The 144,179-nt window shown below is 36.0% G+C and overlaps 1 pseudogene; it reads left to right on the top strand.

Annotated features, from left to right (window-relative positions):
- Positions 1 to 53,442: 53,442 nt before the first annotated feature.
- On the top strand, positions 53,443 to 139,171 carry LOC101537718 (pyridoxal-dependent decarboxylase domain-containing protein 1-like; annotated as a pseudogene).
- The last annotated feature ends 5,008 nt before the right edge of the window (positions 139,172 to 144,179 follow it).

Here is a 144,179-nt window from a genome sequence, read left to right as displayed (position 1 = left end):
CCAATGCTGAGTAGGCCAAATACCATTATAATTTTTCTTGAATTTAACTCTGTTTACTTCTAAGTTTTATTAGAACTAATTTTCCTTTATAATAAATTTATCATTACATATTCTCCTATACACAATAGAAACCTCTCATTCTAATAATTTCACTTAGAAATTGGAGTGCTATCGGTGCTGTTAAAATGCTGTGTTGTGGAAAAAAGAATTTGAAGAGCTGTGAAACTGTACTTCTAACAAATATAAATTTAAAGTTGTGCCAGCAAGTAGCCAAGAATGTGATACCTGAATGGTGTGTGAGTTCTGTACAGTTCATGCTATGCTTTGTAACATGGGAGTTACAAAGTAACTCCAAAATGATACTACAACTCCAAATAAATACTACAACTAGAATGTGCAAGAGCACCAAAATGTATTTTAAAAATCTGTAGAAAAGTTCATAAAATATAAACTTTATTATTAAGTATTTTAGAACATATACATTTTCAATTAATGAGTGGTCATTGTGTTGACAATATGTAAATTTGTAATACATCATGACTGACTAAGCATGAAATATTTTACTTAAATATTAGATATCTAATTTAACATTTTTGAAGACCATAATCCAAGGATGCTGTTGGATAACTTTTGGTTGTCCTTACTCCTTCCACACGGAGCTTAGATTTATTGAGTTACTCCAATAACACTGCACCTGAGGCACACATAATTCCATCAAGCACAAATAATCCTATATTGTTTTTCTCTTTCCTTTATGTAACCTGCATGGTTAGCAATGTTCTTTTTGCATAGACACAGGAAAACTGTTCATGCTATGCTTTGTAACATGGGAGTTAGGAGGTAACTCCCAAATTATAATTACTCCTGGGCATCCATATTTACATTTTTTTAAAGTTGAATCACTGTGAGATACAGTTACAAAGCTTTCATGTTTGAGTTTCAGTCACACAATGAGAGAACACCCATCTTTTCACCAGTGTATATTTTCCACCACCAATGTCCCCAGTATACCCCCCATCTCAGCCCTCCCCTACCTCCAATTTCTCCCATACTCTCTCTCTACCTTGGGGTATTATGGTTTGCTCGAATTTTCCACCATCATTCATGCCTGCCTGTCAGGGGCAGATGCTAGATCATTTATTTTCTGTTGCTTTTTATGAATATCATGAGAGGTCTTGCGGAAGGCAGCTGCATGCTTTTGGAGTTCTAAAATTGTAGTTGGGATCCAGAGATATCTCTGTAGGGAGCTAATCCATTTTGAGATTTTTTTTTTTTTTTTTTTTTGCTTTTCAGGTCACACCTAGGGATGCACAGGGGTGGTTACTCCTGGCTCTGCACTCAGGAATTACTTCTGGCAGTGCTGGGGGGTTGTATGGGATGCTGGGAATCAAACCCGGGTCATCCACGTGCAAGGCAAATGCCCTACCCATTGTGCTATCTCTCCAGCCCCTTGAGATTCAGTTGGGAGTCTCTGGATCAAGGCTGTTGATGTGCTGAGACAGTGCCCAGCGGCATATTGTGGGTATGACAGCTGGGACCGCACACTGCTGAGGAGACGGAGAGGAATGGCCCATCTCTGCCACTGCCGTGTGTCCTGAAGTTTTAACCCCAGAACTCACATACCTGGGTTTTGCATCTGGAGTGGTCAGAGAGGACATATCTGATCCATCTGAGGTGTCCCGGTGGAATTGACGAGGTCCAGAGAGATCCCTCGATAGCTGCTGTCTTCTGGGACTCACTGTTTCATCTCTCATTATCCATATTTCCTTGGCTTATGCCTCGTTGCCTTCAGTTCCTAACACACCAAAAGCATGGTCCTGACAAAGACTGGATGGACCCCTGGCAAGCTGCAAGCTACTCTGGCATCAAAAGGGGACCGACAAACTAAGCACCTTAGTATAAGTATAACTCATAAATATGAAAAGAGTTAAGAGCATGGTCATAGGACAAACTCTGTCATGATCCAAAGAGAAGTAAATGAATAAGGACCTTGCTGGGGTTGGGAAAGAGTAACTTGTCCTGAGAACTGTAGTCTGAGATATACAGTGAGATGTCCCCAGGAAGAACCAACCTTTAAGATTAATATATCTCTTACTGTGCTCATACAAAATTACTAGAAATACTATAAGTACATTTATTATGATTGTTTAAATGGATTACTAGCTAAGAAAAGGAGAAAACAATACACCCTAGATGGAATCCCACCCTTGAACGGATCTCCTAGTTTCTAGAGTGCTGAACCCTTAAGATGAGATTTTGTCCATGAGTTAATCTCCTAAAGGAGTTGCTTTACCTCTGTTGTTATGAGAATATTCACCCCATCTATGTGTACCCACACTCTTCATGATTTCTATATAACTATGCTGTAAGAGGAGAGAGGGACATAGAAAGACTGAACTAGATGAGGACTATGATGAAGATAAGGACTAGAAAGTACAAGACTTTGAGGTCTACAAGGAGACTAGGATGATTGAACTCTGGTGACTGGGATGAGGACCAAAGCTATGGCTATGATTGTGCTGTAAGGGGATAGGTTGGACTGCACTGGGGAGGAGAGAGAAATAAACTGACTACCAACCAGCCTGGGGCCCAGTCCCTGTTTCTCCATTTCTCCATTCTTCATCCGTCTGTCGCCATAGTCTGGCCAGGGGAATGGTTCTTGAACACCAAACGCTCAAGTCCCACATTATTTTCTTATGAAACTCATACATGCAGCAAGTTGTTGATATTTTAATAACTTATTTAAATTCTAGTTTGTAGAATAAATCAGATATAATATTCTTCAGAGAAGCTCTTGTTTTAAAAGAATGCATGTGCTATTTCTTTATAAGATACATGCATTAATTTACCTAAGCCTTTATATGCTTTTATTGTGGAAAATCAGCAATTTTCAGAACCAATGTATTAGGCAAAAGAAGGTATTCTGATTCAAGAAGGAATTCACACACAGAGCAGCAATGAGGCAAGATAAATTTGCTGTGAAATCATTAGGAAAATTGGTTAATTCACCCATAATTGCTGCTGAGGATCTTTGTGCTCTGACCTATTCAATTAAGACCTGTATGCCTGTCACCTTTCTTCTGCTATTTTGCTGAAAATCCCCTGGGCAATAAAACTATTTTATTTCAAGAACATGGCTGACTGACTACAGTGATTAAAAATAGATCTCACGTTTACATTAACTTCATGGTAACTTTTTCTTTGACTTTCACCAAAGGTACTTGTGCTTATTTAGAACAAATATATAAAACTTTAATGCATATTATCTAATTCACTATATCACTGTCATCCCATTGTTCTTCTATTTACTCGAGCAGGCACCAGTAACATCTCTATTACACTCAAATCTGAGAATTTAGCAGCCTCTCCTTACTTGTATTTCCCAATGATTGGAGGCTTTTTTGGGGTCAGGGAAATGAGACCTATTGTTACTGTTTTTGGTGTATCGAATACTCCACGGGTAGCTTGTCACAGGCTCTGCCATGTGGGCGGGATACTCTCAGTAGCCTCCTGGGCTCTCCAAGAGGTATGTATATATCTGTTACTGTATTTTGGATATGAATATGCTATGGAGAGCTGCCAGGCTCTCCCAAGTGGGCAATAGACTATCTGTAGCTTGTAAGGTTCTCCAAGAGAGAGAAGTAGGCTATTAGATGCCACATGGCCACAATGCTTCCAGGAGCTTTGGTTTTATAGTCTCTGGATGTTGGCCATTGATGGGATTACATGGCACCACCAGGGAGCAGTTTCTGGGTATGAGTGTCTAACTACTGGAAAATCTAATTATCTAATTAACAAAATAAAAAATGTGATGCAATAAATATTTTCAAAAAATGCAAGTTCATTTACTATTAAGCAAAGCATAATGAAACCAATTCTATACATGGAATAAGAACACCTTAATTATTATGTGTTTGTGTTGATTTTATAAATATTAAAATATAGTCACTTTTGTGGAAAATTGAACAATTTCTTTTTTATAGGTGGCAACACTGTGGTGCTCAGAGCTTCCCCCCAGCTCTTTGTTTAAGGGTAACTCCTGATGAGGCTTTGGGAACCATATGTGATTTGGGGACCAAACCAGCTTGCCTCCATGCAAGGTAAAGGCTCTATCCACTGAACTATTGCTCTGGCCCCAATTTCATTTTAATAATTCCACTTAAGTTTTTTTGTATAGTCAACAGACAATATATTTATATTGCTTAGTTAGTCAGCAAGATTCTTTATATACTGTATGTGGTTCATTTTCTTCTGAGAGAATCATCTCAGAATTACCATTATAAGATAGAGTAGGTTGGCCACGGTGCATATGAAGATAGAAAAATAGCCACTGTTCTATCTCTCTGGCCTTTTTTAGACATTTTAAAAATTATATCCTGACACAGATCTTCTAAAACGTTGGGAACTTATATTTCTGACACAAATTCCCCACAAGGGTTTAACTTAGTTTACTGAAACACAGCTCAAAAAGTTTTCTGAACGATGTCTCACAGGAAGTTCCAAAATCTTTAGGATATTCCTGAGTAATAAAAGTATGATATGTACTTAAAACATGACATGAGTGGATTTCTACGTGGAAGTTGACATTTGAAAACCAAGCCATGATTTTTATTTTAGCACTCATCCTCACTTTTCAACATGGGAGAAAAGTTGAAAACAATATTTAAAATCCCTATGTGCCCTAGCTTCTATAAAATGACACAAGTATATCTTTCAAGGAGCTAATTTTCTGAGCACATTCATTTCAATATCACGTGAACACTGCAGTCCTTGGGGTTTCTTCAGATTTTGCCCTATATATCTTTAATCTGGTTGTATTTGTGTACCCCCTCATATTAAACTCTATTATATAATAGACTTTTGAACTTAAATAGATGCAATAATAAATTGTATACACTTTTATAGTAAATCATTGAGCCTCACAAAGGGATGATGAGAACTCCTGGAATAGTAATCAGTTTTTGAAATTGGGATCCTTGTAGATAGTGTTGGAATATAGCTCTAAATATTTTAGGCCTGACTTTGGTTTGTCCTTTTTCCCATGCTATAAAGACTTTAGCTTTATCTGGTAATAAACTCTAAACAATTTTAGACAACATTAGTATGTCCTGTTCCTCTTGCCACAAGGAGATTAGGTATATCAGGTCACACCCATCAAGGTGCTCCTGAGTCACTCCCATTCCTTTGTTTATCTGTAACCACTTCTATGCTCTCTTCCCTACCACTTAATCAGCTTTTCCCCTAATCAGACTGTGAATTTGTAAGGTCAGACCTTTCTGGGACACTGAACTTGTATTGTAAGTTAATATTGCCTTTCTCCTTTCCTTGTGCTTTTGAATAGTTTACTTAAAAGCAATGTCCTTTTTGTATGTACAGAGAAAGACAGTTGTTAATATTCTTTGGTAACATGGGATTCAATTGGCTTCGAATATTATTCACTCCCGGGCATCCGCTTTCTTGACTCAAGCCTCAGCTTCCCTTACTTCCTAGCACGCCCAAAAGCAGGGTCCCAACGAGGGATGGGACGGACCCAGGGCAAATGGTGAGTTATGTGCTACCCTGGCATTGAGATAGGCCTGGCCAAAGTGCCTGATGCTTAACTATAAGTTAAGAGCTTGGTCATGGACAAATGCTGTCATGATCCAAAAGCAAGGATGAGACTAGGGCCCTGCTAGGGATAGGAAAGTCTAATCTGGCCTGAGCACTGCAGTCTGAGATTGAGGTGACCCCAGGAGAGCAATTCCATAAGCTTAATGCATCTCTTGCTGTGTCTATACAAAATGATTAATATTATGAATACTTATATGTTAGTTGGACAGGGAGAGGAAAAACACACCCATGGGATTCCGGTCTTGGGTGGGTGTCCTGCTGAAAGAGAATCTGTCCTAGAAGAAGCATCCCCTGGGGGAAAGAACTTTACCCTATTGATTGTGACCACACCTATGTGTAAGCCCTGACCCCTCATGCTGGGGATTTAAGGAAGCTGTAAGAGGGGGTTCAAGCAAGAAGCAGAGAGAGAGACGGGAGTGTATAGAGAGGAGATTGGAATAAATTGCAACTGAGACCAACCAGCCTGGCCCTTGTTCCTTCCTTCGCCTGCCTCATCATCGCCATCAACCTCCTCGGAGTGGGGAAAGCCGATGGAGACTACCAAAAGCAGGCGGCAGGAGAGATAGGGCTCTGCTGCCCTGTTCCTAGTGTGGTGCCCGTGCCCCCCTCTTTTTTGTGTGTTTACACAGATAGTGTACTAACTCTAGGTAGAAAAACTGAGCAATGAACTGTGACACAGAATTGTGTTCATAAAACAGGTTAGTTTATTTTTGGAGGGTTTGGAGGGGTGGAAATAAAGCTCTTAGCATCCAGTGATGGAAGTTCTATCAATTTCAGAGAAAAGAAAAATCACTATGTTTTTTCCAAAAGCTACCTGCTTATCAAATTATTAAAGTGTTGTGGAAAGTATGTCTTCTTTGAGGAAGTTTCTGTTAATCTCTAGCACACCTCAAAATGAATGAAAGTTGCTAATGTGAATGTGGGAATTAAGAAGCCTTCACCAACTGCTGTTGAGAATGCCAATTGTTTAATTGGAAAACAATAAGGACATTACTCAAAAACCTGAAAATTGGGCTTCCAAGATACCCAGAAATTCTATGTTGGGGTATCTACTCTAAGGGTCCCAAAAACCTCGTCAAATAAAAACCTTGTGCTTTCATGTTCCTGGCAACACTATTTATAATAATCAATTATAAATAACACAGTTATTCAAGAACAAATGAGTGATTAAAGAGGCTATTGTATATATACACAATCAAGCACTGCTCAGTTATTTAAAAAAAAAATCAAATCATACAATTTGATGCTACCTGGATAGAAATGGAATCATTCTGAGTGAAGTCAGCTAGAATAGAGGGACAGATACTTAATGCTTTTTCTCATATGTGAGATCTAACGAATCATAATAAAGAAATAGCAAATGACTCAAAGCAACACAATTTAATGACTGTTCTACATAGGAAAGCTTATGGTGACAGTAAGATGTGTTTGTGTCTAGGTTGTTGAGGAAAAGGAAGCAGATAGAAGACCCTGGGACAATGGTGGAGGGAAAAGACCACTCTGTGGGCATATTGTGTTTTGGAACAGGACTTATGAGACTATCATTGAAATCACTATAGAAAATAAATAATGGTGACAGAACTAAGATTTTCAAATATAGGCTGCTAGTATTGAAATCTTTCTAGTATATAAAAGCCCAAATTTATTGTTTTCACACTTATTGAACAGTTAATGGTCACAGATGCTATGATGTAAACAGGTGTTAAAAAAGTAATTTTTCTCTTAAGTTTTATCTATCTACTATTTTGCATGCAAATAATAATGATTTTCTTGAAAGAAGCACCTACTTAATAGCACTCTTTTTATGCTACAAAGCAGTTTCTAATGTGGTTATGTTAAAACATTTTGTAGCAAGATTTTTCTATTTGTTTTGATCCTAACTTCAAAGCATATGAAATATCACCATTACATTCACTGCTTTACCTTTTAGTTGTTCTTTGAAGTCCATAGTTTTAATTCTATAATTATTTACTCTTAAAGTAAATAATTATATGGTTTCTGTGAACTAAGCATTGGGAAAAAAATAAATAATCCTGACAAACTCTCTATGACTTCAAGATCTCACTGTGTTTTTGAAAAATAGAAACAGATACTATATTATACTATGTCATAAAATGTCTAATAATGGCATCAAACAAAAAGCAAATGTAAAATGAGGATTTTCTGAAGACTAATGAAAATATTTTACAGACATTAAATTATAGAATAATACATTAACATATAGGTTTGTACTTTCAATATAAAGCAAATAAAATGAACATGGGGACTGAATAAAGAGAATAGCTATAGACCTTACATTAATACTCCTGAAGTCTCAAGCAACATGTGGTTAAAAACAGTTCAAAAGATGGAACCATGAAATTTTGCATACCATTTATCTAGGATCTGTGAAAGAATGGAAGCTGTTTAAGGTAATTTTTTTTAAATGATCTGTTATGTACCATTAGATAAAACTGGTAGAAGATGTCTCTCAATTTTACTTTTCTAAAAGTTTTAAAGTATTATCTCTTATTGTTAAGTTATGATATGTGACAACATAATTTGCTAGTGGAGGCATGTAGCGTTTCTTTTTTATCTGTGATTTTTAAAAGAAACGCTTATTTTTCCTGTGTCAACTTAATAGTCTGTTGAAATCTGATGTTAATATAAGTGTCTATCAATGCTTGCACTTATATTTTCTGCTCACTGGATCTACTACTTTATTCCTATTCCATTACACATTGTCTTTATTGTTGTTAGGAACCAGAACCTAAAATGCTGCAATCCAGATATGGAATAATGCCCTGGAATGCTGACCCCCCACGAGGGTCCTATCTATTCTATCTCTGTTTTCCATCCTGGAAGAATTTCTGCTTAAGAAAGCTCTTTACATTTAAATGGATCCAGTTAAACTAATGCCCCCACGTATGTACTAATATTGTTAGGCATCTAACCAAAGAATGTTTTTTTCTCCTTTTAATGATTATTGATTCTAAACTATAAGTGCTGTTCATGTAAAACAGTCCAGGAGACAGTGCCCCTGCCTTCAGGTGCCTTCTTCTCCTATTTCTGCCTCTCTTCTTAATCCTCGAGGGGCCCTGTCTTCAGTCCTGTTCACCAGAGGCTGGTCCCCAGCAGATTACATTAAGTTTTAAGATAAAGTGATGTGTAAATGATATCAACATAGCAAGTGAGAAAATAAAATATAACCAAAACAAACCTTTTTTGTGTTAGTCAAAGAAGAACTGGATATTAAGTTAACCAGAGAACTGAACTTAGGTTACCAGAAGGAGGGGAGGCAGTAAAGAAAAAGAATTAAAGAGGGCCAACATCCTGGTTAAAAATGTTATTGGTATTTTGGTAGGGACTTATTGAGCCCACAAGTTGTACTCTGGGATGATTATGACAAATCCAGACATTATAGAATTAAATAATGCAATTTTTCAACTTAATTTTTAAAGCAATTTGATTACACATTTTTTATGCAGAGATGTATTTTCTATATATAAGATTGATTTAACTACATAACTAATCTACATGTTCATTGGAATTTCTAGTCTATATTAATTATATAACTTGTGTTTGAATAAATATTGACTTTCTAATGGTTATTTTATACAGAATGCTTTCTTTTTATTTATAATTTTGAAAATTATGCCTAATCTAGATATGTGGAATGCTTCCTTAATTGGTTTTCCCAATTTGCATTGCATTAGTTTATAAATAAACTGTTGGATTATGATTGCAATTTTCTTTTTGATTGTAGGAGAACACAACATTCTTATATATATCATATGTATATTTTCTCCAAAATAAAACATTAAAAACATAGTCAAGGTAAAATTTAAAATTGGCATACTTTTAATGAATATTTGGGGATATTTATATGATGCAGTACATCCTTAAATTTAGCACCATATTTTCTAAAATTTGTTTTATTTCATAAAATAGAAGATAGCATAATCAGGGAACAAACGACATCATTGTCAAATTAAAATGTTAATACTACACTCCATTCTTTTCCACTTGGAGTGTCTCATTTGTTTGTTAAATGTTCTAAAATGTTTTGTCAAAAATAATCCAGCTTATTATTAGTGTTGAAGAATGATTCTTCAAATGGGTTTAACCATCTATCCTTTTGGGATTTGCTGATAACATTGTTCTCATAACACCAAACATTAGACAAGCGGCACAAATGCTAGCCGACTTCGACCACGAGTGTGGAAAGGTAGGATTGCAGCTGAATCTCAAGAAGATGATGCTCATGAAAAATAAACCTGGAACTCCATTTGCTAGCATGGAAGGAACATCTCCGAATGCAGCAGCTATGTGTACCTGGGTTGAGAAATCAACATGAGGAACGACTTGGTGCCAGAACTCGCAGGAGGAAGAGAGCAGCGTGGAATGCCTTCAAGAGATTCGAAGAAGTGGTTAAGAGGAGGAAGAACCTCGGACTCGGGCACATCTTTTAGACTCCACCATTCTTCCTGCAATAACGTTTGCCTCAGAGACCTGGACCTTATGCAAACAGGATGAGAACCCTATTAGGGTATCCCAAAGAGGAATCCAAAGAGCTATGCTAGGAGTATCACGTCTCACTCAAGTGAGAGAAGGAATCTGGAGTTCTGACCTCTGTCGACGGTCAAGAATCAGGGACACTGTCTCGTTTGCCCAGACATCAAAAATCAGATGGGCCGGCCATGTAATGTGATTCAGAGAGGACCACTGGACTAGAGCTGTTACTGACTGGATTCCACGGGATGTCAGAAGACCGCGTGGCCGCCCACCAACTAGAGGGCTAGATTTCTTCCTGAAATCCCTGAATGAACGATTTGAGGCTCTTCCTGTTCCTGAAGCAAGCAGGTATCTTTGGGCTGCGCTACCAGGAGACATGGACAAAGGGTGACATTACTGGCGTACACTCGAGCAAATCAAAGATCAATGGGATGACAAGTGATACAAGTGAAGTGATCCTTTTTGAAATAGAAGATGGTTTACTTTCACTCAGTTATAGAGCTTTTCAGAAACTTGATGACTACCACAGATTGGTCCATGAGCTATTATGTTTGGGGACGACTAGCAATTTTACTAAATGTAGCATCAAATATCATGTTATGCTCAGTAAATTTAGTTTGCAAATTGGCAGGGTTCCTTAGGAGATTAAGTAGATGAAACCTTAGAACCACTGCTTTAGTATAAAATTAAAAAAAATGTTTTCAGTATCAAGTTTCTTAAATACTATTTAAATTAGCATCAGGTTTTATGAAAATTAAACATATTCCAGAAGATATTTACTTCAAAATTATTTTATGTTCCTGGGTGATACAGCATATGAGTTCTGGTACTTTAGGTTATAGATATCTGGTAATGAGGAATATTTAACTATCAAAAGTTACTTGTTAAGAACCTTGGAACAGAGGTATTTGTTACTTGATTTCTAATTTGTACTAAGTCTCTATTGAGCACATTAAGTTTTTATTTTCGAACTGTGCAGTGACACTTGCATTATTATTTCTAATGCATTACTTGAATTTCATTTATTATTTTTTTAATTTCCCTTAAATCAAATGAAACAGCTTGAACTAAGGAGAAAATGAATGTCATAATATTTTTCCATTTGAAATTATTATTTTAAGCCCTAAAGCCTAATAGAAAACCTTTATATCAGTAACATTTTATTATAAATTCACTAAAATTATAAATATTCTCTATCTTCATTCAAACATTATTTATAAAAGTAGCATTTCAAAATTGTTATACTCTAAATAAAGGTTTATAAAGATTTAGTATTTTGCAGTGAGGGTTTTCTAAATCAACCCAGAAATCAGAATCTAAACTTTAAATCTCCTTGAAGGCAAAGTACAGATATATAGCGCAGGTCTGTAAATCAGACATAGTACCATGAGACGTTTATTCATGAGAAAGCAATTTTATAAAGCAGGTGTCAAGAAAAATTCATTATTTCAATAAGGATGTAGCAAAGACATTCAGCTTTGAGGATAGAATGGCACAGGATTTATGATACAATGCCTATTGTCTGCAGTGTGGCATGTTTCTACAATTGGATGTGCATGTGCTCTTTACAGGCACAATTTTGACTGATATTTCTTTTCCAGAATGTGTATTGTCAATGTCCTAATTTTTCATTCTCATCAAGTTATCTTTTATCTGCTTAATATTTATCTCAAGTTCCTGTTATGGGGCTAAAGATACAGCTGTATGCTAAGTACATGATTTGCATAGGGGCTATGGATTCAATCCCCTGTACCTTATGGTCCACTGAACAGACTGGGAGCCAAACCTGAGATTTATTCTTTTGCACGTGATTATGAAGTTTCCAATTTTGCTAATAAAAAAGTAATTCCCTCGATCTTTGCTCCATTATATATTCTGGCACTTTTGCTATACATATATCTATATCTATGCCATGCACTGCACTGTAGCACTGTCGTCCCATTGTTCATTGATTTGCTCGAGTGGGCACTAGTAACGTCTCCATTGTGAGACTTGTTGTTACTGCTTTTAGCATATTGAATACACGACCAGTAGCTTGCCAGGCTCTGCTGTGCAGGCGGGATACTCTCAGTAGCTTGCTAGGCTCTCCAGGAAGGATGGAGGAATTCAACCCATGTTGGCTGCGTCCAAGGCAAATGCCCTACCCACTGTGCTATCGCTCCTATGCATATTATTTATCCATGTTTGTGTTTTTAAGACATATTGTAATTTTTTAAACCATTGCTTATGCTTGTTTTATCCCCTTATCATTTTTAGAGATATATTTATGCCATTAACAAAATATATAATGCTACTCAGCTATTACTGCACTCTATCTCTAAAACCTTTTTATTGCCTTACATAGCAATTCCATATATATTAGGAAAAATATCCACAACTTCTTCTAATTTTAACCTCTGTTACTCAGTATATTTTCTCATAAATTTGAATATTTAAGAATATAATTAGATTTGTATATCTATAAACTTTTGTGTCTGTATTATTTGATTTGCATAATGACTTATGGATTTGTCAGCATGTGTGTATCTGTGGCATGAGGTATGTGACTATGTTTTTATAATTGACCATAATACAGAAAGCAGTTTTTCTTTAAATTCTTGGTTAATTAGTCATCATATACTTGTGGCAGCCATATATTTCAGGTACTGCCTTTACTATGTGATTTTGAAAACATGTGCTTCCATTATTTCTGATTTTAAGTTATGATTTACAGTTTGCACCTGCAAAACATATGAATAATTTTTCCAAAACAATCATAATTTATCTTGCCATACTATGTTTATTTCAAAAAAGTGAGTAAGGAGCTGATTACATTCATTAAAGATGTATTTATTTCTTTCATTATAGATATAAATATATCACTAAGGCATTGGGTCACATTTTGGTGTTCATGAAGTACATAGCACAGCAGGTAGGGCATTTGCCTTGCACGCAGCCGACCCTGGTTTGATTCCTCCGCCCCTCTCGGGGAGCTCGGCAAGCCACTGAGAATATCCCACCCGCACCGCAAAGCCTGGCAAGCAACCTGTGGCATATTCTATATGCCAAAAACAGTAATAACAAGTTTCACAATGGAGACGTTCCTGATGCCCGCTCGAGCAAATTGATTAGCAATAGGATGACAGTGACACAGTGACAGTGATGCACATTTATGTTTGTCTATATCATATAGTTCTGAGATATGCACACTCACTTTTCCCCCTTATAAATATGTGGGTTTTGTTGTTTGTTTTTAACCTGGGACAGTCCTAAATATGTATTCAGGTGACTTTTGTGTCCCTACATTTTATTTGCAAAAATCCAGGCTTTACTGTTTTTTTCTCCAAAGTTTATTGTATGACTTGTACTGATCACACATGTTTACCAATTTTCAAGTAGTTTTCTTGTCTACAAAGCCTTTCTTTTTATTTGGCAATTACTATTATTTATAGATAACACTCATATCTGTGTTAGTCTGAATGAAAGAGTAAATTTGAGGGGGATATTTTTGTTTGTATATGAAAATGGGAAGCATGATATCTCAAAGAAGTCACTATGCTTTCAGTCACTACCTTTGCCTTGTATTATTACCAAGATAACAAGCAGTTTAAATAAGTTAAATTAAATTATTTTTTAGTGTAATCAAGTCAGGGAAACAATTATACTTAGATTTTTCTTTCAATTTTATGATAATTTTAATAATATATTTTGTGAAAAATGTTTCAAAATTTATATATAGCACAAATTATCTCCTTAAAATCTCAAAATATGTTTTTATATCATCTCATGTTATTATATCTTCATTACGTTTTTACTTTTAGTATTGTTGTTAGTAAAATCAATACCTGAGTTCCAAAAGTAAACAAAATAGAAAAATATATAGTTATGTTTATTATAAAAAAAGAAATTTCTTATAAATAGAATTAGTAAGTAAGTGGTAAGTTTCAACAGGTATCAGAAATAAAAATTATCGTAAGACTATACTAACCTCTATGTCACTAACTTGAATAACCTAGGATAAATGGATACATACTTAGAATTTGACAAACTTTCAGGACTGAATAATGGGAAGTTATAAGAATTGAACAAGCATATTGTAAGAAAATTAAAATTATTATTAAGTGTCTCCCGCTATGTAAATCTAAGAACAAAATACTTTCACCAGAAAATTCTAACAAATTTTTAAAGATTACTTTATTTCAGTATGCCAAATACAGTAACAACAAGTCTCACAGTGGAGACAATGATCACTGTATTGCTGTATCAGTGTCATCCCGTTGCTCATTGATTTGCTCAAGCGGGCACCAGTAATGTCTTCATTTGTTCCTGTTGTGTTTAGGGGAATGAGGCCCATTATTGTTACTGTTTTTGGCATATCAAATATGCCACAGGTAGTTTGCCAGGATCTGCCAAGCAAGATTCTGCATCGCTCTCTTCCGGGAGCTTTGTTATACTGTCACTGGATCTTGGCAGTTGATGAGATTACATGGCACCGGAGATAGTTTGTGGGTGTGACTGCCTAGCTACTGGAATACTGGGTTGGAGGAGGCCCAGTCCAGATCCGAGCAGGCTTGGCGATCTCAGCCACAGGTCCTGCATAACTAGGTTCTTCTGTGGGTTCCTTCATGGGTGAGGCTTGTTGGAGCATATGGAGAGGGGCCTTCAGCATGGCTGTGGCTAGATTTTGGAGGTTTTTGGCTGCCAGGGCTCTGATTGGGGCAAGGAGGGAAGCTCAACCTGCCCCCTTCCAAGGGGGCCCCAGTGAAGACAGCCTGGCATGGGAGCAAGAGATTCTGTCAAACATGTGTGGCTGCTCCAGCCAAGCAGCGCCTGGGACCACTAGGCATTCCATGTAGTATTCTGAAGTCAACAGGCCTAAAACAATAATGCTCCCGGAGGAGGTCATGCAGTGCTGAAGGTGTACATGAGATCAGAGGCCTGCAAAACATAAACCCCTGACCAGAAAATAGATTGTCCAATGTAGCCATAAGGTTTAGGACATCCTGTATTACGACTTTTGTTTCATTTATAATATTAGTCATTTATCTTCTCCATTTAATTTTTTAAAAAATATTTCATGCATAGAAGACAAATGCATATTTGCTTGTGATTTGGCAAAATAACAATTTTGAAGTGATTTATCTTATGTCTTGGAGAGTTTAGTAAGTCATTAGGAATTGTCCTGGGGATTTCAGGCATTCTAGCAACTCCAATTTGTGATGTTTTTTACATGTTACAGAACATCTCTCTAGTTAAGCAGGTATTCCTTGTAGACATCACCTATTTTATATTATTTATTTTCAAGAGTTCAAGTTCAAGACAGAGGTCAACAAAATAAATTACATTACTAAAATAATTATTTATTCATAATTTGTAAATAAGAATCATTCAAATTGAGTTTTTAATAATAACAAAAGTCATTCTGATAATAGTATACTTGGATAGGCCAATTTTCTAAATTAAATGCCAAGTTTGTCGATAAAAAATATATTTAGTATCTTTTTATTGTTTTGATAGAATAGACAATATTAATGCCTCTGCATTTTATATTTTGAATTTATAAATGACCATTTTCATACACAATCATGTGACCTCTGAACAATAATGATTTCAATATGCAAGTATGCTTTGCATAACACAAATGTAAATTTAAACTCAAAGATATATTCCTGCTCTGATAAATTCAGTCTGATTTGTCTATCTTAAAGAACTAAATCTTCGGTTTAATTTAGCTAAAGACTATGCTACTATTACTCAAATTTTAAGAAAAAATGTATTTACCTTTAATAACTTATAATCCTACATCATTCTTACACAGAAATAAATCCAAAATTTTGTGAATAACTATATGAAATGACACATACAAGTAGTAAGAATTTAAATGTAAAATAAGCAGTATGCTGCCATAGATATAAGCACAGTATCATTACTGTGTTCTCTTCTGAGCTAGGAATAATGTTTGTACTTGCTAATTCTCCTGCACACAAAATCTACCTTCACATTACCTAGTAAATGAACATAAGTATGATTGTGTATGGGCTGAGCCAATGAGAATAGAAGAAAGAAGTTTCAAGATAAATTTTTCATATAGGATCATCTTTATTTCATTTCTCTAATTTTTGTTATAATGCATGGTTAACTGATATTTCAGTTATTTGGAGCAAATACTGAGATCACAAGTAGAAAATCTTGTGATATTAATGAAAACAACATAACTATAGAAACATAAAGGTATGTCATTTTTAAAAGTCAACATTTCTAATAATGATCTCAACTAATGTGTTTCTAAACTATTCATATTACATTTTGAATACTTTTAACCATCACTAATGCATGGAAATATGCCACCTTAACAGAATATACATTAATAACTAACTTTCCATACTGGAAAACTATTGTTGTGACTATTACTGTATGTACTATGTTGTGTGAGTATTACTGTACATGTATATTGTTGCTATATGTGGTAGCATTTATTCACAAAACAATTTTATCAAATATGGTACTCAGAATAAGTAAGCAAGTTTAATACCTAAATAAGCATATTGTCATTCGTATATTTTCCTCAAAACATAGTTTAGAAAGTTAGCCTAGTAATAAAATGCTTATTAGTTTTATAGAATTTGCTAAAAACTCATATAGAAATCTCTATTTGCACAGGATTTTCTAAATTAAAAATTGATCTATTATTTATTAATCCATTAGATACACAGATATAAATTTGCTCATGATTGGGTTTTGATACAATTGATTCATTTTTTATGTGTAGCTATATTATATATAACACATTATAAATCATTTTTATCAGTTGATAATATTTCCCACTTTTATATCTTTTTTGGAGAACCTAAAGACACAAAAGGTTTGTCTCATTTTACATGGTACCTTTGAGTTACATCCATGCTGCAGCAAATTGTATTTCATCATTCCTTTCATCTGTATACTGTTCCACTTTGTGTATGTGTGTGTGTGTAACATATCTTCATGATTCCATATATGTATTTAATGAACTAAGCCCGAAGGATTATGACAAACACAAATTATATCACTTATATGTGGTGTTTAGAATATCTGCATCTGGAAATTCAGCGGTTTAAGGGAATGCCTAGATCATCCTTGGCTCCGTAGTATACAGAAGAGAAAGAAATAGAGTTAAGGGTGAGTGGAAAAGAGATAGATGAAAAGCAACAGGAACAGGGGTCAAGGAGATTCAGGCACATAGGAGGAGCTAAGAAATGACAGAGCTAAATATCCAAACCACAGAGTCAACAACACTGAAATTGTAAAACCCAAACTTTAAAAACCAAAATTAAAAGGCACATGTCAAAATGGCAGACTGGGGCTAAGATGAGGGAAGCTGGTAGGAGAAGGAATCTGGGAACACTGGGAACAAAGTTGACACTGGTGGCAGGATCTGTGATGAAAACCTCTGCCTCTACATCAACAACTCCATTATGAATAACTTTGTGATATATGGTGCTTTAATTCATGGTGCTCTCCTCCTACCTTCCTCCTTCCCCTCCTCCTCCTCCTCCTCCTCCTCCTCCTCCTCCTCCTCCTCCTCCTCCTCCTCCTCCCCCTCCTCCTCCTTCTCCTCCTCCCTCTCCTCTTCCTACTCCTCCCCCTCCTCTTCCTTCTCCTCCTCCTCCCCTTCTCCTGTTCCCCCTCCTTCTCCTTCTCTTTTCCTCTCCTCCTCTTCCTTCTCTTCCTTTTCTTCTTTCTCCTCCTCTTCCTTCTTCTCCTTCCTCTTCTCTTTTCTCTTCTCCTTCCTCTTCTTCCTCTTCTTCTTCCTTCTCTCTCTGTCTCTCTATTTCCTTTTGGGCATTACGGTTTACAATACAGATACTGAAATATCCCTTTGATTTTGATTGAGTTTACCATGACACTTTTTATTTGAAAATGTAACTCGGAAGAATGGATCCTGAAAGTTATCACCCTACATACACACTGATTATAAATATTCAGGTGATCATAAATACTGTGCAAAGATTATCTAAGACTTCTGAAAATCTCAAACAAGGATGACAGTTAAAGAGCTAATAATAATAATAATAATTTTGAATTTCTAAGAACTACATAAATGTACCTCTGTCAAACAATACGAAAAAAGTTAATAAAAAAATAAACTAGAATAAAATGACTCAAGGGTGAAAGCAAATTTTAAAAAAAGTTTAGCCCACGGCATTTTCACAACTTTTTTTTAATAAAGTAAACTCTCGGCTTTTTTTCCATTTTAAATGTATCTTAATATCTCAAAAAATGAATTTGCTGTTATAAAAATGTCCTGCATATTATAAATATTCATAAATATCTATGCAACCCTGGCTGCTTCTACAGGCCTTTTGACAACTGTTTAACTACATGAACCATATACAATATGAATTGAAATATGTGTATATGCAATACTGAATGCTTACTTACTACATTCTGGTTTTTCCTTATCCCTGAGTTAAGTGTAATCTCAGATTTAAAATTCTCCAAATACTGACAGAGGACAATGCACAGAGTTTATCTATATCTAAAAACCAAACCTTTAAGTAAAATCCTAGAAATAAATATTAGAATAATAATCCTAGAAATAAATATTAGGATAATTAAGATAATAGTAAGATTCCCTCATGTTATTCTGCATATAACATTCTGCATATAACATGCTGCACCCATTATATAGAACACTGGTTTTCATTAAAAAAAAATTGCAAGAGTTTGCTTTGTGAAGTTAACTATTCCTTCAGAGATTTTTTAAATTTTTATTATAACTTGGTTTATTTACATAAATGAAATATTTTATTCAAATGATTTAATTAAATAAATCTCTGGTTGTTAATGGTGCTTTTCACATAGTGTGTGCTTGAAAAGAAAATAAGCAAATTGGATTCATAAAACTGCTAAATGAAAAAGAAATAAATTGGGCTTGGAGTGATAGCACAGAGGGTAGGGCATTTGCCTTGCACACGGCCAACCTGGGTTCGATTCCCAGCATCGCATGTGGTCCCCTGAGCACTGCCAGGAGTAATTCCTGAGTGCAGAGCCAGGAGTGACCCCTGTGCATCGCCAGGTGTGACTCAAAAAATCCAAAAAAGAAAAAGGAAAAGAAATAAATTGAGGACCACTCAGTTATAGGAAACATAAGATAACTGTCCGTAAGTCCTTTCAAATCTGTTTGTTTCTTCTTTCTACCTCACATTTAATTGGTAACTAGATAATTTTCATTCTTTAGAATTATGGTATCCATATCTCTGGCTCCCTATTAAGCCCTCAAAGACATTACTGAAACTTTCCAAGGAGAAATTATAAGCTGAAAATATAATTTTTTTTAAAAAGAGTGAATTGCTTAGAGCAGGTAAAGGTTCCCGTTGTTCTTTCCCCCTGAAGCTGAAAATCAAAACAAGCCCAGAGTCTTACTCAAAAGCCTTTAGTTAAAGTTTGTAGATAAAGTTGAATATGCTTCAGGGGTTCAGTTGCTAGGGAATCCACTGATCCTTTTGAAACTAAGCTCTCTGTAATCTAGACTTCCTAACATAAGTTTCTATTTCCTTGTACTATAAAAGTTCTATCATGTGAATGAGCAGACAAGATGCAGTTTGGGGACCACAAGTCTAGTATCTTCTCAGATTGTTATCACACACACAAAAAGATTTACTTGACTAAAAAAAGAAACTGGCCTATTGATTATTGGCCTTTAAGCAGTAAACTCCAGAAACTGTGAACAGTAACAGTTTCCCATAGCAAAGTAATATGCATTTGAAAAAGGCAACTTTGAAAAGTATAAGGAAAAGTGTTTCTCATGATTTTTCAAAAATGGATTCTCTTCAATGTTATCTGACTCATATCAAGTTCCTTTGTTCTGGAGAACAAATTTGAACATTTTTGCAGGGAAATTTTGCTGGTAATTATACCTTTATTTTTCTTTAAACTGTAGATACATCTGTCACTTTGGTAAGTTTTTATTCACTATAGAGTTCTATATTTGGTATTATTTTTTAAATTTATATTTTACTCCTTTCTTGTTTATGTCTAAACTGAAGTCTAATAAAATTCTTATTTTTATCATTCTGCCGTGAAGATTTTTTTTATTACCCTATTACTGATTTCAATTTTTTTGTCATCAGTTTCTTACAGTTTTAATATTGTATACTTCTATAACTGTCATCCTGTTGCTCATTGATTTGTTCGAGCGGGCACCAGTAACATATCTCATTGTGAGACTTATTGTTACTGTGTTTGGCATATCCAATATGCCACGGGGAGCTTGCCAGGCTCTGCTGTGCAGGCTCGATACTCTCGGTAGCTTGCTGGGCTCTCCGAGAGGGGTGGAGGAATTGAACACAGGTCGGCCCAGGGAAAGGCAATGCCCTACAGCTGTGCCATCGCTCCAGCCCATACTTCTATGTAAATACTTATTTATTCTGATTGGTGCTAAGTTCCCAGTCGCTTGCTTTGATATTTGCCATCAACTTCGTAAATTTTCTTCCTTTTTTTTTCTGTTTTGTGGACTACCACCGGCTGTGCTTCGGCTTTACTGCTGGCTCTGGTGGGGTGTAAGGGACCATATTGACTGCCAAGAACCAAGCCCAGTTCTGCCATATGCAAGAAAATTGTCTTACCCACTGTAATTCCTCAATGGCTTAAAATTTGTAATTCTGTATCAATTATTTAAAATATTTTCAGTTTTTTTCCATTTTGTTCTCCTCTAGCACTCTAATTTTTAAATTTAGTGTTTAATTTTTTAATTTAGCCTTCCTCATTATTTTGTTTTTGGACCATATCCAGTGATGCTCTGTGTTCACAGATGACATCTGGTATTGGGGGAACATATGCAGTGCAAGGGATAATACCAGTGTTGACTACATGCATGGCAAGCGATTAAATCCCTGTACTATCTTTTTGCCTCAAAGTTTGCATTTTTTCACCTTCTGAAATAAATACATAATTCATGAATCATCTTAAATGATTTTTTCACATGCAATTAAGTTTTACATAAGTTTTAGTTACCTTATGATCAAGCTCACTAATTTCTACCTTAGATGTTTGCAGTCAACTAATTGCCCCCAAAAACAATGTTTTTGACTTCTAACATATATTATTGATAATATATTCTATTTCCAACTAATAGGTTATGCTATCTGTTGTTGTAAATTATTTTTTCATCAAAATACTAATCTATAGGCAGAGTAGATAGTATACTAATCTACAGAGTTTCTAGAACTATACCCTGAAGACAGACAGGTAGGGTGCTTGCCATAAATGTAGCCAACCTGCGCTCATCCCTGGTACCCCCTATGCACCACTGGGAGGCATCTCTGAGTACAGTGCCAAGAGTAATTCCAAAAATTAGCCAGGTATAGACCCCTCATCAGCCCCCAAAAAACAAAAAAACAATAAAGTTTTACCTAGTTCTATGAACTTTGGGGAGGAGGTTTGGAACACAAAGGGCTATGCTCAGGGCTTCTTTCTGACTCTACATTCAGAGATCATTCCTGGGTGGGGAGGGAGCACTAAGGATATAATGGCAAATAGGAAGCTGTATGTAATGAGAATTACAAAGCTGTAATGAGAGCTAAGCAAATGTGATGGGGACTGGGAAACTGAAACTGACCCCTAGGTTAACTGAGAGAAGGGAGGAAGACGCATTCCTTTTAGGACCCCAATCAATGAGTTAAGGGCCCACCAGCGTACCAGATTTATGGGAGTGCACTGGGCCTGACAGACTGATGGGAGCACAGGGAAAGTGTCAAATGAAGGTGTTAAACCCAGCCGAGATCTCCCCAGAGAAATCAAACAAAGAGAAGTAGCAATTCAATAAGCAAAAGGTCTTTATTGGCTAGGTCGGCTAGCTCGAACTAGGGCCCTTGTCCAGATCATCAACACAGTGGCAACCTTCTGGGATCGAGCAGCGCCAAGTCTCAAAATGAGGGGCCTTTATACCATAACATTATGTAACAGGGACTTTCCATGGACCACCCTTTTGGCCGAAATCTGAGGGGCTTTCCACCACTTGTACTTAGATCATTGGTTATAAGTTTGAGTGATATAAAGCTCGCATAAGAGTTACATAAGGTTATATAGGTGGGATTCCCTATCTGCATCTGATTGGTAACCCTTAGTTGACCTCACCATGGCTATCTCACTTTGGGGAAACCATGACTCAATTCCAGGTGTCTGTACTCAATGCCAGGAATTCTGGAACCAAAACTTAGGCTTAGGTTTTTCTCGTTTCTTTATGAGCCTGTCATTGCGCTGCCTTTGCTTCTCGATCTGTCAAAGGCTGCACTGAACCGGCAGGATAAACTGACCGCTTTTCTTTTGGGGGCTCAAAGGGCTTACCATGTGGGAAAGATGCATTGATTGTTTTTCTTTTGCTCTGTCTTCACTAATTTATCAATTAAATGTACCTAGATTGTAGTCCACGTTTAGAGGATAAAAGAGACATCCTCCCAGCAAACGGGGCTCCAAGTCTCTTTCTGTTCTGACTTGGGGTCCTCAGCACTGAGCTTCTAATAAACTCACTATCTTTGTCCTGAGCTGTCTCTCTCTCTGTTCATTCGTGGCTGGCATCAGAAGAATAAGAGGTGCTAGGCATTAGCCCAGGTGGTGAGTCAACATGTATAGCAAGTGACCAGCCTGCTGTTATATCTCTCTTGTCTCTAGATAGAACATCTACCTCTTAAATTTATGTGTTATGGGGCTGGAGTGATAGCAGAGCAGGTAGGGAGTTTGCCTTGCATGTGGCCGGTCCAGGTTTGATTCCCAGCATCCCATATGGTCCCCTGAGCACAGCCAGGGGTAATTCCTGAGAGCAGAGCCAGGAGTGACCCCTGAGCATCGCTGGGTGTGACCCAAAAAGCAAATAAATAAATAAATAAATAAATTTATGTGTTACATATTTACATTAATAAGGTGGATAGGGAATTGTGTTATAAAGTTTTTGAAGGATAGTTAATATAAACCATTTATATGGTATTTATTAAGAGTATCAAATGATTCAATGATTCATCATTAAATTTTATTAGGATAAATTATAGACATTTCAAGCACATTAGGGAAAACATAAATATGAGATAAACAATGTCACAAAGTACAGTCTTCTAATGACATTTAATTGGTAATTTTGCAGCGAAGTAAAGGAAAGTGAAATCCAATCATAATAATTCATTTTATACAAAATGTTAATTACCTCATTTTTTAACCTCAGAATCCATTTTAGAGATTTTCGTGTTCTCAAATCAGAGGGCAAATATAAAACACTGTTTGACTGGCTGCTTGTGGCTGAACAACAGAAAGTCACAGATACAATATTACATTCATGTTAAATCAGTCATCTTCAAAACACACAGATTATTTTCATGGTACCATGGATTAAACAGTGAGTTAATGAATTCTGAGTACTTTCACTTGTGAAAATGGATCTAAGAGAAAGCAAGCACTGAAACTAATATGCCTTAAATACTTATAGGGTAGAAAATATATCTGTCTGCCCTTTTAAGTTTTGGGTTGAGCATTTTTCTAATAAAAGAGCATTAACAGGAGACAAACCTCCACATTTATTTTAAAATGCATTTAATATTAAAATTCATTTAATATTTAGTATAAAATTATGCAAAATATTGCTTTAGTAAAAAAATACAAAACTACACTTTAATGTATCTCAAGGCATTTACAAATGCAATTTACATAGTATTTTACATACAGGAGTAACCCCTGTGCATTGCTGGGTGTGACACAAAGCCAAAAAATATTGTTTAGTAGGTAAAATACATTCAATACTTATATAAATTATGCAAAATATTGCTTTAGTGTTATAAAAATGCATAAAATACCAATTTATTGTATCTCAAAAAGCATTACTTTACCTGTATCACTGTCATCCCGTTGTTGATCGATTTACTCGAGTCGGCACCAGTAACATCTCTATTACACTCAGCCCTGAGATTTTAGCAGCCTCTCCTTACTCATCTTTCCCAATGATTGGAGGCTCTTTCAGGGTCAGGGGAATGAGACCTATCGTTACTGTTTTTAGCATATTGAATATGCCACGGGTAACTTGCCAGGCTTTGCCGTGAAGGCGAGATACTCTTGGTAGCTTGCCAGGCTCTCCGAGAAGTATGTATATATCTTTTACTGTATTTGGGATATGAATACACCAGGGGAGCTTTCAAGGCTTTCCCGTGCAGGCAATAAACTTTTGGTAGCTTGTCAGGTTCTCCAAGAGGAAGAACAAGGTTATTAGATGTGCAGCTGCTTTGTGGCCACGTGCTTCCAGGAGCTTGGTTTTATAATCTCTGGATGATGGCCATTGGTAGGATTACATGGCACCAGGGTGGGTGTGGCTGCAAAGCTACTGGAAAATGAGGGGACTGGATAGAGAAAGCCCAGTCCCAATCCGAGCAGGCTTGAAGATCTCAGCCCCGGGTCCCTCACACCTGGGTTCCCCTGCCAGTCCCTTCAAGTGAAGCTCGTCCAAACATGTGGAGTGTGGCATTGAGCATGGCTGTGGCTGGGTTCTGGAGGTCTTCAACTGTCAAGGCTCTGCTTGTGGCAGGGAGGGAAAGCAACCCATCCCCTCCGAGGGACCCTGGTGAAGACAACTAGACACAGGGGGCAAGAGACTCTGCGTCATAATCTTCCGGGAGCTTGGTCTTAAGTCTCTGGATGTTGGCTGTTGGTGGGATTACATGGCACCGGGGGCAGTTTGTGATTATGGCTGCCAAACTACTGGAAAATGGGGGGTCTGGGTGGAGAAGGCCCAGTCACAATCAGAGCAGGCTTGGAGATCTCAGCCCCGGGTCCCACACACCTGGCTTCCTCTGTCAGTCCCTTTATGTGTGAGGCTTGTCCAAACATGTGGACAGTGGCCTTGAGCATGGCTACTCTTTATCCTTATTACTTTATCTTTTTATGTATATTACTTTATATTATTTTATATTATATTATATATTATATAATGTACATTACATTATATATTAATGTAATATTACTACATTACTTCACCTACAACCAGAATATTTTCCTTCTTTTCCACACAGAAGCTTTACTTAAACAATTATTTACAAAGTTGCTTATCATACAGTTGTTTCCATTTTTTTTATGTTCCAACACCAACAAGAATCCTATCACAAGTATGACCTTCCCTCCACCAATTTTCCCACCTTCCCACCAGCACCCTCCACCCTCTGCCCCATTCCACCCACCAGCACTCCCCCTAGCAGCCACGAAATAGTTCACTTTGCATTGATTATTACAACATCTATCTCAATGATGTTACTAAAGTGTGAGGATTTAATAAGCTATTAGGTGCCAGTTGAACTTTTGTTATTGTTTTCACTCACTGAGTTTAGTGGGCTTTTAAGCAACTTTCTCATTTAATTTGCTGTGCTCCAACTGCATTGTTAGTACTGTGCAATTTGTAGATGTAGCTGCAGGTGCTCTAGAAGCAGAAGAACTGGGTTGGTTCAGCAGCTTGGCTTCTCTTCAAGGTTAGTGATGGAGCTGGGCCATTTGTACACAAAGGAAGTTGGGTGTGGATGGGATGCTGGGCCTTCCAGGAAGGACAAGAACTTGGCCCACACTCATCTTGAAAAGCATCCAGAGATTTCAGCCCACAGGCTAGGATGACTCAGCTGTAGTGTGTCTTCCACAACTAGCATATTTTTATAAACAATACCTTACTCCTAAGATTCCGTTAAAAGGTGAGTAATGTTCTTATAACAAATTCTAAAAGGTGTTCTGGATCCTGACTCAGATCCTGGTACATGCAGAGTAGCCTTTTATTCAATTCATTTAATACTAAATTCAAGCACATATTAAAAAGCAGACTTTCAAGTATGTTTATGAGCTGTTTTGGACCTTTGAAGCAACAAATAAACATGTTTCCTGTCTAGTTTGTGCTATTCAATATAAAATTTTATTTAAGAACTTCAATAAAATTGAGCCAAAAGCAACAATGCTTGTATATTTTTAACAATGGCACACCATTCAATTAAAGAAATTCAGGTGTAACAAATAAAAAGTAAGATTCAAAAAGTCACAAATTTGACTCTTGAGAATAGATCGATTTGTGTAATCTAATGATAGGTCACATTCCCCTGACCCTGAAAGAGCCTCCAATCATCGAGAATGACGAGTAAGGAGAGGCTCCTAAAATCTCAGGGCTGGGAGAACTAGAGACATTATTGGTGCCTGCTTGAGTAAATAGACAAAAAAAAAAATGGAATGACAGTGATACAGTTATACAGTGAGTAATCTATGATTCTGATCTTAGTGCACTGTTTGGTGGAGAGACTGCTCTTATAACTCAAGACAATGATGTACACTCACAGTATGGCTTATTTGAAAAAAATCTGTATGCTAATTATATCTGACCAGTTTAAATTGAAAGTAAATGGGGCATCTGTAAATAATTAAGACAAATTCTAAAATATAGCCCCAAAGTAGAGACGATTGGAATTCAGAACTTTCGTTATGATGGAATCCAGAACTTTATGGAAAAAACTTCATGTTTGTTGGGTTGGAGAGTAGCATTTCCCAGTCAGGGTAAGTGAGCAACACAGCAGAGATAAGGAACAAGTTATGCCAAAAACAGTAACAAGGCTCACAATGGAGACATTACTGGTGCTCGCTTGAGCAAATTGATGAGCAAGGGATGGCAGTGATACAGTGATATAGTGTTTCTGAGGTGTAGTTTTAGAGTTACTGATAGTGTCTCAGGTTTGATTATTTCACTCAACTAGGTTTTTTTCTGACCTCTCTCTTCTGTCTGTATATAATCATTTCAGTAATCAGAATCACTGAATGATTCAACGATTAAAATCATAGATTCAATGATGAGAATCATTTAAATTAAAATATTTTAAATACAGAAAAGTTAATTTTCCTACAAAGAATAATTTTAAGGATTCAAATATTTAATAGAACCCTTCAAGATTACTAAGTAATTTTTTGAATGAACAAATACATGGTAATTTTATTGCTAGAAATTAAATGGAAAATATGATATTTTCTATTGGGTGTGAGAAATATATGTCTAAGTCTTATGCCCTGACTCATAAACTTATTGGTCACCTATCTGTCAGATAAAATAAAGGACATTTGACTTTGAAGAGTTTAGGTTGACAGACTTGATTCACTTTATTTGTTAAAAATGAAACCCTGTAAACCCTATATCCTTTGAGTTCAGATATCAATGAATGAAAGAAAGCAATTCTCATAAATAAATGACTTCTGTTATTTCATCTATCTTCTTGCTTGCTGTGGAATGAAACTGTCACAAAAATACTTTGGAAGAGCAATCTTCAAACAGATTTATGTCTCTGAACACAAGATCATATGTCAAAAGCTATTTTTACTGAATTTTAGCTTGTGATAGATAGGAATACATATTTCTTTAAAATCCAACCAGGAAAATAAAATTTTATCTGCTTTAGGTAATAAAAAATAATTAAAATAATTGTTATTGCACACATAGTCCATGTTGGTGGGGTGTCTGAATGTGTTATGGTTTAAATAGTGGCATCTCTTTGGCATTGACTGGCATGGGACAGTACTAACTGGCATAGACTGGCACTGATTTGCACAGGGTGGCACAGACAGGCACAGGTTGACATCAACTTGCACCGACTGGCTCGTTTGCACTGATTTAAATAATTTTATATACATTTTAATAACATGAATTACAAATCATAGTTCTACATGAACATTATTATTTTGTTGATTTTTAAAAACTATAAGACTTTGACAAGAGTTACATTGAATAATTCTATTGCTATTGTCAACTATTGCAATAGCAACTATTGCTATTATCAACTGGATATTTGGCTACATAATTTCATTCGATTAAGTTGGAATATTTTTATGTCTTTTAAGATTGTTGATGCATGCAATTTTAAGTTACAACTTTCATTTTTCAATTCTACCTATTCTATAACATTTACTTCCAAATTTTTAAGTCTTATAAAACAATCATTGAATTATTTTAAATAATTTTTATCACTTACTTTCTATATTAGAATTGATTTTTTTAACTTGCTACTATGCTAGTTTCATACTTAGATTAATTTTCTGTGAACTTTTGTGGGTTATGTATTACTACCTGCCTCTCCATCTATTCATCTGTGTGTATGTAATCGTATAATCTTCAAATAATAGCAGATTTTCTTGTGTTGCGGTCTATTTTTTTGGCATAGATGACAAATATTAAATAAAAGAAGGTAAGAGCAGTAATCTTTGAAATTCCTGAATTTTATATTTATTTTATATTTCATTACTGTGCTGAGCATGTTACTTTTATAAACTTTCCATTTAAAGTTTTACCGTAAATGTTTTCTGAATCTTGCCAATAGACTTTTTTTTGACTCTGAATAAATTTATGTTATCATTTAGGGTAATTTTTTGAGATTACATATGAATTGATTTTCATACATGAACCATTTTCAAATCCCTTGAATAAACTTCAATGACTATCATCTTATTGATGTATTGTGGAACTGATTCTGCAGATTGTTCAGATTTTCTGTAAAAAAAAAAGATTTAGGTTTCCCATTTCATTTTATTGTTATGCTGTATTTTTCAGATTTTTTTAATCAAATTAACATTGGCCTCATAATTTGCACTTGAAGTATTTTGCTTTTTTTTTGGTTATTTGAAGAATATGCAATGAACAAACACAACATCTTAGAAGACTAAGTGAAAATCACTTATAAAGCTGTTTTCTTCCAGTTTTTATGTGGTAGAAGATATTTTGCTTAACATTTCAATTTCTAAACTTTAGGTGTAATGGTGGGGGCATTGGTGTTGGAATCTCGAATGTAATAAATTGTGAGCAACTTTATAAAAATTAACTAATTAGCTAAAACTTGTCATAAGTCTATTTAGATTATACATTTTTGTAGATTCAGTTTTGATAAAGTATATTTTGGTTCAATCTAGGTAGAATATTTTTTAAGTAGAATTAATATTAAATTATCATAGATGTCTTAGCATTTATGTAATTAATATAATATATACTGTAACTTGTTTTTATATTTCTAATTCTATATATTCATCTCTCTTTGTGGGCCTAGCTTAAAATTTGTTAACTCAAGGGACAATGGTGAAGTTAGCCAACACTGGTGGTAAGATTGGTGCTGGATCACTGTATACCTTAAACTCAACTATTAGAACTTAGCAAATCACTGTGCTTTAATGAAATAAAAATAATTTTACAATGAAGAGAAACTGTTTCCTTTTATTTTTAAATGTTTTCTATTTAATTTATATCCACACTGATTTTATTTATTCTTATTATTTTATTATTCTAATTACTTTGCTAAATATTCAGATTGCTATCTTTCCCCCTTTCTGTTGTACGATAACAACAATTTGTTGTTTTTATGGCAAAATAGCTGCATAGTAAAATAGTATATTTTGTATTTTCTCATTCTGCAAGTATACAAGACAAGTACTCTATTCAAGTTGAAACTAAAAATCTAACAGGAGAATTGACATATTGTGACATTATTGAGTCTTTCTATCCATGAACATTGATTATCTCTCAATTTAATGATATTTTATTTTATTTTATTCATCACAGTATCCCCACTCACGTGTACTTTTGCTGCATTTCTTAACTTATGATGATTATGTTCTCATTTACATTTGACTCCGGGTACTTAAGTTTTTTTGCTTTGGATTCCTATTTGTCCTAATGAGTTCTGCAAAGCATGTTTTTTAATTTCATGTGCTTGCTTGCAATTTTAAAGGCTTGTTTTTGCAATGGATTTCTAAATAAAAATATGTAGTGCTTTTCTTCATCTATTTATATATTTTTTTCTTTTTCTCTCTTTTTTCAAACACTTCTCTTGCAAGTATTTGACTGTTTTTGTGGGGGAGAAATATGGCTTAATAGTATATTATTTGGTTTTTCAGAAGGTGGAGATGAGTCCAGCATTTTTATTTTTCATAGTAGAACTAATTTCTTTCTATTTTCCTTATTTCATGACATGATTATGTGTTTAAGAATTAGCTGATTTATAAGTCAGTAAATATGTAATATATAAAATATATCTTTATACATTTATTTGTGTCTTTAAATATATCTTAAATATATATTTACATAAGTATGTGTACATATATATATATATATACATATGTGTATATCTGTAAGTAACAAAGATTTGTAAAAGAAACTGTGTTATGAAGATTCTATTTTCCTAAAAAGATTTCATTCAGCTTAAGTAATTTGATCTAAAAGAGCATGATGGCCTAAACAAATATTTGGCAACCTGGTATCATATGGCTCCCTCTGGGCCTCTAGGATATTTGCATTAGGCCAAAGATAAAAAAATATGTAAGTGGAGGCAATAGACCTTTATTTACAGTCTACTATGAGCCAAACCACAAGACAGGACATTTCAAGGATAAAATAACCTTAAGAAGGGAAGACAGTTAAGAAATTATTAAAAGCCAAAAAGGAAAATTTGGGATTTGAATTGGAATAGGTTTGTTATTATATAAATTATCGTCATAGAAATTAGCAGTTTTTTAAGTAAAAGCCAAACACCCACCTATGCATTCTAGTCTTACACTGCATTTTAGAAAATTTAGAGTAAATTTTTACAAAGGGCACTGGAAACTGTAAGTCTTATCTCCAACAAAAGTCTTCCACAAAAGTATTCATTTGCAGTGCCTACAACTGTCTATACTTAACAGAAAATTATCTCACTTGAAATGTGATAACTAGGTAGAGTGCAAAGCTGTAGATGAAATGCAGTGCATTATATTCTATAGTTATTATGCATGCAAAACTTCTTTACAAATCAGATACATGTTAAAAATATTAATACTTGTCTTTAAAAATTCAAATTAAATTAAATGTCCAAAGATTCATTGAACACTATGTTTTATATATATAGGTATTGTAACAATGTAGTATCTATTGTTTTATAAATTTTTGTGATTGAAATATTTCTTAAATTTCACCATGGTGTGATTTTTAATACACAGTAACATGCAACAACTGATAATACAATTTTCTATAACCAATATAATAAACTTATATTAAAATATTAGCTAATGAATCACCCACACATCAATTTTTATTTCAAGACAATGTCAGCAAGAATTTTTTTCATTTTCCTTCAACAGAAAAATAAGAAAACATCTACTGACCACTTTAAGTTTATACAACTTTATTCTAAAAACAATACCATGTGCAATATCATGTTTCCTGTTCACCAACCTTTATGCTTAGTATTATTATTTTTTAGTATTCAGTTTTTATGAAGGATAGGATTATGGGCAAATTTACATTATTTAGCACATATATCACTCCAGCCCCTGGACAAAATATTTTCACATGGGCCCAATATATAGTCTGTGAACTTCCCCATACAACCCCAACTTTCCAGAAAAATCCCTTTGTTTCCCACAGCTCTGTCACTGTGTCGAGGATAGAAAGGATACTAGGAAATTAAGGATAGGAGATGCTTTATTTGACTTTTCATTTTTTTTCAATTCAATTGGTTTTTGTTTGCAATGTTATTAATAATGGCTTCTCAACACTAATCTATTAATAATCCAACACCACATCTATCACAAGTACACATGCCCCCCTCACAGAAAGATCACACCCACGTTCCCTTCAGTCCCCCGATGGAAGATATTTATAATTATAAGATTAGGTTTAGGCGAGATATGAATTTACTGTGGCATATAAACAATAGCACAGCAGGTAGGACGTTTGCCTTGCACACAGCTGACCCGGGTTCGATTCCTCCGTCCATGTCGGAGAGACCAAGAGTATCCCGCCCATACGGCATAGCCTGGCAAGCTACCCGTGGCATATTCGATATGTCAAAAAACAGTAACAACAAGTCTCACAATGGAGACGTTCCTGGTGCCCACTCGAGCAAATCGATGAGCAATGGGATGACAGTGATACAGTGACATATCTTTAGCGTTTTGTCAAAAAACTATGTAAGAAAATTGTGCCTATTTGATCAAAAATGCAAAAAAAAAAACATTTCACAGTTTTCACTATGGGTAGAAATTCCTTATTTATAGAATTCCTGTACTCATTTGTAGGATATAAAAAGCACAGTATGATACTAATACCTAAATACTGATCCATGGCTACAAGCTTGACACAGTGGGAGTGAGGTGGGGTTGCTAGGGCAGTTAGGATAGAGAAAGGACCACTATGACAATGATAGTTGGAAAGGATCCTCTGTACGAGATCTGAGTTCTGAAAGTACATAAAGGGATATACATGATAACCTTTCAGTACCTGAGTTGAACTCAGCCACAGCCATGCTCAAGGCCACTCTCCACACATTCGAAGGAGCCTTATGCATGAAGGAACCAGCAGAGGAACCCAGGTGCGTGGGTCCTGGGGCCAAGATCTTCAAGGCTGTTTGGATCCGGACTGGGCCTCTTCCACCCAGATTCCCCATTTTCCAGTAGCTAGGCAGTCACACCCAGAAACTTCCCCCACACAGCACCTGTGCCATGTAATCCCATTAACGGCCAACATCTAGAGACTATAAAACCAAGCTCCTAGAAGTATGAGGCCGCAATACGGTTGAGCGACATCTGAAAGCCAAGTTCTCCCTCTTGAAGAACTTGGCAAGCCACTGAGAGTTTATTGCCCGCACAGGAGAGCCTGGGAAGCTCCCGGTGGCATATTTATATGCCAAATGCAGTAACAATGATTGGTCTCATTCCCTTGACCCTGGAGTGTCTCTATGCTGTACTGTTGGGAAGGACAACTAAAGAGAGGCTGTTAAAATCTCAGAGCTAGGAGGAATAGAGATGTTACTGGTGCCCGCTTGAGTGACTTCATGAGTTAATTTATTTCTTGCATTTCTTAGAATTGCAAAGTGTTTCTTTTGAGGTTTGGAAGCTACACCTGATGTTGCTCAGGGTTTACTCATGGTTCTATGTTCAGGATTTAATGTCACAAGTGCAAGGGGACCTTATGTGGGGTCAAGGAAAGAACTAGTATTGACTGCATGCAAGGCAAATGTCTTACCCATTGCATTATGTCTCCGACCCATACAAACATTTCTTTTCTAAATTTTAAAATTTAATATTTTAAATATCAAAATAAAATATTTTTGAGTGTCAATGATTTATTGAAATGTGTATCTGTGCCACAAAAGGTAAAGATAGTGGTACAGGAGGGATTGGAGTGATAGTACAGCAAATAGGGTGTTTGTCCTATATGTGGCCAACCCAGGTTCAATTCCCAGCACCACATATGGTCCTTTGAGCTCATGGAGAGTTATTTCTGAGCATAGAGACAGGAGTGAACACTGAACAAAGCTAGGTATGGCTCCAAACAAAGCACCTCTGTGAAAAAAGAACTAAAAATACTAAAAATAGAGTACTAATTTTTTTTAATATTATATGTTTGGAAACACTTCAGCTATCAAACTATATAGATTTTTCACAGTGCAATTCTTCACATTTGAAACCTGCTTTTAAATAATGAAGATCTCTGATATCTGAAGAGTCATTAATATTTCCTAATCTTCCCTTTTGCCATGGAGACTGATCTCAGAATCATTACTGACTGTAGTTATATGCCTGTTTAAAAAAAGTTATAAACTCATATTTTATACTAAAGTAATTTATTGTCCATCTAGATTGTATGTTATATAATTTCCATCAACATATCTCAAAACATTTTTATATAGCTTAACAAAAAATTCTATGTTTTTCAGGTTTTGTAACACATTTTGTTATGTCACACTGGAATTTCTTTCTGAGTAAAACCTTTGCGCACAAGATTATTTTTTATTTCTTTTTGTTGGGGGAAGCAAAACCCCAGGAGTGTGCAGAGTGCTTAGAGACATCCAAGAAATCTCTGATCCTTCCAGCTGTGTGGCTCTTACAGGTAATACAGTGATACTTGAACTCAGTGGTGACAATAGGCCCCCAGGAACGAACAGTATTACTCAGAAACATCAGAGCTAAGTTGTGTAGTTGTCTGATACCATGCAGTGCTAAGGCTACAACTTTGGATCTTGTACAGGTGAATATTGTCTTGTACCACTATTTTTCTGATGCTAAAGTAATTTAATAGTACCCAGTAATCAAAGCAGAATCAATTTGAGCTCCAGGTCCTCAGATTGCTAATCATAGGGAGGTTTCACTTTATATATCAAGTCTACTACATACAGTTATAGTATGATTATACTATGGAAGAGTGCATATCCAAGCAGTATGTGCAGTAAAACCAAACAACACCAGCATGAGATTCAATTAGCATAGATGGTGGAGAAAGGGATAGAGACCATTAAAGACAGATTACTTGCACACAAGGCTACATGACAAACCCAGGGTGAAGGAAACTTCTTTCTAGGGACCTGGCTGACCTTGTTGGAGAAGAATTCAGCACCATGAATAGAATATGAAAGGCCTCAAATAACTCAATTTATGTTATTTTGTAGAGTCATATTATCAGGACCACTTATTAATGTTATCTTAGCAGGTATATACATCTCACAAAGGTTGGTTGGTCCTACCTTTCTATTTTTTGCCATCTAATCTTGTCTTTAACATGTGTGCTTGTTTTGATAATATGGCACTCTCTTTTTGCCAAATTTTTGCATCAATGAGTTGTCATTAATGAATTATTATCTACATCATTTTCCTCTTCATCAGAGTCCTGCTCTAAATCAGTAGAACTCACCTTTTCGACCTCTAGAGTTATTTCGGTATAATATTCCCAGCAATATGATCTACAGGTTTCATTACAGCATCAGTACATTTAAAATCTACTTTTTTTTCCGCTTAAACATAATACATTTTAAAGTTTTACCAACCTAGTTTTCAAAAACTTTATACATTTTAAGTCATTAAAACTATTTTTAATACCTTTTTACTGTTATGAGATTATAAAATTAGTGAAAACTGGAGACTATTTGATTTACTCCAATTATAATATAGAACTTTTAATAGTAGATACTAAATACTTAGATCAATCTCATTGTAATGGTAATTTGGGGGTAATATTTTTAATCACGTGACAGTTTTCTAATGGACAATTATTCTATCACAGAATCACTGTCGTCCCGTTGTCCATCGATTTGCTCAAGCAGGCACAGTAACGTCTCCATTGTGAGACTTGTTACTGTTTTTGTCATATCGAATATGTCGCGGGTAGCTTTCCAGGCTCCACCATGCGGGTGGGATACTCTCGGTAGCTTGCCAGACTCTCTGAAAGGTACAAAGAAATCAAACCCAGTAGGCCATGTGCAAGGCAAATGCCTACCCATGGTGCTGTTGCTCCAACCCAATTTCTGTGTCAGTGAACAAATGAGAGATAGCATCAAAGATTTTGTTTATGCATATTTTAATTGTTATAATATCAAATTTAACAGGAGTATTTATCAGAATAAAATATTTTTAAAGCACGTATTTAAATTAAGGTTTGCTTTTCTGGCCTATATTTTGTGATCAGTAATATTTTGCAATATATAATGTATATATTAGAGATAAATGGCTTAGAGCAGATTAATTTGCCTGACAATGACTATGATCATAAATATATGAGACTTATTAAGACTTACAAGACTTATTGAAACTAACAAATATGCATATATTTGTTTATTTGAATAAAATAAAATATCATTTTTAAAGATTATCTTTTAAATAATTTCTAAAATTATGGAGAGTATTATTTATTAAACTTATTTTTCCCTATACTATACTGTCATAAATCATATTCAATAAATTTAGCTCTTTAGACTTTTAGAATAATGTCAAGAATTTATTAATACATATCTCAGAGAATAAATGTTCATGATGGTGTCAGTTAAAGTTTAAAATTCGCACCAGAGATACCTTGGGCTAAGTAGATCAAAGACTTGTATATTAAGAGTTTTGCTACTTCTTTTGATAGTTCTCTTTTTGACATGCAGAGAATTATTATCCCATCATACACGTTAAGATTCTAAATGAATATATGTATTGTACTATATGTAGAGTGCTTGTGCTTAATGCATCAGTATTTGGGTTGGAATAATATTTTCTGATGCTCAGTTACACTAACTGTTAAGAATGAAACTAGTCTGGGTTAACGTAGAGTACTCAGGGTAACCCAGTTCTGTCTCATCTAAATTCTATTTCCATGGGTTCAATCGTGCTTTCAATCATAGATTATAGCCCCAAACAGACTGGTAGAATCAAGCATAGATCATTATTTAAGTTCTGAGCAACATTCTTTTCTTCTCAATGCCATTTTGAAGCGTATCAAGTTTTCTGTTACGCCTGGTGGACAATATGGCATTTAATGAACATGTCTAGCATATTCTTATCCTGCATACAACTCTTTGCACTTCATGAACCCCAGAGTTACACTGGTATACTCCTCTGCATGCCTTCACTATCAGAAAGGGCCTTTGTGTGAATCAAAAGGTCCCTTTCGACACCTGGGATTGGTCAGGTATCCCTGACACTATGGGGCCAAAGGAGCATTGGATAATCTGTAACTTTCATTGAAACATCACCCACCTTGACTAAGAAAGTGGGTGTGTCACTGTGCCTCCAAAAAAACCACTTGGGAGGTTCTCCGTACCCTTCACAAGAAAACACAATGAAATGTGAAAGGCATATTTCAAGTCTTTATTTATTTATAACATGTAAAGTCTTATAAACCGCATGATGATCGTATAACAGTGGAAGAATTTTTTTCAGTTAAAAACATTACTTATAGTACACTGGTTAAAAATAGAGGCTTTGGAAGATTAATTTGTATTATTAATCTGTTCCCTATTATTACAGCAAATAAAAAAAAACAGACTAAGCCCTGGTTTGTATTATTTGCCAAACTTTGTTTTATACATCTTCAGTTTTCAGTATGATGTATTTTAATTCCTTACATCCATAAAATTATTAGTATTATTACAAATACAGTAATGTATTATTACTTACATAATAGTAATAATGGCAAAAATCTTCATTTTATCAATACACATATAAAACAGATAACCTCACTAATTCTCAAGAAATAGGTAATATATTTGATATAATAATATATTATATATTGATATAATAATATATTTGATAAAATTGTTATAAAGTTATGTTTATAGTACAATTTTTACAATGGCTGTATTTAACAATTTAACAATTTAACAATTTTCTCACAAATATGTTGAATATCTAACAATTTCTACATTAGGACCTCTGTTATTCTTGGGTCACAATTCCCGGATTGTAAAATGCAGGACTTAGTGTTTTAAACTAGATAAGTCATAGAGAAGTTAAATGAAAATTGTAATTCATTGATAAAGAAACTTATTTTGTATTTGTTGTCTCACAATGGTATCCAATCTGTACTGTCACTTTCCTTATTTATAAAGTTATATTGAAAAAAGTGTCCTTAATACTGTGGATTAAGAATTAAATAAGACTTCTATAACTCTGAAACAGTTTGAAAGTCTGCCACCTGCCAGGTAGATAACACTAATGTCATTATTATAATTATTAAATCATTATTTTTTTGCCAAAAAAAGAACATCGGCTCTTTTTTTTTTTTTTTTTTTTTTTTTTGCTTTTTGGGTCATACCCAGAGATGCACAGGGGTCACTCCTAGCTCTGCACTCAGGAATTACCTCTGGTGGTGCTCAGGGTACCATTTGGGATGCTGGGAATCAAACCAGGGTCGGCCACGTGCAAGGCAAATGCCCTACCTGCTGTACTATCAGTCCAGTCCCAACATTGGCTCTTAAAGCACCATCTTTCTCTTTATTTTGTTCATAGTGAAAAAGAATTAAAATTTTTCTAAACTCATTTTAACTGGTCACAGTTCTGTGTACTAGATATATTCACTCACAGAGCATCTGTGATATTCGATTGCCTGGCTGATCTTCACTTCGTGGTACTGATAATCCAACTAACTTCCTCTAATAATTAGACTAAAGGACACTCCCCTCCAGACACATGAAATAATATAATAAGGAGTTTAATAAGTAATAAATCAAATTTGCTTGAGAATAGGAATCATGATCTGGGTCAATGACTGTCTAGGGCAATCACAGACTGTGCCATCATTGTAGGAGCTATTTAAATTTTAAGTCATGAATGTGGTCTGAGCTTAGCTCATTTGTTATAACATATTTTTGATTTGTTGTCAAATTATTTTCATGTCCAGGGTTGGTTGACTACCTCTTCAAATGCAGAGCAGCGGCACAAGATACATTGTTTAATTCAGCAAATGGTTTCCTGTTTCTCTAATGTGAATCCTGTTCTATTGTGGGATGGAGGATATCAGCATACCATAAAATATCTTAGAAACTAGACCTCTCCATAGGACAGGCAGAGTCAAAACCTAATCTTCTTGACTACCAAGCACAAACACTCAAAACACAGACAATCCTTCAAACCTCTGAAGTTTTTTCTTTCATGTGTTGTTTCCTTGTTATTATACCACAATAATCTTCCTGGGGTACTCTATCAATAAACTAGAGGTACTGGCTGTCATGATGGAGTACAATAACAGGCATAAGGTAAATAAACATATATGTCTTCAACTCACTTTTTTATTCGAATCATGATTTTTACTTCTTGGGAGCATGTTACTTGGTAAGATTGAAGTTAGGTTGCACCACGGAATATGGGTAGTAACTCAACATTACCTACATTTATATGTGGGGAAGTAACAAAAAGAACTTATTCGATAATTTTCTTTGGATATATTCTTTCGACAGACTGGAGCAATAGCATAGCGGGTAGGGCGTTTGCCTTGCACGTGGCCAACCCAGGTTCAATTCTTCGGTCCCTCTTGGAGAATACGGCAAGCTACCGAGAGTATCCTGCCCGCAAAGCAGAGCCTGGCAAGCTACCCATGGTGTGTTCAATATGCCAAAAACAGTAACAACAAGTCTCACAGTGGAGATGTTACTGGTGCCCGCTCGAACAAATCGATGAACAATGGGAGGACAGGACAGTGACATCTTCTTTTGACAATTTCCATTAAATTGAAAGGATATAAAGTGAATTTTAAGCACACACTATTTTGTGAACAGTAATTTTAAATTAAAATGGTTAGAAAATTTTTGTATAAGCAATTATCACGATTCCTCATTAATTTTCCACAAATATTGTTTTTCTTGGATTGAATCTATATTTATTATTATATTTTCAGTGTGTTTTCATAATAAAATGTTTCCTATCTCTTCCCTAACTTTTGACTAAGGAATTTTGGATTCTTTATATTAAATTTTAGTCACTGAAAATATTTATTATTTTATTATTTTAGTCCATAGATTTCTTTCTGAATATTACATTCACTTTTACAGTGGAATGAAACTATATTAATTTTTTTCAAAACAGATTTAAATATTTTTTCTATGAAGAATATATTTGAATAACAGTCAACCAAAGCATATGAAAACTTAATAGTTACATTACACTGTTGCACTGTTGTCCTGTTGTTCATCAATTTCTCAAGTGGGCACCAGTAACGTCTCCATTGTGAGACTTGTTGTTGCTGTTCTTTTGGCATGTAGAATACATCAAGGGTAGCTTGCCAGGCTCTCTCATGCAAGAGTTATATTACAAGGCTTATAAACTTTGATTTAAGTACTTATATGCTCCTCTGCCAGTTATTATTTTTAGGTGGTCTTCCTCAATCAATATCTTCTCAATTTTACCTAAAATTTTGATACATAAAAACATAAGGTGGTTCATATAATATTAAATATGAATTAAGTGAAATAAAATTGCCTGTCACATACAAAATTCACAATAAATATATGCTGCATTGCTAATTAGTATGAGTGAAAGACTATATGATATTTTCATAATTAAAGTGCGTTTTTCTTCCAAAAGTTTTTATGGACATATAGTTTTTATGTAGTAAAAAGTAGAATCTGAAATGTCTCAATTCCAATGGACTTAAGTCAAGGAAACAAATAAACCATAACTATTAACCTAGCACACACATCATCTACTGTCTGTAATCTAAAAGATTTGCTTAAATGCCTCTTGAGAAAAGTAGTAAAAGAAAAACTAGATCTTTATAAAAACAGAAAAATAGATCAAAGTCACAGCAGTACATCTAGATATTTTCCTTTGAAAACTTCGAAAATAAAGTCAAGGCAAAGACTTCACAAGCGTTTGAAGTGACCCGGGTCCAATGGGGGACAAAGCAGGTCAACATGCTGCAAAATTTACGGATATTTTCTAGCTTGAAGTCACTGCAGAGAAACTTTAACTATCTTTGCCAGAAGGTTATAGAAAGAAAAAGAATTTCTATAATATTTCCTTGATGATTACTTTTTAAAATATTTTATTTTACATTTGCATCATGATTTACAATATTCGTTGTAGTAGAGATTCAAGCATACAGTGATCTAACTTACTTCACCACCAAAGTGTCAAAGAGCCCTACCTGTTTCTCAAGGTTCCTGTTTACCCTACACTCTTACTAAATTCAGTTCTGTAGGCAGACACAGGGGCTACTACCATCTGAATTTATTGAAAATAAATTTAGGAAAAAAGCACATGCATCTAGACTTGAATATTTTTATAAATTATATTATTTTTCAAAATATTTATTCCTTTCTCTTTGTAAAGTTTTTGTCCATTGGAATGACAATGTATTTTGCTGAAGGCTGATAACACATGTGAAGTGGACAGAGGTTTAAAATATGCCTGCAGGGATAAATTGTCTTTTCCAATTCTGATGTTTCTATGGAAAAGTGAATATTCCTCATCTGGTTAACTCCAAGTTTATCTTGTTCCAAATAGCCTGATCTGATGTTTAGTTGACTGGACCATGTAGTTAAATATGCACCTAGAAACACAGTTACTTTAGAATCCTATGTCAGCTGAAATCTTATCTAGCATGCAATTCTGACAATGAAAATATATTGATGTCTTAAGTCAGTGTGTTTGTAGTCCTTGTAAGTATTATACTAAATATTATAAAGCAATAAAAACAAAAATTGTAATGTTATTTTATTTAACTATATGATAATGAAACGTGTTACCAAATAGTGAAGGAAAGGAGTGTTAGATTTTCCATCTCATGATTACAAAAAAAAATAAAACAATAAAAATGTGTTACGTCATTCTATAGAGAGATGAATACATGGTAATCTATAAGAAATGTTGATGATGTGAGGTTATTATTAGATTTACATACAGAAGAATTAAAAACAAGATCATAACATTTAAATTTTTATGAAAAGAAAAAATTTCTTTTGTTGATAAAAGATTCTGGTATTATTAAAAACAGTTTTATACAAAGTTTAATTTTTAATTCATAGTACTCTCAGAGTAGACAGGTTTTTCCATATTAGTCAGAAAAGTAGAACTAATGTGTGTATAGCACAGCAGGTAGGGCATTTGCCTTGCTCGCGGCCGACCTGGATTCGATTCCTCTGCCCCTGTCAGAGAGCCTAGGAAGCTACTGAGAGTATCTCGCCTGCATGGTAGTTCCGGGCAAGCTCCCTGTAACATATTCGTATGCCAAAAACAGTAACAACAAGTCTCACAATGGAAATGTTACTGGTGCCCACTCAAGCAAATTGATGAACCATGGGACTACAGTGTTTAATATATACATATATATAATAATAGAAGACGCATTCTTTTTCTTTAATAAATTTATAATTGTTTTTACTCCCCCAATACTTTATATTCAATTTATTACTATGATGAAAAATATAAAAAGATTTGTGCTTTGTTTTCCATTTATATCAGTGTGGCACTGTCATCCCATTGTTCATCGATTTGCTCAAGTGGGCACCAGTAACATCTCCATTGTGAGACGACTTAGGACAAAAATATTAGATAGCACATATTCAAAGTTTATTCAAAATTTTATTTTTGGCGGTTCTCTAGCTATCGCTTTAATTCACCTGTATCAATTGCACAAAAAAAGGAAAAGTTGTATCAAATATTTGTCTGTAATATTTCTTTCCTTTAAAAGAATTCATTCAGGCTGGAGAGATGTCAACGTGAATAAGCCACTTGTCCTAAACACAGCCAACCTGGGTTTGATTTCCATGACCCACTGTGCATGTTCCCACACACAGTCAGGAATGAACCATAAGCTCAGAGCCCTGAGCACAGTTTGTGCAGAGGGCTCCTCAGAACCAGCACCAAAAAAAAAAAAATGAAAAAGAAGAAGCAAGAAAGCATTTCTTAATATTTAATAAAATTGCTTTGGAGACACAGTCTACTATTTTTTTTTTTTTGCATTTTCTCCATTTGGTTCTCTTTTATTATTTTCTATGTTGTTATGTGCCTGAGTCTGACATCTCAATTTTCAAATGGAAGAAGCCCAAGTTCACAAGTTAGGTCCTGTTATATTCAGTGGATTGGAGTAGGAGAATGTTATAGTGGACCTATGGGGCACACCTGGTGGTGCTCAGTGATTACTCCTGGGTCTGTGCACATTCCTGGCAGTGCTTGGGCACTATCTAGGGTGCCAGGGATTGAGCCTGGATCAACCACTGGCGAAGCAAAAGCCCTTCCTGTTGTACTTTTATTCTGTTTGGGTCTTTATTTTTAATTGTCTCTTGTTTTTGATTCCCTCTGAATAGTTAATCTTAGGTACAGGCATAAAGGTTTATTATTATGCTTCCTTTCACTTATAAAGAACATTTTTGACTGATAGTTTGACATGAAGCCCAAAATGAAAACAACACAAGCAAAAGTGCTACTTGGTCCATCAGGATCCATCAATTTTAGGATGGAGTAAGTGTTAAGGTATCTTTAGCAGATGAGTATGCTGCATAGAATCTCTGAAGTTTTCTCAAAGGAATCAATTAAAATTTAAAAGCAATAAAACTACATCTTCCTGTGCTCAAGTATCATTCCTGGCATTGACTGGAGAAAGAATGTGGTGCTGGGATTTGGAAACAGAGTTAGGCATATGCAAAGCAAGCGCCTTATCCGCTATATTTATATTTTTAGCTCCATAATGTCATTCTAAAAGTAAGTGTGGATTGCATGTTTCTAAAAGAGGTGAAGAGAAGAAATTTGATTGAAACATAGAATACTTCAAGATATGATAACTCATGCTCACAATACCCAGTTGTGTTCCTAACTACTGATATATCAGTGACTCATTACTTCTAGAAATAACCCATTATTTTGAATAAAACTCGGTTATTAAATAAAGCCTGCATACACTTAAATTTAAAAAAGGTATAAATTCATTTATAATTATAAAAAATTAAAATTAATAAATATAAATTTATTTATAATAAAATTTCACTATAAAAGACAAAGGTAAAGTAAAGTTTATTATTGAAGACAAAAGGTGCAAAATTGTGCTTCCTAATAAAAATTTTTATTTATTTATTTATTTATTAATTTTATTTATCTATTTATTTATTTATTTTTTATTGAGTCACCATGTGGAAAGTTACAAAGTTTTCAGGTTTAAATCTCAGTTATACAATGCTCGAATACCCATCCCTTCACCACCTAATAAAAATGTTTAAATATAAATATAGACAGAAATGCAAAAAAAATAGTCAAGGAAGATGGTATTAAATAAGCAATATAACTTTTATTAGAAATAATGTTTTTTTATCATTACAAGCAGTATTGTTTTCTCTGAATCAGAGAAACTACAGGTAACCCTATTTTTAAAATGGCTAAAAATATGTTCTTATTTCAAAATACTTAGGTTAAGTAAATCTATTATATACCACCTAAAGACAACCATACTCTTGTCATTCTTGTTGGAATTAAACTCAAATGTCTCCAATTTCCCAGAGACCTTCATTTGCTTGAAGTTAGTACTTGTAAAGAATAATAATTTAGACTAAACCACATGAATAAATTATAGTAAACAATACATGTTTATCTGGAGAGCAAAAACGGAGGAATCTTGGCTTGGAGCTATAATACAGTGGATAAACACTAACCTTGCATGTGGCCAATCCAGGTTCTATCCCCAGTACCACATTTAGTCCTTAAGGACTATCAAGAGTGAGCACTGAGCACAGAACCTGTATGTTCTGAGCAGCACCAAGTGTGACTAAACAAGGCAAGTACAAGTAAAAAAAAAGACAAAAAGAAACATAAATTTTGAGGAAATGAATTAATTTGATCCAAAGTGGGACCTCATATTTCCTAATTAACATGATTTGTTTAGAGTTCATTGTAAAAATCAAATAAGACATTGAAAGAAAACTTTATATTTTAAAACTTTATGAAGCAATTATGACATACTAAGAATATCATATTTAAACCAATACTTCTGTTATAGCTAAAGGTGAAAAAAAGCAATACAAACACTTATTATTTTCACCTTTGTCTTCATTAATAGATTTCCCTTTTTTTTTTTTTAATTGAATCACCATGTGGAAAGTTACAGAGTTTTCAGTCTAAGTCTCCATTATACAATGCTCAACACCCATCCTATCGCCAGTGCACATTTTCCACCACCAGGATCCCCCATATACCTCCACCCCACCCCCCACCTCCACCCACACCCCCAACCTGTGTACCTGATAATTTTCACTTTACCTTGATTGTCTTCAATATTTCAACAAAAATCTCACTATTATTGTTTGAATTTTTCCCCCAAAGTCAGACCTGCTAAAAAAGGAACTGTTTCACATTGCTGACAACTAAGAGATATGAGGTCTTGGATTTCTGTATAAAGTCCAGGGAAAATTCTGCCTGAAATTGCATCATTGCAAGCTTTTACTTCCCTTTTGTGGAGCTCATAAGATGGAAAACCCGAGAGAGAGAAACCCTCCACACCTGGCGCTGCATGGGGCAGTGGCGCAGTTCACAGTCTAGAGGCATTTCTGCGAGCTCCTGGTGTCCAAAGTACTTTAGTTGGTCTCTGGGATCATGCTCGTGCAGCAGTGGAAAGGCCACACACGTGTGGCCACTGCGCTTAAATCTCGGCGGAGGGCGGGGCCGGTACCACCTGCCCCCGGGATCTCCTGCGCGTCCCATGGCTGCCGGCTAGTACCTCTATTTTGTGCTCAAAAAGCGGTGATCGTCATGCTGTGCCCAGAAAGGAAGAGTCGAGAGAGAGAGCAAAACCCTTCCCCTGGCACCGCATGGGGCAGTGGCTCAGTTCACAGTCTAGAGGCATTTCTGCAAGCTGCTGGTGTCCAAAGTAGTTTAGTTGGCCTCTGGGGTCATGCTCCTCTAGCAGCGGAAAGACCCCCCTTTGCCTTTTGTAGTGAAATCCTTAGGTTGGATTGAAATAAGCACAGGAATAAGGTGTAGGGCAATTTTTCAAGAAACATATTCAATGAATGAAAAGCTAATATCACATCTACCGTACATGGATATCAAAACACTCCTACAAGACAAGCATTAACACAAAACAATATGATGTACAGTTCCTAAAATAGATCTCATTCTTGGGATGAAGGGATGCTACATAGGTGTATAAACTTGCCTTGAGCATGGCCAATTTTGGTTTAATCTCCAGTATCATATATAATCCATTGATCACCACCAGGGATTATCTCTGAGCACATGAAAGTGTGTCCCCAATCCCCTCATAAAAGTATTGTTCTTTGTAAATTACATCCAGAAAAACTATAATTTATATATATATATATACAAAATAACTTTGTGCTTTATAGAGGTAGAATATTAAAATTTTGGTTATATTCCTGGAATTAATTACCAATCTATCTTTAAACACTCCATAAGGAAGTCACAGATTCCCACCAGGACTGATTACTGGCCTCAGAGGCAGGAGTAAGTCCTGATCAAAGCTGAGTGTGGCCCACAGGCAAACAAAATTGAAAAAAAGAAATAGAAGTAAAACTCTATATAACAATGTGATTTATTTAAAAATTCTCATTTTTGAATAAAATAGACAGTTTCAAGTTTCTTGTTTTTAGAACCTGTATCTCTCTACTCCCAGATCAGTTCCCTGAGTATCTAGAAAAGATAAGATGTCATTAGCTAATGTCCCAGTCTCTGCACTTAAACTGGAATCTCTTAAGAAATGGAGAGCTGTACCAGTAACAGGAGAATTTTTATTTCAAGCATTGCTTAAAATTTAATCTCAAAGAAAATATAAAATGCAGAGACAAAATGCTCATCTCTTTTGTTAGAGCTGAAAGATGAAATGGCTAATCCCAATCATTTATTGAATAAATCTTTGATACTCTCTTACTATGATCTCACAGTGAATGCTAGCTTTTGCATTACTTAATCATTTTAAAGAAACAGCAAGATAATTAAGACATTGTCAGATCTCAGATATACAGGGAATTGATAATCGTGAGTTTAATATCATTTTCTAGTCAAAAGAAGTGTAATGAAATTAAGGTAATTATAACCCCCAAACAAAGACAGCTTGCACCTATGTTAACCACATGCTATGTCTTATAGGGATTTCATGAAGGTGGATTTAATTACTCCTAAATTAGTAAATTACCAGAAATAGTATATCATTATAATAAGTGGAACTTGATTAATGAAAAAAAATCCAGTTTATTCCATCAGCCGTTATTCTAGCTATAAATCATATATACTGAATTTTGATAATAAATGCAAAGCAAGAATACCAAAACTGGACACCAATTCATTCTTTGAATTCCATAGTAATCAGGGAATATGTTTCATTTGTATTACTATTTAGGTATGCTACATAGTAGGTTGGACCAGGTATTAAGCTGTTACACAGCTTGAGTTTTATAACTAAAAACTACAAATATAGTAAATTTTTTAAAAATTGTATACAATGATTTTCTTTAAAGACATGTAGTGGGGTTTAAAATATGCAATGGGAGATAATAAATTATAGCTTTCAAATTTGTTAGAGTATTAGTTGCATTTGTTTTTATGTCTCTCTTGTTAGAGTTCCCTGGTTTCATACATAGTTATTAAGGTGGATTGCCTTATGAATTTAAATATGGAAGAAAAAAATGGCCTGAAGTAATTTATTTGATTTTTTTCCAATTTGGGAACCACTCCCAGCTTGCTCAGGTTTTACTCCTGGCTCTATACACAGATATCATTCCTGGCAGGGCTCAAGGGGTCCTAGGGATTGATCTGGCCTCATGCAATGCCGGTGAACTACCCAGTGGGCTCAATCTCTTGTCCCTTTATCAGTTATTTTACATAATTTTACGTTATACAAAGAAAAGAAGTACCAGTGCACATCTAAAGCAGAGAATAAGTCTCTGCTTGTTCTTTTATGAATATGTTAAAAGTGCATATCTATGAAGATGTTAAAAGCTCAAAACGCAATTGTCCCTGGTTTCTGTAAAATTCATGTTTATCCCCATTCTGGAAATGTAATAGGCATTTATCTGTAAATTTAGTCAGGAACTGAGTAATTGTCAATGAAATGACACAAATAAAGAATTGGGGAAGCACAGGGGATGATATTTTGATTTATACACGTGAGTGGTAAGCAAATTTTTCAAGTCTCATTGACTCAAATATAGTTATGAATGAATAGAAGAACTTTTCTAGAATAAGGATATGCAAGAACTGTGCTCCCAAAAGAAAAAGAATCACATATACAAAGCATATCTAGGAGCTCAGTATACTTATAGCTTATGACAGAGAGAATAATATGATACTATAAGGTAAGTTTGAATTTAACAAATGAAACATGAAAAAACAAAGGAATACAGAAAGCTCAAACTTTTGTATTTTTCTTCAAATTTCATTTCCGTATTATATATTTAACTTCTGGGCAGAGATAGTAAAGGAAATAATATATTTGCCTTTCAGGCAGGTACAAATTCCAGCTATGAATACCATTATAAATAGTTCAAATACCCAGTAATAAACTAAAAAAAAACCAAGATTTTGCTCCATATATTAACTTAGAGATTACAGATATTTTGAAGTATATTTATGACTTATATAAAAATTATTTAGAATATTTTCTGCTTTGTAAAATATTCATTCAAAACAGCAATGTTTGCTTTGAATTCTTGCCATTAACTCTTTATCTACTTGTACACAGCCTTATCAATCATATAGATTTCCAAACTTTATTTATTATCCCTGCTATAGACAGAGAGAAAATAAAATTGGTATTTTCTAAGTTTATCTGCAATTTTATTAGAAATAAAACTTTAGTTTCTGGTGTCTTCTTCCTTTTTTTTCTTCTCTCTCTCTCTCACACCCCCCATTATTCAGTCTATCTATATCATTCACTATTTCCTCTCAGGAAAATATCTAGAAAAACTTTTACTGTCCAAAGTATAGTATCACATTGTAAAAGAAATATGGTAGGGAGAAAAAATAAACTTCTCCTAACAGCTTACAGTGGCAATGAGATAATAGATTCATACATCAAAAGATGCAGTTGCCAGGGAGACTGTATCACTACCATTCCCAGTGGCATCTAATTAGATTATTATGATGAGATTGATTGTTAGTGTTCAGTGTCTGCAAGCATGAAAGTCTCCCTGGTGTTCTTCAAGATTTGACCCAAAGGTACTTTGGGGGAGTGCAGGGGTGTTGAATATCTAACCAGGGCCCCAAGCATATAAAGATTAAACCCTCATCCTTGTGTTATTTAATAAGAACATATAAACGCATGATAAGTGATGTTTAAGAGCTGTGGATGAACCCATGCACATGTATGTACACAGGTAATCATTTATTATTGTAAATAAAATAGAATAAGATGTAGTGCAACTACTTAAGAGTGCTGGATTCGTGGGGCATTTTGGGATAGAAATATTTTGGGTGTTGCTTTTTTGTTCAGGGCCATATCCAGGAGTATTCAGGCTCTACTCTATGCCTGGTGCTTAGAGGTTACTCCAAACATTGCACAGGGTACTGAACTCGGTCCTTTAGTAAATAAGGCATGTACATCTTAGAGCAATTTCTTCAGCCACTAGTCAGAGAACTTTTATTTAAACATTTTCTTATAAAGTATTACATCAGTAATAACTAGAAAGAAGATGTAAAAATAAAAGAAACACAAAACAGTGAGACTAAGAAAAGTGTGAGAAAAAATAAAAATAAAATCAACTGATACAGCAGTTTATTTGAAAGTAGAGGAACTGAAAAGAGGCCAGAGGAATTTGTTGACGATGAGCTATGAGGTCACTAAGAAACTAAGAGGGTCAGAAATATAATACTTTTTGTAAAGCAGGTTTTTAATAACATTCTAAGTGTGATATAAAGTCATTTGAAAGTTTAAGTAGAGAAACTTCATGGTTGATCTGGATTTTAAAGAACTGGAATGGAAATTAATGGCAATATTTCTGGGACAGAAGTAGAAGCAGAAAGATAGTGCAATGAGGCTGCAGTCTAGTTCAATATATATGTATATCTTTCATAATGTAAGAGATTGGCAACATTAATTAAATCCTAAGATTTCAAAAACGATTCAGTAAGAGGATGATTCTATTCACATAAATCTATTTACATTTGCTCTCTTTCAATAAAGAAAAGACTAAAGAGTCAATGAAGTTTAAAGCTTCAAATTATTCATAAAATTAAAAAGTTATGATAATTCTATCTCTTTTATGGGAAAATAAACTTAATTTGAAATATGTATTTTTACTTGTATCCATTATTTCAAAAATATATATTGTAGCTATTTTGAAGAAATTTTTATTAGAGTTTAAATAGCTTATATAGTACTATACAGAAGTCTTCACGAGAGAATTAGTACTGAGTTGTGGAGCTAGTATGAAGACTACAGCTCATGTTTTGCAAGCAGGTCTCTGAGTTCATTCCCCAGCACTACATGGTGCCTTGAGAACCACGGAGAACTGCACCCCACCTCCTGATTCTTTATTTTTAAGTATTAGGAATTGGAAACAAAGAAACACTTTAAAAGCATATTATCATATTTCTAGATAAAAACATCAAATAGAATATATAACTTTAAAATTCTCATCATCAATAAAAACTCTAATTATAAAAAAGATTGCTTGTAAACAAATTATGTCTTAGTGCATATATAATAACATAAAGGATTTTATTCTTCTCATTGTTACCAACATCTGAGATGAGTAAGAAGAAAATATGTAGGAAAGAAATTTCCTCTAAAGATAAAAGATTATATTACCTAATATTTTATTTATATACTTATTTCAAGTAATTATTCCAAACTGTTCATACCTCAATTTGCTTCCCCCTTTCCTTTAGAAATTATTAATTGATTTTATAGGTATACAGTATAGTTTATTAGTAAATCTGATTCTTTTTGCCTTATACATCACATGTTTGAATTAATATGGCACAAAAATTTGTTGCTTATCTTACCATCCAAATTATTTTGCTATGTATTACAAATGCTATCAATTTAAATAATAGCATTCTATTTTATGCAAAGTATCTTAATCCCTTTCCCAACTAATAGGTACTAGGGTTTTTATTCATTTCTTGTCTATCATATACAATGCTGAAATAAACATAAATAATTTTTTAACTAGTGGTTTTTCAGGGAAATACTCAGATGTGATATAGCAATCGTATAGATTGCTATAGCACTTGCTATAGCAATCATATAAAAATCTGTTTTAATTTTCTCAAGAATCTTTATATATTTTTCAGTGTGGACATATTAATTAATAAACCAAACCAGATCACTTGTTTCCAGTTAATCTTTGATACATATAGTTTCTTATTTGCCTTTTATAGTCATTAACCAAACATCTAATAAAATATGAAATGGGGAAAAGAGAGAAACACAGACTTCCTCAAAGAAACACAAAAGGTCCAAAGACATATGAAAAAATGCTCTGCATTGCTAATCATCAAGGAAATGTAAATCAAAAGAGCAGCAAAACAAAACAAAACAACCTTATGCTAGATATACTGGCACATTAAAAAAGAGCTAGTCTTGTAAGTGGCAGAAAAGGGACCCTCATTCACTGCTGATAGGAATATTTATTAGTTCAGCCATTTTGGAAAAGAATATGGATACTCTTTTTTTTTTTTTTTTTGAGTTACACCTACTGATGCACAGGGGTTACTCCTGGCTTTGAACTCAGGAATCACCCCTGGCAGTGCTCAGGGGACCATATGGGATGCTGGGAGTTGGCCATGTGCAAGGCAAATGCCCTACCCACTGTGCTATTGCTCCAGCCCCAAATATGGACATTCTTAAAAAAAAAATGTATTTTCAAAGGACTCAGCATTGGCATTTTTTAAAATATACCGAAAATGCTTAAAAAAATGCAAAAAAGACAACGGCACTCATGTTCATTGAAGCACTATTTACAATAGCTAAAATCTGGAAACACACACAAATGCCCAAGAACAGATATATTGATTAAGAAATATTGTACAATTACACAATGGAAAACTACTTGCTTTTAAGAAAAGATAAAATCATGCAATCTGCTGCTACATAGATTGATCTGGAGAATATCATGCTGAGTGCAGTTAGAGAGAGACGAACAAAACAAAATGACATCTCTCACATAGGGGTGGGGCTTAAAGAAATAAAGTGGTGAATAAAAAAATCCCCAAAGGCAATAGAAACAAAGAGCATGAGAACTAGTCTTTAGTAGGAAGATTGCCTCTGGAGTGGAAGGGAGGGATTGGTCAAGGAAGGGTACACTATGACAATGGTGGAGGGAAAACACCCCTGTATAGCAGCAGGTGGTGGTGTTAGGGGAACCGGGTCATTGGTGGACGTAAGTGAACACTGATGAAGATATTGGAGTTTGAAGATTGTATGCCCGTTAACTACATCATGAATAATTTTGTCTCATGATGATCCAACAAAAAATAAAGTAACTTGTGTCTTTTACTTTGGTGGATGTTTTTGCTGACACGTGCCCATCTATTTGTCTTATTTTTGGAAGAGCTTATTCACACCTTTGCACTTTCATTGTGTTATTTGGTTTTAAATGTTCAGTTTTATTAATTACTTATATAATTTGGATATTAGTTTCTTTTCAGGTATATGAATGCAAACATATTTTTCCATAACTTTGATGTCTTTTGGTTTTATTGTAAGGTAATTTTTTTGCAGAAGCTTTTTTTTTCTTATTTACTTTCACTTTTTTCTCCTTGTTATTGGAATTGAATCCTAAATTCATCTCAGAGGATTATGTGATAAGCTCGTTAACTATGACTTTATTTTATGTATTCAAGTTTGACATCCAAGTATTTAATCCTTTTGATTTAATTTTTTGTGCATTTTATTTATTGAAATATGAGTGATCAAATTCATACATACTAGTTTAGATATATTTACAAAAGATTCATAATTTTTTACATAAATCTGAAGCAGAGCTAGTGAATGAATTAATATTATTATATACCACAATATTAGAGTTGTAAAAAGATGTTCACAGTATGTTTAACTAGTGCATCTTGCAAACTATAAGAGTATAATCTAAAAGAAATATAACAAATTAAAAATCATATAATATATGCATGTAAATATTCATATGGTAACTTGCCCCTGCAGAGAGTCTCTTGCCCACACACCTGGCTGTCTTCTCCAGGGCCTCTCGGAGGGGATGGGGAGCTTCCCTCACCACCCCGAGCAGAGCTCCCGGCTGCTGAAGACCACCGGAACCTAGCTACAGCCATGCTGGAGGCCCCTCTCCACACGTTTGGACAGGCCTCATGCATGAAGATGCAGAGGAACCCAGGTGTGTGTAATCCCACCAACAGCCAGCATCAGAGAGAGACTTAAAAGCAAGCTGTCAGAAGCGATATCTTTAGCCTACTTCTCCCTCTGGGAGAAACTGGCAAGTTTCTGAGAGTTTCCTGCCCACATGGGACAGCCTTGTAAGCTTCCCATGGTGTATTCATATGCAACATCCAGTAATAAGCTGATCTCATTCCCCTGACCCTGAAGAGCCCCCAGTGCAACATCATTAGGAGGGCCGAGTCGAAATAGACTTCTAAGATCTCAGGGAAAGGACAAAATGAGATGTTACTGAGCCCGCCCAAGAAATCAGTGATTAACAAGATTTCGTGATCGTGATCGTGTGAACCTGCTCCTGATGTCATCTTGCCCCACTCAGCAGTGAAGAATCCTGGCCGGTGGGCACCACAATGCTGGAGAATGCTCCAGGCCCCAAACCGAGCCAATATCACTGGGGTGTCCCAGATGGAGCAGGTACAGAATCCCCGCCTTCTCCAGATGGAATCCCAGCGACCATGAGCTTCTACAAGCATGGCTATGGTATGTGGGGACCAGGACTATTTCTCTCAATCACACGACCTCTCGTGATATACAAAGTGAGCAACGGAAAGCAGATGATCTAGCATCGTCCCTTAGAAGGCAGGCTTGAATGCTGGTGGGAATATCTAAACAAAATATAATGCTCAAAACTATAGAGAATGAGTATCTGAACGACTGTCTGCCATAGAGGCAGGGAGAGGACTGAAATGGAAAAGGAGGGGACAATGGGGATATTGGTGGTAAAGTTTGCACTGTGGAGGAATGGGTGATTGATCATTGTATTGTGAATATCAAACATGCGGCTTTTGGCAGACATGTGTCTGGAATACGCATTAGGTTTCCTGTGCCGGACCACCCCAGGTGGGAATGGGTTTAGTGCCTTGGCCTACTTCCTCTTGTGGCTTGATTGCCACCGCCATCTTCCAGAGGCTAACGGACAGCCAGGGAAGGGTCCACAGTAATGAGCAGTGAGGGTCCTCATGGGATGGGGGCAGACATGGCCCTTTCCCCCCTGTCCCTACGAGACCCCGAATTGCTGCCCACAAATGAGCCCTCTGGTGGAGCTGCTTATCAGCCGTGATCCAGAGTCTCAGAAACAAAGCTGGTAACACAGCGGCTATTGGCAGGAATTCCTCCAGATTTAATTATTAAAACTTCAGAATTCCAAAATCACTCGGCCCCAGTAGCAGCTACGTATCATCATATGTAATTCATAATCGGCAATAGAAAACACATTTTCTAATGTTGCCTTTTCGGCAGATCTGAGTGTTGGGGTAAAATCCCAAATAATAATAGTGGGTTTTGTGTCAAAATATTGAATGTAATTAAAGTAGAGAGAGAGAGTAATGTGGAAATCATCTGCCAGGATTAGGCAGGGGGAGGGTGTGGGATGGGGGGATACTGGGGTTTTAGGTTGTGGAAAATGTGCACTGGTGAAGGGTCAGGTGTTTCATCATTGTATGACCGAGACTTAAACCAAAAACTTTGTAACTGCTCTTACGGTGTTTCAATTAAAAAAATAAAATAATAATAATAATAATAATAATAAGCTTACAATCTGTACACATTACATATTTTGTTTTCCTAATACTTTTACACTTTTGTATTTTGTGGTTTTCTGATTCGTTTAGTATATTTTATCTTAAATCAAAATGCTTTATTTTCTTCTTTTTAAAAAATCAGCTTTATTTTACACAAACTTAAGAATGTAGATTTGATTTCCAATACCCCATATTGTACCCTGAGCACTGCCAGGAGTGATTCCTGAGCTTAGATCCTTGTGTAAACCCAGATGTGGTCCCAAAACCGAAAAAAAAAGAAAGAAAGAAAGAAAGAAAGAAAGAAAGAAAGAAAGAAAGAAAGAACATGAAAAAAATCATAAAAAAATAAATATAGACCTTCCATAAGGTCCAACGACTCTTGTCTCTCAACAAAATTAAAAGAAATTAATTTAAAAACAGATTTGTACACCTTATTCTCTGCAGCACTAGATACAATGTCAAAGAGTATGGAAACAAACCAAATGCCCAATAGCAATTAAAAGAATAAAGAAATTCTGGGGACACAGATATAGTGAAGGAGTTAAGGCGCTTGCAATGCACTAATATGACCTTGGTTTTGATACTCAAAACCACATATGAGTTCTTGAGCACAGATCCTGAGTACATTTGTGGCCCAATCTTCCCTCTCTAACTACTTCCCATACACCTCACAATGAACCTGTAGCGTATATACTCAATGGAATGCTACTCAGCTAGAAGAAAAGATAAAATCTGTTATTCTCTGTAAGTCTGGATGGTTCTAAATAGAATGTCATGGTGGGCAAAGCACTGAACTATCTTCTATCTCTTGAGCTTCTTGAATCAGTGTCTTGGATTATGGAGCATAAACATACTGAGCTAGAAATTTATGGTCACTTAGAGCAACAGTCCAATATAAGTAAATGGAATTTCTTGAAAAAAAGGGGCTACTTTTTATGACTGCTGTCTAAGTTTTATATGGGGAGAGGGCACCTATTTTTTCTACAGCGACATAGATTTGGCTATTTACTATGATGAATATTCCTTCTGATTTTCCTAAGTTTTGAGTACCATTTGTTAGCCTCAGACATTTTGCTGGATTAGGGCACCCTGGAATACTAACGCTAAGACTTAGAGAATGTTTTTGACATTCTGGAAGCCAGCTGTTCGGCCCAGGGCATCATTAATTTATCAATTTCAGCAGGATCATGGCAAATCTCTCCAGGCACTGAGCAATCTGAGAAATAAACTGGGAAACTGCATTTAGAATGTAATTAATGTGGTGGTAGCTGAGCTGTCAGTCTCTTGGTCACTCAAGGAGAAACCTAAAAATGTCTCTTTAAGTAAGAGAAACATAAAAGAATAGACCATAGCCAGTAAAATCAGAACTCCATAATTTGCCTATAGAACTGATTATCTTAAAGATGGAGGCCAAGGTGGTACCTGGAGGCAGTAAATGGATGGAGAAGGGATGTTGACACTCTAGTAGGTGTTTGGTCCAGGATGCTAATAGCATAATCTCTATTGTCAGATTTATCTCCATGAGCTCAGGAAGTTATGACGTAGGCAGGCAGGCAGATAGGACAGGCCTCTTCCCGAGGCAATGGCAGTAAACTTCCTGAGAAAGAAGAGCCCTGCAGTTTTGAAAGTCAGCCTTGTAGAAAACAGAAAACAGAAAGCCTGTTAAGACTTTCACCTGGCAAGCATCAGACCCTCCCTCCATCCTCCCCTTCAAAAAACCTCCAAATAAAATTTGTTTTACTTCACTGCTCATCTACTCCTGCAATTCTTTTCTGAGAAGTGAAATAAGAACCTTGAAAACCCTGGGTAAGGCCTGGGACCGGCTTCTCCTTTCCTGCCAAGAGCAAATCCTCGTTCCAGCCTGCATCCATGACTCCCTGAGAAATGCCCGGGCCAAGCATGGGCTCATGGAAGACTTTACCAGTCCTAGCCTTCCCAGCGGGTCCCGGATGGCAGAGGTGGAGAGAGAGAAAGTGACGGTCTTTCTCTCTTCCCCATTCAAGTAAGCCACGGTCTACCTACCTCAGTTATCCACTGTTCCAATGAGGCAAAATCGACCTGCTGCTTCCAGCAAAAGCATAGGAGAGGAATCAGTTTAAAATTCATCAAAACACTTAGTGTTTCCTAAGAAACAAGGCTCTAGAAGCAACCTTTTAACTGAAACTTGACAACTGATTTACTCTCAATGCCTAACTGCCCTGGGAGGAACACCCAAGGCCAAGGAACTCAATTCATTCTGACTAACAAAGAGAGGAAAACAGAAATGTTTAGGAACTGTGGACAAACACTGAAACCAGTCATCATGGCTCCTGGGCATATAATCCCATCTTTATTTGAAACCTTTTCTTCAAAGGACACAATGGCTTCTGCTTCTCAGAACCAATCTGCACTGAATGTTAAAAATTCATCATTACATGTTCTTTGCCTATTGTGCTCTGTCGGGCTGGAACGATAGCACAGCGGTAGGACGTTTGCTTGCACAAGGCCAACCCGGGTTCAATTCCTCATTCCCGCTCAAGCAAATCAATGAACAACGGGAAGAAAGTGCAGTGCTCAATATGCATCATTATCAATTTGAGAGTGAACAGACTAAACATTTATCCCTACTGAAAAACATGCAGGTTTTTATATATGAACATATAGAGAGAGATTTATAGATATAGGTGTTTATTTCTCCAAGTATCAATGCAACACCTCTCTTCATGGATAGATAAATACATGTTCTTTTGTTTTTTATCATGCATGTTTTCCTTCCACTGTGTATTACGTTCTAAGGGCTGCCAAGTCTAAGTACTGCAGATTGATTGTCTAATCCTTCATAATTCAGGACACTGAAGTCTTAAAAATATCTCTTCCTTATTTTTTTCAATTGTGCTAATCATGTTTTTCAAGAAAATATTTATTTATGTTTTAAGATATAATGTTATTATAATGAACCCAGGCTGGAGCGATAGTACAGCAAGGGCATTCACCTTGCATGTGGCCCACTCGGGTTGATTCCTCCGCCCCTCTCGGAGAGCCCGACAAGCTATGGAGAGTATCGTGCCCGCACAGCAGAGCCCGGCAAGCTACCCGTGGTGTATTCAATGTTCCAAAAACAGTAACAATAAGTCTCACAATGAGAGATGTTTTTGGTGCCCGCTCGAGCAAATCGATGAGCAACGGGATGACAGTGACAGTGACAGTGACAATGAACCCATCACCAAAATGTCAATATTATTCCACCACTATCTATAGCATCTTTCCTATCCCTTCACTACAACTTGGAAATAATTCCCATTCTTTCCTGAGGCTAATAGTTCATATACATTGAACACCTATTCTCTTTATTTGTTTCATCATATATTATATGGAACTGATAAAATCTGGATTTTTCCTCTCTCTTTTGATAGATTAGCATGACACCCTCTTCTTCCATCTATGTCATAGCAAAATAAAAGATTTCATCTTTTTTCAGGACTAATTGCATTTCCTTGTGAAAATATACTGTTTTTCTTTATACATCCTGTTTCTATCTATAACAGATTTGGGGATATTCTTCAACGAACACCCAGAGATAATGAAAATATATTAAAAGCTGTTTTTCATTGGTAGGAAAACGAACATTTTTGGAAAGTAGCAAGATACCACCTCACACTAGTGAAAATTTCCTATATGCAAAAGGACCAATAGCTTGGAAAATAACACAGTTAGGGTATTTGTCTCTTATGCATCTGATCTGGATTTGGGTTCATTCCAGGCACATTGCATGGTCTGCAGAATCACAGGCCCTAAGGGCCCTTCCAGAGTGACCTGGATTTCTGCAGAACAAGGGCCTAGCACAAGGACCGAAGGGCTAGCCGCCATAGCCTCAGTTCTTAGCATTGAAGCAATATTTCAGCTTGAAGTATCTCCAGTGGAGCTAGCTCTCTTTCACACATACTTAAAAAACATGCAAAACAAACAGTGCTAACATGGAAGTGGATAAAAAAGGAAACGGATTCACTCGGTGAAATTATAAACTCTTTCAGCTTCTTTGGAACGGAACTATCATCAGACCCAAGATTTCCACACCTCTAATAAATATACAAACACCACAAAATATTAAATTAAAAATATATGAACACTATTTATTTTGAAGCTTCTTCTCTTGGCTTGTAGACACAAATCCTCTCTGTTTGTCTCCTTATGGTGTGAAAGCAAGTGCCCAAAACTTCTCCTCTCAAAAGTGTACCAGCCATAGAAATTTAGGTCCAATTTTTATGGCTTTGTGTCATATTACTTGCTTCCTTAATAACCAAATTTCTAAATTTAATTATATATATTTAGAGGTACTGTGAGTCAGGGATCATCATTCAATGTCTGAGACATAATTTGCTCCATAAGCCACTTTTTAAAAAATATGTAAAAGTATCACTGTCACTGTCATCCCGTTGCTCATCGATTTGTTCGAGTGGCTACCAGTAACATCTCTCATTGTGAGACTTATTATTATTGTTTTTGGCATATCCAATATGCCAAGGGTAGTTTGCCAGGCTCTGCCATGTGGATGAAAAGTATGTAAAAACTATATAGAATTTTGAAGCTTTTAGACACCGGTATCTGAGACTGTTGTGATATTTTATAGTAAAAATAAAGGTCTAGATAAGAACATTTTTCTGTGTTGCATAAAATAATGTATTCCTACAAAGATAATTTAAATGGAAAAGACTGAAGTTGAAGAAATTCCACATATCAAATTGAGTTATTATAATTATTGTAAAATGCCTTCCACCTGTTTCCATTTTATACATCAGTCCCATAATACATCCATAATACATCTATTATTCAAGTCTCTATATCTTCAACTCAGATTCTAAAAACCTTGATAATATTAATCTAGTTCCATAGTGAACTATGAACATTAATATTTTTCTAAAAGAACAGGTAGCACAGGGCCTCCTTTTTCTTATTTCAGGAAATAGAAGCACCATATCTACAAGTCTGAAAAAATTTCAGAATTATTTCCTTCGAGGGCAGATTGATGTTGCCAAACTATTCATTACCATTCATAATCATATGTAAATATCAGCATCACAAAGGTATCGTGTTGTTATTCTGGGCTAATTTTTTTAAATTTTTATTAGTGCATCACCATGAGGTACAGTTACAAACTTATGAACTTTCACGTTTGCATTTCGTTGACATCCCTCCACCAGTGCCCATTCTCCTCCACCAATGTTCCCAGTATCCCTCCCACCATCCCTATTCATGGGGGTCTGTTTCAGGACTGGGCTAAATTTTTTAACGTCTCTTAAATGATCTGTTAGGAGCAGTGACTTATCCAAATGCAAGCTCCTACTTCAATAGTGTCAATTTATAGAGAAAATTATTAGCTATTACTAAGATACCAAATTATGCCTACAGTTAACCAACAGCAAAGGAGGAAAATAAAGTCTTGCAAGTATATATACATATATATCATATGAATTAAGTTCTATAACTTTTTAAAATTTTAAATAGACACCAGGATTTCCAGTATCCACAATGACATAGAAAGTGATTGGTTAACATGTTATCCTCTTCCACAAAACAAAAGATAAAGAAACCCAAACCTAAGAACAAGGTATTCAGATATATCAAAGTATTGGGTAGGGATTATGGGGATACCAACTTAGAGAAACTATATAATACTTTGGAAATATTAGATATATAGAAGAGTTAGAATTTATTTGATATAGGAACATGTAGCTCAAGTAGGACTAATATTGGGAGCCTCTGGTTTTCTATATTTGTTTTTCTATTTCAGACAGAATTACACACATAAATGTGTGTGTGTGTGTCTGTGTGTGTGTGTACTGAAAAAAGTCAGGACTAGAGAGATAGTACAGGGCTTAAAGCACATACCTTGCATGCCTCTAATGCTGGTTCAGTTCTCACTGTCACTGGGTTCAACATACATTTCTCTTGTGTACCAGTTTCTTTCATCTTAAACCAATTAATTATGATAATAATTTGACCTAGTGTCATAGCATCTGAGCTTCCCTTCTTTCCCCCAATCTCTTTCTTTCCTCTGATAACCTTGATTTCACTGCTGTGGCCATACTGCTGTTTTCTAACCTCTAAACCAGAAATCTGTATTACGGTCAAAAAACCCATTAGGTCCTCAGTATCCCCTGGATTACATATAAGGATAAATTTGGGCAGTCTGGAAACTAGCTGCCTTTCAAATATATACTGTATACATTACATATTATGTAATAGATAGTATTTGCATGTGTACATATTTTCCGTCTATATGTGTACATATATAACTTTCTACCCTTTTCCCTTTGCTTGTTCAGATTAACAACACTGTGTCCAACTCAATGATTAATGCTCCCTTTTATTCTTGAGAAAAATAGATGAGAATCTCTACAATTACCTAAGCTCTCAAACAAAGACATTGACTGAAGCTGAATACTTTGAACAATGTGACTAAAGCTGAATTCTTTGAACAATGTGAATCCCCTGTCCTTGAGAGACCTTCTTTCTTAGTTGACCAGAAAAAAAATTTTTTTTAGTTGATATAAACCAGGAGGGCTGGAGCAATAGCACAGCAGTACGGCATTCGCCTTGCACATGTCCGACCCGGGTTTGATCCCTCCAACTCCTCTAGGAGATCCTGGCACGCTACTGAAAGTATCCCGCCCGCACGGCAGAGCCTGGCAAGCTACCCATGGTGTATTTGATATGCCAAAAACAGAAGCAATAAGTCTCACAATGAAACATTACTGATGCGCGCTCGAGCAAATCGATGAGCAATGGGATGACTGTGACTGTGACTGTGACTGTGATAAACCAGGAGCTCAGTGTTGTCAACAGTGTTGTCAACTGTTCTCAAAAGTGTTGTCCAGTGGAGATTATTCATGACAGTCTCCAAGTTTGACAAGTCACCTAAACCTTCATTATCCCAGTAAACATGCTCCCAATGCCATTTCTCCACCATTTTCTGTACCTGTGATGCATGTTTAAACATGTTGTCATATATTCCTCAACTGTTCTTGCCAAGCATTTTCCTCTGACATCTATGATCTCTCCCAGCTTGGAAAAGTGCTAAGTATGAAGAGACTGTTACATTGCCCTAATTAATCTTTTTTTTTTTAACTGAAACACTGTGAGATACAGTTACAAAGGTTTCATGATTGATTTTCAATCATACAATGATCTAACACCCATCCCTCTACCAGTGCACATTTTCCACCACCAATTTCCCCAGTATTCCCACTCCATTGTACCCATCCCCCTGCCTCTATTGCAGACAATACCCCCCATATTCTCTCTGTCTCTCTTTTGGGAATTATGGTTTGCAATATTGATACTGAGAGGCTATCATGTGCCCAAATTACTCTTAATGAAACAGTCTCTGCTTTTGATTTCTGAAGCTTGCATTATGGACTATGTTATTAGTCATGCTTCCTAAATTACGTTTCCTCTTTGCCCTTCTCAGTTTCTCCTGTGATTTTGGGGAAGAAACTCCATTCACCCTTAAACACATGTTAATGAATTTTATGTTTAGAAATTTCAACTCATTTTGTTTTTCTAAGCTTGGAGTATCCAAAAGAGAGTGAATTAATTTCTAAAATATATTGACTTGTAGATCAAGTTCATTATAAATCTGCTTTCAGAGAGAATGCTCCTCCACAATCACCAAATTTAATTGTCCAGGAGCCGTTACTATGCCATCTTGATAGCCTGGGGAGATTTTCTGTGAGTTCTACTTTATTCAGTTTGAGATTACTTTAAATATTTATGAACTAATCTTTATGAGTTTAAAATTGAATTCCTGTTGCATTAACATTCCTTATTATTTATCTTTGCTTGATTTAAAATCTCTTTAAAAGGTTTTCTAAGTAGCTGCCTAGGTATTTCACAGAAGAGCACAGAAAATATGGTTTTTATCTTTGTTAAAACACTGCAATAATAACAAAATATTAATTAACAAATATTTTGCTGGAAATTTAAAATGCAGATAGTGCTATTCTAATCAGATTCATGAATGAACTAATTTAATATTCAAAATAAGTTTAGGCATCCCCTTACTATGCAAATCAGAACACCAAAACACAGAAAACAACTCTCTTGCTGAAGATTATATAGGAATCAAAAACAGAAGCTCAGATTCTTTGGCTGTCATTCCTCGATTTTTTAACTCAAGCGTGTCTTCTTTGTCTATAATAGAAAAGAATAAATGCATTTTTAAGAGATAAGTACGTTTTTGTAAGACATTTATTAGGGACTCAATTAAATATATTAAATTGTACATAATTGTAAGGTTTTAATTATATCATAGAAATCATATGCCATGTAGAAATTACATTTAGCACCACATAACCTTCCCTCTTTCAACTGTACTCTAGTGGTTTCATCTGAATGTGTGGAATTCTTTCATTATCCATGCTGACTTCTCAGTGTTTATATATCTATATATGCATATATATGTTTGACATAAACATATAATATTAATAAAGCATACTTCATTTATAGTTAAACATGTCTAATTCTGTAATGTGTATTACCTAGCAACTTAAGGGTAAATGTATGCATATTATATATATATGTAAATTTTGATGATTTTCTGAAAGTGTAGTTTTATACCTTTAAACATATGTCAACTTAAAACATCTTTTGACATGTACTTAATTTATAAAAAAACTTTAAAAATATGATATCATGTAATAATTTAAAATTAAAATAAATATTTTATTAATGATTTATTATGAATTTATTTTATTTATTTTATGAGGAGAGTATTACAATTCCAAAACTTCAGCTGGTCACATTCCAATATAAATTAGACTCAGAGTATAATACTTAATGTCATTAATTATGTTCTCAGAAGAAAATATTTTGATGTTTTATATAAATTCCATTAGTAGTTAAATTCCGATTAAATAGGTCCAATTTCATTTGATCTCTTTGTGGTGAATGATAACCAGCCCTCCTGATGTGTGGTATCACACATTCTAAATACTTGCATTCCTAGTTATTGAAAAGCAAGTTAAAATCTAAAATTTTAGGACTTAATTATAACACTCACTCTGATAGTAACTTTCATTCAAGAAATTCAAAAGACAAGGAAGTATTCATTAAAAATTTGCAAGATACGTATTTTTCTTAATTATGTGTGGAAAGGGAAAGCAATATTATAATAAATTCCTGGATATTGGATTTTTTTTTTTTGCTTTGCTTTTTGGGTCACATCCAGTGATGCTCAGGGCTTACTCCTGGGTCTGCACTCAGGAATTACTCCTGGTGGTGCTTGGGGGACCATGTGGAATGCCAGGGATTGAATCTGGGTGGGCCATGTCTAAAGGAAATGCCCTACTCTCCATACTATCATTCCAGCCCTGATATTAGATATTTTAAAAAATAATTTAAACTATTATGAAAAACACCTCACTAATTAATTTTTTTCCTTTTATCAGAATTTAATGTGTACGAAAGCTCCATGATTATTTACAAATTTACTTTGAAAATTCTACAAGTACATAAAATTGCAATGTTTAAAACTGATGAAAAGACGAGCTATGTTTTCATGAAACAGATAAAAGTTCTAATATTTATATAGTTAATTGTTGATGAAATTTTTAATCTCAGTCCTAAGATAATTTTTATCTCCCCATGTTCATCTTCATCCTTATTACGTATTTTAAAGCTTAATATATGGCTTGAAAGTCAACTGTTTCATGAATAGGTTTTGATGATTCCTTTTTTAATAAAGAACAGCGATGCATTAATTGGAATTATTCTATGTGAAATATTTTCTTCTAAGTTTTCAGTGGTTCTGATTAAATTAAAGCTGTCATATTGGAGGGAGAGGTAAAAGTACACACACACATGTTTGATGTTTGTAAGATTGCTTGGTCATTTTCCTGAGTTGGTATTGATGATTCTTTTTGTGGGGGGAGTTTGTGCCACACCCACTGTTGCTTGGGGGAGCAGGTGATGCTGGGGAGTGAATCAGGGTCAGCTGCATGCAAGGGAAAAGCCTTAAGTCCTGCACTATCTCTCTGGCCCATTGGTTGGTATAGATAATAGAAACCATAATTAAAGGAACTATAAAGTCAACATATTATTGATTAGGGAATTCCTCTATGATGGTGAGTAATTAATGGAATTATGAGGAGTAATGTGAGAGATCTTGGATTGGAGTTATTCTCCATTACATTTAGAAGTTATCTTTGGGTGAATCAAATAATTTTTTCTAATAGTGGAAATACACAGAAGAGCCTGGCAAGCTCCCCATGGCGTATTGGATATGCCAAATACAATAACAATAGCAGGTCTAATTCCCCTGACCCTGAAAGAGCCTCCAATTGTTGGGAAAGACGAGTAAAGAGAGGCTGCTAAGATCTCAGGGCTGGGACGAATGGAGACGTTACTGGCGCCACTAGAGAAAATTGATGAACAATGGGATGACAGTGATACAATGATATGTATATATATGTATATATGTATATATATATATCACTGTCATCACGTTGCTCATCAATTTGTTCGAGTGGGCACCAGTAACGTCTCTCATTGAGAGATTTATTGTTACTGTTTTTGGCATATCCAATACGCACGGGTAGCTTGCCAGGCTCTTCGAGAGGAGCGGAGGAATCGAACTCGGGTTGGCCTCATGAAAGGCGAACGCCCAACCGCTGTGCTATCGCTCCATCATATATATATATATATATATATGCATAAACATATACATATATATACACTTTTATCTTTATAAACTCTTTCCATACTTTTAGAATTTCTTTGCACAGAGCCAGAAATCATACCTTGAGCACTGAACCAAGAAAAAACCTTAGCACAGGTATGGTCAGAACTCAAAAATACAAATATTTAATGCTATGAAACTCTAAAAATTTCATAAATAGAATAATATCTTATTGACTTCAAATCTAAACAAAAGCTAGAGTTAATATTTTCTCAGAGTTATTGTCATTCCACAAGGTCATTAATACATTACTATTACTATACTATTACGTTACTATTACTATATGAGCAGTAAATTATTTTTTCAGACACAGTCATCCTTTTATCATAAGAAGGTGCATGGGTGTATCAATTTTATTAACTTTTTCCTTAATACTCTGTGTTTTTATAAAATACGGTGACCTCAACGGGAAAATATATTCAAAATAAGGTCAAATATAAATTTTACAATGGAACATCTTATATTCTCGTGCTCCTTATTTTGTTTGCTTTTGGTCTATAGTTGGAGATTTGTAGGAGTCACACTTGGGGTTCCTGGGGAACACATAGTGCGGAAGATCAAGCTTAGGGTAACTGAGTACCGAGCATTTACTCCAGCATCTTGAGGTATATTCCTGGTCTCTTTACCTCCATTTTCTTTTCTTCTGACTTTTCGTTAAAAGTTAGGTTACTTATCTCTTTTTGTGACTAATGAGGTGTTCCTAAGCAGTGCTCATGGGGTAGAGAACAAGTCCCAGGAACACTCAACCAAAGAGCCACATGCTACACGGCTTGGCCCTAACGGTGCTTGAGGAAGTCGGCCTGTCTCCGTTGTTGCTCAGGCGACCAAGAGGTGCTGGGGATTTCACTTTTGGCATTACTCCTATAAGCCAGGTGCTCCTATAATCATCTCCCCAGATGCTGGGTTATCTTTTATTTAACTACATTTTTTTAATCTCTTTTTGGGTTTTTTGGGTCACACCTGCGGATGCACAGGGATCCTGACTCATGCACTCAGAGTACTTTTTGTATTCTTGCTTTTTGGTCACAGCCGGTGATGCACAGTGGTCACTCCTGGCTCTGCACTCAGGAATTGTCCCTGGTGGGACAATAAGGGATGCTGGGAATCGAACCCGGTTCAGCCACGTGCAAGGAAAACGCCCTACCCGCTGTGCTATTGCTCCAGCACCTTAACTACATTTTTTGAGAGAAAATTCAGTTAACAAATTGTAAGTAAATTTGTTTATTGATCATGCTGCTTCCAGTATTATATCTTTGGGTTTTGTCATTTTGATTACTATATATGTCTTGGAGTGTTCCTACTTGGGCCTATTATCCACTAGTTCTCTTTGCGCATCTTGGATGTCTGTACCTATTTTCCTCAAGCCTGATTTCTTTATTTTTCGACTTCAGTTAAATTTTATATTGTCGCTCGTGAACTCTTGCCATAATTCTCTGGTATGTTGTTTATATTTTTAAACCAGACTGGAGCGATAGCACAGTGGGTAGGGTGTTTGCCTTGCATGCAGGCTGACCGGGTTCGATTCTTCCGCCCCTGTCGGAGAGTCCAGTAAGCTACTGAGAGTATCTCACCCCCATGGCAGAGCCTGGCAAGCTTCCCGTGGTGTATTCTATATGCCAAAAACAGAAACAAGTCTCATAATGGAAATGTTAAGGTGCCCTCTCAAGCAAATCCATGAACAACAGGAAGACAGTGACAATGACAGATTTTTAAACCATTTTTTTCCACCGTTTGTTTCATGAGCTGGGTATGAGTGCTTTCTATGGCACAGGTCAAGCGTGGAAGATGCAAGAAGGGAGGGTCTCTGCCTTGAAGTCCAGAGCAAGTCCAGTGGCCCTGACAAACCCCACCTGGATTGGTGGTGTAGCAAAAAAAAAAAAAGTTCAGTTTCTGGTTTTAGAGGTCGTTCCTGGTAGTATTCACGGACAATATGTGGTGCAAGAATCAAACTGGGCTTGGCTACTTAAAGACAAGTGCCATCTCCCCTGTAGTATATCTCGCCCCATATTGGTATATGTTGAAATGGACCAACCATATTTTCAGATTGCTTTCACTTTCTGGTCTGGATTAGGTTTCCCTCTTGTGGTTTTTCAGTGCAAGCTTATACTACATGTTTTCTTAGTTCCGGTTCACTTTGAATATCTGTGAGAAGAGGACTATTTTTGAAGAAGAAAAAACATCCTCAGAAAGAGTGAGAATTTTAGGAGAAATTAACTTTGCAATAGTCTGAAATATGAGCAATTCCAGAAGGAGACATATGGAGAAAAAAAATTGTAGCTGGAAAATCTGGGTAGTGCCCTCTGTCAAAATGAACACACCCAACTAATTTTTGATGCTTTATTCGGCTCAATATTCTAATTCAAGAAATAATTTATTTTCCTTGGTTCACATAGCTATGAATTGTGATATGCAGGCAATATTATGTTAAATATACATGGATATACTAAAGTTATCTCAAGAAATTAACTATCCTCCAGTAAGATATCATGTCTATTAGGAAGAAAGAAATAAAATTATTTGTGCTTTTGTGTTCTTCAAGGAGTTTTGAGTTGAAAAGAAAATAATTTCTTTTCATTTAATATTTTATTCTTCACTATGATTTTTGTACCTATTTTAATGAATAATGAACAAAGAAAAAGGATACTAAATGAGCATTTATTTGGGGCATATGATGTGTAGTAACTGTATAACAAATGAAGAAAAGTCAAGATATCTTCTCATATGGAATTAATGATTTAAGATAAAAGATACAGTACTGCCTATGTGGACTAAGACTTTGTTTGGGTATCTAGCACTGCATGGCCCCAGAGTACCACGTGGTGTGACCTCAAGTACTTAAAAATATATTAGCAACATGAATATAATTGGTAGAGTCCCATGACATGATTTAGAGTAGAGAATTTAAGTATGCAGTGATATTAACTATAACATTTTTTTTGAAAACTGAAATAAAAACTAATGCAAAACTCACTGAAAATAATTCTAATTTATAAAAGTTTAGAAGGTTAAAAATTGATCAGAAATAGAAATGTAAGACCCATTAAACAAGGATATGATCATGTACAATTGTATATAATAAAGTATAATGGACATATAATAACATGGGCAGAGTCTCTTGCCCCTGCGTCTTCACCGGGGCCTTCAAAGCAGGGCAGGTTGAGTTTCCTTCCACGCCACGAGTAGAGCCCCAGAAGCCGAAGACCTCTGGAACCCAGCCACAGCCAAGCTCAAGGCTCCTCTGCACATATTCAGATGAGCCTCACTCATGAAGGAATCAGCAGAGGAACCCAGGTGTGCAGGACCCAGGGCTGAGATCTCCAAGCCTGCTTGGATTGAGACTGGGCATCCTCCACCCATACCTCCCATTTTCCAGTAGCTTGGCAGCCACACCCACAAACTGCTCCACCCCCACGCCATGTAATCCCATCAACAACCAAGGTCCAGAGACTATAAAACAAAGCTCCCTCTTATAGCCTAGTTCTCCCTTTCAGAATCTGGCAAGGTATCGAGAGCATTCTACCTGCATGGTAGAGCCTAGCAAGCTTTCCGTGGTGTATTCGATATGCCAAATACAGTAACAGTGATTGGTCTCATTCCCCTGACCCTGAAAGAGCTTCCAATGCGGCACCACTGGGAAGAATAAGTAAAAAGAGGTTGCTAAAATCTCAGGGCTAGGACAAATGGAGATGTTACTGGCACCCACTCAAGCAAACAGATGACCAATGAGATGACAGTGATACAGTTAATATGGACCGTTAATTTAAGTTTTAAAAATACGGGCATTAGTCTCCGGCCGCTGCCGGTACCAGCTCGAGCTCCGCCGAGATTCGACCCGGGTGGCCATGCCTTTGCACAACTGCTTTGCTGCTGAATGATCAGGATCCAGAGCCAGATATATTACTTGGGGTCCCAGCGAGTGCTTGCAGCCATGTCTCCAGACTGTGAACTAAGCCTTTGCTCCATGCTGCTCCAGGAAGGGAAATGATGCAATTTCCAACTTAAATCTCCCTGGACTTAATTACTAAAATACAGAAATCCTAAATCTTTATATCTCTTCATTCCCATTAGTGGAAAACTAATTATCAAATGTTTCCTTGTCAATAGGGCCGTATTCTTGGGGGATAAACTCCAACAAGAATAGTGAGTTCTGTGTTGGAACTCCAACAACAGTAGTGAGTTTTGTGTTGAAATATGGAATATAATAAAGGTAAAGAGAAAAGGAAGTGAAATTTATCAGTTATGCAGGGGGGGTTGGGGGTTGGGGGGTGGGGGTGGGAGGTATACTGTTGTTTTTTTTTTGGTGGTGGAATATGGGCACTGGTGAAAGGATGGGTGTTTGAACATTGTATAACTGAGACATAAGCCTGAGAACTTTGTAACTTTCCATATGGTGATTCAATAAAATAAATTTAAATAAATAAATAAAAATGTGGGCACATAAGGTTAAGGGCAAAAGGATTTGCCAATACAGAGGTATAAGACTAATAATTATGAGTTTTGTTTGTGACTTCTCCTAATCTTATACTATTAAGTGACTAATTTTATAATACTAAGATATAATAGACACAATTTATAGAAATATAATAGGCTATTCATTTAGTTTTGCAATTAGTCAACAAGGATAACAGTTGCCAAAATAACTTTGTTGCTTTTTGAAATGATTTAATTTCACTTTTTGATTCAGTCCGTTTGTAGCAAGGTTCTTTTGTTAAGTCAGGAAAGATTTTAGTATTAGTGTTTACTTATACTTCTTTGGTTCTCAGTAGCTTCTATTATCCATATTATGCTATGAATTCCAACAGTAAAAAAAATAGCTACTGAAGGTTAATTACACTGAAATAAATCCTTACTTTTAATTCTCTCTCATGTTTAATTTTGATTACTTTGAAACTTTTCTGGAGACAAATTATTTACAATGTTTACTTTATTTCATTACATGTTTCTTTCTTTTGTGTCTGTTTCAGCTTTTCTAAGCCATGGAAATTAGAGACCCTAAATACCCTATAGATGCTCACCTTCTTTTCTGACCTTGTTAAACAAATCTGTCATTGTTTACCAGAACACCATACCCCAATACTTTTAAAATACAGACAAATATAGTTTTAATTCATTGTAAAAGATCATTCCAATCCCAGGTGAGTTCACGGAAAAAGTCCATGTGGCTGTGGTCCTTGAACCATAGACAAGAAAATGGGAGAATGTATGACCAGCGACTTTCGAGATACCAGAGTCTAATGAAACTGAGTCCCATGATCACATGTATAGATGGTCAACTCTCTTCCCCATTGCTGACCATTACTGACCTCATCTACAATGCCTTATATATATCTAAAGGGATTTTACTCTGATTTGAAAACTTCTGCCTAGTCTCTATTTGTGATAACAAATAACATTTTTAAGCTTTTCCAAGAACTTGGATTCCATGATTTATTTCAGGAAAGGAGATGTCAGAGAATAGATTAATCACATTTTTGACTCTTTAGTTTTTACTATTTGATAATTCCAAATAATCTATAAATATCTCTTTAAATTATCTGCTCACTCAATATTTTTACTCTCTCCAATATTTTATTCTTCCAGACTGCTGTTGTGTTGCTTTAGAAGTAATCAATCAACAATGCCACAAACCTCGATGAAAAGTGGTAAAGTATATTCTCAAGAATTATTCAAATAAATAAATACTCTTGGCCAATTAAAGAATCTTCTTTCTTCCCTTCAAAGATTAGCTTCCCTGTGACCATTTATTTTACCCAATAGTCAGTTAAATTGGAACAAAGTTTTACATTATCACTCTGGCACTATCACCTCTATAACTTTTTCATGCAATTTTATTGTCCTGGAATTCCCTATATAATTATCATAACTTCTAAAACTTCTGTGTATCTTTCAAAACCCATTTAAAAATAAAATAAAAGCTTTTTCGAAGACACCTTTTCTTATTATTCCAAATAGTTTTGAGTTCAATGTTTTTATTCAAAATACAATTTGTGCTTGATTCCCTTTGAAAATATTTAACCGTCTTTAGACCACTGTGAGTCACACATAACAATCAGATTTTATAATCTCTAAGGACAAGGACTATCCATATTTCATCCTTTCTCCACCATTAGCATCTATCTTAGTATGCTAGCATCTGAGGTATATTAAAGTTCAATCGCATGATTTATTTCCTGTTCAATATGCTCAGTTATTTTTCAACTTCATTTAAATCTAGTTTTCTTTTAGGCTCACATCCCTGGTGTTCAGAGGCCACTCTCTGAGCCTTTGGTGCTTAAGGTAGAATGTGGTGCACTGAATCAAGTCCATAATGCTGTCTAGCTGTCTTTTACTTTTAAACTTCAAAGTGAATAGAAAAGCCTAACTGTGTAGAGAGATGAAAAACATAAAGTAACATTCGATGAGCTGTATACTGAACCATTAATATTTCACAACTTAATGTAGGATAAAACAAAAGTAATATTACACAACTTACTTTAGAATTGGGATAGGAGTGATAGTACAGTAAGAAGGGTGTTTGCCTTGCACGTGGCTGAACCAGGTTTGATTCCTCTGCTCCTCTTGGAGAGCCCGGAAAGCTACCGAGAGTATCCCACCCCCATGGCAGAGCCTGGCATGCTCCCCATGGTATTCGATATGCCAAAACAGTAACAATAAGTCTCACAATGAAGACGCTACTGGTACCCGCTCGAGCAAATCGATGAACAACAGGAGGACAGTGCTACAACAATGCTATTTTAACTTTACTTATTTACATAAATAAAGTATTTTATTCAAATGATTTAATTAAACCTATTTAAAACTCAGGACAATGCATACATATACTTATATGTGTGTATTTTAAGATAGATATTGAGTGAGTACAAATTTGAGAAAAGAGAATGTGAACTTTCTATTTTTTTTTTAAATTTTATTGACTGACTGTAAGATAGTTACAAGCTTTCATCTTTGGGTTACAATCTCACAATGATTAAGCACCCATCCCTTCACCAGTGCACATTCCCCACCACCAATATCCCCAGTAGACCCCCTCTTTCCACACTTTTCCCCTGCCTCCATGGTAGACAATATTCCACATACCATCTCTTTACTTTTGGGCATTATGGCTTGCAACACAGACACTGAGAGGTCATCATGTAGAGAACAGATCACTAAGAAAATGATGGCTGGAGGAATCAGTCAGGATGGGAGATGTGTGCCAAAAGTAGATAATGGACCAAACATGAGAGTGTGAACTTTCTAGAATCAACTGCTTAGTAATCAAGAGTTAGTATTGAAAACTCCAAAAAATCCTTGTTTTAATTTAAAATTACTGTTCTGTTATCAATTCATTTTTTACTGTTATATATTTATCACATTTGAATATCTCTGAATAGCTAACTAGAACATAGTGCTACTTTATCATAAATCTCACAAAGAGAAATTGTTTCAAAATGTACATTGTAAGCAACTTAGAAATTAGTTACAACTTTCTTGCTCTTTTAAATTCTATAAAGAAAAAATGCTTTATCTCAGCCACTAGCTTTATTTCTCTTCCTTTTTTTGACATAAATAATTCCAGTTGCTATAGTTTTTGTTTACCAATGATGCATTTAATTTAATTTTGTTGTATTATTTAAGAATTCCAGGAATAAAGAAGAGCATCCAGTGTAATTTAATGAGCTTCTCTTATAATATAGAACCAAAACTACAGGCAGAGAATATAAAGACAAACTAAACCAACACTTAACAATAAATCACTTCACAGACTAAATCTCTCTTGGTTTAGTTTTTGTTTTTTTCCATAAGAAAAATCAGAGGGAAAATGAATAAGTTGCTGCAGCTAAAGATTTCAAAAGCTAAATAGATAGCCCCACTCACTGGTCTCTTAGATACTAAGATAGCAGAAGCAGTGTGGAAAACTTGGAAAGGTTTGCTTTACTAAGGAGAAGTACACCCAGAATCAGATGATCTTGTAATTACCAACTTCCTGAAAAAAGTCTCTGAGAACCTTTTATATTGAATTATTAAAGCAAGTCGGAGAATAGATTCTGACCTGTACATTTTCCTTCAAATTCAAAGTATACATTAATTCAGGTGCCTTCGCACTGCATGTGATGTCAATGATTCAAAAGATTTCAATCTCATCCCAGCTTAGATTCTGCATCTCTCCTAAAAGTGAGGCTGGTAGAGGTTAAATCTGGGGTCCTACAGATCGAAAAAACCACTTTGGAGTAGATGGGGCCCTTTCTGGGGACAAGAAGAGCAATTGCCCATGCAGAGCAAATTTTACATTTTTTTCTGGTTTCCCAAACATTAGTCCACTAATAAGAAATATTTTGTGAATATATTCAATGGTACAATGGTAAAGAACAATAATCTTGACAAATAAGAAAATAGGAACTATATTCTATAGTTATAGAAACTTTTTCATAAACCAAGATTTTGCTGTATTAATTTAAAGCACATAATTTATTTTGATATTAGATCATGTTTATGGGATATCACATGTAAAAATTAGCAATTGGATTTGTTTCTAGGTTGCTGTAATGTCAAATTACGTGCTATGTAACCTTTAATGTTGTGGCAATTATTGTTTAAATTTCCTTTGCTATGCCAATACCAAAAAATGGGGAATGTATATGTTATTAGTGCTCTTATATTGCCACTACTCATTCAATGAGGAGATATAAATCAATTCCAGATCAAACTCTTCCTCTACTTACTCAGTAGAATCTTATGGGTTATTAAGCAACACAGTAGCCCCATGGATTTGTGTGATATGTAATTAAGAGTTTTATTTTTCTATATAGCATTTAAAATATTTTTAATGCATGTTGCAAGATTATTCCTTTTTTGGCAGATGGCAGATTGTTGTCAAAATTGATAATTCAGAGAGTGTTGGTGGACATTTATATGGAAAAGGGAGAATGTGTAATCATTTTAATAAAGATGCATTTGTGACTTACCCATTTCATAATTTCCAGATCCCAGCTGTGCTCCTCCCCAAGTTTTATACATAATTAAATTGGCAAGCTGCATATTGAAGCAGCTGAATTTATGTATGCTTTCCTGAATTCTATTACATTTCCAAAGGCAGGTACTTTTCTTATTAAATTGAATTTTAACTAACTATAATATAAGTGTTTTGAATATCTTTGCTTATTTAATCTTCATTGTATTAGTTTTTAGTACTTAAGCTTACAAGACTAATTTTGTGTTTCTTTTAACATAGAGTAATTCTTTCATAAATATGATTAATTTCTCAGTGTACATAGATAGATGCAAATTTATTATTTACAAATAATAGTATGCTGAGTTTAAGGTAATAAAGGAAGTTAAATTCATATTTTCTATTACAAAAGAAAAAACTGACTCAAATTGGTTTCTTCTATAAAGCATATGATAGTTAAAATATATTTGTGAATAATAAATATAATGCAAGATGAACATGGGCAAGGAATGGAGCTAATGAGGTATTAGAAAACAAAAAGTTAAAAAATAATATTAATATTCATATCAATTCATCAATCAAGAAAATTTTATGAGGTATATATTCATTATGAAACTAGAATTGCACATGTACTTTTTCCAAATCATATATTACTGAATAAATATCATATCTTACATGTCTTAGGATCATAATTAGTGAATTTGTATTTGAGATATAACCTTTTTATGTTACACATGTAGAGACTTAAACTAAATTAAATTAAGCTATCTCTCCTTCATCCAATTGCATTTTAAAATTCATGTTTCTCATTTAAGTTACCTTCCTAAATTGTATTGGCTGGGAGAATGTATATATAAAAGTCGATGTTTAATATTGTCTCAAGGCAGAGCCTATGCCCGCATCATTTCTGTCCTTCCTAAAGTCAGAAAGAACAGACAATCTTTGTTTGAATTTTCAAGATGAAACTGGGCAAGGAATGGAGCTAGTGAGGTATTATAACAATAAAAAATAATATTAATGTACATATCAATGTATCATTTAATAAAATTGTATGAGATATATATTTTATAATGAAATTAAAATCACATATTTAGCTTTTAAAAATCATAAATGATTGAGTAAATAATAGATCCAAAATTTAATTAATGTATCTTTATTTATAAATCTACTATTTGTCTCACCCTAATTGATGACATACTTTTCAAAGTGTATAATTGCTGTTACGTAGAAATAGCAGTTATAAATAAAAAAAAATACACAATTAAATGCTGAAATTAAAAACTAATACTTAGAAACTTTATCTGCTTCCATGGTATATGTTTGTCACTCCTATTCTATGGAAAGTATGTTAGAATAAGGAAAAATAATTAGAAAAGTTAATAGTAGATAACTGAAACAAAAACAGAAAGTTACATACACATAATATGTTTACTTTCTTCCTCAATCCTCTTATTACGTTGTCTGTATTGTATGCCAAAGTATAAATATTTCTCTATATTTATCGTTTACTTGATATATGATAAATTATGAAGAAAGATTTTCTAGTAGAAATTTTCCAAAATATGGGCTGGAGTGATAGCACAGCCGTAGAGCATTTGCCTTGTATGCAGCCGACCCAGGTTACATTCTTTCATCCCTCTCAGACAGCCCTGCAAGCTATCGAGAGTATCCCACCCGCACTGCAGAGCCTGGCAGCTCCCCATGGCATAATCGATATGCCAAAAGCAGTAAGAAGTCTCACAATGGAGATGTTACTGGTGCCCACTCAAGCAAATTGATTAAATTTGCACAACTGCACACTGATTTCAGTATTTTTTTAAATATTGAAATAATTTTATTTCTGAGAATAATTGTTTTGTAATGATAAATAATGATATATTTCAGAAGAATAGTTTGAAAACTAAGGTTGAATGAAAATTTTGCCCATTTTATGATTAGTAATATCGTGAGGTTTCAACATTTTTCAATATATTCTTCTCTTTATTAGCAAGACAATATCTTTTTTTCACCTGTTCATGTGCTCACAAGCACTTTTTCATTATGATTCCAGTATTTCCAGTGTTTCTTATGTAACATTCAAAGATTTTTACTTTATTTCATGTTTTTTAGAAAAACTGATTTCTAGTACCACTATAATCTTAAATGAGAAATTATTCAACTATACATTCTAAAATGCTTTTTTTTTTTTGGCTTTTTGGGTTATACCTGTCCACGCACAGGGGTCACACCTGGCTTTGCACTCAGAAATTACTCCGGGCAGTACTAAGGGGACCATATGGGATGCTAGGGATGGAACCTGCGTTGGCTGAGTACAAGGCAATCTTGGAGAGCCCAGCAAGCTACCAAGAGTATCTAGCCTGCATGACAAAGCCTGGCAAGCTACGAGTGGTGTATTCCATATGCCAAAAACAGTAACAACAAGTCTCACAATGAAGACATTACTGGTACCCGCTCAAGCAGATCAATGAACAATGAGACAACAGTACGACATCCTATACATGCTTAAAAGTTGATGCAAAATAATAAGTAATAAGGTTTCTACCCTAAAAATGTCACTGCACTGAACAATATCAATTTTAATAATTTTATCTATTTATCTATCTCCTTCTAGATGAGCACTTTGTTTTATTCCAGACTGATGTATTTATGTGGCTACAGCTTTTTACATTATTATACTCTTTATTTTGATTATGTTAAATTATATCAATTTAATTTATATAAGCTATTTATTTAAATGAAGCAATTACCTTTCATAATTGTAAAAGATTACGGTATTTTTGGAAAAAATCTTGCATAAATTCTTAGGTTTTATAAATAGTAAAAGACAGGGTTTAGAGAACTTAAAAGTCTTTTCTAAGGTCACAGATTTAGTGCTAAGTAAACATAATGGGTTTTGGTCTTTTTTTTTTTTTGCACAGATATTGCATATTATTTGGAGGCACAAGTTGTGATGCTCATGGCTGATTCCTGGTCCTACTCTATCCTGGCAGGCTCAGGGAATTCGCTGTATTTTCTCTCTACCCTTCAGGATTAGATTTTTAAATTGGATACATAAGCAGAAATTAAGAAGAAAAAATTCAGTACTGGAGTAAAAGTACAGCAGGTAGAGCATTTGCCTGCATGCAGCTGACCTTGGTTCATTACTCCTGGCATCCCATACTCCTGACGTCCTATATGGTCTGCTGGGCAGTTCAAGGAGTAGATTCTTAAATGCAGAGCCAGGAGCATCTCCTAACGTAACCCAAAAGCAAGACAAAAAAAAGTTATTTGAGTGTTAACAAATAAAGCAAATTAAATGTGTTTGTACATAGGCTCAATTAAATGTCTTGTTTATTCTTATACCTGCATTTAGCAGTAAAACGAGAAGTAAATGTGTGCTTCTTAACAGATGAGCAATTTTATTTTTAATGCAGAAGTGTTAATTCTATTAAATATTTGCTGTTTTACCAAGATATGTTGACTATAATTCTGAACCTTACTCCACTTCCTAAAATGATATATTTTTATTTTTTAACCGTTATCTCACCTTCATTCTCTCTCAAGGCAGGTACAAACAGGAAGATAATAAACTGAGGAAAGTTGATATAACATGTTTTTACATTAGCTATTAAAAGCATACAGATTTCCAAACTACTATTTCTTAATATGGAAAGTGGGAAAATTCAGTTGGAGATGTTTTCTCAATAGGAAAGTCATTGCCAATTTTTAGGGTTTTTTTAAAATTATTTCATGCTTAACTTTTTTGAAATTTGAAAATTCTCTATTTAGTATTAGTTCACAATTATATTTTAGAAAGAGATTTAGTTACCTTGAAATTCTTCGGTAACAATCTCTGGTGCTGTAGCAGGAGAAACAGTAGGAAGGAAAATCACAACCTTTCAAATTTACAGAAATTAGTAGCCTAGGGGATCTGAACTTTAACTGCTTATTAACAGACAGTCAAAAAAGAAAAAAAAATAATAAAAGACAGTTAGTCATTTGCTATATAAAACAGTTTAGAGAATGACTAAGCAAGTTCCTAGCAATGTGGACTGACAGAGCACAATCACTGTCACTGTTACTGTCATCCCTTTGTTCATCGATTTGCTCAAGCGAGTAATGTCTCCAAATAAGACTTGTTGTTACTGTTTATGGCATATCAAATATGCCATGGGTAACTTGCCAGGCTTTGCCATGTGGGCGGGATACTCTCAGTAACGTCTCCACTGTGAGACTTGTTGTTACTGTTTATTGGCATATTGAATACACCACAAGTAGCTTGCCAGGCTCTGCCAAGCTGGTGGGATACTCACGGTAGCTTGCCGGGCTCTCCAAGAGGAAAGGAATAATCAAATCCAGGTCCTCCACGTGCAAAGCAAACACCCCTACCCACTGTACTATCACTCCAATCCAATGATACATATTAAGCTTGTAAATCATGGTGTTTCAGTTTCTTTTTTATTTTTAACCCAAACTTGCTACCTTCTGTAGTCAAATGTCTGAGTAATTATTATGTAATGCTGTTCATCTTTTCTCTAATCTTAATTAAATTATGTGTACATGGAGGAAAATATTGGAGATTAAATATATCAGTTCTATTACTTGCTATTTTATCATTATGTTACTATAGTTTAAATAATCTGAGTTTCATTTCTTATATAAAATAATAAAACATCTGTAAGCAGAGATAGAGAAGGGAACACTTAGTAGAGAGTGTTTGGAGGACCCACTCAGGTTGAAAGCTGCGTGCTGAAAGTAGACTATAGACTGAACATGATGGACACTCAATACCTCTACTGCAAACTATAATATCCAACAGGAGAGAGAACAAAAGGGAATGCCCTGCTGCAGAGGCACGGTGGGGTGGTGGGGCTTGGGGTCGGGGTGGTGGGAGAGATACTAGGAACATTGTTGGAGGAGAATGGGCACTGGAGGAGGAATGTAAACGAAATGCAAACATGAAAGTTCATAAGTTTGTAACTGTACCTCATGGTGATTCATTAATAAAAATTAAAAAAATAAAAATAAAAAACATCTGTAAGAGTTAGGAAGCAACACTAGTTCTTAGAGACCACCTCATCTACTCAGAATGATTATTTCTTGTATTCATAATAAATTTCAAGTATAAATGGTGAAGTAATTTATATAAAATGTAAAATTAATGCCTTAGTATATAAATTCAATACAAGCAATGATGAAGAAAATCTCAAATAAATTTTAGCTTCAGGAAATTGGGGAAAATTTGCATTTATGAAATTTGTATACAGAATAATGACACATGCTAAACACAAAATTGAACAAAAAATAATTCAGGGGAAGCTTAATAAATTGTTTATAATTTCTTGAAGCATAATTATAGTCCATAAAATATCTTTAATTTTTATTTGAAATGTATTTATGTCATAGAAATTACAGAATTATGACTATAGCAATTTAAGCATTCACTTTTTGTGTTTAGCATTAAATCACCAATTCAGTAACTTAGTTGAGAACATCTTGTGCATTCAGTTATAGCAATTATCCAGCCTTCAGGACATTTAAATTCTAAGTTAATTTAAGAAAAACATAATTTTCCAAAATTAGTTTTAAATTAATTTATATGAAATGTATTTTTAAATGAAACATTGTTGATTGAGTGAGTTGTCAGTGTCAAAAATGAAGTTTTATTTCCAAAGCATGGTTTATTTCACAAGTACTATTTTTCTGAATGCTGATATTTCAGTCAAATACAACATGGTTTTACTTGGGGTTTGCTCCTAAATTACCCAGAAGTTGAATTCATAAGGAGAAAATATATATCTAGAAAAAATTTGAAGACAGAGATTTTTAATTGATTAAGACTTTCTATTTGATAAAATTATGGAGGTGGACCATGGCAATGTTTACACAACACAACAGGATGAATACATGTAATACTACACATGTTTACTGCATACTTATGATGTACTTCACATTTTAATTAATTTATTTTTCTTTGATTTGGGGCCACACCAGTCACTGCTCAGAGGTAACTCCTGGCTCTGTGGCCAAGGATCACTCTTATCAGAGTGGAGGAACCATATGTGATGCTCATAATTGAACCTGGGTCTGCCACATGCAAAGCATGTGCCCTATTTCCTGTTCTATTGTCATGATCCCTATATTAACATGAAAAATTAGATATGATATACTAAAGTATGAAGTCAATTAAAGATTTCAATACTGAAACGATATCCACAACTTATATTAATTAAAACTGATATTGAAATCAGAGGTAACTTCAACAACTCAACTCCACTGTCAAAGGTAACTAAAGAAAAATAAACATGGTGAACTCTATTGAGGTAAAATGACTTTGTCTGCCACCAAAAATGCAAAATTAAAAGGCATCCAATTGAATGGACAAAAAATTAGACCTCATGCATCTAATTAAGTGCTAATATCAAGACATACAAAGAAATAATAAACGACAAAAAATTTAAAACAACTCATAAAACATAGGTAAAAGAACTGAGCAGACATTTCCTTGAAGAAGATGGATGCATCTTCAATAGTTTATGAAAAAGTGCTCAAAATCACTCGTTATCAATGAAATGTAAATTTAAGCTACAGAATTAGCACCTAATACTGAGAACAAGCTATAAAAAGACAAGAAACAGCAATAGCAAGTGCCCAATGACATTTAACTATATAAGTTGGTATGTTTGGAGGAATAGCACAGCGGGTAGGGCATTTGCCTTGCATCGACCGACCTCTGCCCCTCTCAGAGAGCCCGGCAAGCTACCAAGAGTATCCTGCCCACACGGCAGAGCCTGGCAAGCTACCCGTGGAGTATTCAATATGCCAAAAATAGTAACAACAATTTTCACAATGGAGACATTACTGGTACCAGCTCAAGCAAATCAATGAGCAACAGGATGACAGTGATACAGTGATATATATACATATATATGTATGTATGTACATATACTGAAATATAAGAAATGATACAAATATTGCCTTTTGCTACAACTTGTATGGAACTAGAGAAGGTCATGTTAAGCAAAATTAGTCAGAGGTGGGACAGGCACTAGATGTTCTCACTCATATGTAGTATAATTCTGTTTAAAGTAAAGGATTGAACAACATATGATGATAGCAACTACTTAGAATTTGAATATAGAACAAAGGTTATGAAATGTACGGAGCGGGGTTAAGGGAGGGAGGAGAGGGAAATAAAAAAGCAGAACTAGTAGAGTCATGAGCACAGTGTTGGAGAGTCTGGGAACTTTGATGATGTTAAAGGGGCAGCACTTTTGTACACAATAAACAAGAAGGAAAACTCAATTGCAATTATGTTCCTACAGCTAGAATTATAGAGAAGCAAGGCAGCATAATGCAGAAAGGCATTCTGGCTACCATATAAATAATTTACCTATATACATATATTGCTTTTTGGATCACACCTGGCGATGCACAGGGATTACTCCTGGTTCATAGTGGTGATTGGGGGAACATATAGGATGCTGGGAATCGAATCCAGGTCGGCCACTTGCAAGGCAAACTCTCTACCCACTATGTCATCACTCTAGCCCCTAGATAATTTATTTAAACAATTCGTTTAAAAATCTGTATTACTGCATGAGCTTGCATAGAAAAAAGTGAAATTTTATCCAACTAGTAATGAAAATTGGCAAAACATACCAAAGTCATTTAAATACAATACCTTATTATTGACATATAAAGTAAGAAGAATGTTCTACCTCATTATTGATATACAAAGTGAAAGGAAGTCCATACAACTGCATGATTGCTTCAATTAGCAAAGTAAATTAAATGTCAAATATATTAGTCTTGCAGGAAACTTTAAATCCTAAGCATCAAAGTGAGTTTCTATCACTAGTGGGAAAAATAACTAATACATAAATGGAAGTACAGGAAAATAAAATTAGTTTATATAGCATGCTGTATTTTGCTACCAAATCAAATACTTAGCTTTACCAAAAGTTAAGTATAGAGTGGGTATGTGTTAAAAGTTTTTTTTTCAGAATTATTAGAGAACTTCAAGCTTTCAAATACTACAATTACCCACAATTTAACCAGGCAATCAACAAGCTTTACTATTGTTTGACATTATTCCCATAAAATATTTCACATGTCTAATATTACTTTGGTAACTTTTGCTTTCTGACTTTTTCTTCTCTTCTTATATTACTATTTTTTTTAAAATTCAAAGAACAGGGGATGGAGCGTTAGCACAGCGGGCAGGGGATTTGCCTTGCATGTAGCCGACCCGGCATCCCATATGGTCCCCTGACCACTGCCAAGAGTAATTCCTGAGTGTGTGAGCCAGGAGTAACCCCTGTGCACCACCAAGTGTGACCCAAAAAGCCCTCTCCAAAAAAATTTCAAAGAACATTGCATTGTTAAAATTTTAGGTTGCAGCATTATAAGACTACATCTGTATAGACCAAAGAAGCCTATCACTAAAAGTTCAGTTTCTTACCATAGGATTGACCCCCTTATGACCCACTTCAAAATTTTCACATGGGTAAATTCTAATTTTAGCAGTAGGTATAGTCAATTATATGTAAACAATTCTTTATACCTATACCTTTTGTCTAAATGGCTCATTAGTATTTGATCAAGAGATAAAAGTTGTGATATTGGGCAAAGTAAAGTCATGAAAGAAACTTTTTGTTCTTGAAACTGCCCTACACATTTTAGGAGGAAGAAGATAAGTCACTTTGTACCTACTGGCTTAGTGCAGTCACAGGGAGTTTCTCTGCCTGATAAAATAATGTACTAATCAAGTTATAATATAGTTTAAAGTCAAATTATATAAAAATATCCATATTAGCTCTTCTTATGTATCTTTTCTTTAAATGCCTGCTTCTTGCAGGTTGAAATCATGACTGGGATATTCTCAGTCTTTAGATGGATATCTCTAATCAGGTCTTCCATACATTAAAATACTATCCTTAAGAGTAGCTGGAATTGAAATAACTACTGTTGTCACTAGACATTAAGGATTGGATTGACGTGTTTTACTTCTCACTGATTTTGCCTTGTCAATTTGTCAAAAAGAGTATAAATGTCTGCAAAACTGGGATGCAGGGAATTATAAAATAATAAAGATAATTTACCTTTAAATGATTAGCACATAGAAATTTTTTTGATTTTGTAACTTGCATCCTTAATTCATTGATGGATTTTTAATTAATGAATACACATTATATTATATACAATCATGCCTTTGTCCTATCTAATGATCAACAAGAATCTCAGCTTCTACTTTTTAATGAATGGATTCTTTAGATGATACCGCATTGAAGATAGATTTTTTTTCCATTGGAATGACACATTAAATGGGATAGATTAAATTACTGCTTCTGTGGGTACCCTTTTGGCTTACACCTCCCTTCCTGTTAAAGCACGCCAGAAAGTCACAGATTGCTGTGTCAGGAATGAAACCGGCCAGCTGGCACTGTGCAATTTAAACATGTTCTTTGCTTTGCATATTGCTGTGGGATAATGGGGGTAGAGCCAATGGGATCAGGTCAAGCATGCATTGGAAAGTGTCCAAAGCTGATGTGGCTTTGAAATGCAGAGATATAATGCATAAATCAAGCAGGATGCAACATTGTTTATATATTATCTTTTTTGTTCAAAGAACATATCTCTTTCCTCTGATGTTGACTGCACTTCCCACATCATCAAAATGTTGGATCCATAACAAGAATAGGTTACCTTTATTTACCTAAGTTTATTAAACATAATTTAAAAAATAAGATATAATTACACTCACAGTGAATATAAACAGCATATACCATTCAGGATTGGTCTACACTATTCAGAGCTGGATATGAACTTTTTTAATAAAACAAAATTTAATAAATTCCTTCTTAATTGAATCATTTTAAATATGAAAATATTCCTCATCTAAAGTTTCACTAGAATGTATTGAATATAATAAATGAATGTACAAATCATTATATATTATGTAAACTATATACAACTTAATCTTCCTCCAATATTATATTTTAATCATTTTCTAAGGGTAGCCTTACTTATCAGTCTTCAAATACCTAGAAAATTATCCCTTTCTGCTTTGGAATTAACATTAAGAAACTATAAAGTCCCTTTTAAATGTATTAATGTTATGTCTTAACTCACCATTTTATCATCTTATTATCCTTTTGCTTCCTGCCCTTCAAATATTGCTGTCTCATTCCCTGCTCATAGATAAAGAGGCTACTGATTAAAAATAGGCTTTTTATGGTAATTCATATGGCTTTCTCCAGTTTAGCTTTTTTGTCTCATTTGAAATATCTGCTTGAAGATACACAGGTTACCACCCTTGCTGTTTTTTTTTTTTATTTTGTCTGTAAGGCATCATTCATCACATTTATTTAGCCAAATTTTAAAATTAGGACTAGTCACTATTTCTAAGCGTCAAACACATTTACTTGCTTGTTGTACATCTTCCTCTCTTAAGTTGTATTTTATTTGAAGGGTAGTTCTTTTTCTGTAGAGTTTTTCTTTACTTTTCTCAATAGTGACTCAGTGAGTCTGTGAGAAGCCACTTGAATTAAAAACGAATATTTTTACATTCGTTTAAATCAGATTACTTTGAAAATGTTTCATGCTGTTCAGTCTTTTACAGGTTAAAAGCAAAAGTTCCATTTACTTAGAAAATTTTGGTGTTGCACTGAACAATGTACATATGAACTATTATGCTTAGTAAATATTAAAGCAAATTTAAACATGAACAATCAATTTCCCTTTGTTGAAGATATTTATCTGTGTTCTTATAAAATATTGTAAATATTACTTCTAAACCCTTATACATAGATAAAGTAGATATCTTAGAATAGTAATATTTTGCTTTCAGGAGACAGGAAAGAACAGCTTATTTATACATAATGAGAGAAAAATGTATTCAGGAGATCAAATGATCCTAACCATAATTCCTGGCTTCCTTTCTTCCTTCCTTCCTTCCTTCTTACCTTCCTTCCTTCCTTCCTTCCTTCCTTCCTTCCTTCCTTCCTTCCTTCCTTCCTTCCTTCTTTCCTTCCTTCCTTTTTTTTGGACCATATATGGCATTTCTTAGAGTTTACCCTCACTTTCTGCTCAGGGATCCTTATTGGTTGGGTACACAGTATCATACATAGTTTCAAGAATTAAACACAGGTCAGCTGTGTGAAAATCAAGCACCTTACTCTCTGTACTATATTTCAGACCCCAATAATTTCTAATTTTCTATCAAATGGAAGAAATGCATGAATGAAAATGTTTATTCTTAAAGTCTTTATATAGACCTCCTAAATCCCCACAATGATCTGCATGTACTATCCTTCTTTAAATGGGATGAATAAGGCATTGAAAAATCAGAAAAGAAATAATCAAATACTAGATTGTATGAAAACTGGAAAGTTATTTGGAAGGATGGCTTCAGGAAGATTTCAAAACTATGTTTTTTTTTATAGTTAATAAGAACCTATGTCTATTGTTGATAATTTGTTAATTAATCTGGCAATTTATATGTTCGGTGATAAAGATTCTATTTCTAGCTGTTTTGTTAGTAAAGACTAGGTAAAGACTATTGCAATAATATTTATAGCTCCACAGCTCTCAGGGTCTTGAATCTATTTATCTGAATGTCAATTTTATTGGCTATTAATTGATTGTATCATTATATACTATTATGAAAAATTCTCTGAAATTTTTCAAAATTATAAGAATTTTGAATAAGTTTAAAATACCTCAAATATAAAGTAAATACTAATAGTGAAACCTTCGAGTAATCAATAGTTTCATATTATGAATGCTTTAGTTATACTAGTAGAAGACAAACAAAAAGTAATGAAATAATACTCAATAAAATTGAACATAATAGATACTCAAGGTCAATTCCAGGCTAACTTTAAATTTCCACCTCAGTCTTATTTCATCAATAAAATAGATGTTATCCAAGTCCTCTCACCCATAATGTTCTTTCAGCTCTAAACTGGCCTTGATTCTCGTGAATTAATTATTCCCATATTTTCTAATATACTGATTTTATGAAACCCAGGTTGTACTTTAAGTATGTTATTAATATAAATATAAATTTAAATGTTAAAATAATGTACATTTACATTCTAAAATTTAATTTTTCTTTATATCAATTATTTTCAAAGGTATCTATCTCTACACACACAGGAGCACAAACATACACATACAAAAATGTCAGAGTAGAATTAATGAGGGTTAATTATTCACATGTTAAGTTCAAAAGGACACTACTAAACAACTTCTCAAAATAACATATTTAATTCCTATGTAAACTTTGCAAATTAATTGATTATATAATCTCCTTATAAAATTTAAGATGTCTCTATAAAAGCAAAACGTTCATGTTATGTAGATCCTCTATACATATTTTTTAAATTACTGCATTTTTACTCTCTCCAATTTTTTTCTTTGCTTTTTGGGTCACATTCAGCGATGCACAGGAGTTATTACTGACTCATGCGCTCAAAAATTATTCCTGGCAGTGCTCAGGGGACCAAATGGAATGCTGGGAATTAAACCGGGGTCAGCCACGTGCAAGGCAAATGCCCTACCTGCTGTGCTATCACTCCAGCCCCCTCCCTCCAAATATTTTCTAATATTTCTCTCTAAATTACTCAAAATTTGGGTGTGTAATTGTCTGCCAGGAATTCCTCAGAGGCCCTTAGGACTACTCCTGGTTATATCAACACCAACCCTGAAAGTTTAATGATTTAGACCTCTGGCCTAGTGGTGTTTCAGAGAAAATGAGTTCAGATAATATAGAGGGGCTGATTAGTTGCATTGTTTTGCTTTGCTTTATTACTTATAGTTTGGGAACCACAGCTGACTTGGCCCAGGGTTTATTCCTGATTCTGTGTTCAGGGATCCTGCCCATCCGGCTCAGAAGAGCGTATGTAGTAGTGGGGATCAAACTTGGGTCTTCTGAGTGTGAAGCAAGTGCCTTACCCTCTGGATCATCATTCCAATTTCCTGATTGATTACTTACATTTCATTTGCAGCAGAAACAACTAAGAACAAAGAGGAGCAGAAGATAAAAATCAGAACAAATGTAACTCATGTTCTGGCACACTAAAGAGGACCCAAAGAACTGGCAGATGGCAATGAGCAATGATCATTGAGCACCAAATGGCAAGCAGTAGAGCACTATTGGCAGGGCAGCATACCTCAGCTCTGCAGACTATGGACATTCAGACTCACTGCGAGAAGTAAATGTATGCATTCAGAGAGTTTGGCACATCAACACAAACAGACGCAGCATGGATGAACTTTGAGACAGACAACCAAGAATGGATGAGCTGCAAGATAGCAACCAGTCATCAAACTGTGACCAATAACAAGAAACCAACTGCCGTAGGAAGAACTGCAAGCAGAGATAAGCCAGCACTTAGCAGTGAGAAGCAATTAGAGTTTAAGGCCAAGAAACAAAGACCAATGCTTATTTATACCACTTTAGTAACTTTCTGGACTGGAGCGGTGACACAGCGGGTAGGGCATTTGCCTTGCACGCCGCCAACCTTGGTTCGATTCCTCCGCCCCTCTAGAACTTCTCGCAGCAAGCTACCGAGACTATCCCGCCCACAAGGCAGATCCTGGCAATCTACCTGTGGTGTATTTCATATGCCAAAAACAGTAACAACAAGTCTCACAATGGAGATGCTACTGGTACCTGCTCGAGCAAATCAATGAACAACAAGATGACAGTGACAGTAACTTTCTATCCTTGACCTCCCTTAAATCCCATTTGTTTAGAAAAACTGAGAGTATTAACATGAATCTTTTCTTAAGATTGTGATGAGCATAATCATTTTAGTAAGATTTATTAAAGTACATAACGAAATTACTTAAATATTTGTTAATTTTAAAAGTTGAATGGCTTCTAATCATCTTCTACTTGTAACGGATGCATCTAAAAAAGAGTAAGAGTGAGCAAACTTAAGTTTGTGACCTGCCATAGATAATAGACTCCAGTAGGAATTGCCATCATCTCTTTAAAGCTATATAACCATCAGCTCCCTGGATTTCCATTATTTAAATTGTTCGGGGCCTTAGTGTACCTGGCATAAACGAGCTAAGGGGTCTTGAGAATTGGCTTATTATATAAAGAGTATGTCAAGGTGATTACTGGAATTGTAGATAATGTCCCTTGTTGTGATATATTTGATCCTATTCCTAAAAGCATCATCTGCTTGTATTAATTCTTACATTAAAGTAATAAAAGCACACATTAAGGAGTATGGTTTCAGTGTATTAAACCAATAGAAGACTCATGAGGGTCAAGGGATTTCGTTACATTTGCTTTATCTCTTTTAAATGAAGTTAAAAACAAAAGCAAAGCCTAGTATGTATTTTTCTGCTGTTGTTACATTATAGCATTATATAACTTTCCTTTTTTATTACAATTCAAAAATACCTACAGAATTATGCTTCTGAACATTGAAACAGTAGGTGTAAATAGTGTGTGTGCTTTTAACTTACAATAAATGAGCAGTGGATGCAAGGAAAACATAAACTATAGTTAGGGCAAGACTGCTTTAGATGGAAGTACAGGACAGAAAAAATTTGAACTGATAGTGAAGCCGTAATATTCAAGATATTTGCCATGGAAATTGTGAATTTGTCTCAACTTTCCTCGGGGAAAATCTGTAAATAAAACTGCTAACTGCACTGTTAAGGAATAAAATGGGTGTTCCAAATGAAGAACTAAAACTATCCCAAATAATAATATTTAATTAGTGTTTTTTTAACCAAAGATAGAGCTATAACACTTTTTTTTTTTTTTTGCTTTTTTGGGTCACACCCGGCAATGCACAGGGGTCATTCCTGGCTCATGCACTCAGGAATTACCCTTGGCGGTGCTCAGGGGACTATACGGGATGCTGGGATTCGAACCCGGGTCGGCCGTGTGCAAGGCAAACGCCCTACCTGCTGTGCTATCACTCCAGCCCCAGAGCTATAACACTTTTTAAAAATCATTTCTGGATTTGAATCCAGGTTCTTCTACAAGCAATGCTTGGCCTCTCTACATTAGCCTAAATGTACAACTTGAATAGTCCTCCTTAATCGTACACAGAGTGGGATGGATTGTCAGAAGCTTTTCTTTATTGCACTGCATGGATTCTATTTTGTTCATTCTCATCAAAGAACAGACTAGGGGCTGGAGTGATAGCACAGCAGGTAGGGCATTTGCCTTGCACGTGGGCCGACCTGGGTTTGATTCCCATCATTCCATATGGTACCCTGAGCACCACCAGGAGTAATTCCTGAGTGCAGAGCCAGGAGTGACCACTGCACATCGCAGAGTGTGACACAAAAAGCAAAAAAAAAAAAAAAAAGAACAGACTAACATCAAAACAAAGAAAGTATTATTATATACTAAGACAAGAGAGAAAAGAGCATCTTCCTCCTCCTCATTGCATTCTGAAAGCAAATAGCAACTGACATATAATAGATATTTTTGTTTGTTTGTTTTTTGTTTGCAAGAGAGTCTCTTGCCTGAATGCCTGGCTGTCTTCCCTGGGGCCCCTCGGAGGGGATGGGCTCCAGCTTCCTTTCCTGCCCTGAGCAGAGCTCCCAGCGGCCGAAGACCACCGGAACTGAGCCACAGTCATGGTCCAGGCCCCTCTCCACAAGTTTGGACACGCCTTATGCATGAGGGTACCGGCAGAGGAACCCAGGTGTGTGTAATCCCATCAATGGCCAACATCCAGAGACTTAAAAGCAAGCTCCCAGAAGCTTGCTTTGCAGCCCCTAGATATCTTATAGCCTACTTCTCCCTCTGGGAGAAACTGGCAAGCTTCTGAGAGTTTCCTGCCCACATGGGACAGCCTTGCAAGCTTCCCATGGTGTATTCATATGCTAAAGCCAGTAACAAGCTGGATCTCATTACCCTGACCCTGAAAGAGCCTCCACTGCGACATCTTTGGGAGGGCCAGTCAAGAGAGACTTCTAAAATCTCAGGGAAAGGACGAATGGAGAGGTTACTGAGCCCGCTCGAGAAATCGAGAAATCGACGATTAACGGGATTTTGTGATTTGTGATTCATGATTGTTTTGTGAACAAATAGGCTGTGCTCAGGGCTGACTCCTTGACTCCAGGATTTCTCCTTGGCAGGGGTGTTGAGTTTTTAGACCATGCACAAGGATCAAAACCTGTCCTCCAGGTACAAGACAAGCGCCTCAACCTTTGTATCACTCAAGTCCTATATAGACTTTTAAAACAAATTTAAAACGATGTCAGAAATTAAATCCTGAGTAATTATGTGCTAAAAGGAGATTTTCAGGGGCAAATACGCAGTTTTCTGATTGGTGGTAGAATAAAAGGCAATAAGAGCTATTGGACTATGTCAGTGTAGATTCTGGCACTGCATAATACTTGGGGAAATCAACTTGGGGATACCAGAGTCAGAACATTATCAGGATTTGACTGTCAAAATATATATTAAAAACACTTCCAGAGAATAGTGCCACAGAACAAACAAACTGGCTTCTCCAGGTGTAAGAAAGTACTGGACTTCAAGATTTGGGATTTTATGGTGACCCATCTATAGCAGAAAATTTGGTCATAGCATCATAAATTAAGGTAAATTCAGTGAAGGCAGATGTGAAACAGGTTCATAATTGGCAAAATTGATTCAGGGTCAGAAAAGTTAAGGGAGGTAAATACCACATACACTAGGCTTATTATTTTGGAAATTATTAACAACATTTTTTTTTTTTTTTTTTTTTTGCTTTTTGAGTTACACCCACCTATGCTCAGGGGTTACTCCTTGCTCTGCACTCAGGAATTACTTCTGATGGTGCTTGATGAAATGTATAGGATACTGGGGTCGAACCTAGGTCCCGAGGTCAGCTGGCTGCAAGACAAATGCCCTACCAGCTGTGCTATCACTCCAGCCAACAATTTATAATTTTTAATTATCTTACTACCAATCACATTGCTCAAATATATTGCAGCATGATAATTAAAGTCATAACTGATGTTTTATTGGAAACAAGTGGTCTCCAAATTGGGTTGAGATAATTATATCTGTATATACAAGATGGGTAGGTGCCTTGTGGTAAAGTAATACTAGCCTTTCTCCCCTACTTCCATCTTCTCCTCCTTTCTCTTTCTCTGTCTCTCTCTCTCTAAATATGCAGATATGTGTATATTTGTGTATAATTACTTTATTCTTTTATATCTTGGATTTATTTATAATGTAATAGTAGAACACAGTAATAAAAATACCAATAATGGTAATATATCTAACTTGAGTTTTAATCACTCATGGGGTGGGGCACTGTCAGTGGTCAAAGGTCACTCTTGGCTCTGTTGTCATGAATAGCTCTTGTCAGTGCTTGGGAGTTTATGTTGGGAAGAAGGCTTATCTGCTATCAAATCTCCCTGGTCCATAACCTGAAACTAACTTATGGGTTTTTTTTTCTTCTTTTTTATTTTGCTTTTTGTTTTGTTGGTTGGTTGGATTTGAGGGGCACACCAAATGGTGCTTACGGTTTACTTTGGTTCTATGTTCAGGGATCACACCTGGTGGGAGTTAAGGTACCATATTGAGTAACAGAGATGCAACTCTGGTTGGTTGCATTATCTGCTGTATTATCTCTGTGGCCAGACTTAAGCTTTTATACATGCAAAACATCAAATAATCACTTAAGGTATGTCGAATAATTCAGTTCTCACAATGGCACATGAAGTACTTGCTGATAGTATTTTCTCTTAGGATGAGGTTAACTATGGTACTTATTCATAAGGCAACTAATTAAGGGTGACAAAGTAGAAGTGGTATACTTAATTTGACATTAAAAGAGTTTTATATATGATGCAAATGTTAAAAAAAGACTTATTAACAAATTTTTGCTTATAGGATATACTAGAAATGATGTTACTTTGAAATAAAGAAGTCCATAGAAGCTAACTTTATATGCTTAAGACTATCTAATGAGGGAAATGAATTAACAAAATGGGAATACTTAATGGTTGGGAAAACAAAGTCACCATTTAATTTCTTCTTTATCTGTTTCAGATTATTTCAGGTTTTTATTAGGCCCATGCATTCTATTTACAGCAATGATCTATATACTGTGGTTAATAGTATTTGTATATACATATTTATGTGTACATATATACATATATAGTATATGTGTATATACATACGTTTTATATATATACATATATATATACATATACTGCACATCGAGAGCACCTCCACTTGCCACAATACCACATTTTGAAGGAGGTAGAAATTAAACATTCTCTACACACACATTAAAATTAAGATTAACTTTGACCCTCAGGTTTGTTGTCATAACATCTGGTCCTATCAGTGATAATATCTTATGATTAACATTGAGAGAATTGGCCTTGATTCACTAACATATGTGTAAGGAGCCAATTTAGTTTCTAAATTATGCAGAAATAGCTTAGTATAACATCTGGTTAATATGCTACTAAAAATGAATTTCATTTTAATAGATTAAAGTTATATAATCCTCCTTTGGGAGAAAAAACAGGCCAATTGAACTTTTCTTAAATGTAAGCATTATATGTAATGCAAAAATTTTGTAAATGTAATAATTATTCTTTGTTGGACTGTATACATCTATGTGTTTTATATGTGTGTGTGTTGCCATTTTTGCAAATTACCATTTCTATTTTCCCTTGGATATACATGAATAAAATTTATTCTAAGAAAAGAAAACAAAATACGTAACCAGGAATAATTTTAATTTATGTATACTATAACAACCATCCATATAAGTTACTATCATGAAATTTCATATGTTTAAGTGCTGTTATTGTTCATTATCTTGCAACTTACCTTGAAGATCACATTAGGATTTTCTAACAGTTCCTTGGATTCCTATGCTTATATTGGCTATCACCTTTAGTCCTGTGGGGAATTATAGTTTTATCACAACCTAGAAATTGTTCAAAGAATCTGAAAATGTCTGATGATCTATTCTCCATGAGCTTTATAAAACAGAATGAGTGCCAATAAAAATGCATATATCAGAAGCTACCTTCATATTGCATTAAATATAAACTTTTTAATATCTTTTTCCTATTTACTATGAAATTCACTTATTTCAAAAATGTTATGTTATACTATATACTATATCATAAAAAATCTGCAATGAGTATGAGCTTCAAAATACCCACATCTTATTCAATGAGATAAACAAATTTTGGCATTTGTTTGGATATTTGTAAATTTTCTTACCCACAAATTATTTTTATTATTTCTAATGCTGCATAATTAGAAATGTAAGTGATCAATATTTCATTTTTTCCTTCATGAAAACAGTGTTGTAAATTAAAAATTTTTTTGAGGGATTAGAAATATATACATTATCCTAGACCTGGCTTAGATATACATTTATAAATATTGGCACTTCTGAGACTATCAAAATTGCCTTCTCTTAATTTTTTTTCTTATTGGGTAACACCTCAAGATGCTCAAGGATTTATCCTGGCATTGCTCAGATGACTATATGGGATGACTGGAATTTCAGTTACATTCAAGGCAAATGCCCTATCAGCTACACTATCACTCTGGCCCTCAAAAATTTCTGTTAAGGATTTTGGTGAAAACATCTCATAGTGCCTGTCTATATTAGTGACTTTCTTGCTAATTTTGTACTATTTCTATTGTTTTTTTCTTCATTGGATTTGCAAATGGACTTAAGGAGAACTTAATGCCGTGGTTTGGGACTTATCTGTAATTTCTCAAATCACTTTTTATTTTTCATTTCTCTTTGACCAGTGTGTGTATGAATGTATGTATGTGAGTGTGTGTATAATAAATATATAATAACTTCTGAAACATGTTCCACTTAATTTTTTTCTTAAAATTTAGGCTGTCTATATAGGTCAATGGATCATAATTGAATAAGAACTTTTTTCATATATAAAAAACTGATTTCTATAATAAAGAAACTGCATTTGTAAAACAAATTCTCCATCTTTTGATTTACAGTGTATAAATAATAACACAAAGTGGTTAATTGACTATCAAACCTAAAACTGCAGCTTTTTTAAGAAATAGATACAGAAATTTTGAAACTATGACACTAAGATAGCAAAATAAGTATAAAAATGCATAGAGTATACTTCATCAAACTAAATTATTTCACTCCCTCAATGGCACAATGTTTAACTTTGTTTAAAGAAATGAATATACTTTTTACTGAAAAATTATAGTTAGGTGCCAGAGTAATAGTATAATGGGTGGGACATTTGCCTTGTTAGCGACTAAGGTTCGATCCCTGACATCCCTTATGGTCCCCTGAATGCTGCCCCAAGGAATTCATGAGTGCAGAGCAAGGAGTAACCCCTGAGCACTGCCTGGTGTGACCCCAAAAGTTTTAAAAAATAATTATAATTCAAAAACATAAATATTGTTCAATATCAGTTTTAACAGTAAAACATACATTAAAATAATAAACATCTGATTTTATAAGTCATCAGGTTTCCTAAACGTTTTCTACTCACCAGTAAATTTTCTTTCATCCTGTACACTGAAGTACACCAAAAATGTAGCATTTATTTGTTTTGGGGTATAAATGAATTTTCTGGGCATATTCATGACTCTGGTCAGGGATCACTCTTGATCAAGGTTTTGGGGTAATAATATTTCGAGCCCAAGACAATTAACATTGTTCTCAAGAAAAGCAAAAAACATTGACCCCCTGTACTATCTCTCTGACCTGCATAAACATGTCATCCAGCATCAGAAATATTTCCTGTTATTATTTTTTTAAATAGCTTATTTTAAATAGGCGCTAATACTGGTGTTGGAGACTGAGGTCACTTGCATGAGAATGATGTTATTCAGGGCAGGTTATGCTTGGGAAGTTCTGCAGTTCTAAGGGTCTAAGAAAGGGTCACAAAAATGGTGAGAATGTGCTCTATTCTTGAACTACCTCTAGAGCTCCCAGAACATATTTTGACATTTTATTTAAAGTCTTAGCATTCAACCTTTACTACTGAAAATTTGTATTAGAAAAGTTATTTTGATCCGGGTAATGACCCAATTATTATTGACCTAATCGGCTTCAAAACAATTTTTGTCTCCCCCACTGAATTTTAAGATAGCCTGTATCACAAGACATTAATATCAAAATATGCAGAAATTTGTGTGCCAATCAATAATTAAAAAGCTGAATAACAGCACATTTCCAGATAATATTTAATGAGATTGTACTATTTCAATACTACCACCACCAGATAAATCATTGTTCTGTCTTGTTCCAGGTCATTGACACTTATAACAAGTCACTTGTCATTGTTTTTTGCTATTGTTGTCCATGATCTGTAACAGAACCTCTAACATTTCCAAATCTTCACTTATTAAATATGTTCTTTGCCCAGAGGTTCTAATCTACAGTACAAGTAAGGCCTCTACCCTCTCTTCAGATTATTTGACTAGCATCTCTTAATCATTTCTTAGATTTCAGCTAAAATTCCTCTTACCAGATGTTATTTATTACCATAAGACATATTTGACCTGTTCCCAATGAAATATTATATTTTTATTTTACATATTTCAAATTAGCATAGTTAGAAAATTTATTTGGCAAAATTTATAATAAAAGTGATTCTATTTTTCTATCTTGATGTGTCCCCATTGTACCTCATTAGGAGGATTCTTGACTAGTTTATGGAGTTTACAGATGCTGGTAATTTCATAGTCTGATAGTCTCTGGATGTTGGTAGTTGGTGGGATTACTGGTGGTGCTGGAGGCAGTTTGTGGGTGTGGCTGCCAAGCTACTATAAAACCAAGCTCCCGAAAGAGAGTAATGCAGAGTCTCTTGCCCCCTGTGCCTAGCTGTCTAGACCCGGGTCCCTCAGAGTAGACAGGTAGCCTTTCCCTCCCCACCCAAGCAGAGCCTTGACAGTTGAAGACCTCCTGAACCCAGACGGAGACATGCTCAAAGCCACTCTCCACATGTCCAGATGAGCCTCCCTTCTGAAGGGACCGGCAGAGGAACCCTGGTGGGCAGGACCCGGGGCTGAGATCTCCAAGCCTGCTCAGATTGGGACTGGGCCTTCTCCACCCAGATCCTCCATTTTCTAGTAGCTTGGCAGCCACATCCACAAACTGCCCCCGGCACCAACAACGCCGGGGACAGTTTGTAATCCCACTAACAGCCAACATCCAGAGACTATAAAACCAAGCTCCCAGAAGTGCCTTTGCGGCCGCGTGACATCTAATAGCCTGGTCTCTTTCTTGAAGAATCAGACAAGCTACCAAGAGTCTATTGCCCCATGGGAGAGCCTTGCAAGTTTCACATGGCGTATTCATATCTCAAATATAGTAAAAGATATATGCATACCTCTCGGAGAGCCTGGTAAACTACCCAGAGTATCCCGCCCGTACTGCAGAGCCTGGCAAGCTACCCGTGGCGAATTCAGTATGCCAAAAATAATAACGATAGGTCTCATTCCCCTGACCCTGAAAGAGCCTCCAATCATTGGGAAAAATGAGTAAGGAGAGGCTGCTAAGATCTCAGGTCTGAATGTAGTAGAGACGTTACTGGTGCCCGTTCAAGTAAAATAACGAACAACGGGATGACCATGGTAATTTCATAAAGATTCAAGGGAATGGGTCAGCTTCACTCAGGTAATGAATAACTGAGCAACAATTACAGAAATATTTCAATATTAAAGGCATTAATAATATGTTGACATATATATTTTAAGTACTCATTAGGCTTGAGTTGACTCATTTTATTGCTTTTCTCTCTCACTGAATGGTCCAACACAATGTAAAATGCTCCTGCTTTATTAATGATTTAAACTATAATATCTGGAGATGATTAATGCATAAATAAATTATTAACACTTGCTCTTTAGCAATCTGAAAAACATTTTAGCTTTCTCACTCAAAGTGCCTAGAATTACTGGCTTTCATTTGTGTTTGCAAAGTCTAGTCTTTCTACTCTCTGGGTAGGGACACTCTATTAAATAAAGTACTTGAAAGAGCTTAACTTCACTCTTTAACAGCCTAAAGGAGGGTCCTCTAGTAATCATTATGGTTCATCATGCATTTGACCTGACAGAAATGACCACACTTCCTTCTACCAAATATGAAGAATTAAGAATTCATCCATATTATGAACCACAGAGATAAAGAAATAGGAATACAGTACGTAACACAATTTTATAAAGTTACATATACTAAAATGGTGGTGAGTATTCCCAACAGGTACATTTATCTAGTTGAGTGGATATAATTGTCCTCTCTATTTGAGCAAATCCTCTTGCAATTTGAAGGTTGAGTGGGAAAATGTTTGCGGATGCCACTGACGACTATAGCAGCTGCACTGGCAGTTTGTCCTCAAAATTCTCTGAAAATGTTTCCTTTAACTAAAAGAAATTGTCTCAGGGAAAATACACAGATAATGTTACTGCCACACATTAGTTTTTTTAAATTCCCCATTAGTACAAATATATTTTACGTGAATTCATTTTAACAACTCTTTGGATTTAACATATCCTTCCTTTTTCTCAATGACAAGTACTTATTTTATGTTGAATTTACAAATGATCCAGTATAGGCAGTATTTAGAATTCAAAACAGAATGTGATTTTTAAAAAAATATTTGCAGTCTTAGAAACATAAGGCATTTATCAGGGGTGTATTCATGTATTGATGAATCTGTATTAGTATTCAGAATGCTATATGATCATTTCTTGTGTTATCACAGATTAAAACAAACTCATACAAAGTACTTATCATAAACAAGGTACATTTTAAGAAATTTAAAATATTATTGTGGCCAGCAATCTATAGTGGTGAAGGGACGGGCGGTGAAACATTGTATGACTGAAACTCAATCATGAATAACTTTGCAACTGTATATCTCATGATGAATAAAAAATAAATTTATTTAAATATATATTTAAAAAACAGGATATATGTAAAATAAGATAAATATATCTATTTAAATATCTTTTTAAAAACAAGATATGCATAATGTTTAATATATATTATATATTTATATATATTTGTTTTTATATTTTATATGTTATATATTATATATTATATATATTTGCTTTTAAAATACCAGAAGCCTAAGATAAACATATCTATTTAAATATCTATCTTTAAAACAAGGTATATATAACATTTTATATATTATATATTTATATATTTGTTTTTAAAATACCAGAAGCCTTCCAACTCTTACTTTCTCCATGAAAGTTATAGCGATTAATGAGTTTTTATACTAGTAAGTCACAAGGCGCAAATATAACGTTGGCCTTAATGACTCTAAAGTGCAACCACGTTTCTCTTTAGTACTTCATTCTTTTATTTTCGACCTGTATTGTTTCATTGTCAAGGATACCAACTCTCTTTTCCCAATAGGATATTTCTGATGTCTTTCATTAAAAAAAAAATAGTGTCAGGCCACACATGACAGTCTTCAAAGGATGGCTCCCAGGGGTGCTCTGGAGATCACTTTGGGGTTTGATCTCAGGCCTCTGACTTGCAAGGCATCCACACTGACCATTTGTCTTATCTCCCTGGCTGTGCCATTATCTTTCCTTTGCTATACTTTTTAAACATATGCCTGTTAGTCTTTTTAACATAACTTATTTAAGTAATAAACGAAAATAAACATCTATGTAATATACCACACTTACTGAGTACCCAAGTGGAACAATTTATAGACTTACTCCAGAAGCAATTTTTCAAACAAGAATCAAGCTCTTAAGTTCATATTATAATTTTTACCTTGAAAAATATAGCATGAAAATAAATTGGCTATTGCATTTTTATCACTTATAATTGCTAAGCACAATTCATTTTACTAATATAAAGACTATGAAAATTGTTGAAGCCAATATAAGCATGAGAAAGTGAACAGAAACCGTAATTGTGACACTTCTATATATGCTATAATATTCAGTGATTAAAACAGTGATCTATATCCACATTCAACAAAATAGAAGGACCTTGGAAATAAAATCCCAAGTTAGGTGTTCTGAATAAATCAGTTCATAGTAATACTCTTAAACAAGCAGCAATAATCTATCATGATAGAATACAGATGATGTTTCTAGGTGTATAGTAAAGACTCTAAGCTAATAATTTTAGTTCTTATATGAACATAGAAATTCTGTCAAATACCCTAAAGCTGCACTTTTAAAATACAGGCATAAACATTTTATACTGCAGCACTGACTGTAGCACTGTTGTGCCATTGTTTATCAATTTGCTCAAGCGGGCACCAGTAGCGTCTCTATTGTGAGACTTGTTGTTACAGTTTTGGCATATAGGAATATGCCACGGGTAGCTTGCCAGGCTCTGCTGTGTGTGCAGGATACTCTTGGTAGCTTGCCGGGCTCTCCAAGAGAGGTGGAGGAATCGAACCCGGGTCAGCCACATGCAAAGCAAATGCCCTACCCACTGTGCTATCACATTTTATACATGTCACTTATTTTAAAAAAGACATATATTGAAAAATCTAATAAGTGAACCAACAAAAAGCATTGAGGTAACTTTTCTTGACATCATAGTTTATGTTTAAGCAGCCCATTTCATGATTTAAATGTGTGTAAGCACAGCATTTCTATCAACAAAATACCACAATAACTTTTCATCTGTACATTCAACTAATCTCCCTTGCATTTCCCCTCATCTTCTCAGATAATATGTTATGAAGTTTGAGTCGAAGGTTTTGTTTTCCAATGTCTTATTTGTATGTTTTTCTTGCTTAGCTTCTTAAAAAACAGCCAATAAGATTTTTTAAAAATGTATGTATGGTGGAAAGATAAGACAGAATAAGCTTCGGAATTGTTTTAAAAATTTCATCATAATCTGTGTCTGACATGTCTAAAACTCCGATTGATATCACACATTTTTCCTGTTTTTTTCCCTAGATCTGTGCTTTAAAAATCATAGAGCTAGGTTTTGACTTTAGTTAAAAAAAAGTAATTATAATGACATTTCTTTGCTTTGTTGCTATATCGCAGATTTCTGATGCCTCCAGTCGATTTCCAGTGGCTTGTTCATCTCTTATAGTTCTTTGCTTACAGTTAGAGATGTTATATGCTTGAAACTACAGTCATCAAAAAGAGTTAAATGTTTATCCAGCTGCTTTTATGCTGGTTAGATCTGTTTTATGTGATACTATGCTCATAGCATAAAGTTCCTATAATATGATTTGGGATCCACAGCTAGGACATCAATGCATAAACTCCTTCAAGTTGAAATCACTAAACCAAACATGAGAAATCTCAAAATGCATCATTTAATATGAATGATTTAGTAGAATTGATCATACGTTGGGACCATGGGAATTTTACTGTTTCTCTGTAGCTTATCCTGCATCCATTGATTCATTTATCCATTTCTTCATGTTTTTTTTTTCATTCATTATCCCTGCTACATGACAACCTATGAATTAAGCATTTTTTATCTTAACACCTTATGTACTTTAAGTTTATTTTCCATACATTTGTAAAACTCATATAATTCAATAACTAATCTATGCCCATCCTCTATTCATTCACTGATCCACATAGCTCAGCATCTATCCTGCCATTTTTTGATGGACTGCAAATTAGACCGTTAAATAATAATATATATTTAAAAATATACATTTAAGATAAAATATTTTCATTAAGTTTATATCTGATAAAGTTTAAATTCTCTATAATCATTAAATAATTTTAAATAATGGTGACCTTTAAATAATTTCTGAGTGTTTATATTTTTATCTCTTTTAAGTTTAATTATGACTACTCACATCACTTGCTGGACTCTCCAAGGGGGATGGAGGAATAGAACCCGGGTCGGCCACGTGCAAGGCAAATGCCTTTACCTGCTGTGCTATAGCTCCAGTCTGAGAATATCTACCCTCACGGCAGAGCCTGGCAAGCTACTCATGGCATATTTGATATGCCAAAAACAGTAACAATTCTAACAATAGAGATGTTACTGGTGTCCACTCGAGCAAATCAATGAATAATGGGATGACAGTGACAGTAACAGTGACAGTTACTCATCTCATTATGGTCTTACACATGGAAAAAAATACCTTCGAAATTCAAGGAAAATACATATATAATAAAGTTCCAAACTGACCCCTCTATTATAGAAAATTCTACTGTTGTACAGACATTTGATATATACATGGGCTTTTTGCATATCCAGCAACTGACTTCATAAAAGAAATACATAATATGATTTTGATATACACTGTCACTGTAGCACTGTCATCCCGTTGTTCATAGATTTGCTTGAGCGGGCACCAGTAACGTCTCCATTGAGAGACTTGTTACTGTTTTTGGGATATCAAATGCAACACAGATACCTTTCCAGGCTCTGCTGTGCTGGCAAGATACTATCAGTAGCTTGCCGGGCTCTCTGAGAGGGGCAGAGGAATCAAACCCGGGTCAGCTGCATGCAAAGCAAGTGCCCTACTCGCTGTGCTATAGTATATTTTTCATCTACTCATCTTTGCTTTTTTTTTTTGTGAAAACAAATCTGATTTAGTAGTTAATACTATTACTCTCTAATAGAACTTCTATGGCCCATATGTCTGCCCTACTTCCAGTTTTGATATTACACTGTGATCTCTTTTATAATTAGTCTTAAATATGCCTTGCAAACCCATTTCTCATATGTAGAAATACATTTATCATGATAAGTGATATGGTGCATTTTCTCGTAAAGTTTGTTGATATTCTATCTAAGAAAAGATGACATCCTGCAATTTGCCACTGGGTGAATGGATCTGGAGAGCACTGTGTTCAGTGAAGCTAGACAGCCTCCAGGGGTAGGGGGAGAGGAAGAGACACATTATGTCTCTCATTGTGGGATAAAGAAACCCAGAAAAGGACAAAAAAATTCTAAAGGATACAGCACTTGAAAATTATTCTTATTGCTCTGGGGCCAGAGTGTGAGTGGGTTGAGGCTGGGGGTGTCATGGCCTCAATGGTAGAAAGAAACTGTCTCTGGTGGAGGGTTTGGGACATCTATCATGGAGTCATAACATGACAGGAAACAGTCTCTGCTTGGGATGTAAATGCATGGAGTCATAACATGAAAAGTATGAATTTAAATGCCCCAAACAAAACAATATTAATAATAATTAAAAAAAAACTCCAGATGTTGACTCTATACCTAACACTTGAGCATGCAGTTGTAGTTTTTGCTCTTGCTCTCACAAAAGACCTCTTTAAAAATCCATACCACATCAAAAATTACTTAACAATGATAAAAGCAAGAGCAGTTCTATGAACATCTGGCATAAGGTTAAATGATTCTTCTAAAATATTCTAAGAAATTATGTATTATCTCCAAATAAATTATCTGTATTTGATTAGAATATGTCTAAATGAATTCTAGAAAGAAAGTGAGTTTTCCAAACGCCAGACATGTAAAAGTAAAATTTTTATGCAACCATAAACGTATGTTTTTTATAGCTCTGTATGAGTCATTAATTTATGTTATTTATTTAGTGTCTGTCTAAACTAGGTCCAAAGGCATAATGGATAGTGCTTGATATAAAGAGTACCAACGCTTACTAGAAATAATATAAATGGTAAAAAAATACACATTACCATAAACACAGATTCTTTTACTTAAAGCATATTGGGACCTTACATAAAATAAAAATTCCCTAGGGAATCACTTGTCTCACTTGTCATCCTGTTGCTCATCAATTTGCTTGAACGGATGCCAGTAACATCTCCCTTCATCCCTGTCCCGTGCTAATGTAGCGCAATGGTGTCTGCTCGCTCCAGGAACATAAAGAGCCACAAACTATTCATTCAGGGTCTTGACAAAAAAGTCTGACCATCTCATAGGTGGGCAGTCAAGCATTCATTTGACGTCCCGTGGAATCTAGTCGGTAACAGCTGTAACAGCTCTAGTCCAGAGGTCGTCTTTAAATTGCATTACGTGTCCGGCCCATCTGATTTTTGATTCTTGGCAAATAAGACAGCGTCCCTGATTATTGATCGTCGATGGAGGTTGGAACTCCAGATTCTTTCTCTCACTTGAGTGAAACATGATACTCCAAGCATAGCTCTTTTGATTCCTCTTTGGGATACCCGAATAACATTCTCATCCTGTTTTCCTAGGGCCCAGATCACTGAGGTGTATGTTAGTGCAGGAAGAACAGTGGAGTCAGAAAGATGTGCCCAGGGCCAGAAGTTTTTCATCCTCTTAACCACTTCTTCATTGCTATTGAAGGAGTTCCACGCTGCTCTCTTCCTCCTGCACAGCTCAGGTGCCGGGTCATTCGTCATGTTGAGTTCTCAACCTAGGTACACATAACTACTGCATTCAGAGATGTTCGTTCCATTGAGAGCAAATGGAATGTCAGGAACTAGTCTGTTTCTTATCAACATTGTCTTCGTGATATTCAGATGTACTCCGACCTTTCCAATTTCAAGATCAAAGTTGGGCAGCTTGTAGATAAGTGAGGAGTAAGTAGGAAGGGGGCCACCTCCCTAAATGTCACCCACATGGCAGAGCCTGGCAAGTTACCTGGGGCATATTTGATACGCCAAAAACAATAACAAAAAAAAATGGGCCCTAGGGAGTAATAAATGAAAATAAAGGAAGATAATATATCATCAATTATTTTAATCTAATAATATTATTTGTTTCACTATAATTTATTTTTATCTTGAGGGAGAGGCCTCCTAAGCAATAAATACCCTGATACCCTAAGAGTCACTTCCTAAAATATTCTGAAAACCAGAGCAGCAGGCTCAGTAACGTGGCACTGCTCTGGCAGAGGATTGCTTACGAGTAAATTAGGTCTCAATGCTATGATGTCTGATGAAGCTATGTGCTGACTGGGATCAAACTTAGAGCCTCAACCACACAAAGCATGTGTTCTAGTCCAATGAGCTATTTTCAATCTTGTCACCATTTTTATAAAGCATGCTTATTTCTTTAAACTTGTTTGAGCAGCTTCATTGAGATATAATTCACATACCAAACAATTCAATGCCTTAAATTATATTCAGAGTTGTACAGCCATCAGCTGGAACTTTTCAAAGATATTTTAATTACCTCCAAAAGAAACCTTATAACTAAACCCAGGTAGTAGGCAGCTTTTTAAAAATGCACCTGGCACTGAATAGACTATTATCCATAGGAAACTAATGGACTAGAAATTATAACACATTTAGAATGTATGCAAGAACAAATGTTCCATCCAAAAACTTTACACAGAGCTAATATTTCTTGCTTAATAATATTCTTTTCCAATATACAGAAAAGATGAATTAAATTCTGTTACATTTTCAAGATCCTAAAACGAGGCACCAGGAAGTAATTATCAGGAATAAATCAGAACCAGAGATGCAGCTCAGCAGATAGAGAACTTGCCATATGTGCAGACAATTCTATATTCTACCCCCAGCAACAAAAAACAACAGCACAAAAACAACAACAATAGCACACAGACAGACAGACAGACAGACAGACACACACACACACACACACACAGAATAAAACAAATTTCTGAAACTGGCAAGAATGACTAACTATAAATATTTTAATGCTTACAAGTGTGTGAATTCACACTTTTAATGTTAAAAAATAAATGCTATATTTCACAGTCTATGTAAAAAATATGTGTCTAATAAATGTCTTCATTCATTTAACTAGTTATGAGACTAGTGTTGAAATTGTTTAACTTCCTTTTTTTTTTTTGCAGAGTTGGGGCCTTCCAAGCAGTGCTCAGAGTGCCTGGAGTCCCTGCCCACCAACCCATCTAGCACTACAATGCTATGCTCTGGGTATCACATGAGATGCAGGGGATCAAACCCTGGTCTGCTGCGTGCACAGCAAGCACCTTATCACTATGCTGTATCCCCAACTAACATTCTTTCACTACTGGAAAAGCATGTGCTTGAATTTTCTCTGGAACATCTCTGTCTCTGCCTCTTTCTCTTTCTCTTTGTGTCGGTGTGTGTATTATAAAAACTGATTATTGGTGCCTCATCTGTCTTCCTTTCTTACTAAAATTGCTTTTTAACAAAGGTAAGCAATGAACCTAGAACCACTGACAGAAGTCAGAATTTACCGTCCTTTTCTGGCAAAGATCAATACTTTGCTCCAGCCTGAGGACATGCCTCCCCAAGACTTCAGGTGGTTGCAAACATACAGGTAAAGTAGGTCTCCACAGCTTAAGGGATGGCCAGAGCATCCCTGTGCACACTGCAGCTGTTTTTGATAAATGTTACCAGTACAAACCTCCCCAGGCTGAGGTTGCTCAGGTAGGAAGAAAATAGTGTTCTGTTTTGAGGTTACTACCTCCCAGACTCTCCACTTCTCACTTCAACATTATTTGGGGAGATGACCAGGAGACCTACATCATTTAGGGAGATGTTCAGGACACTGAACAAAAATCAAGATTAAGTTACTTAAAAAAAAAAAATTCTCACTCCCGTTTTATTCCCATTTTATTCTGAACTCTCTACCAGAACTTCTAGACCTCCATTAATTTATCATACATATTGAAATTGATGCTGCAATTTCAGATTCATATAAAGCTTTAAGCTTTGCTGACAGAGATTGAGACTCCACTGTTTTGCTTTCTTAGCACTGTGCACACAATGATATAGGTTCTCAAAAATTGTTTGTTGATTTAGCAAGTTATTAAAAAAAGAGACGTGCTTAGTATCTCCATTTAATCTAAGCCACAGAATACATATTACCATCCTGTCATTCATTCTCCTTTCCCCAACTCAAGCTGCTTTCCTAAGCCACTCTTTACATACCTGTTATTTTCTACTGTTCCCTTTTTGTCCTTTTCTCCCATATTCACTGAAGCACACTCAGATACAATTACAAGGACTATCATAAGTCTTTAAGTTGAAAGAGGAGGTCACACTATGAATCCAGTGACATTACTCTCTCAGTTTTTCATGCTTATCTGTGTCTTTCCAACAGTTTGGTTTGCATTTCATCCCTTGCTTTTCATATCTTCCTAACTAATTTTCTGAATATAAATTCATTTCCAATTTGAATACTTGGATATGTTTCTATTTTTATGTTCTAGAAAATTTGATTGCTAGGAGAGTAACACTTAAAAATCTGGGTAGAAGATAGCAAGTATGTCAAGTTCAGAATGCGTTATTCTTGAAATACATTTCAAGAAATACATTTCAATACATTCTCATGAAAATTTTGTTTTCTTAAGGACTATCACAATTTCACTTTTTAAAAATTCAATCAGATTGACTGCAGCTGGTACTAGTAATCACTCTACAGATTTAAACAATAATAAATGAAGCTGGAAATAATGAGATGGTATAGTGGTTATAATTATATATATATGTATATATATAATAGCTCTCATAGTTACTTACTATGTTAATTGGCCATTGAGTTTCTGTTACAATTTAAGAATGAGTTCCTAAGTCAAGAATTCTAGTTTATCTTAGAAAATGGACATAATTTTTCTTATTTTATCATTTTTATCTTATAAAATGGACGTTACTTAAATGTCATTTTCCATTTTAGAGCTATATGTGATATACCAAGCCCATGAACAATATAGCCATTTTATTTTTAAATCTGTTAACTTTCATCAAAAACTGAAAATAAAGAGGTATATTCTATTACTTATATGTACATTTTTAAACTTAAATTATTAATTAAGGCCAACTCTGTTTACAAAAATATAGCTGCCTGGTTTTTGATTCAGTTTAACTAAAAGCTTTTGTTAACTTGTGAGTTTTTTATTATTTAAACTTTAAGATATGTTAAAAACTGACATTGATGAAATATATTTATTTTCATGTCTACCAGTCTCTTTAAATTTAAATATACATAAATATTAGTATGCATAACATTGTTTAAATTAAACCACTATATTAACCCTATGCTATGTTTCAGGGTCTGATTATTACTCTCAAAGGCAATTAAAAATAATAGAGTAAAATTTCATGTTGCTATGATCAACTCAGGATTTGTGCTCAGGGATCACTCACTTCTGGTGGTGCTTTGGTGCATCTATGGCGCAGGGAATCAAACCCAGATCCACATCATGCAAGGCAAATGCTTCCTACTCAGTACTCTCTCTGGATTAAGATATGGTTGCTCTTATGACATGCATTTCCCAATTTTAAGCTACAGATTTGTTGCAGACAAAGCTCGTTCTTATTCATCACCATGAGTCTGATTTGACTGGCTCTTCAGCGGCCAATGGAACCAGTTCTTTAAGGTTATAGAATCTGATAGATTTTACCAACTTTTTAAATTATCACATATATATGTATAGATACATATATGTATCTATACATATATATGCATTCTCTACTACAATAGTCAATGTTTTCTCTACTACAACAGTCATGCAACTTTAGTACAAATCATGAAAAAATAACCTCAGTTCTCACCAAAAGCTCTGTGGGAAGTCACTAGTGAGTCTAATGATCTGCAAGTTTGGCAACAGTTCACTTTCATTTGGGTAACCCTGAATACAATAAATAACAGTGATGCTCTAAGAAACATGAAATTCTAGAGATCAAACTCAGAACCTCACACACTTTAGATATTTGTTCCACCACTTGAAATTCCTCCTAACATGACACTACAGCTTTGAATAAAGCAAATCATACTACTTTACAAAGTTATATTACTACCAAAATGTCAAGCTTAATTTTTTCTAAGGACCAAGTTACTGCTTAACATGTGTTAGCTTTTAAAATGTTAACAAAATTCAGATCAAAATGGATTAAAGACCTCAACATCAGACCAGAATCAATAAGGTAAGTTGAAGACAAGGTTGGCAAAACTCTCCACAACATTGAAGCTAACGGTATCTTCAAAGGTGACATTCCACTGACCAACCAAGTGGAAATAGAGATAAACAAATTGGACTATATTAAACTAAGAAGCTTCTGCACTGCAAAAGGCACAGTGACCAAAATACAAAATACAAAATCTACAGGATAGGAAAGAATATTCACCCAATACCCATCAGATAAGGGGTTGATATAAGGATATACAAGGCACTGGTTGGAATCTACAAGAAGAAAACATCTAACCCCATCAAAAATTGGGGCAATGAAATGAACAGAAATTTTATCAAGGAAGAAATATGAATGGCAAAAAGGCACATGAAAAAATGCTCTTCATCACTAATCATCAGAGATGCAGATCAAAACAACCATGAGATACCACCTCACACCACAGAGACTTGCACACATTCAAAAGAACAAAAGCAACCGCTGTTGGCATGGATGTGGGAGAAAGGGACCCTCTTACACTGCTGGTGAGAATGCCATCTGGTTCAGCCCTTTTAGAAAACAGTATGATCGCTTCTTAAAAAATTAGAAATTGAGCTCCCACTTGACCCAGCAATACCACTCCTGGGAATATATCCTGGAGAGGCAAAAAAAGTACAGTCGAAATGACATCTGCACTCAAATGTTCATTGCAGCACTGTTTACAATAGCCAGAATCTGGAAAAAAACCCGAGTGCCCAAGAACAGATGACTGGTTAAAGAAACTTTGGTGCATCTACACAATGGAATACTATGCTGCTGTTAGAAAAGATGAAGTCAAGACCTTTGCATATAAGTGGCTCAACATGGAAAGTATTATGCTAAGTGAAATGAGTCAGAAAGAGAGAGACAGACATAGAAAGATTGCACTCATCTGTGGAATATAAAATAACAGCATATGAGACTAACACCCAAGAATAGTAGAGATAAGTACCAGGAGGTTGGCTCCAAGGCTTGGAAGCTGGCTTCACATGTTGGAGGAAGGGGCAGCTCACATAGAGAAGGGAACACCAGGTAAAGTGTGGTTGGAGACCCCGCGCGGGATGAGAGATGCACACTGAAAATAGAATATAGACCAAACAGGATGGCCACACAGGGCCTCTGTTGCAAAGCACAGCACCCAAAAGGAGAGAGAGATCAAAAAGGTGGGGTGGGGCACAGAGGTGGGGTGGGGTGGGGCAGATGGGGTGGGAGGGTGGAAAGTTGGAAGGGATTCTGGGAACACCGGTGGAGGGCACTGGGCACTGGTGGAAGGATATAAACAAAATGCAAACATGAAAGCTAACAAGTTTGCAACTGTACCTCATGGTGATTCACTAATAAAAAAATTAATTAAAAATGTTAATGTTCAAATTCATGAAAGTAAGATGGATTCAGGCATAAGAAGGAACAAAAAATATGTACTATGAATGGGTCAACTCTAATTTTTTTCACCATATATTTATGTATTATTAACTTTTAAACATTTTTTGCACTACTAATAAGAAAGTGTGGAGGTATCATACTGAAATTAAATGCTTGATGTTACCCCAAATCTCATGTCAAAATGTCATTAATAATAGCTTAAATCACATTATTGAATGTTTACATAATGTTAGCTTAATGGATGATCATATCTCATTATTAATTTTTTGAAGAATAGATAATTTATGGCATTATTTCTTTATTTTAATAGTTCCCGTTATCCCATACTTACAATAGCAGGCAGCTTTACAAACAATCTTTTGTTCACATTATGGCCACCTCTGCTAAATATGTTCCTATCAGAAAAGAGCAAGTGAAATATTCATTGAGTACAAACTCTGTACTCACCACAGTGTTATTTTTTTTTCTTTTTAAAATGGAGAACAGAAATCTTTTAACATGATATAACAATACAGAACATTTCAGCAGTATACTGGTGATATTTATTACTCTGGTAGAACAAATGCTAAACTTGGTATTTTTAAAACATTTTTTACTCCACATATTTTTGAACCATGAGCGATTGCTGGACTGGAGTGATAACACAGTGGGTAGGGGGTTTGCCTTGCATGTGGCCAACCCGGGTTCGATTCCTGCATCCCTCTTGGAGAACACAGCAAGCTACCGAGAGTATTCCGGCCACATGGCAGAGCCTAGCAAGATATCCATGGCATATTTAATATGCCAAAAACAGTAACAACAAGTCTCACAATGGAGATGTTACTGGTGCCCGTTTGAGCAAATCGATGAACAACGGGATGACAGTGCTACAGTGCTATATTCTCTTCCAAAATTTCTAGGGTGGAAATTTCTTATGTCAACTATCATTATTAAGTAGTTTGTGTATTATTTTATTTCATTATTTTTCTATAGCTATTCTTAGCTAATGTGTAAGTTTGGAATAAAGTTATTGTGGAACACACTAAAAAATGAATCTAAAATAATAAGAACCTTACAAATGAACATAGTTCTGGTAGGGTAAAGAATATTTACTGAAGATGGAGAAAGTATCCAAAATTTAGTGAAATATATCTTTGTAAGGAAAAGAATGAGTGATACATTATTCAGTTGAACAAATTCACAACCTCCCCACCATGTCACCTCCAAAAATTATGTGAACTTTATTTTTCAGTTTGCATAAACTGAGATCAAGATTATATAATATGTAGACCAAGGCCACCCAGCAATAAGTAATATTTTGTGTGTAAATTTAAAACAAAGTGTTTCTGATTAAAAAATCAGCCTATTTCACTGGTTGAACTCTACAAGAAGAAAACATCCAACCCCATCAGAAAATGGGCCAAAGAAATGAACAGAAACTTTCCCAAGAAAGAGATATGAATGGCCAAAAGGTGCATGAAAAAATGCTCTTTATCACTAATTATCAGGGAAATGCAGATCAAAACAACCATGAGATACCACCTCATACCACAGAGACTGGCACACATCCAAAAGAACAAAAGGAACCACTGTTGGTATGGATGTGGGGAGAAAGGGACCCTACTGCGCTGCTGGTGGGAATGCCGACCGGTTCAGCCCTTTTGGAAAATAGTATGGACACTTCTCAAAAAATTAGAAATTGAGCTCCCATTTGACCCAGAAATACCACTGCTGGGAAAATATCCCAGAGAAAGAAAAAAGTATAGTAGAAATAACATCTGCACTTATAGGTTCATCTCAGCACTGTTTACAATAAGTACCAGGAGGTTGGCTCCATGGCTTAGAAGCTGGTCTCACATGCTGGGGGAAAAGGCAGCTCAGATAGAGAAGGGAACACCAGGTAAAATGTGGTTGGAGATCCGGCGCAGGAAGGGAGATGTGTGCTGATAGTAGACTAGAGATTAAACACGATTGCCACTCAATACCCCTATTGCAAACCATAACACCCAACTGGAGAGAGACAACAAAAGGGAATAGCCTGCCACAGAGGCAGGGTTGGGTGGGGGAAGATGGGATTGGGTGGTGGGAGGGATACTGGGTTTATTGGTGGTGGAGAATGGGCACTGGTGGAGGGATGGGTTCTTGAACATTGTATAAGGGAAACACAAGCACAGAAATGTGTAAATCTGTAACTGTACCCTCAAGATGATTCACTCAGTAAAAAAATAAATAAATTTAAATTAATTAATTAATTAATTTATAAAGTAAAATTAAATAAAATGAAATAAAAAATCAGCCTATTACCTTTACTTCCTACTATCAGGAAATAGGTAGTGGCTATTCTTGATCGCTGAAAGTCTAAAATTGAGGAAGACTACTTTAGAAAATTGGGAATTTTCTAAAAGTCTACAAAGATTGAGTCATAGTTTAATATATATCAGTATACATCACACACACACAAAGCATTTTAGCATTTTATGCAAGGTGTTTCGGTTTTGATTTGTTGATTTTTGTTACTTTCTATAGCAACAAAGTTTGTGAAGAATCCATGTTTTACATTATGCTGTTACTTGTTCAACTGTGTATTGAATAACTGTACAAAGTATAATATATGATGATGATTCTTGGAATACAACAGAAGAATGTTTCCTGGAACATAATATTATATATCTAGGATACTGTAAGAACCACTTAAAAAGAGTAACTATTCCTGAACAAAATATGCACACACACACAAGCGCACACACATACACACACCGACAGATTTTTCTTTTTGTTCATTTTTGGTTCAAACCTGGTACTGCTCAGAGATAACTGTGGCTTCGTGCTTGGGAGTCAGTAGAAACTATTCTTGCTGTGGTGGAAAATCAGCTCCAAGAAAAGCATTTTATTCTCCTCATGAAATATATGAATTGCAGTTCTTGTAGCAATCTTCCTGGATTTTATTTTTTATTTATTTATTTATTCATTTTATTTAGAGCCACTGAGTATTCCTGACAATGCTCAGGAAATACTCCCTGCTTGGTACCAGAGGAACAATTTTCAAGTGTATTTGTATTTGTGTTTGTGTGTGTGTGTGTGTGTGCGTGTTTCAGTGCTTCTAGGAATTGAATCCAGGGCCTCATACCTCTAAATTTTACAATTGACCATTGAGTCCATGGACTTATGTCCTCAGCCTCCCATCCACCTCCACTCAATATTTACATACAACCCAGCCCAGCATTTTAGTAAGATAGCTTTTTCTCCATTTCATATATCAGAGAACTAAGGTTGAGAGTGATAAAGTGTGACAGAGATGATGAATGAAGAAAGCAGATTCTTTGCAGTAACTTTTACTGACATTTTACTTTCTTAAGTTGATTTAAAAGTTTTCCCAATGATGGACATAGAGTTAGTACAATACATGGCATCTAACTCAAACTGAAAGGCATAAACAGAAATTTCTTATCTCAGTCTCTGAGGCTATAAGTCCAAGATAAAGGTATCAGCTGAAAAGGTTTCTTCTGAGGACTCAAAAGAGTAACCTGTTCCTGACCCTTCTGATACTTCATTGGCAACGTTTTAAAATTTCTTGTCTTGTACAAAATCACCTAATTTCTACCTTCATTTTAACTATATTTAAACTATAGTTTAAATATAGTTTTAATTTTAACTTCATTTTAACTATATTTTCCCTGTGCACTTGTATGTTTGTTCTCAGAGTTCCCCATTTCTATAATGACCTCAGTCATAGAGAATAAAAGACTATTTAACAATGCTATATTGACTAATTAATTACACATTAAACAACACAATATCCAGATAAAGTTACATCTTTGGTGATAGGTCCTCATACAAATTTTGGGAAGGCATAATTCAATGGGAAGAGGTTAACTGGAAATTTTAATGCAACACTACAAAGAATAGTTCCAGTTTCTCAGGTCCAGAAGGACACACATAATTGTGTGTTTTCATATTAGCAGTGAGTCTGATATCTTCTATAAGAAAACTTAATGGGGATGTTTGAGTCCCATGTTAGTTCACAAAAGTATAATGAGAACACTTCTTCAGACATAATGGGAATATTTATTTTCACAAAGTGTCACTAGCTTAATATAAATTTGGTTAAGTGGTTGTACCAAGAGCATTATTAAGCTGCTATCACATAACATATATAGATAAGTTTTAACTCACACTATTTCCCTTTGCACAAAAATATTTTTTTAATATGTATAGATTAAAGAAAGAAAACACTTCAAATGTATGAATTACAGTCAACTTTGATTTTCTTGTTACCAGTAATGCAATGCAGAATTGAATAACAATCATCAAAGTTCATTTTGCTAATTCTAAATAATTTCAATAATACAGATAACAGTAATGATACACCTAGTAGCTTTGATATGGCCCACTTTATGTAATATCTTTCTTTTCCCCATATTTTTGGCAAAACACCAAAATTGATTTTATTCTGAAAATTCTATCATAAGAAAAAACAGGTAGTAGAAGATGTAAGCAATTATGTCATAAGTCTTCTATTTCTTTATAATATTCAAAGTATAATAAATAATATTATAATTATAATAATTTTATAGCATGTAAGGTAATTATTAAAAGTATTCCCAAATTCTGGTAAGGAAACTAAAGCAGAGTACATTTAAGTAATTAACTCAAACACTCATATTAAGTACAATTTAAAAATCATAAGTTTTACTCCTAGATCTGTTTACTTAAAGACTGAACACTGAAATACACCATTTTTATTTATACGAAGAATAAATTTTGTTTGAATATATGAATATAACATATGAATATAACTAATGAATGTTTCACTCATTTAGTGCTCAAAAAGAGTTTATACAGCATTATCTTTATAAACACACACAATATTTGTACATAAACTACAGTGATCCATGCTCTTTTGAAGAGATGCATGATGATGATGATGGTGATGATGATGATGATGATGATGATGATGATGATGATGATGATGATGATGATGATGAGATTTTCATTTGCTTTGGACCATAACCAAAACTGGTGATAAATAGGCTTACTCCTGGCTCTTAGTTCAAATAAAACAAGTTACTATAATTGAGGAATTATTTTAGACAATGTTTGCAAAGGGAAATCCTGTTTTGAATGTGTGCAGTTTTATTGGTAAAAGAAATATTTAAAAAAGTAAAATAGTTTCCTAGAATTGAACTGATTTGGCAGGTATGGAAAAGAATAGATGTTATCTGAATTCTGAAACTGTGCATAACTACCATTAATAAACAACATGAACATATTTATCACAGTTCTGTAGAATAATAATCATAATTTTTAAAAATGACTTTTATCTTTTTAAACTTTTTATTAAATCACCATGTGTAAAGTTACAAAGTTCTCAGGTTTATATGTCAGTTATACAATATTCAAACACCCATCTCTTCACCAGTGCCCATATTCCACCACCAGAAACCCCAGTACACCCCCCCATCCCCACCCCCTACCCCCTACTGTATAACTAATGAATTTCACTTCATTTTTTCTTTACCTTGATTACATTCCATAATTCAACACAAAACACACTATAGTTGTTAGAGTTTCCAACCAAGAGAGACAGACCTACTACATTTGATAATTAGTTTTTCATTGCTGTAAATGAAGAGATATGTAGCCCCACTACTACAAGTACATAACTCTCTCTCTCTTTTTTTTTCCTTTTTCCTTTTCCCTTTTTTTTTTTTCTTTTTCCCCCTCATCCCCCTTCCTGCGCCTCATAGTATGGTGTACGCCACACCGCGTCGGCCAGCGTGGGGCTTTTGCTTAGTTCACAGTCCAGAGGTGGCTGCTACATTAAAAACCTTCAATATTTCAACAAAAAGTTACTGTTATTATTTGGAGTTTCCCCCCCAAGTCAGACCTGTTCAAATGGAACCGTTTCACATTGCTGACAATTATAAATGTTAAGTCGCGTGGACGCGCAGTTTTGGATTTCTGTATAAAGTCCAGGGAAAATTCTGCCAGAAATTACATAGTCCAGCTCACAGTCCCAGTGCATTGCTGTAAGAAGTCTCTGAATTCAAAGTCTTTAGGCGCAGAGTGTCCAATTCGTGCTCAGCGGCTCCGGATTTATCTGGGCCGAGGGCGTGCTGGTTACGCCCCCTTCCCATGAGTTCCTGGGAGCCCCAAAAGTAAAAACCGAATACCTGTGGGTCTGGAGTCACAGAAGATGGCGCCTGCCACGTGGGTGCCGCCAGGCCGCTGCTTTCCGTGCAGGAAGACAGGGTGGGGAGGATAAAAAATCCACACCCGGCAGCACAGTTGTAGCCCAGTTCGGTGTCCCAGTGCATTGCTATTGGATGCTGTGCTGGATGCCTGAATGTGTTACATCTCTGGAATCAAAGTCTTTAGGTGCAGAGGGTCCGATTTGCACTCAGTGGCCTAAAAATGACTTTTAAAGAAGCTAGAACAATTTTTACTTATACTCTAACCCGATGGACTGGAACGATAGCACAGTGGGTAGGGCATTTGCCTTGCACGCAGCCGATCCGGGTTTGATTCCTCCATCCCTCGAAAAGATCCCAGTAAGCTACCGAGAGTATAACACCCACATGACAGAGCCTGGCAAGCTACCCGTGGTGTATTCAATATGCCCAAAACAGTAACAAGTCTCACAATGGAGATGTTACTGGTGCCCGCATGTGCAAATCGATGAGTAACAGGATGACAGTGATACAGACAGTGCTAATCTAACCCAATCTAATGTGCAGATTTTATGGGAATAAAAAGTTTTACATAAATCACAACTATCTAAATTGCAGTATATATGTGCTAAAAATATATACAAACTTGAATTTTTACAAGTTTGAGACTAAAAGAGAATAAAAAAATATTGTCCGAAGTAAAAATTGCCTGACTCTACAAAGTAGAAATATAGGACAGAAATAAATTTTGATTCACTCAAAATTATTAACCCCACAGTGTTCTGTATTTTGTGTTGTTAAGGGTAAGAAGAGAGTTATGAAATATTGAAGAAAAATCAATGGTGTAAATTTATTTATTATATTTGTATGTATATATTGTATAAATACAAAATGTATTTAACACCCCAATCCAGAAACTTATAAATGTTTTAGAAATGAAAGTATCTATTTCATTCTGACTCAATCGATATATTAATGAAATCAAACTAATGAATATAATAATTATTTGATGACGGGGAGGTGTATAGCCTTAAGTGGCATTTTGCAACCTTAGGCACTCCTGTAATAAGGAGAAATTTCCACAGTATTTATACTTAGTTTATTTCCTTTTGGGAGCAGAGATGCTACTCAAGTGGTAAAGTTCTTGCCTTGCATTTGTAAGTACTGAGTTTGATTCTTGATTTTAGGTGCTGTGTCACCTTGGAGATGCCTTGGGTGTGGACCTGACCCCAAATTACTGTGCTCTCCACAGTAGCATTTCAATGTAGAGCTTTATATTTGCTCATTTATTTAACCTACTTAGGAGCAAACCAAAAGCAGAACAAAAACTTTTTATAAATTACCAAAGAGAGAACCCACAGAATGGGAGAAAATGTTTGTTTAGTACTCATCCGACAAAGGATTAATATCTAAGATATATGGAATACTAGTTAATGTCTTAAAACAACAAAAATAAGACAGAAAATGTTCATCAAAACTGGAAAGTAGAGATAACAGGTATTTCCTTAATGAAGACAGACAGATGGGCAATAGGCATATGTAAAAATAAAAAAAAAAACTGCTCCTCAACACTTATCATAGGGAAATCGCAAGTAACAGCAATGGAGCATAACTTCATAGTAGTGAGACTGACACACATCAAAAAGAACAAATAAAACAGTGTTGGAGATGATGTCTGAATAAAGAAACCCTCAGTCACATATGCATTCCTAATAAAATGTTATGCTGGTAGAAATATCAAATGGCTCAACTATTTTGGAAAGCGATATAAGTATTTCTCAAAGTAAGAATTGTTTCCTTGTCACCTAGCAATTTAAGCTTATTCAATTAGCCTAAGTGCCCTAAAACTGTATTTTGCAAAGATAATTATTTGTGCAATATTTCACATAACAGCCAAGATATGGAAACATGACTGTCCAAAAATAGATGACTTGATAAAGAAATTCTCTCTCTTTCTCTCTCTCTCTCTCTCTCTCTCTCTCTCTCTCTCTCTCTCTCTCTCTCTCTCTCTCTCTCTCACACACACACACACACAGAGGAATGCTATTCCACTATAAGGGTTTGGTGGGAATCTTGCAATTTGGCTCTGTGCGAATGGAGGATCGGGAACATACAGAGTACATTTCTGTGCTCAGGAGTAAAATCTGATAAGTGCTCAGGGCACCATATTTTGTACCAGGCATCAAATTAGGGATCAAAATGGTAACTTTATAACCTAAGCTTTGTACGACAACTTTTTATCAGCCATACAAACTAAAATATCACTGGCACATAGCAAATGTCCATGGCACTCAGTTAGCATTTAGACATGTCAGGGTTATTGTACCTTACAAGTCATGCAACTCCTATAACATATCACAACTATACACCTTTATTGATTTCACCCATACTTACTGAAACCATTCTCAACAACTTAAAGTAATAATGAACAATGTAAATTCAGTTAAATAAAGAATCCATGGGCTAAAATAAATGCATAGCAGAGTTCTGAAATAGAAAAAGTGAGTTTATATAAATAAACATATATAGATAATAAATTACATAGTAAAATTAGGAGTTACTGTTTGTGAATATTTTATTCATAATTATAGTTATTTTAGTGCTGTGACAATTAGAGTGTGTGTCTGGGACTATCAGGACTAGAGAAGTCTGCAGTATCTTCATGGTGTGAACCCTAAAGTGCTGCCAACATCTTTTCTGTGTGTACGAAGTCCCACCAGAGACCCACCTGATCTACACAGACTGGGATTTAGTTCCTGTCACCAGATTTTGGGGTAGCGTTGTGTTTTAGAATGAGGTAAAGTGATGATCATTACAGGAAGAATTCCTTTCCAACCTCTGTTTGGAGTAAGAATCTTGCTTCATCACACAAAAAATGTAAACAGAAACAAATACTAAATCACAGTTTTTAAGTGCAGTTCAAGTTCAAGGAAGAATAAGGGCCTTTTTTTAAGAAAAAAAAAAAAGAAGAGCTATAAAACAAAATACATGAAAATAAATCAGTACAGACCCAATAATGCAGAGCAGACATCTCCAGGATGCTGAGTTCTTTGGGTAGAGTTTAATTGTATAGCTGTTTTATTTTTTTATCCTTTTTTTTTTTTCCCTCAAAGCTACTTAAGCCTGGGCCCTCTTTTTTTCTTTTTTTTTCTTTTTGCATCACACTCAGCTATGCTCAGGGGTTACTCCTGGTTCTGCACTCAGGAATTACTTCTGGAGGTGCTTGGGGGACAATATGCAATGCTCAGAATTGAAGCCAGGTCAGCCACATGCAAGGCAAATGCCCTACCTATTGTGCTATCACTCCAGCTCCCCCTCTTTGAAGACTAAAAAGTAAAGGAAATTTCTAGTCTCTTCTTTCTCCCAGATTTATCAGGACATTGTCACTTTCTGTTAATTATCTCTAGCTGTGGTCTGGCTTTTATGCTGAGCAGGACACAGCATAGCTCCTTTTTTTGTGTCTTCAAATATTTCTTGGTTTTATGACTTTTTGAAATTTACTGCTAAGGGGCCCCCTACTGAGTGCCTAACTCCTAACTCGTAATTAAAATTCCATAAATTTTCAACAAGGGAATATAACATATTCTGATCCTCTTAGCTGAAATATTTCCAAGGTTTCCTTATCAAAGAGCTTTATTGCAAGCAAAAAAGTGCATTTAAGCTATTTAGATTTATTGTGTTGCTTCTGCTTCACTTCTTACGAACTTTTACATAGCTCATAATTATAACTAGAAAAAAAAGTCAAAATGCATCCTCTGCTTCTAAGAATGTATAAATTCTCAAAAAGCGTGTGTCTAGAATTGTTATAATTCTCAATGGATTTCTAAACTGAAAGTATACTGGTCTTCTCTCTGTAAATGAATTTGTTCTTTCCAAGACTATTCACTGTTCATAGTCTGAATATAAAATTAATAATAACATTGTGTTTTAATGTTTTCACCCTTCTAAATTGGAGCATATTTTCATCCAAGCATAACTAAATAATTTACATGCTCCACTGTAAGATGAAAATGTGAAACTTTTTGTTCAAATAAAGAAAGTTGTAGTTTTATATATACTAAAATAAAACATGCTCATTCCCTGCTCTGGTCTCTTTCTCTACTCAGAAAGCATCATAAATTTTATGTGTGAATAGAGTGATGAGGAACAACAAACGTGCCTTAGAATAAGCACTGGCAGTTGTTTTGAAGCAATTCAAAGACTTGATTTGATTTTGACTGAGGGCACATCCTCTTCAGAGCTGGCTATCTTGGATAAACACATTGCCAGCCACAGCACTTGGTGAGTAATTAGCTTCTACTTAGCTTTGTTTTCTTTGTTTCAGAAATTTTGGCTGATTTCAATAACTGATCATTAGGGCCGAATGTGTTTGCTTTCAGTGCTCAAAATCCATGCTCCTATGTTTTAAATTGAGCAAAAATGAATATTTTTCAAACTACAGAGCTTCACTCAGATATTAAAGCAGAATCTGACTATATTCTATAATTACATCTCTTAAAAATAAAGCAGAATTTTAGGCCTATTACTGTGAGATCTCTCTCCCTCTCTCTTTTTTTCTCTCCCTCTGTCTCTCTGTCTCTGTCTGTCCCTCTCTCTCTCTCTCTCTCTCTCTCTCTCTCTCTCTCTCTCTCTCCTTTTCTCTCTCATTTTTCTTCTCCAGCTCAGATTACTGCTATCTGGCTCAGATTAGCTTTTATATATCAGGCTATGTGCCCCTCAACATATATTATCTCAGTACTTGAAAATAATGAACACTCCGCCGCGGCTCGGGGCTTCTCCTGAAGCCCCTGCCTGGCACCTTTCCGCCGCCGCCGTCGGATCCTGACCAATCTCCATCCTGCAGAATTCATTCCTTCAAAGAACTCCCTGAGGCCCTCCCTTTCCCCCACTTCCCGCTGCCGTCTGCGTCTCCCGAGTTTCTGAAGTCACTCCCTGCTCGCCCGGCGCACCCCGTCTCCCGAACCGGCTTGTAACTGCGCACGTCCCCCCCATCAACAGGAAGACACTGGGGGCGTGGCCTGTGTCTTAGTGGGCGTGGTCTAAAGTGGGCGTGGCCTCCTCTCAGAGCGGCCAACGCTAACGCGGCCGCAGTTATTCTTTCTTACCTCAGCTCAATCCGTACTGTGTATTCCTTTGAAAACTCACTTTTGCGATCTCAAACATTTACGCAAAATAGCCATTAGCTTAGGCTGACAGTATAAAAGCTATCAGTGAATAAGGGAAGTTTAGCACAATCGGAGCCCCTTCTTCCCACAAAAAGGAAGAGGAATGAATAACTACAAGGTTCCAACTCTGCACTTCCGTGACAATATGAAGAAGCAGCGAAAATCCCCTCCACGAAGAGAGGGAGAAGAAAAGATACTAGAAACCTCAAAAGAGTCTCCCAACATCTACGACCTCTCAGATAAACAATTCAGAGAGGAAATATGGAGGAGAGTCGACCTACTCCAAGCAACTCTGGAACAGACATCCAATAAATTAAGGGAGGAGATGAATGAAGCACTGGAACGGTCTACCAAGAAAATACAGGAAGAAATGAGAGCAGAAATGAGAGCAGAAATTTCAAACCTTCAAACGGAAGTCTCACAAATAAAGCAATCGGTAGATGAAATAAAAATCTCACTAGATGCCCTCAACAGCAGAATGACTACAGCCGAAGACAGAATCAGCGAGCTTGAGGATGAGCTGCAGAAAGCTTACAGACAGCAACAAATAATGGCGAAAGACCTCAAAATGGCTATAGAGCGAATCAGAGCCCTGGGGGATGACTTCAAGAGGAACAACATAAGAATCATTGGAGTACCAGAACCACAGGGAAGTAACCCCAATGAAAAAAACATAGTCAAAAACATCATCACTAAGAAATTCCCAGAGCTGGAGAAGGCAGGCGTCCAGATACAAGAAGTCCGAAGAGTGCCAGCAAAAAGAGACCCAAATAAAAAGACTCCAAGGCATATCATAGTCAGAATGGCGGATGCTGTAGATAGAGACACAATTCTACAAGTAGCAAGGTCAAAGAGGGAAATCACATACAAAGGAGCACCCCTCAGATTTACGGCCGATCTGTCAGAAGAAACCCTCCGAGCCCGAAGACAATGGTGGGACATAGTGAAAAGACTCAACGAAATGAATGCCTCACCAAGAATACTATATCCGGCTAAACTCTCACTCAAACTCGAAGGAACCATACACTACTTCTCGGATAAACAACAGCTCAGGTCCTTCATAGACTCAAAACCAATCTTGAAAGAAGGTCTAAAGGGGCTACTGTAAGACAAGGAGGAGCCCCATAAGAACAACAAATACCACAGAAAGATGACACAAAACCACATCACAATAATCTCTCTCAATGTCAATGGCCTAAATGCACCTATCAAGAGACACAGAGTGGCTAAATGGATCCGGAAATTAAACCCAACATTCTGTTGCCTGCAAGAAACACACCTGAACAAACAGAGTAAACATAGACTCAAAGTCAAAGGATGGAAAACAATCCTCCAAGCAAACAACCCCCTTAAAAAAGCTGGAGTGGCCATCCTGGTATCCGACAACATAGATTTCAGGATGAAAAAGATCAAAAGGGACAGGAAGGTCATTTTCTGTTTATCAAGGGATATGTACAACAGGAAGAAATCACACTCTTAAACGTATATGCTCCTAAAAAACGACCGGCTAAATATTTAAAACGACTCCTAACAGACTTCAAAGAGGACATCACTAACAGCACAATTGTAGTCGGAGACTTCAATACGGCCTTATCGCCTCTAGATAGATCCACAAGAACAAAACTCAACAAGGAAACACTGACTCTGAATGAAGAAATTGAAGAGAGAGGCCTAATAGACCTATACAGGGCCTTACACCCCAAAAAGAAAGAATACACATTCTTTTCCAGTGCACATGGAACATTTTCAAAAATAGACCATGTACTGGGCCCCAAACATACCTCAATAGAATCGGAAAAATAGAAATTGTATCAACCATCTTTTCAGACCACGATGCGCTGAAGATAGAAGCTAACCACCCACAAATACGGAAAATCAAATCAAACACCTGGAAATTAAACAATTCCATGTTGAACAATGAGTGGGTCAAGAAGGAAATCAAGGAAGAAATCAAAAGATACTTAGAAACAAATGAGAATGAAGACACGAGCTACCAAAACCTATGGGACGCAGCTAAAGCCGTGTTAAGGGGAAAATTTATAGCTCTCCAAGCATTCCTCAGGAAGGAAGAAAGGACCCACATAGATAGCTTGACTTCACGACTCAAGACCCTAGAAAAGGACCAGAAAAAGGACTCCAAACCAGACCGAAGGAAAGAAATAATAAAAATTAGAGCAGAAATTAATGACATCGAAACCAAAAAAACAATCCGAAAGATCAATGAAACAAAGAGTTTGTTCTTTGAGAAAATAAATAAGATTGATAAACCGCTAGCAAGACTCACAAAGAAAGAAAGAGAGAAAACTCTAATAAATCGAATCAGAAATGAAAAGGGGGACATCATAACAGAAACCAGTGAGATTCAAAAGATCATTAGAGACTACTTTGAAGGTCTTTACGCCACAAAAAAGGAGAACCTAAAAGAAATGGATGGATTCCTTGATTCCTACAATCTCCCAAGACTGAAGAAAGAAGACCTGGAATACCTGAATAGACTCATCAATGTTAAGGAAATTGAAACTGTAATCAAAAACCTCCCCAAAAACAAAAGCCCAGGCCCAGATGGTTTCACTGGCGAATTCTTCCAAACATTTAAAGAAGACCTATTGCCTGTTTTCCTCAAACTTTTCCAGGAAATTGAAAAAACAGGAACTCTCCCAAACAGTTTCTATGAAGCACATATCTCCCTAATACCAAAAGCAAACAAAGACACCACTAAGAAAGAAAATCACAGACCAATTTCCCTGATGAACACCGATGCGAAGATCCTCAACAAAATACTAGCAAATAGGATCCAACAACTCATCAAAAAGATCATACATCACGACCAAGTGGGATTCATCCCAGGGATGCAAGGATGGTTTAACATTCGGAAATCAATCAACATAATCCAGCATATCAACAAAAGTAAAGACAAAAACCATATGATCATATCAATAGATGCAGAGAAAGCATTTGACAAGATCCAACATCCTTTCATGATGAAAACCCTCGCCAAAATGGGGTTTGGAGGAACTTTCCTCAAGATAGTCGAAGCCATCTATCACAAGCCTACGGCAAGCATTATCCTCAACGGGGAAAAACTAAGGGCCTTTCCTCTGAGATCAGGCACAAGACAAGGATGCCCACTCTCACCACTCCTCTTCAATATAGTACTGGAAGTACTTGCGATAGCTATTACACAAGAAAAAGAGATTAAGGGCATCCAGATAGGAAGGGAAGAAATCAAACTCTCACTATTTGCAGACGACATGATACTATATCTAGAGAAGCCTAAAACCTCTACTAAGAAACTCTTAGAAACAATAGACTTATACAGTAAAGTTGCAGGCTACAAAATCAATACCCAAAAATCCATGGCCTTCATATATGCAAACAATGAGGCTGAGGAAAGGGACATGAAAAAAGCAATCCCATTCACAATCGAGCCCCAGAAAATCAGGTACCTCGGAATCAGCTTAACCAAGGAAGTAAAAGACCTTTACAAAGAAAACTACAAAACGCTACTCCATGAAATCAAAGAGGACATGAGGAAATGGAAACATATACCCTGCTCGTGGATAGGGAGAATCAATGTTGTCAAAATGGCAATCCTCCCTAAAGCATTATACAGATTCAATGCGATCCCTATAAATATACCCATGACATTCTTCAAAGAAATGGATCAAGCAATCCTAAAATTCATATGGAATAACAAACGTCCAAGGATAGCTAAAACAATTCTTGGGAAAAAGATGATGGGAGGCATCACCATCCCCAACCTCAATCTTTACTACAAAGCAGTAACAATTAAAACAGCATGGTACTGGAACAAAGGCAGAGCCGTAGACCAATGGAACAGGGTGGAATATCCCTACACACAACCCCAAATGTATGACCATCTAATCTTTGAGAAGGGAGCAAGAGATGTGAAGTGGAGCAAGGAAAGCCTCTTTAACAAATGGTGCTGGCACAACTGGACAACCACATGCAAAAAAATGGGTTTAGACCTTGACCTGACACCATGCACAAAAGTCAGATCAAAATGGATTAAAGACCTCAACATTAGACCACAAACCATAAGGTACATTGAAGACAAGGTCGGCGAAACCCTCCACGATATTGAAGATAAAGGTATCTTCAAAGGTGACACGGAACTAAGCAATCTAGTAAAAACAGAGATCAACAAATGGGACTACATTAAACTAAAAAGCTTCTGCACCGCAAGAGATACAGTGACCAGAATCCAAAGACTATCCACAGAATGGGAAAGGATATTTACACAATACCCATCAGATAAGGGGTTGATATCAATGGTATATAAAGCACTGGTTGAGCTCTACAAGAAGAAAACATCCAACCCCATCAAAAAATGGGGCAAAGAAATGAACAGAAACTTTACCAAGGAAGAAATACGAATGGCCAAAAGGCACATGAAAAAGTGCTCTACATCACTAATCATCAGAGAGATGCAGATCAAAACAACCATGAGATACCACCTCACACCACAGAGACTAGCACACATTCAAAAGAACAAAAGCAACCGCTGTTGGAGAGGATGTGGGGAGAAAGGGACCCTTCTTCACTGCTGGTGGGAATGCCGACTGGTTCAGCCCTTCTGGAAAACAATTTGAACGACTCTCAAAAAATTAGATATTGAATTCCCATTTGACCCAGCAATACCACTGCTGGGAATATATCCCAGAGAGGCAAAAAAGTACAATCGAAACAACATCTGCAAATGTATGTTCATCGCAGCACTGTTTACAATAGCCAGAATCTGGAAAAAACCCGAATGCCCCAGAACAGATGACTGGTTGAGGAAACTTTGGTACATCTATACAATGGAATACTATGCAGCTGTTAGAAAAAAGGAGGTCAAGAATTTTGTAGTTAAGTGGATGGGCATGAAAAGTTTCATGCTGAGTGAAATGAGTCAGAAAGAGAGAGACAGACATAGAAAGATTCCACTCATCTATGGTATATAGAATAACAGAGTGGGAGACTAACACCCAAGAACTGTAGAAATAAGTACCAGGAGGTTGACTCCATGGCTTCGAGGCTGGCCTCACGTTCCGGGGAAAGGTCAACTCAGAGAAGCGATCACCAACTACATTGTAGTCGAAGGCCATGTGGGGGAAGGGAGTTGCGGGCTGAATGAGGGCTAGAGACTGAGCACAGCGGCCACTCAACACCTTTATTGCAAACCACAACAGCTAATTAGAGAGAGAGAACAGAAGGGGATGCCTTGCCACAGTGGCAGGGTGGGGTGGGGGGGAGATGGGATCGGGGAGGGTGGGAGGGACACTGGGTTTACGGGTGGTGGAGAATGTGCACTGGTGAAGGGATGGGTTCCAAACTTTGTATGAGGGAAGTATAAGCACAAAAGTGTATAAATCTGTAACTGTACCCTCACGGTGATTCTCTAATTAAAAATAAATAAATTAAAAAAAAAAAGAAAAGAAAATAATGAACACTGAAGTTTTTATTTTCCTGCCTAGTTCTAAAAGGTGTCTTATAGTTGGGCTGGAGCGATAGCACAGCGGTATGGTGTTCGCCTTTCACACAGGCGACTGGTGTTCAATTCCTCCGCCCCTCTCAGAGAGCCCAGAAGCTATCAAGAGTATTGCGCTTGCACGGCAGAGCCTGGCAAGCTACCCGTGGCATATTGAATATGCCCAAAACAGTAACAAATTAGTCTCACAATGAGAGATATTACTGTTGCCCGCTCAAACAAATCAATGAGCAAGAGGATGACAGTGACAGTGTCTTGTCGTCATAACATGGCAAGTATTAAGGTTATGTAAAATAGAAAGGGAAGATGTTTTGGGAAAGCTTAATGGGTCTAGTAGGAACTGCTTCAGGAATTTGTAGATTATAACATGACTATTAAAAGACTAATATTGCACAAGTCTCCTTTATTCACATATCTGATTATTGTATAAGAATTCACTTAAAAAAACTATATCGTAAAATCAAAACTTGAGAGAAAGGAAAAAAAGAATTAATAAATGTGTGGAGCCTTCTGAGAGCAATACTTTCTGAAATTGCTTGTCTTTCTTGCTCATGAAATCAGCCTTTCTCCTATCCATACTTCAGCTGGTCTAATCCATGAATATCACTGTGAGTGAAACACCTGTAAATATTTGCATTTGTTTTGTTTTTGTGATGACCCCGGCAATATTCAGGAGTTTCTCCTGGCTCTGTATTCAGGAACTAGTCCTGGTAGTGCTTCAGGGACCATAGGTAATATGAGGGATCAAACCTGTGTCAGTTCTCAAAGAAAACATCCTACATCCGAAACTATTGCTCTGGCTCTGAGACAGTTGTAACTATGTATCAGGACATACAATGACTTTCCATTATCTTCAATAATGTTTAAAGTATTTTGCTCTTCTATAAACAATACATATAAAGATGTGTGATAAAGTAAATATTTAATACACATTTGATGAGTATGATTATGATAAACCCAGAATACTCTAAGAAATGAAGCTAAATGTACCTTTTGTTTCTGGGATTATTTTGATTTCTGTATTGGCAAGAACTCTTGCTTATAAAAAATAAGAAAAATTTAAATTTACTGATGGAAATAAAAAAATAGCATTCACTCATGTAACAATAATGTGGTGGGCTAATTGATTTTAAGAAAGTGTCATGTTTTTCCTTTGAGTCATACTTAACTACTACAGACATAGAAAACAGTCCCTTCCCTGCTATGTAAAATAAAAATAACATTTTTAAAAATGCCTTATTAAATACTTGGAAGTTCAATTTGTTAGACTCTATTGGGAATAACTTAAGAAAACATTTGTGTATTCAATTGATCTTTGGGATAAAATCACTAATAAGTGTTCTGAACACTCGTGACTATACTCTTATGTGATTTTATGCTGCTTTGAAAGTAATCTATAGGTGTTTTCCATTCTGGACTTACTCAACATACATTTTTAGGGGCCAGAGCGATAGTACAGCAAATAGGGCATCTGCCTTGCTCACAGTCAACCTGGGTTCAATCCCCAGCATCTCATATGGTCCCCCAAGCACTGCCAGGAGTAATTCCAGAGTGCAGAGCCAGGAGTGACCCCTGAGCATTGCTGAGTGTGATCCAAATAAGGAAAACAAATAAGCCATGAGTAATAGAAATTAAAGCCATATTTAAAATTATTCAATATGTTTTGCACAGACGTCAAACAGGTTCAGCTCATTATTCAAACATAGGCGGGGCTGCCTATCTGATTTGTATTAAAAATAAATATTGAATATTGGAAAACCTGATATAATAATGTAAAAGATAGATGTATTGCATTATTAAAATCACAACTCTCACAACTGAGAATATAGATTTTATCCCATATTATATATTCTCATAGATATCTGTATCTATATAAAGCACAAATGGAGATTTTAATGTCATAATATAGAAGATAAAACTTCTTGACATTATTCATACATATTCTTTACAAATTACTTCAATCACAATATTTGTTAATATTAGACTTATTTTAAAGTAAACAAATATATAAAGATATACAATTTACAATATTTGAAAATATTAACATTGGGGAATTCTAGTGACTTCTATCTTGGATTTCTTTTGGTTTCTATTCATTTGTTTATTTTTTCCATTTGTTTTTTATTTAAATACTTTATTTTTAGATTAAGATTAGGTTCACAACATGTAACAAAAGTTATATATCTATACTAAACACATACAATTATCTTCACTACCAATATCCTCTCCAGAGTAGAATCTATAGTTTATTAGCAATCATACACTGAGGCATAATTCTCATAAAATCTTTTCAGTGTTTCTAATGGTTTCACTGTATCACAGTATCATTATCATCTCGTTGTTCATTTATTTACTCAAGTGGGTACCAGTAATGACTCCATTCATCCCGAAATGAGATTTTAGCAGCCTCTCCTTACTCATTGTTTCCCAACTATTGGAGGCTCTTTTCAGGGCCAGGGGAATGAGACTGTTATTGTTTCTGTATTTGGTATATCGAATAAACCACAGGAAGCATGCCAGGCTTTTCCATGTGGGTGAGATACTCTCGGTAGCTTGCTGGGCTCTCCGAGAGGTATATATACCTATATGTATTCATATAGGTATGTGTGTATGTATATATTTTCTTTTATGATGATGTGTTGTGCGGCCCCAGATCCAGGAATATAGGAATATGTTCGCTCATGCGTGAGGCTCGGCCTGAGCTTGTGGAAAGCAGCCTGGAGCTTGAGAAACAAAATAAATTTTTAGCTAGGCTAACAATGAAAAATAGAGGGAAAGTCATTATTAATAGAATAATGCATTCAAAGTATGATATGATATTAAGATATATTATGAGTAATGCAAAATATCTAAATGGAGCTCAGAAATAAGCCAACACATTCAAGTATATCTAATCAATGATAAAGTTACCAAGAAAATCCTGGAGAAAGAAATAATAATAATAAAAAACCTTTCAACAAAAGAGTAAAGAAAATTGGATTAGCACATGCAAGATGAAAAGAGAAAGGAATAACAATATTATTAAAAGCATACACAAAAATTATCTTAAATTGAATTAAGGAAATAGACATTAAACTTGAAGTGATAAAAATATATTGAATGAAATAGGAAATACACACCAGGACCTTAACATTCAAAATATATTTGTATATACAATTCCAAAAGCAAGGAAACTAAGGCTTGAATAAGATGTTACAGGACACTTTACTGATTTAAAGAACATAAATAAGTAAACTGACGAAACAGAAAATGTTCTAAAAATTATGGTGGTCTCCAGAGGGAACATGGAAGGGGGGGATGGAGTAGTGGGTAGAGGGGAATTTTGACATTTCGATGGCGTTAGTACTTCAGTGTTGCGTATGATAGACAATGATAGAGGGAAAAGGACACTTATGGAGTATCTGGGGCTAAAATGTGTTATGCATGAAGTCCTACTACGGGAAGTATTGTGAAGAATGATTTGATGTGTAAAATGTGAAAAAAAAGACTATTAACCAAATTTTAACTAAAATAAGGGAAAGGTGAAGTGTTTGGGGGAAATTCAGGTGGAAAGCAGTAAGTTTCATGGTTAAAAATAGAATGGGGCTCATTGGTGGACTTACTATGTTACAAAAGGTTTTTAATTGTAATAACATATTAACTAGCACAATGTTATAATGCAGTGCTACTTCGACAGTGAATAAATTTATTAGTAACCGAGGTCAATGGTTTCTTAGAAAACCACTGAAACTTCTTAAGAAAAGGTACACTAATAAAAGAATACATTTAATCTCCATAGATGACTTAAAATTTTCTACTATCTTACATGTTCAAAGTAGTTTATCTGATTCTGATAGTATATGATTGCAATCACTGTGTTTGGTAAGCTGATACATGTTGCAGTTTGATCCTAGTAGCAAGTAATTTATAGAAAAATGGCACTCTGGATGACTTATAAAAAAGAGATGTCATATACCTGAGAGTTCAGTGCCAAGAAATATGAACACAGTGTCTAATATCAGAGAAAATATTTCCCAGTTTCAAGTAGGTAGATGTCTGAATGCCATTAAGAGGGAAGGTCAGCCAGTTATGAATGCCTTTACAAATATCAGCTCTTAGAGATAGAAAATTCCTCATTTATAGCTGAATTGCTGAAGGTTTTTTTATATGGATCCTAATGAGGATTTCTGCTTCACATTCTTCTATCACATGATTTGTTTCCTTGTTATATTCATTTCATTGCTAAACTTCTGTGAGTCAGTTTGTAACATAGCAAAGATGACAAGAAAGATACTACAGAATGTGCAGTAAGCAGCTGTGAAATACAGCTCACAGAGTATTCCATATTTACCAGAGTAGAATATGGTCAGAATATGGAAGCCTAGGGGTCAGGGGGATAATACAGAAGATACATCTAACCAGGGGGTCAAGTCCCAGAACTACACAATTCCCAAAACATCACCAGGTATAGCCCTAAAGGCCCTTAGAATCTATAAAATATCCCTGTTTGATCTAGCTGGTGGATATTCCTTAGAATTACTCTCTCACCCCATGATCATTGCTAGAAAGCTCTCATGCCCGAAAATATGCTAGTGTAAAAGGTCTGTAGACAATTATTTTTTGTTAAAACATGGCAGCTAGTTTTTTTTTATTTTTTTTATTTTTTTATTAGTTTATTTTTAATTAGAGAGTCATCGTGAGGGTACAGTTACAGATCCATACATCTTTGTGCTCATGTTTCCCCCATACAAAGTTCGATAACCCATCCCTTCACCAGTGCCCATTCTCCACCACCAGTAAACCCAACATCCCTCCCCCCCTCCCCAGTCCCGTCTCCCCCCACCCCACCCTGCCACTATGGCAGGGAATTCCCTTTTGTTCTCTCTTTCTGATTAGGTGTTGTGGTTTGCAATAAAGGTGTTGAGTGGCCATTGTGTTCAGTCTCTAGTCTGTATTCAGCCCGCATCACCCTTCCCCCACATGACCTCCAACCACATTTTACTTGGTGGTCCCTTCCCTGAGTTACCCAGAATGAGAGACCAGCCTCCAAGCCATGGAGACAATCTCCTGGTACTTATTTCTACTATTCTTGGACGTTAGTCTTATAGTCTATTATTCTATATTCCACAGATGAGTGCAATCTTTCTATGTCTGTCTCTCTTTCTGACTCATTTCACTTAGCATGATACTTTCCATGTTGATCCACTTATATGCAAATGTCATGACCTCATTTTTTCTAACAGCTGCATAGTATTCCATTGTATAGATGTACCAGAGTTTCTTCAACCAGTCATCTGTTCTAGGGCACTCGGGTTTTTTCCAGATTCTGGCTATTGTAAACAGTGCTGCGGTGAACATATAAGTGCATATGTCACTTCGGCTATACTTTTTGGCTTTTCTGGGATATATTCCCAGCAGTGGTATTGCTGGGTCAAATGGGAGCTCAACCTCTAGTTTTTTGAGAATAGTCCATACTGTTTTCCAAAAGGGCTGAACTAGCCGGCATTCCCACCAGCAGTGTAGAAGGGTCCCTTTCTCCCCACATCCTCTCCAACAGCGGTTGCTTTTGTTCTTTTGGATGTGTGCTAGTCTCTGTGGTGTGAGGTGGTATCTCATGGTTGTTTTGATCTGCATCTCTCTGACGATTAGTGATGTAGAGCACTTTTTCATGTGCCTTTTGACATGGCAGCTAGTTTTATAAACTCATTTATAATTACTGCTGCCAATAAGAAACTACTTGAATACAATTAGCAGTTCACAACACCTCAGAAACAGCATAACATATTTACACTCAGAGTATTTCTCTGAAAACATACTTATTCACATTATATGACTATAACTAGTTTGATGGTTTATAAGATTTATAATTTTAGTAACTATGATTTATATAAGACTAGAGCTATAGCACAGTGGGTATGGCGTTTGCCTTGCACTCGGCCGACCCAAGTTGGATTCCTTCATCCCTCTCAGAAAGCCCAGAAAGCTATGGAGAGTATCTCACCTGCACAGCAGAGCCTGCCAAGCTATCTGTGGCATATTCAATATGACAAAAACAGTAACAACAATTCTCACAATGGAGATGTCACTGGTGCCCACTCGAGCAAATCGATGAGCAATGGGATGAGAGTGATACAGTGATGACCTATAGAATACAACCAAGTTATATCATTTGAGTTGAATTGAATTTATTGTTGGCACACATAAATACCTAATGTATTTGTTATTCATTATTACTTAGAACGACTTATAGAGTAAATTGATAAATAGTTGTGAAAGGACTTTGTTTTTGTTTTGAGACACAGCCAGTTTTACTAGGACTTACTCCTGGCTCTGTGCTCAGGATCACTCCTGATGGTGCTTGGGCAACTCATATACTGTGCTGTTGATTAATACAGAGTCGACCTGAGGCAAGACAAACACTTTCTTCTGCATTATCTCTCAAGTCCTAAGAAGAAATATTTAAATTGAGAAACTAAGTAGAGTTATTTTAGGCCAAATGGCATTTCAACATTGTTTAAAATTTGAATTTAAGATGAATATTTGTATAAATTAACCAGAGTTATAAAGGAAATCGCCATTTTCCAATAGGAAATCTATTTACACATTTTAGATCTTTTAGTGAAAAGTTTCTGTTATAACAGAAAACTGAAGATTATAGAATGAAAATCCTCGAAGCATTAGCTTAGATATTATTTGTTTCCTGAATGTTTATACCTTTAAACTAAAATTTATATATCATGTGATTACATATAATGCTTCTTTTCTATATGCTTATTTATTCAACCATTCAACTTGCACCTAATGATTCCATTACATATGATATCTATTAATATTGATCACTAACCTTATTTGTTAGCTAACTAACCTTGAATTACATGGTTTTATTTATTTTTTAATTTATTTTTCTTAATAAATGTTTAATTTTAAATTATACAAAGTTTTATAGTCAAAATATAAATTTAAATTTTTGGTTTAATATAAATATTTAATTCATGGGTTCAAAGAAAACTGGTCACCTTTTAATTTTTAATTTTTTCTTTGTTTAGACAAAAAATATAAAATCAGAAAAAATTATCAGACTAAAAAGAAGTACTTTTAAACATATGTTTAGATAATTTTCAAAATTGCAAATTCTAAGGTAGACATAAAACTAGGAATTTGTATTCTGTCCTAAGGGACCAGGGTTATTGAAAAGAGAAAAAGTGAAAATAATTTTATATAATAGGATTGTGTGTATTGATATTTGCCCAAAAATATTTCTTAATATATGTAACTAAGATAAAAATTCTAGTTTTGGAAACATCTCTTTTATACATGATCTGCATTATTTAATAATAGTAATAGATGATACTGGGTGTCAGTTGACCTAAATTCCGCATAAGACAGAAATTTTTAAAAAGTCTCCTCTGGTTATCAGAGAGAATGTCTATCTTGACCTATTAGTGGAAGATCAACCGTAGAATAATGATATTTTTCTTCTAACTTTGAAATGTTTCACCAGCATATCCCCAGCCAGACCCCAATGTCTCAAGACAGACCTCCCCGAGAAATTAACCTGCTGAAAATTTAGGTATGCAGGTTTGATAACTGAAATCTTCAGGCTTTCTCAGAGTCAGGATGACTAACTTTCTCAGAGTCAGTCATATTAACCTTCCCCACCTTCCTCTACTTCTGGAAGCACCGGCAGTCATGTCCACAGCCCAAAACTCCCAGCCAGTTGAAAATGCTACTCCAGCTGTACCATCTTGATAAAAATATTGAACTCTCTGAACAAACATGATCCTTTAATATCTGTGTTGCAATCCATAATGCACAAAAGGAGAGAGAAATAAAAGAAAAATGCCTTCCATAGAATTTTAGATTTTAGATTTTTGATTGTGGGAGCCAGCAGCTGCCAAGGGATCTATTTGTGCGGGCACTGTGCTAACCCACCCTATTCTGATGTACTCCAGATTATTCAGCCATGCTCAGGTTCAAGATTCATTGTGGCTTTTGATCTCTTTCAATAATTATGGGGCTGGAGCAAGGTATATAGAGGAGTTTACATTGTAGTGCTGGAGTTGGTTCCCAGGGTGACTGCCAGGGCTTCTGGGACTATAGGGAAGTGGGGGGAGGTAGCCCATTCCAATTCAGAGAAAACCTGGAGATTTCAGTCACAAAACTTGCATAGCCAAATTTTCTGCAGGTTAATTTCTCATTGAGGTCAGTCTCAAGATGGTGGGGTCCATCTGGGGATCCTGGGTGCCCCCTCAGCTCTGGGACCTACATTCCACAGTGGTGCCAATCTGGACCTGGAAAGTGCTAGTCATTCAGCAATTCTGCAACTGCAGTGGCCCATGGCCCATGGTGCTGAGACCTGCAGTAGCTCTGTCTGCTATCCTGCCAGCGAGCCTATATTCACAGATCCCACTCTGGGAGGCACTCTTTTGGAGACAGAATATTTAAAGGGCACTTATACTCATTCATGCAGAAATTTTATGACCCTCAGTGAGCTTTTCAGAGTGCTATGAGCAGCTGCTACACTGTTGGCTCTGGCACCTGCTGCCCTACTGCTACAATCTCTATCTGAAGTTTTTAATTAACTATTTTTAAGTAACATTTTAATTTAAGCATTGCTTTCTTTTTTCTGGGGCTGGGGGAGATCAGACACCCCGAGGTGCTCAGATGTTATTCCTGAATGTGTGCAGGTATTTCTTCTAGTGCTTCTTTGGGGACCATTATTATAAAAGCATGTACTCAGCCTGTTGAGTTCTCTCTCTGACCTCTAAATTGTTTGTTTTCTGTCCACATCTGATAGTGCATGGGGGATATACCTAGTTTTGTGTTTGGCGGGGGAGTCTCTCCTTTTGGTACTTGGGTGACCATGTGGTGCTGGGGATCAAGCTGGTAGAAGCTCCATGCAATGAAAGAAGATGGCACAAAACTTACTGACAATAGTCTCTCTTGATGTCAATGTGCTAAACTTGCCTATAGAAGCTGGATGGATCAGGAATGAAAATCTGCCTGTTTGCTGCCTACATGAAACACCTAAATTCAGAGGATAAATACAGATTCAGAGTGAAGGGATAGAAAACAATCACAAAAGGGCAGTTACACATTTTTTTTCTTTTTGGGTTACACCTGGTAATGCACAGGGGTTACTCCTGGTTTTGCACTCTGGAATTACTCCAGGCAGTACCTGGCGGGCCATATAAGATACTAGAGATCAAAACTGGGTCAGCTGCATGCAAGGCAAATGCCCTACCTTCTGTACTATCGTTCCAGCCCCTGAGACATCTATGCTTATATGAAACCAAATTATCATTCAACATAAAGTAATTAGAGACAGTGAAGGACATTATTATGGGTTAAGGAAACAATTGATCAAGAAATACTAACTTTGATCAACATTTATGCACCCAAAAAAAACCTGCTTCTCGCAAACCTAAAGAAACATATCTATGATCTATTTTTCCAACACTGCCAGGAGTTCTTAGTGCAGAGATGAGAGAAAGGCCTATGCATCATTGGATGTGGCCCTCAACAAATATTTTAAGATAATTTTTACAGGGACAGACAAAATCGTTGGACTCAGAATGCAGAACTAAGAAGGGAAGAAAAGTGGAGATTGAAGGGGTAGGGGAGCCCAATGGTAGTATTTTTCCTTTGCAGTGAGTGCAATGTGGTAAGATAAATTTTGAAAAGATGAAATATTGTTACCCTAAAATATATACAATAAATAAGCCAATATCATGTCATAGAAAATAAAAGTAAACCACCTGAAATTAAAAAAATATCTATTTATATATATGTATATACATAAACACATATATAAATAGATATTTTATATCTATCTATAAATAGATATCTATTTATAAATATATATATATTTATATTTTTATATCACCCGCACAGCAGAGCCTGGCAAGCTCCCGTGGCATATTCGATATGCCGAAAACAGTAACATAACAGGTCTCATTCTCCTGACCCTGAAAGAGCCTCCAATCATTGAGAATGAGTAAGGAGAGGCTGCTACAATCTCAGGGCTGGGACGAATGCAGAAGTTACTGGTGCTCACTCTAGTAAATCGATAAACAATGGGGTGACAGTGATATAGTGATTGAAGTGCTTATATAAATAATTATTCACACTTATGTAAAATCAGATTTCTCTTGGCATTATAAAAAGAGAGAGTTATGGTTATCATTAAAATTTAATGGATAAAACTTGGAAATATTTGCAAATAAAATATACCTCTTTCCCTCCCTTTCCTCCCTTTCTTCTTTTATCCTTCCTCCCTTCCTCACTTTCCTTATATCCCTCTCTGTCCAATCCCTCACTCATTCCCTCCATCTTTCTTTCTCACTTTCTCTCTTTTTTCTTTGTTTCTTTCTTGTTTTCAGGCAAAAGCTGACTGTACTTAGAGCTTACTCCTGGTTCTGTGCATCGTGACCACTTCTGGCAAAGCTCAGAGGACCATACACGTTGCAGGAATTGAATCTAAGTTAGCTACTTGTAAGGCAAGTGCTATACTATATTTGCTGCATTATCTCAACCACAATATTCAATGATTCTTCGTAACAAAACTATTCTAATATAATTAATGTATTTCATATTAGAATTAATGTACATTAATGTATATTTATGTATATTCTTTACCTTTGGTTGTTTTGCTTTTTTTTTCATTATTGTGTTACTAGAAAACACATCATTACTTAAGTCTGATTATTGCTTGTATTTAAGCATATTTTTTAGGTTGCCTTTTATTAAAGGATGTCATTATAGATTCATCTAGGGAGTAATATGCTGAGCATAAATTTCTGATTTCTTTCATTAACCATGAGTTCAATTTTGGCAATACTTTGCTTTATGCATATGTTCACTATCTACTCGAAGAAATTCAGATGAGTTATTAGAGAATGCTCTTCTATTCACTTAGTTGTTTCTGAAGTTTATCTCTTGAATAACGGAGACCATTTGTGCACACTGGGAAACTCCTGTTTGTAGTTTATAATGTTAGAGTTTGTAAGTTTTTTAACTGTGCCTGAAATAGTGTTTCCTTTTTGTATATTTCATTTTATAATTAAGTAAATTATTAGTCCCGCGGCTGCCACTCCCAGGCGTGGCACCGCCTGGCGGCCAGTCCCCACCAGGAGACATTCCCGGGCCCCTCCAAGGCAATGGATAAGACATGGTGAGCATCCTCAAGCTGGTGCAGAATCTGATGCACGGACGAAGATGAGGAACCCCCGAGCACCCGAATTCAGAATATTGGAGAACAGGGCCATATTGCTTTGTTGGGGCATAGCCTGGAAGCTTAATTTCAACCCCAGACAAAGAGAAGCTGAGAAAACTTGCAACTAGAATACTTTCGGACACTACACTGTGGCTCTACAGGATTTTCAGGTATGAAAACGGCTGTGCTTGCTTCCATGAAGAAGAGAGAGGGGGGCTCGTGAAGATCTGTTGGCTCACCATCCATTCTCGCTACGAAGACTTTTTGGTGACTGGATTTAACATGCTGTATAACAAGAAACCCATAATTTATGTTAGTGCAGCCGCTAGGCCTGGCCTGGGCCAGGACTTTTGTAACCAGCTGCCCCTGCCTGTGCCTTGTGCCCTGCAACGCGATGTTTGGGTCACAGCATCTGCTGGGTGTTGCCTTCTTGGAGAAACTGATCAAAAATGATATCAAAAGAGGGAAACTGGCCCTTTTGTTTGTTGCGAATGCTGGGGCTGCGGCTGTGGGTCACACGGACAAGATCAGCCGCTTGAAAGAGCTGTGTGTGCAGTATTGCATCTGGCCCCACGTGGAGGAGGGTGAATCTGGTGACAGTGGTCCTGGGCTAGGTCTCCTCCTCAGTGCTGACTGCAACCAAGTACGACAGCGTGACCCTGAGCCCAGGTCCCTGGCTGGGCTTGCCCACCGTTGCTGCGAGATGCCCCAGCCTTGGCTTTAGTTGCAGGCCTAACATCAAATATGCCTTCAGACAAAGTCCAGGCTCTGCCCCTGTGGCTGGTCTCCAGTCCTTGGGCCTGGACTGGGTCGTGGAGGGAAGAAAGCACGACTGGTTGAGTCAGTGGCTGCAAGAGAATCTGAAGAAAGTGAACCACATCAAAATCTGGGTAGAGGATGAGTTCTCCTCTCCCGGGGTGGTGTTCAGGTTCTGCCAGGAGTCCCCAGGCAGTGCATCAGATACGGCACAGAAGGCTGTCCCAGCACCCAGCACAGGGCCGGCCTGCCGCCGTGATGCCCTGAACCGCTGGCTGGGAGGGGAGCTGAAGCAGCGGGTGCTCGTGAGTGGTCTCACCTTCACGGACCTGGAGGCGGAGGGCGTGTGTGTGCGCGCTACAGCCTGCTGACCACCGCCGCAGTTTTAGGGACTCGGGCTGACGACGTGGACTGGCTTGTGGGTGGCCTCGAGACGAAGCTGCCCTTGCTCAACTGCACTCTGCCGCTGAGTGGGGAGTTCCAGCGGGAAGTGGAGGCCACGGCGGGTCTCTAATCTGTGGACCACCCCAAGTGCTCTGGAGTGGTGGTGGTCAGGTATGAGCATGCGGGTGACGACAAGAGCAGCCTGCAGCAGGATCAGGAGGGGGACATGATCCACGCGGGACTCCTGAAGAAACTAAACGAACTGGAACCTGACCTTGCCGTTTAAAATGGGCCCTTTGGGCTGGAGCAATAGCACAACGGGGAGGGTGTTTGCCTTGCACGCGGCCCAACCAGGTTCAATTCCCAGCATCCCGTATGGATGGTCCCCTGAGCACTACCAGGAGTAATTCCTGAGTGCAGAGCCAGGAGTAAACCCTGTGCATCGTCGGGTGTGACCCAAAACGCAAAAATAAATAAATAAATAAATAAATAAATAAATAAATAAATAAATAAATAAAAATAAAAACAAAGTGGGCCCCGAGCAGAAAGAGCTGCATCTACGTGGGCATGGCCCGTGACGACGTCGACATTGTGGAGCTCGTGGAGACCATCGCGGCCACCGGCCCAGACATCAAGGAGAGCTCCAGGCTGCTGTAGAACATGACCAAGGTCGTCCAGAAAGGGATCCAGGAAGCGCAGGTCCGGCTGCAGAAGTCTAAAGAGGAGTGGCTGCCAGAGGAGGGGGTCAACAACAGCCCTGTCGGCGGGTTCGGGCTGAACTGATTTTCTCCCGTGTGAGCCTCCCAGAAGGGAAGAACCTTTAACCTTACGGCCCTCGAGTCCACGGAGCGCACCTATGTCTCCAAAGTGTAAGGCCCTGGAGTGACCCTACCGCTGACCCCCTTAGGAGCACGCATGAAACTCAGGCTCCGAGGCCACAAGCCCTTCAACAAGATCCAGAAAGTCTCTGATGCTCTGAGTGAGAGAGACCAGCTCCGTCAGCCACAAGGAAGGCTTGGAGAAGGAGCCACTGCCGCCTGGGTCCGGGCCAGAGCACGGTGTCCTGGAGGCCTGAGGAGCAGCAGCCTGAGGCCAACCCCCTGCCTCCCCCCCTCCCCCTCCCCCCTCTCCCTGAGGCCCAGCAGCCTGAGATACTCAGCAAGGGTGCGCAGGGCCCCGGGGAGAGCCGCCCACAGTTTGCAGAGCTTGGAGATAAGAATCACTGTTGGCTGGGAGACTGTGCCAAGCGTCACCGTCAGGGAAGATGCAGGTGTGTTGAGAATGTGAACCGTGCCACATGCCGAGACCAAGAGAAATGACTGTTCTTTGCGTTGACCTGGTGTTTTTGCACAGGTGGGTGCCTGAAAGCCAGGCTTGAAGGGTTGAAGGGGGGGAGGGCAGGGCATCTGACTTGTTTTGCGGGCACCTGGAGCCGCCCCAGATTCTGTTCGCCCAGCTCTATGAAGTCAGGGGACGCCCCCCTCCGTGTCTCTGAGAACACTGAGTGTGAGGGGCAAGCTGCCTGAAACCCCCGTTCTTACCCTCACCCTAAGCCTAAGAAGTAACTAGTTTACACACCGACTCCGGGAAGCCTCCCTGCACCCTGCACCGTACCGTGTTCCCTGTTTGCCGCAGCAGGCGAGGTGGGGCTTGAAGGGGAACCGCATTTAGTGGAATCCTGATGCAGTGTCGCGGGCCCACACCGGCCACCCGGAGGCACCTTTCCCTGGAGAAGAAAGTAAGGACTCTGTCCACCTCGCTGGGGCAGGGCCAGGCAAGCTGCCCAGAGCCTTCCCCTGCACCAGCACCAGCTGCCCTGTCTATATATTTGTACACAAAGTAAGGAACTGTAAAGCCTCTGATTGACCACATACGTGTGTGTGTGTGTGTGTGTGTGTGTGTGTTTAAAAACTGGTAAAGCTTTTAAATTGGCACGCCAGAACCAACTGCGCATTTCTGTTCAATACTGATAACCCAATAAAGGCGTTGCCCCCCCCCCCCCCCCGGAGCCTAAAGCTAAACGCACCGCGTAGTGCCTTTTCCCCCAGAAACCAGAACCAGAAAGGCAATCTTCCCCCAGCAGATCCGCGCAGACCACGGCCCCAGGAGCTGGAGGGGAGCCCCCGAGGGCCCCCTTCTCTCCCCCAGCAGCATCGCAGTGCTGTAGGTCTCTGCCCTGTGCCTTAGAACCCCGCAGAGCCCGGCTCAGGAAAGGTGGGGAATCCACAGCGGGTCCCCAGCGTGACGGGGTCTTAGGGTTAGATCACATTTAAGCCTATGTAATTGCACCGATCAGATGTGATTTTTGACGGTTGGCACTTGTCACGGGGCAAGTGTTTTCTTCCCTTTTTTGCGGGGGTAGGGAGGTTTGCAGATGATTTAAGCGAGACTTCCCTGTTTCATTGGTGCAATAAAGTATAGCAGATGAAAGTGGGAGAAGAAATTATCACCTCTAATGAGATTATGTTTTTATATTTGGAATTATTAAATTGGTTTTGCTGAAATAAAATTTCACCCTTGAGATAACACTTGGAATATTGGTTTCAATAAAGGTTCTTGAAATTGTTAAAAAAATAAATTGTTAAAAAAATAGTCAAAATCATCTTGCATATTTTATTTATGAGATTGCATTTTCATATATTTACTCGAAAATCAAAGTGTTGGCATGCAAACTATTACTTCCCAAACGTTTCTCTGTGAAACAAAACAGAACCAAAACTTCACGCATTTCATGATCCTATTCACTGATTTTTGTGAGTGCTGGGTTCAACATATGATTGTGGAAACAAATATGAAAAGCTGTTAATATTTACTAGAAATTATAAATTACATATGTGTGTTGCAATGTAAACTATATTTAAGATTAAATTTTCATAGTTTTAATTTACACAGCAGAACCAGTAGGACAATACTGGCCTTAAGCACTTTACAAGAAAAACTAACATCGAAAAATATAAAACCATTTCCAATCTCATATCTGCCCTACCTTTTTGTACTTAGATTACCAGAATACTTGTAATTCAAATGTTGTTATTTATTTTAAGATTATACTAACGAAGTGAATTGAGATTCATTTCTGAATATTGTATTATGTTAAGAGTATATTTTGCTTTATAGAATATTACATATAAAGATAAATAAACGTTTTTACATGTGAAGTTTCCACTTTTTTCTTTAGACTATTATTGAAATAGAATTTTTTATCTATGCTTTTAGTCTATGCCTTTTATGTATGTCTATTATCTATCTGGCTGTCTATCTATCTCTTAATTATAACATTTATTATCTTTTCAAAAATAAATGATCCTACAAGGAACTGGCACATATGATGTGTGTGTGTGTGTGTGTGTGTGTGTGTGTGTGTAAATGCAGTGATGAGGATCAAACGCAGGGTCTCAAGCATGCAAAACATCCATGTTATCACTGAACTAAAATCAGTCTCTAAATAGTGTGTTGAAGTCATTTTCATCAGTACTGATGGGCAGCTACCATCACTGTGCTCATAGGTACTCATCAGATAAGGGGTTGATATCAAGGGTATATAAAGCACTGGTTGAACTCTACAAGAAGAAAGCATCCAACCACATCAGAAAATGGGGCGAAGAAATGAACAGAAACTTTCCCAAGGAAGAGATACGAATGGCCAAAAGGCACATGAAAAAGTGCTCTACATCACTAATTATCAGGGAGATGCAGATCAAAACAACCACGAGATACCACCTCACACCACACAGACTAGCACACATCCAAAAGAACAAAAGCAACCACTGTTGGAGAGGATGTGGGGAGAAAGGAACCCTTCTACACTGCTGGTGGGAATGCCGACTAGTTCAGCCCTTTTGGAAAACAATATGGACGATTCTCAAAAAACTAGAAATTGAGCTCTCATTTGACCCAGTAATACCACTGGGAATATATCCCAGAGAATCAAAAAAGTATAGTAGAAATGACATCTGCACTTATATGTTCATTGCAGCACTGTTTACAATAGCCAGAATCTGGAAAAAACCTGAGTGCCCTAGAACAGATGACTTGTTGAAGAAAGTTTGGTACATCTATACAATGGAATACTATGCAGCTGTTATAAAAAATGAGGTCATGAACTTTGCATATAAGTGGATCAGCATGGAAAGTATCATGCTAAGTGAAATGAATCAGAAAGAGAGAGACAGACATAGATTGCACTCCTCTGTGGAATATAGAATAACAGAGTAGGAGACTAACACCCAAGAATAGTAGAAATAAGTACCAGGAGGTTGACTCCATGTCTTGGAAGCTGGCCTCACATTCTGGGGAGAGGGCAACTCACATAGAGAAGGGAACACCAAGTAAAATGTGGTTGGAAGCCATGTGGGAGAAGGGTGAAGCGTGCTGAATGTAGACTAGAGACTAAACACAATGGCCACTCAACATCTTTATTGCAAACCACAACACCTAATTAGAAAGATAGAACAAAAGGGAATACTCTGCCACAGTGACAGGGTGGGGTGGGGGGAGATGGGATTCGGGAGGGTGGGAGGGATGCTGGGTTTATTTGTGGTGGAGAATGGACACTGGTGAAGGGATGGGTTCTCAAACTTTGTATGAGGGAAACATGAGCACAAAAATGTATAAATCTGTAACTGTACCCTCACAGTGATTCACTTATTAAAAGTAAATAAATAAATAAATAAAAACAGAATGTCAATTCTGTATTCTTTATAAAATTATGTATTATGCTGGAAAAAATTAATGCTCACTTTTTAATAACCAATCTAGCCACCATACTTCTTACATATTTTATCTATTGATTTTTATTGTGTATTAGACTTCCATTATTATCACATCACTGCTCTCTTATGATCTGAATTAAAGAGGGCAGAAATCTTATAGCATTTGGTTCCTAGCACTTCATATATTGCCATGTGCATTTAATTCCAGTAAGTGTAAGTGTGTCCACTTCTGCTTTCCTGATGAGCTTCTTAATTAAGAGTAGAAATAACATAAGCAAAATGATTATCAAGAAAATTGTTCTTAGATCAGACCAACGTATGACTTAGTATCTAGAATATAGTCATCACTGTCATCATTGTCATCCCATTGTTCATGATTTATTCAAGCAGGCACTAGTAACATCTCTATTCGTCCCAGCTCTGATATTTTAGCAGCCTCTCATTACTCATCTTTCCCAACAATTGGAGGCTCTTTCAGGGTCAGAGGAATGAGACTTATCATTATTGTTTTTGGCATATCGAATACACCATGGGTAGCTTTCCAGGCTCTGCCAGTGCAGGCAGGATACTCTCGGTAGCTTGCCAGGCTCTCTGTGTTGTGTATATATATATATATATACATACATACCCACAGGTATGTATGTATATATATATGTATATATGTATGTATTTATATATGTATGTATATATATGTATATATATATAAACTCTCTGTGATTTGTTACCTACTGTCTGAACTCCATCAAATATGGTGTGGTAACTATGGAAAATGGGTAGAAGTATCTTATAATGTGTCAGGTGGCCGCAAAGCAAGGAAATCGGCCTGGAGCATGGTGGTGATTGGGTAGTGGAGGTCGGCTGGCAGGGCTGATCCCTTGGGGCAGGGAGGGTTCTTACCCACCCCGCTCTGGAGTGCTCTAAGTAAAAATATCCTGGCTCAGAGTCCCATTGTTTACTAGAATATAGTAAATGTCAAAATAGAATTCCACTCAGTTTTACCTGCATATTGCCAAACACTAGGGACACTGTGAAATTACTGGGAACAAAACTGTAAAAGGACTTAATAAATGTCAAGTTTGGACCTGAGAGGTGGTACAGTAAACAGGGCACTTGCCTGGTCTGATCCCCTGCACACCATGTGCTCTTCTGAGTACTGCAGGAGTGATTCATGAATGAAGAATCAGGAGTAATCCCTGAACTCAGCTGAATGTGCCCTCAAAATAAACAAACATGCAAACAATGAACTAGAAAAGGATGGAAAGTATTCCTCACTCAACTTGAGCTTCTCATCACACATCTCATCTCTCAGGATCCACTATAGCCATCTACTTTCTTCTCTATTATCAATAACATATCTGTTTGAAGTTAGGA

The sequence above is a fragment of the Sorex araneus genome, chromosome 6, assembly GCF_027595985.1.
Source record: "Sorex araneus isolate mSorAra2 chromosome 6, mSorAra2.pri, whole genome shotgun sequence".
Classification (NCBI taxonomy): domain Eukaryota; kingdom Metazoa; phylum Chordata; class Mammalia; order Eulipotyphla; family Soricidae; genus Sorex; species Sorex araneus.
Note: the sequence above shows the minus strand (reverse complement) of the source record. Positions and strands in the feature narration are given on the sequence as shown.